Source organism: Actinia tenebrosa, unplaced genomic scaffold, assembly GCF_029948245.1.
Source record: "Actinia tenebrosa isolate PJP-AT-01 unplaced genomic scaffold, QUT_ActTen_1.0 PGA_scaffold7__59_contigs__length_16204524, whole genome shotgun sequence".
Taxonomy (NCBI): domain Eukaryota; kingdom Metazoa; phylum Cnidaria; class Anthozoa; order Actiniaria; family Actiniidae; genus Actinia; species Actinia tenebrosa.
The window spans coordinates 3,622,242-3,764,866 of NW_028292584.1; the positions used below are offsets into that span (position 1 = coordinate 3,622,242).

Sequence of the window (142,625 nt, forward strand, 5' to 3'; positions counted from 1 at the left end):
TATATAAACATGGGAACTCAATAAGTTCTTCAGCAGATTTAGTAAGCATTACGTATACTGGGAACGAGTTATATTCTGTCCTTTCAAGATTGCACAACCTAGACTTTTTACTTTTGACAGAATTACCTCAAATGGTAAGAGTATTAGAAACTAATTACCAGATGGAATTCAGCCCAAGGTACAGTGGTAATATTCATGATATTTCATCTACTGTCTATTTCCTTTACTCTAGTGCATGCCCTTAGGTAATGCTTTGTAAATTTTAATTGGAGAAAATTACCAGTCATTCCTGTTAACTATTCAATGTAATACAATAGCTCTTTGCTGTAATGGTGATGCGAGATTTAGGATATTTTACTCTCATGCTTGTAATCCATCAGGTCTCCCCCATCCTCAAGGTACTTGTGTACTCCTCGATGTTGATGACTTTAATAAATTACTTCCAAAGTTTATATGACAATTTAACAGGTTTATTTGAACTCAGAGGAGTGTGTATTACTGAGACATGCATACAAAGCAATGCTACTGAAAATCCTTTTAATGCACAAACCCACACTGAACAGTGAAGTGACTGGCAAAGCTGCAGATGATAATCAGCAAAGAAACAACAGTAATATTACAAATTCAAATGCCAATAATTCTTACGTCATCAAGGCCATGTTGGTGCCATTTAACAAAAGATTTCTCAAAAGATTTGAAAAATTTCAAATGTTGCTTGATAAGGCTGTACGATCTATATCTTAAATATCTTTTTTTAGATAAAGCTTGCACAGCCTTATCAAGCAACGTTTGAGATTGTTTCGGTTTGCATACTCTTCTACCATTTTTATGCTTCAATTTCTTGGTGTAGCGCTTCAGTTCACTGAAAAATAATGTTCTGAATATTCTGAATTGATTTAACAGAACCTCTCTTAATATCCCGGCCATCACTGAAGAGAGTCCATTCTATTTGACATCGAAAAAAGAAGTTTTTAAAAGATGATTGTGTGTGGTCAAGAGAATATTCTCTTGGTGTGGTACAGTTCTGTTTCTGTCATGCACAATTTTTGGAAGATTTTAGATAATTACAAGTTTGATAATCTGTCCAATACTAAAATTATACATTATTCCTTCCTGGTACCAACCTCTTCCCTTAGAGCGCCGCCATCTTAAAAAAGCGAGAAGAGAAGGCCTTGCGAACTACGTTAGGTTGTCATACTGCTTGGGGTGAAATCACCGGGCTAGAATGAAGTCACTAAACCCGTGCAATAGATATTAGCCTAATACACATTAGTAGACCCTTTAAAATTCCATTGTTTTCTTTTGTGTCTATTTGACTATTACACGTTGACTAGTATTTTTATTTCACGGGTTAACTTCACTCTAGCAGTGGTCATACAAAGTTGATACCATAGGAATATAAAGAGTACAATGATTTGTGAGACAGTATTGATTTCAGTGGTTTATTTGGAACATTAACCTAAGGATAGTATATTAGCCTAAAGGGATGTTTATTATAGGAATAAAACATGATATCGAATGATCAACAATCATTTGCAGGATATACATATCAACAAGAAAAGCTAACATTTCCTTGGCGTTAAGTGCCTATCAACCCTACAGGATGCCTTAGTGATTCGAAAGCCCATGTTGCCATGGAAACACTATCAAACACACCAAACTGACTGTTTTACCCTGCATTATAGCCAACCTAAGTTTCAGCCATTTTAAGCCAGTGTGTAGAATATTTGTGTGCCAGTGAAGGCGGTTGGAATTTCAAAGCGTTTGTTTAGGACATTTTTACATGACATACAGCAGCCATATTGGTGTTTCTTTTGCAAGGTACACCAATATGGCTGCCATCTCTATTGTCAGTTTACTGCCTAGGGACTGAGTGAGAATGCTCTATTGTTAAAGTTGTGCATTCTTTACTCTGGTATTTGTTAATATTAGACACTGATACGAGGCACTGATATCAACGAACACTGCGGTAATTTGAAACTCGAATCGTTTATTCTCACAGAGATATTCTCTTTTTGATGATTTGAGTGATTTACTAGCTCTCTTTGATAACATCATTATTTGGTAATTTCTATATTGAAAGAGATATCAAAAAAAGTTAACGCCATTCTTGTTTATTTAGCAAAGGCTTTCAAATTATAAGGGCATCCTATAGGATTAATAAAGGTACTCTAAGCCCAGTTTTCAATTGCTGAATGAGAGAGACCCAGGTGGAGTGTTAACCCAAACGACAGAGACATTCAGAACTAAAAACAACATCATTGACCATATTCGATCATATGCCACGCATAAGCAAAATAAAATCTCTGTTTCGTTCGCAAATTGTCATACACGGTGAAAACAGTCCCGTTGGCTTAGCTTTAACCACCGACCACATAAAAATGAATAGCAGACTTTGGGAATATATTGATGGTTTTCAACCATTCCCAAGAGAATTAAATAACAAAAGACACGGCGGCCATGTTGGAGGATATAAAATAATTCATTGACAATTCTTTTGTTAAAGTCCTCCAATATGGCTGACGTGAAACCATCAATATGTATGTATATATATTCTTTTCCGCTAAACATTCTAACATTGGCTTGCGCTCTAGTTTCAAGAGGATATCTTTCTTTTCTTCTCATGTTTTTCTTTGTATTTGATAATGTACATTTGGGACAAGTTATCAAGCGAAGTGTAGTGGTCTAAGTGTAGTGGTATAATTCATTGATAAACGATAATAAAACGTCAACACATGTGCCGTGTTGCAAAGTTGTCATAGGTGAACCAAAGTTACAGGAAAAACAGCCTGTCTGATAATTCATGTGATGGTTCTGCATGGATGGACTGGCCAACTTGGAATGCCAACTTGTGTGCATACTACAAGACACATAATATTTAATAACACATCAATAAAACATGATGAATGGAACAAACGAAAAAATAAATGATTCAACCAAAGGAAAGAGGAAGGACAAAGCAAATAATAATTCATGATTTATCAGTACCTGGCATGGGGCAGGAACACTAACGGTACCAGGCCAGTTGTAATAGAGATGAGTTAATTTGTACGTTAACCTGTAGGAGAAAAAGACAAGTCAAGTATTAAATAACTTATCTGTTATGCCAGAGGGGGACATTACCTACTCTCAGGTTCACAACCATGGACTCAAAACTTTGTCCAAGGGCCGCAAGAAATTTTACTCACAACATATTTTATGAAATAAAGTCCTTGTATTCCACTCCCACCCCCTTGACATGACATAGAATTGATAGACGCAAAGTATTTTTCCATGCATGAGAAGTGAAGTTCATGCAATATATAGACTTAACAATCTTTTAGTTAGTTCATGAACAAACTCTGCATGCTAGACACTTTGTACGGCAGGAATACTTTAATATTCTTCTATGAAAAGACATTTTCGTTATGACAAAATGTGGACCTTGAAACCATATATATTGACGATTCTACAGTTTGGACTACATACTTTTGAACAATGTCAAGCTTCCAATTGGAAGAGTTGTGCACGACAACGTAGTGTGTTGGGGTGACTGTACCCTGGCGAACATTCTGGCTGACCAGGAAGAAATCAGGCCTGAAAGGTAAGAAAGAAAGATGAACAAGGGCTGGAGAAAACTCTACTCTACGACAATGTGGGGGGAGGGGGTTGTTGGTTTGGGTTTGGACATATCTTAAAATAACACAGGGATTTTCTGTTATCCCAACATAAAACAAAATAGGAATCTCTAACAGTTTTTTTAACTTTTCTTGTCCAAAAATCCAAAAGAATAAATATGATGAATTTCATAGGATGGTGTTTGGGCCTGATGAGAGGTGTTTGGTGGGTCACATACCAGTCTTTTCTCGTTATCGTGTGGTCTAGTACTGTTCCAGGACCAGGGTTTGTTAGTCTAGACTGTGGTCCTTGTCCCTAAAATCAAACAAATTATCTTTCAGAAACTGTTTTAATATTGGGTAGCTCTGACAAATCTTTAGCAAACTGAAAAGCAGAATGGAAAATGCATAAGAACCCTCAGCGTTGTATACAGCACTTTACAGGTCTGGCTGGAAATATGGAACCCAGAAGCTGTCTAGTGTGAAAAGCTGTAATGTCTGTCCAGTGTTTAACGATCAAAAAGAAAAGAAACCATAAAAAACGGTAAACCAAAAAAGTGGTTGATTTGAAACTATAGCCTTGTCCCAGAACAATAACCAATGAGGTGAATTACCTCTGACTGGAATAATCTTGTATTGATTCTCTTTTGGACCACAATAACTGTAAGCTTGGGCACATATGCCTCACCAAAGAGAGCAAAACACTCAGATAGCTGTTCTACTTCATACCCAGATACCACCTTCAGCTGACCATCACCTACTCCATCACGGAATACAACTATTCGGGTAGGAAGGGTATTGTTAACCTATAAAGATAAATGTTGGACATAACAATTACACATACCTAACAAAATGTAGAATTCAAACACTGGTCAATTTTGCTTTATCTTTCTTAAACAATTTTGTCAGTGTCTGGACTCGCTCGTTCGCAATATCATGTGGAAACTCGTTAATAAAAACAATATCAAGTTCTTAACATGTGATAATGTCTATACATTACATCGATTCAATTACCTCATGATATTTCTTGAGGGAAGCAGTGAGTGCCATTTTAAGACCATCCATCAATTCTTGTCCAGGAGATTGGAAGCAGACTCTAGAGTACCATCTGGTGAGGCTTTGATTGATGCTGCAAACCACTCCTCCCACAGACCTGCCTCCTCTTGCTGCATCATGATATACATCAATACCAACTACCATCAGACTTTTCTGTATAGTCAAACGAATATTTGAGGAAACTAATAACCAAAAGTGTATGTTGTATTACTTGATCTTTCCTAATGACACATATACAAAACTACTTGTTTCTTATTGGTAGAATGTCTCTCTCTTATCTTTATCAGTGCAATTGATTGCATGCATGGTTTGAATGTTAAAAAAAAACCATAATCAACAGGCTTTTCGTAGATGTGTTGTCAATAGGAAATACTATGTTTGTTCTCATGCTACACACTCATGGTATTAAGCAACTTCCATCAAATATGCAGGATATTTTTCATTAATTCTTCTTGAACACAAGGTTTCAGAACGATGTGGATTGGGTGGGTCATAACATTAAAGGAGCAGGCTGTGATACGATAGATTAATGATGATAATGATAAGGGAATGTTTGAACACCATCCTTGGGGGTTCTGGGAGTGGCTGCACGATAGAGGCTGGTAATTTAATAGACTCAGGTACATATTATTTGGTTCATTACGAAACCATTCTCTTATAAAGATGTTCTTCTATGGGCGTTTGATTAATTAGCATATTACAGCCTTAATGACCAATACAATCCTTAGTTTTGACAGTATTGGAAGAGGGGCTGTTTGAATTTTGCAAGTGTAAAAATTGGACAAGACCACTGACTAGTCTGGCACAGAGTGTCACTTGCAGTTTCTATTCTGATCATATGTTTGATAAACAAAGACAAGAAGTCCTGGTTTATCGGTGGGACACTTACAGAAGGAATTTCAACTTCCCACAGGGTTCCACCAAGCTTGACATTTATCTGGAGGGCGATTTTTTGGGTGACACTTCGTAACTTGTTGGCCTGGGAGATAGTTCTTGCATTGATGACCTGTTAATTATAGTAAGCAAAAGAAAAATTGTTATGAAGATTATTATCCTATGTCCTTCCTACTTTGCCTTCAATTACCAGGGTATGTGATAGAGTTGGTGTCTTAAAAATATTAAAAATCCCTCCACACAAAAAATGAACTTTTCTCTCCCCAGTCCAATGGTGGAAAAAATTCAAGCTTAAATTTTTCAGCAATTCTACTCTGGAACGGGGTATATAAAATCACGCTCACTCTGGAACAGTATATTTGAAATCAGGCTCTCTCCTCTCTGGAACAGGGTATCAATTTTCGCACTACCGGAAAAGGGTATGGTTTTCAGCGATCTTGCCCTAGAACAGGGTATGAATTTCTGAGATTTTACTCTGGAACACGGTCAGGGTTCAGAGGGCTCTGCGGCACATCCCTACCCTAGATGGGCAAGAGCCCCCCCCCCCCCCCATCCCCAAGCAAAAACACCATATTAGTATAGAAGCTAACGACATACTTGTGATGGTATAGGGCTTTCCACACAACATAGTTTCTTTACTGCAGCATAACGATCATCTCTTGATGTAGGAAAGATAATGACAACCATCTGGACTCTGGGATGAAGGTTTTCTCTAATACTCCTTAGGTATGTCTCTGTTCTGTCATCCCTCAATTCAATCATATGTGGATCCCTTACACCTATTCCCATGACTGGAGTAACCTGCTTCATTGTGCTAATAAACTCAAGTGCCTTGTTTTGATCTCTTTTGACAAACACAATCATCCATGTGTGGAGGTCAACAGCAGAGATGACTTGCTGCCTTGTAGCATCTCTACCCCAGTCTGCATTATTACCAGCCGAACAGCTTGAGTTCCCAAAGTGAATTGTTTCAGCTGCAAGCTGTCTTCCTTCCGTCTAGTAATTAATAGGAACAGTTTAGCCTAATTTTTTTAAATCAATTACTGGAAGGTACATAGCAATATTTTATGGTACATAGCAATATTTATTTTAAGATTCTATTTGATTTAAGAAGCAAATTACACGATTTGCTAAGCACATTCCAGGGTTCCCGTTTATGAAACATGCTTGAACAACCTAATTACACATGCCAAAATCAGGATTGGAACTGGAATTGGAGTTCCAGATTGAGTTATTTATCAGTTGTACTATTTTATCAATATTTTTGGAAGCTCAACCAACTAAATACTCCATGCATGTTGAAGCCAGGTCCTCCACTCCCCCCTTCCAGGTATCCCAGTCAATGCTGCCTACAGGGTCTAGTTATTCATTGATTATTATATAAATAATCTTTTGGCAAAGAATAAAACAGGAATCATAATTCAAAGTACCTGTAAAGCTGAGGTATCAATCTTCAATCCCCAGCTGGACAACTGTTCAAGTGCCTGTAACAACACAAAAAATGCAGCAAATAAAGAAAATGAAATAAGAAATGCAAAACAAACTGAAACATTTCTTTATTTTAGTCTGTTTCAATACTTACCTCAGGACAAGAATTGATATTCTGGATGAATTTCTTCATGGCATCCAAGCGCTGCATTGGGCCCACTCGTGTGTGTGCTGATATATCCTACAAAGTCATAAAGGGATCATGTTAACATCAAATTGATGCAGTTTTATCATAAAACATGTATTTTCAGAGTCTTAATGCATCCCATTCCTGATCAATGTCAAGAGGAATAAATTTGGAACCCACACATTTACCCTTATATATATTCTGACAAATTTTCAGTTTCAAAATCTGAGCACCATCCCTTAAGGACGGTGCCTACTAATTGAGAATCAATTATTTTTTTAAATGACTATGTGAATTATTTTAACCTATCAAAGGGTTGTCAAATTCTGGTTAGAAAAGTAGGGGTCACCATGCATTTAAAAGAAATAATAAGGCTTAAAAATTGTTAAAAAGTGATGACGTCATGATTTTACTACCAGGAAAAAAATTTCTTTTCAAAAGATTTTGAGAAATTTCTAATTTAAATCATCCTAAATGACTGACACTTTGTTTCTTTACTAAAATATACCCAATTCTACCATTACTTTAATAGTTGGCTATAATATATATATTTTTTTAGCTTCGTGCTCCCTATTTTCGATCAGTAGGTACATAAAGATTGTGTCTATATTCTTTTCAAAACCAATTATTTTTTATAAATTTCATTTCATGAGGCTAATTTAGCATTTACTCTATCATTTAAACGAAGAAAAAATAGGGGTATCCAGGCGTTTTTTAATAAATACGAATTTTTAAAGAACATTATTAGGGATAAATCTGATGCCGAATGCGTGACAAGCGTTACACAGCATAAAAAACGGCGTGACAAACTCTGTTTTCGGCGCGTTTGCACGTCAAGCTAAACATTCTGCTTCCTGCCATGCAAGCAAAAAACACAGAGAAAAACTCGATATTTATAAGCTTTATAGTTCCAGGAAGCCTATTGGGTTTGAAGTGAAGTTACTATTGACTTTTTACTTAACAGCAGAAAGGAATTTCTGAAATATTTGGTACGTAATAAGATGATTTTTTAGATTGAGAACTCCAAAGTAAAAGAATTTCATGATGAAGGTGTTTAGTGACCAAAAAAAGATTTTCAAAACTATAATTACACACCTAGATATTAATAAATGGTAAATTTTCAATTTCATATGTATTTCTCGTTTGTTTTTATTCAAATTTTATAGGATTAAATCTAAACAAATGGTAAAAAGCTTTATTATTGAAAGGATTTGGTTTTTTAGAACTATGAGTCTGTCATTTTTTCACTGAAACTTGCCCAAAAAACCTTATGATTCTTTGTCAATAATACTTAAATCTTAGCAAATTATCTCTTAAACAAGCCTGGGTTATTTAAGATCGTTTTCTGTTTAACTTTTATTGAAAATAAACGTTTTGTTTTGGCAATTCGAGTAATAAATTTTGAAATTCCTCGAATGTAGATGCACAGTGCGTGTGCGCGTGGACAATAGTAGGCACCGTCCTTAACTCAATGAATACATATATATTGAATATGATTCTAACAAACAAAATTGATCTCAACAGAATTTTCTGATATATTTATGCATTACAGAGAGGACACTAGAACATGAGCGGTAGGATATTTTCAGACATTTTTACTGCATTCTTTTACAAGCAACCAATCAGGAGTTATATCTTACCTTCATGACTCTAAAATCTTGTCTTATGGCATCAGTGAGCCCAGTCATAGAGCACAATTCTGGGATCAGACAGACAATCTCTAGGGTTTTTCTCTATTGATCAAAACATCACATGGTTAACACATATTCCTGGGAATGTCCCTAGAATGTGTACTCCTAGAAATTATCCATAACCCCATCCCCATCACCCCAGAGGAATTTGAAACTTCCCTGGGGTAGGGAGATCAGAGAAAGAACAAAGTTACAGAGTTCGTATGGAAGAAAATTGGAATTTCTAGGGGCAGGGGGCAGGTGGGGGAGTCTTTAAAAAAATTCCTCCATTTGGGGGCAGGGGTTATGGGTAATTTCTGGAACTTCTGTATATTTAAAGTGAATGGCTCTTTTTAGTTTTGACAAGTTTCTCTATTTCATATCAGTTAATAATAACAATATCAAAAGGGTGTATTGAGGGTGGAAAAGAAATGAAAACAATTAAAAGTGAAGGACAAATAATTTTAAACATGCAACTCAACCTGAAGGAACTTATAAAATCTTGAAGCAAACAGAAGATGAACAACCCAAAGTGTGAGTTCAAGTTTTACAAGTTGTTCTTTTAAAAGTTCAAAAGATGGTATACTAAAATCCTTTGTTTCGATTTGAGTTAAATAGTAATAGTAACATAAACTATTATTCCTGAACTATCTTTATCTATGGTAGAGATCACAACTAATTAAACATTTTCACTTACCCTTCCTGGTTCAGCATCTTTCTTCTTTGGTCTGTGTACTAATAATGGCTGCCGCATGTCTGTTATTTCTACGCCATAGGCTCTCCTACACAGAAGAAACCACCCAGAAAGATTGTTATTAAAGTAATTACAATACAAGGCTAGCTATAAGCTGTGAGCACAATACAATTGTAGGTAATTGCTACCATTAGCCATATTAGATATATTTTTATCTCTACATTCCTGTGGCTTTAGCTTTAATCCCTGGTGCAAAACATGGAGAAAACACCTACCTCCAAACACAGAATTGATATATGGCAACCAATTTGAATAACTATTGTTCTGGACTGACTAGCTACGTTTTCACATGTATGAATAGCTACTCTAATTGTTTGCCATATTTCGATTAGGCATATCAAGCTAAATAACAAGGCTATAAAATTAGAAGCATATAACGGTATGTCACAACCTTAGTAACCAATACAATCCTTAGTTTTGACAGTATTGGAAAAAGGGCTGTTTGAATTTTGCAAGTGTAAAAATTGGACAAGACCACTGACAAGTCTGGCACAGAGTGTCGCTTGCAATACAATAAATAGAAAATATACCAGCACATTAAATGTAGAAACTGTAAAGATCTATTAGGGAACATGACCAGAACAAGATAATTCAATGCCAATATCAATTACATAATAGTAATCATAGAAATAACCAATTTATTCACATTATAGTTTGAAAGAAGATATAAGAGGTTAACCTTAGATCTCCTAAGATAAAATTGGAATTTAGGTATCAACTGGAAAACAAGACATCAAATGGTCTTTAATCAATAGGTCCATGCCCTATGCTTTGCACAGGTCAACCTCTGCCCTGGTTAGTAAATAAGCAATTTATTATTTCATATTATGGTACCTATAATAGTCTATATATGTTATTTCCTCTCCATTGTGGGATGTAAAGGTACTTAGTGGATTCTTATTCCATTCTATGTCATCTACTCTGTATGTCTTGTTGTTGTATCTGAAATGAGAAAAGAAAAAGCAAATATGAATGAATGCAAAGCAAATATGAATGAATGCAAAGCAAATTATGAAAAACCATTGATAAGTACTGTTGTTGAAAGCTAATGCTAAAAAAGGTTTTGATTTTCAAGAGAACAATAGCATAAAGTGTATATCATGAGAAAACTTTTATTTAAAAAATATGCAAATGAGATGATGTAAATTCAAGAATGTGTTACATTTTGCATTGTAATTCAAGACAAGTGTTCTGAAGTGAAACAACCAAAAAGTGTACAAAACCATATATTTCAGTTATAAGGATGATTTGCAAATGAAATAAAATGGCAGTACTTTCCACAACAGCATTTCTATAATTCAAATGCTTATATCTCCCAAAAGAAAATTTCACATGTAAAAATACTGCAACCATACTACTACTAACAATGTTCATACATAAGTGATTTTCAAAACATTTTCCTTGATATACACTTTAAGAGGAAATTTTTTTCAATAATGAGCAATAATGGCAAAAAGCGCCAAAAACTAGACTTTCGTATGAGTTTTGACCCCAATTTTCGTTTTGGGTTAACACTCACAACCTCTTTTAAACAGTTAGAAACTGATGTACTATGATAAAATGCATGTTTGAAGTGGTATTTTCAATTGTACAAAGATGTTTTTTTGCCATGTGTTAATGTTGCTTTGTCAGGCTTTTTTATAGAAAATATATGGGAAATAAGCAAATGAAGGCCTAAACCTTATTTTCAATTCAAATTTTTGCTTTGGGTTAACACTTAGATTTCACTTTCATCGGTCACCTCCACTTCCAAACAAGTTAAACTTTCTGAATAACAAGATTTTAGCCTTGTACAACAGCTTTTCTTCAAGAAAATAGTTTTGGCGCTCACTGCTTGAATATGAAAAGAATTCTCTTTTAATATAAAATTTGATCAAGGATTACCCGTAACTTGGCTTTGAATTAAAAAATAAAAAATTTGCAATAAAAAGATAATAATGAAAATGAAAAAAAAAAGAAAAAAAAGAAAAGAAAGAAAGAAAAGAACAGGACAGAAAAGAATAAAAAAGGGATGAGGAAAATGGAAAATAAGTGATAATAGTATTGAGAAATGGAAAGCTTACCTGGTAAGGACTATATTACCAATCAACTGTTTCATTGTTTCTTCTTGGTACCTTTCTTTGTACTTGCTGTACATATCAATCCTAAAATAAACCAATACATTCAGTACAAACTTTTACTTTACGTGGACCTACTGATGGAATGAAATACACTTTCCATGGAAGACGTCACGATCATGCGTCAAGGGGTTGAAATGCGGACAAGACAAGCCAAGTACACATGCTAACATGCTGCAACAATGTTTTGTAGTCTTGTTGTTTACAATTCATTAAGTATTGAAGAAATTTGGTTTTTTGACTGATATTCTTCTTCTTTTCCACATAAATGAAGCCTTTATTTGCAATGTTTGTCCACATTTTGATCCCACAAGGCTTTGCAATACAAATATTTTTAGTAAACATGAAAAATTAAAGCCATTTAAAGTGAGTCAGAGAATTTAAATTCTGAAGGTATTGGATTTTGGCTTTCAACAATTAATCAAATTTTTAATAGTCATGGAACAGAATAAAGGAGCAACATTTGTTTGAAATGCTTCTCAAATCATCACAATTGTTGGGGAAAATCATAGTTAATGGAGCAGAATGTTTGGCCAGCGATATTGATATTTTCAATCACTTGATAATGACCATGCACAATGAACCAATGCAAGTATGACAGTGATTTCCTTATTATTTTCATGTGTGAACATTTTGAAAGTGAAAACTTTCATTTGATGACCACAAACCATGCAGATAAATATTTCCATGCAGATACAGTTAAGTTACTAGATGATAAGTAAGAAAGCATGAAAAAAGGCAATTTCCTTTTTGATAAACAATTAATATCATCATATAGGATTAATTAACAAACAATGACTACTTAAGGAAGCTTTTTTTAGGGAAAAAATTCTATATTCCCTAATACTGTGAACAAATTATGGAACAATTTTTCCTTCTCTGTGCACCATCAGTGTCATATAACGATAGATAACGTCAAACAAAAACCTAGAACAATAGGTTTCCCAACCATTCTGCTCCATTAACTATGGGAAAATTAAAATAAAGGTTGACCACCTCCAGAGTTCATTAGAATCACATTTCTAAACCTTTACATACTTGTACCTCTTTCTAGTCCATTTTATGTAAATTGCTGATGCCCAGCTATTTTTTAAAGTTTAGCTTATTAAATTTTAATATCATATACAGACAAATAAAGACATCCTTAAATTTGCTCTTTGACTTACATAAAGTTCATGACAGTTTCTGTTCTGAGTAGCCTGTGTGAAACATCACACAACAGCATCAATCCCCCTTCATAGTGCTGTATAGAGGTAATATAACCAGGCCATAGCTCTATCTTGTGCTGAGGGATGACTGCAGGTCTTGATGGATCATAATAATATCTCCCAACTTGTTGCATCTTTAAGATCTTCATAATTCTATTTGAAAAATATATAAGTCAGATGATGATGTCAGATGATGAACTAGAATTTAAAATTCTCTGGACAATCCAATAGCTCATAATTATAATAAATTGCTACCTCAACCTTCTGTTTTCTTTTAGATTTATTCATTTTTTGTCAAGCTATCAACTCCCAATGTGGGTGATCATGCAGGTCTAAAGCTTGCCTCAGGGCATCTGACATTTTGCAAGGAAAAAATGAAAATTGTGTGGGATTTGGGATGTAAATTGTGCAGAAAAAATCGTCAATAATAAATTGTGCTGGGAAAATTGATTCAGATTGTGCAGGATTTCTTTTTTTCTTCTGCTTTTGGTTTTTGTATTTTGGTTTGTTTGTTTGTTGTTGTTGTTTTTTTTGCTTAGTACTTAATTCCAGGAGACGTAAGAGTCATCCCTCCAGTTTCAAAAGCTAAAAATCTTTATCAAAAAAAAAGAAATATTGTCCTTTGAATCATGAGCCACAAGGCGTTACTAGAATTTATGTATTCCCATACTTCTGTGCATAGGCTTTTTACTGATAGACAAGCTTTTAGGTGCCTTATTATCTGAAAAAACAGCTAGTCAGCTTCCCATCCCTGCAAATTGCGTCCATTAAATGTACAAAAGTTTGGTGGCCCACGAGTAACTTATTGTTGTGAATGGCTAAACACGATCTTTAAAACATGAAACATTGTATTTTAAGATGTGAAGCTAAATATGTTTTACTGTGATTTTCTCAATAACATGGACACCGAAGTTCAAAAGTCAACGTGCAAACGAGGTTTTGCCTTCCGTTAATCAAAAACAATCAGTCATGGTGCCTTTTATATTTTTGCTGTCAAGCTGTCACAACGAATCTGACTGACTACTTACAATCTAAAAATAGCAATAATGTAAGAATAGGTTTTTCCTGCCGTGAAAAGAGCCTGAATTTGTTGCAAAAATGACAATAATCAAAAAAATGCCTGGTTATTTTAAAATTTTTGACAATTGTAATTAGGTCTTAGATCTGTAAGGCTTTCCGTCCACCTTACAGTGGTAAAGTTGAATGACTCTAAGATTGTGCGGGACTGACCAAATTGTGGGGGTGTAAGATGCCCTGCTGACAAAATAAATGTAAAAAAAAAGGTTGGAATAGCAATTTATTGTAATTGGTACCATGAATTTCAACACAACCTACAAACACAAATTTGATTTAATCCAATAGTCAATAAAGGAGTATATATCTTACATCTATATCACATCCTATATCTTACCTTCTTAATAGAACGTTATAAACCTGCAGACACTCATCAGGAGGGACCACCCTTGTCAGAGTAAGGGTGACTTTGACGCTTATTTTCTCTATGGGGTGCTCAGAAATGAGATCTGTTTTCTATAAAAATAAGACAAAGAAAAGTAGACAAGATTGACAACAAATAGAAACTAGAAACAATCAAAATAATAATTCACATACATTCTATAGCTTTATGTGTATGCACTCTATAGTACAACAATGATGTATTATTTTTTTCTAATGCCTGTTTTCAACAAGAGCAGATATTACTTTAAAGGTGATACCTTTGTTCTACCAAGAAAACATAAATAAGAGTGCTTGTATTTGTCATTTCCTTTACTTATTCTTATTTTGGTGTTGTTACTGAAAACCAAGATTTGCAAACCTCTTGTTCCAACTTTCTTGGGAGGTATAAAGTGATGCCATCAAATGCTTTGGTCTGGCCAATGAAATCTCTGTGTTGATGAAGGAGCTTGTATCGCATGTCTTTGCTGTCCATCACAGGACTGAAAACAGAAATACACAGCAATAATTTTGTTAATGATTAAGAAAATCTTTTTCATTATAGTTTTATCCATGAAGTACCGTAAATCCTCTATTTAGCCCCCCGGGGGGCTTATTTATTTCAGGCAAGTTTGAGGGAGGGCTTATTGGAGAGAGGGGGCTTAATTGAGAGGGTTGCTTATTGATTTAGTCGAAACGCAGTATGTAATATGATTGTAACTCAGGATTAAACGGAAGCATTACTATTGACCGTCTTGCATAATCTGTAGTGATGTACATGGCATTTTTATTATTTGATTCACCTGTGTTAGTCTCTCAAGTATAATTTACGATTATTGTGAATAGCAAAACTAAAACACGGTAACATTAACAAAACAAGCTAAAAAGATTGTTCTGAACAACCAAGACTTTAATAAATCACCTTTAATCAGTATATGTGATTCTTTAGTTGCGAAAGGGGGTGGGGGGAGGCTAAAAAGAGAGGGGGGGCTTATTAGAGAGGGGGGCTTATTTGAGAGGGGGGGCTAAATAGAGGATTTACGGTATGTATTTCCTCATTTCTCTCTCACAAATAACAGAATTAATACTCAAGCCTTAACTATGGAAACATTTATTGCACCTATCATTGCCAGTTCCAAAGGGGATGAATTTTTCCCGACCACTTTATGTGTTTAAAAATTTTAAGTGGGTTTTTAAAGACAGGACGCATTTTCTACTTACTCAAAAGTGACACAGTACTGAAAGACACCTTGTTGAGGACTGTAAATAGGGATGTAATTTGCACTAAGTGCCAACCTGAAATGGATAAACAAAAAAAGAATTATAGTAAAATTGTGCACCATTTCTTTACATATTTAACAGAAGTTTGTAGGATAAGAAAAAAAGATTTTTATACACCCCAGGTGATCTGACTTAGTAGCATGCAACGCATAATTTCTGTGAATGAAAAACAATCAATCCCGTCAACCACACCATCACATGCTCAATTCACTTAAGATTTGTGGAAGCTATCTTGAACGAAAGATAAATATTGATGAAATTGAGACACTCTCAATAACAGATATGAGACTTCACTTAAGTTTTAAAGCATCCCGAAGATAAGAGAAGCGCAAGTTGTAGGTTTCGTAGTTAAATTCTACCAAGAAAATGAGAAAGTTTTTTCCTAGCTTTTTCAACAGTGATTAAGGGTTAATCTTTTTGTGATAAACAACTGATGAACACAAATCTCTAGTCTCATCTGGACAACACATCATTTAAAGCAAAAACAATTTTGAGCCTTAAAATGTTGGTTAAATAACATATTTTTATCCTAGCATTTTCCTTGTCTGCCATTTTGTTTTTTCCCAAGCACATAAAGAATTGGAAGCCCAAAGATGCATGGCACTGATTCTTTTTTTCAGAAAACAAATTCCAAATTTGCTGGGAAGCATGGGTGGAGTAACGGTGTGAGCGCTCGCCTCTCACCAATGCGACCCGAGTTTGAGTCCTGCCGTGCTCAGTGTTGTATGTGAGTAGAGTTGTTTGTTTGTTCTCTCCTGTGCTTCGAGGGCATTCCGGGTTCTCTGGTTTTCCCCCTCCGCAAAAATCAAGTCATAAATTCCAATTCGATCACGGAATGAGGGCTACAGGTTTGTTAGGTAATGGCTATTAACCCTGGTGAAAAAAGGACGGTTTTATTGGCTAATTGTTTTTCTCAGATCACAAGGTTTCAAAAGCAAAACAATGAAATTTAAACATGCAAAAACTTTTGTTTTATGGTTCTTCAACCTTTACATTGAATTCAGTTGGGACACTTACACTTTACCAGAAGTACCCTTCTCTACTGTGGATCTGTAAAAATGATAAAATTTAATAAATGATTAAATCATAAGAAGATTTAACAGTTAACAAGTTTTTGAATAGTTGATGGTGACTGAATAGTGACCAAAATATTATTAACACATTGCCATGTCAATTTTTGATCTTCCTTTATATTGGAAATCAATTAATAGTTCCATCCGATAATTTCAAAAACTCATTAATAATTCATGAGGAAAACACAACAGAAATCACTACTGTGAAGAGTGTTGTAAATCTGATACAAAATTGTGTTCATATGCATAAACTTTAAGTTGGATTTTCTTGGCCAGATTCACTTTAATTTTGAAAATTTTAGTGAAACACAAAGGAACTAACCTAGACGTTTGACAAGCAATGTACAGTATCCGTGTCCATGTTATATCTGATATACAAACGCTCGACTACGCCTTGAGTTTGTATATCGGATACCACACGACCACTCAGTGTATATATTACGTATATATATAATACAACATTAATAACGATTATATGACCTATATAGATTGGATACTATATCCTACATTGCTTATCAAATCTCTTGGAGTAAAATTTAATGTTGTACTATTTTTTTGATTGAAGGGTAATTTCAGATGTCTGGACTTAACTTGCATGCATAATTATAAAAACAGGTAAAATTGATAATAATAAATAATAATGATTATCCAATTATTGGATATTGGATAAATAAAATACATACCTATGTGTGGCTGCACCCCTGTCTGCAATACCCATTCTAGACATTGCTTCAATGGGTGCCTATGAACAAAATAACAGCAAATAGTTATATTCTTATTTCTAGGAATTAGTGTAGTATCTAAATACTTGTGTACATACATAAAGCTGTGACTTTTTGAATTACGCTAATATATCTGGAGATATCTTGAGTTTTTATAAACAAGAAAAATGCAACTATGTGTATAACCTATTAGCTGCCTACAAACATCTTAGACATGAAAAATGACACTCTGACCTCTGATACTCATTTCTTTAAGTAACTTACATCAGGAGAAGAGGGCTGGGCATATTGTTGACTAGGAGGTTGGACAACTGCTTGAGGTGGAGCAGGTTTTCTTGACAGAGGTGGACCTTGTGGCTGACTGGGTGGTTTATCATATGGCTGACTGACTGGTGGTGCACCCCGTCCATACATTGGCTGTTGTGGTACTGGTCCCCTTACATGTGCCCCTACAATATGGAATCAACAATATGATAAGTAAATATGTAAAATAATAAATTTTCTGCAAAAAAAATGTTGGTCATAGAAATCTTGGAGGAATAGCCAAAAAAGTTTTTAAAAAAAATAATCCCCCATCGTAGGGATCATTTTGATTAAGTTTTTTGTGGAATTTGAGGTTTAAAAGATGATGAAATCGTGGTTTAAAGTGTGTTGTTTTTTTAAAGATGGTGACTGGACTTTTCTCCCTTGTCAGAGTATATATACATAAGAGCAACATTAGATACCATAGGGGAATTATATAGGAAAACAAAGGTGCAAAAGAAAAAAAATGTTCTAGTGCATTTTTTATCAGTTTTTTTTTTTTTTTTTACTCTTTCGTATTATGGAGGTCATTATCTTGACCTCGAATTTTGGAAAATCAATCATTTAGTTTTTCCAATTTTATTTTCACCATTCACTTTAATCTAAATTGGACTCCCCATAGTTTAACTTCTCTTGAAGTCTAGGAGAGCAGAATCCCAATTGGATTTAGTTGGCATGTTTATATTATTAGTTTTTACAGTTGTAGATGGATTCAGTAAATCAAAAGAGAAAACTAATATTCTAATAATATAAATTTACTGATATTTACTTTTCTTGGATTCCAAAAGATTTCATTAATTTCATGATACAAGGTTCTAAACCTTAAAAATAATAGTTTAATCTTTCATTCGTAAAAGATTATTCTAAAGGTTTAGAACCTCATAATATGAAAAAAATTAAATATACTAGACATAACAATAGATCTGGAATGGGAATACCAACTTACCCCGTCCATAACTTTGAGAAGGTTGGCCAGGCAAAGCATGACTACCTTGCTGTGGAGGGCCTCTACCTTGTAGCTGTTGATATTGCTGTGGCTGCTGTTGGTATGGTGGTTGGGGATATTTCTGTGGAGGTGGTGCTTGTTGTTGATAAGGTGGTCTTTGCTGATATTGATGATGTGGTGGTTGGGGATAATGCTGTGTTGGTGGTGGTTGCTGGTAATGCTGGGGTGGTCCCTGTTGACGAGGTGCTTGTTGATATGGTGGTTGTTGATATAGAGGTTGTTGTGGTGGGTACGGTTGTTGCTGTGGCAGTTGTCCTTGCTGATATGATGGTTGTTGTCCTCTTCCATTCTATAAATGGATCAAGATATCACCATTAAAATATTTAAGAATAAACATCAAAGCTAGGAAAGCCTTATTAATAGAGCTATCCCAAGTAACTGTCGTTTATTTCTGAAACCAGCAAACATCTATAGACAAAACAAAATTTCAAATATTTACAAACAAAAAGATAATCTTCATTTTTTGAATGATTTTCTAACCTGTCCGTTTTGTGGTCCTTGACCCGGTGGTCTGGTAGGTTTTTCTAGGGCCTGTATGTAAACAATAATTGTTTTTTATTAGCTAAAAACTTTAATATAACTTAGAGTAATTTTTGTCACTGCTCACAATTCCAAGTTAGGTAGGTATCACAAAAATAAAGTTAAAACAATAGGATAGGGATTTTTTTTTTTTTTTAATGGCGGGACTGATACTAGTAAGCGCAGAATTAGATGTAATCTAGACCAAACAACCACGAAAGGAGCCAAGATGTTGTGCAACTCAAACATATTATTTATCGTTGTAATGCCATGCAAAAAGCAAAAAAGTACTGCATATTGGAGACATTTAAATTAATTAAACTGAATACTGTGCTAAGAGAAGTAAAAGAAGAGCGACTGAAGAACGATAGGTCTTGTTTAAACGTGACCATGTGAACAAGAAAGACAAGGTTTTAATTAAAGACAACAACAAGCAAAACAACAATAGCCAACAAGCTCAAAGACTTACCTGTAGAAGAGCGGCTCCACGGCCTCCTCTACCTGCCATTTTCTTTTAAAGACTAAAAAAGGCCTTCGTTAATCCTTCAAATATAAAAATCACTCATTTTTAAGTAATTTCGCTAAAAGAACAACGATAAAAATCAGTTTTTATCTCACAAATACGTTCTCAATAAGCACATGCTCTGGACAAATATCAAGCGCCAGCGCTAGCTGCGCATCCTCCCATACTATGAATCAACCAATCAAATGCCTTCATTTTACCGCTTAATGCAAGAATTTTCGGGCTGTATTCGGCTTACGTACCTTGGGTTTCGTATTTCATTCGCACCAAACAAGCATATAGCAAAAACCTCACAGAATAGAAATGAGTTAAACAAAAAACTTTAGAGTTTAAAAAAATCGATCAATTCTTGAATAAATGAATGTAAATATATCATATGCTGACGCTTTTTTTTAAAGAATTGATTTCCTCAAACTAGCGGTTCGTTATCGGAAAACTGACGTCATTTCCGGCTACGTTCCGAACTTGAATTCGGAATGTATTCGGTCAAAGGTCAACAATTCAAAACAAACCAACATGGCGCGAGAAAGAGATGGTATCAAACCAGCTCTCGATATGAATCATGGCTTTGTTCAATCTATAATCCGAAATCAAATAGACAGAGACGAATATGATAAAGATCAAAGGCTTCTGAAACTAGAAAAGGAAAGACAATTGTTGAGTGGAGAGATAAAGGAAGAGAGAAAAAGAAAAGAGAAACGAGCTCCTCTTCATCAAGTCTATGTTCCACCTCACATGCGAAAAGGCTCCACAAGTACAGGTATCACACAGATAAATTACTCAATTTAGCTGCTATTCTTTAGCTTTATGCATGGTGTTTGTTTGTGGATCATGCTTACAATTAGAATAAGGCCATTATTTTTTAAAGGGATCGTGCTTACAGTTTAGAATAAGGCCATTTTTTAAAGGGTCGTGTTCAAATTTTTCCATGAGAAATATATTTCAAAGATATAAGTTTCTAGATGTTGTTCAAGGTGTAAAAATTAGGATAAGCTTATATGTGTCCAGGTAAGTTTTGGATTATGAATGAATCTTAACAGAATCCTTTGATGGCCAATGAGACCTTCCTGTTAAAAGTATATCCAAGTACCAACCTATGATGATCTATGGTGATCAGGGATTTGACTGGAAATATTCTCCTTGTATGTCTTGTATGACTGTAAATAAAGAGCAATTATTATTCTTAATACTTAAAGTGTATATGACACGAAAACATTTCATCGTTTGAAATGTTATAGTTTATTAGTAATAAAAAATATATCATTAATTAGAAAAACTAATGCAGATAGATTTGAACGTTTCGATGACATCCTGTCATCATTATCAAGAAACTAACTGAAAAATATTTTGCATATGAGCCAGAGCTGTTACATGGACTACAGCAGGGAGAGGCAATCAGTAAACCAAGTGTCACCCATGCCAGTCCTAACCACTAACCATACATTCTTCTCAACAACAACAACAACAACAACAACAACAACCTTTATTTTACTCATAGGGGGAAGAATAATACATAAAAAATGTTCTGAAGGATTCTTATTCGTTGATTTAACTTCTTTACATCTGACCTTCTGAACTGTTGATTACTTTAACTTCGATCTTCACCATACAACTGCACTAAACGCGCACACTGTGAACTGAATGGTTCCAGCTTCAATACTTCTTGAGCTATGTTCTTTCGGGAATATGAACTTAGGCATGGCTTTAGGCATGAAACTTATCTATGTCTAGAACTTTCTAGAATTTTCTATTACTTGTACATTTTTCTAGAATCTTCTAACGAAGAAAAACATTTAGTATTAGAAATCTATTTACTATTATGCAGGACATATATATTTACAAAGAAGAAGGGAAAAAAAAAGATAGTAGAATTAGTGTTTGAGAATAAGTGTTTGAACATGGACCAAGGCCTTCACTAGCTTTTACTGGTATCAAAAGTGAATGACCCAGACAATTATTCTCCTCAGGCTCAGTGATTATCATCTTTCGAGTGCAATCACAGAGGGATAATAAACGGTCTGTGAACCAGTTTTAAACGAGGTTTTTTACCGATGTCAGCACATGGAAATTTTCTCCTTTTCCTTTGTTTATTATCTCACATCAATGTTTTGAGCTCATCTTGACTTACAAGTTTGCTTGTTTACAATTAAAAAATGGTTGTTTTTCATGCACTCTTTCTAAGTTTTTTGGTGTGGTACAATATACAATTTATTACACTGCTAGTTGTTTATTACAGCCAGACAATTTAAGAGCTCCATGTAATACACAGCTAGCAGTGTAATAACCTCTAGATATATTGGCTGGGGGCTCATGGTTCCTCCATCAATAAGAGGACAGTCAATGGAAATCTATAAGCAATTTATTAAACTGATACCAACTAATTCACCTTTTGAGCACTAGCCCAAAACGTGTTGGATTTTGTTACAGTCACCAAAAAATTTGGACAGCATTCTCGGATTTCCATACAAATTCACTAAGTTTAAAAAGAAAATTCATATCGATTTCTTTGGTTACTTCTCTAAACAGCAGTAAGAAAAGCTTTAATCAAGTTAGAGAAATGTGTATGTAGAGAGCTAACTAAACAAACAAAGTAAATAATTTGTTTAAAAGTCAGTACATTTAATAGAAATCTGAGAACAATGTCCGAACTTCTCGGTGACCGTAACACAATCCAACACATTTTATACCACATGATGGCTAGTGCTCAAAAGGTGAATTAATTGCCCTGCTACAGTTGGCACTTTCTCAGGGCCTTTGGGTGCTGGTACCATCTTTTATGGACCTTTTTCCCTGGTGACTCTTGGCATCTGTAATAACAGACCTTGACTTATATCCAGAATGTGTGTGGAGTGTGGGAAGGGGAACCTGGCTAGAGCCCACATCACTAACCCCCCGAGAAGTCCTTATATAAATGAAACAGTGACATTTTTTTGTCTTACTCAGAGCAATCACCAACAACATTGCTAACAAAAGAATCTAGTGAATCTGAGCTGCTTCTACAGCTTGAGTTTGAAGGAAAAGATGGAAAAATGTCTTACCTAAACATTACTAAGGTATGTTTTATGTCAGGTACTCGTATTGATTCATGAATCCTCATAGGAGGCAGAGGGGATGCAAGAGCCCCCACTGTTGTTAGAGTAGTTTCAAATTCCTCTATATTTTTTGCTTGTTTAATTGCTATTTTTTCTGGTTTAATTACTTTCAGCCCCCCCCCCCCCCCCCCCCACACACACAAATTACAAATTTTTCATTTCATTCTGCTGCCACTGATCTTGAGTTGTTGTATTTTGTACTTTGATTACAATATCTTTACATTGCAGAATGATGATCTTAAAAAATCTGTTCGGCAGTTTGCTGCAGCCAATGGTTTAGATTCCAGACTAAGAGATGCCTTGTATCACAAACTTTATCTAGAATTGAGAGGAACCTGACCAGGACCCAATAGTTTGAGTTTTTAGGAGGCATATTATAATATAACTTTAGAATACCCTGCACTACATAGCTACTGGCTACTTTATATAAACCTTGACAAGTTTAAAATGTCTATTTTCGTTCAAAAAACTAACATTTCACACTTATTCACTTGGAGTCAGTCTTGAAGAGAAACAAATGTGCTTTGTGGTCCTGAAACAAAGCCAGTGAATTAAAGTACTACTAAATAAGTATTTCATTATACACCAAGTGTCAAAAAACATGAAACAGGTATTTGATTTTTTTAAACTTAGAAAAACTTACATTGTTGGTGATATCTTCCAGTTTGTTGGCCAGTGAATGAAGGTAATGTAGCCCACTCAGAACATTTGCAGGGAAATAATGAAATTTTATGGCTATTGCCACATTTTGGCCAATGGCAGGGCTGTCAACCCCGAGATATTCAAATCTGGAGAATTGATAGGGAAGGGACATGACGTCACAGCGCGTCAAAAAGCACGCGAAAAGACATCTTTCGCTTTGTAACATTTAATATGATTGGTTTATTTCTGACCTATCAGATTATCGCTTTTATTACAATGGCCTGCTTGCAAGAACAGTTTATGAGGAACATTTTGATTTTGTTAGCGATTTAAAATAACACAAACAACACAAAATAATCGGAATTTTATGGTTGTGAAAGTCTAGTCTCACAAGAAATGGTCAGCTTCGGGGATTATCCGGGAGATTTGAGACTCTAATCTGGAGACCGGGAGATACGGTCCAAAATCTGGAGACTCCCAGTTTATCCGGGAGAGTTGACAGCCCTGCAATGGGAAGAGAGGAAATAATGAAGTTTTTGACACTTGGTGTATAACAAATTTATTTCATATTATTTGGAAAGACCTGAGGTGGAGTCTTTTTTTCTGTGAATGTACCATGAATGTATTGTAGCCAGGGTTTAAAATTCTTTATTTTCAAGATCAGCAGCTAAGAAGCTTGTGGGTTTGAAAGTTATGAGTAAATATAGTTTCTGGCTCTTTATTTTGTGATAAACTTCCAATAGACAAGACAATGATAATGGAAAAGGAAATGATAATAGGACGATATTTCAGAACATAAATTGGGATAAGGTGAACTTTAAAAACTTGCTACCTGATTTTCTATCAGCAAAGATGTGTGTGGATATTTTTAAACTGTTAGCCATCTTGTTAGCTGGGTTGAGGTTATAGGTTGCATGTGTCACCAAGTTGCCATATAGGACAGCAGCTGTGATGTTGAAGGATATTCTATAGTTATTCCAATACTCCTTTTTACAGTTCCGTTCAGTGATCACGAATAATAGTTCTAAATCGAGGCTGGAGTTTCCAAGCATAGCCGAAAACAATACTTTTTATGATGCACGGAACCTCTAGCCTCAGCTTGAAACTATTATTTGTGGTCACTGAACGAAACTGTGAAATAGAGTATTACGAATTTATTTAATTTTTTTTTTCAGAATCCATGAAAGTAGGCATGAATTGACTCTAAGTTAGTTCTTTGTGTTCTCATTTTATAGTATTTTTGTGAATATTAAATGTAACTTTGTACAGCTGAAGTAATTTTTTTTGCACCTGACCATGGTTCCAGAGGGTGGTAATATTAGATGAACCTATTAGACTGGTACCATAGACTACAGGTCTAAGTCTTGTGAACTAATCAAACTTCAAAGGACACTATTTACTAATCAATGCTTCTATGATTCAGTGTTTGTAAAAAAATTCTTAACAAACAAATAAAACCTCTATGCATGTTGATAGATAGTTGAAGAACACTTTGGTAATAAAATATTGCCATAAAATCATGTTCTTAAGTTGTTCCAAAATTTGCTTTGCTCTTCCTAAGTATACACCTATATCAAAAAACCAAAAAACCTCATCGCCAAAGGTGATAGACTTAAAGCAACAGGAGATAGGTCATTCAAGATCCAAGAATAGCTGGAATGACTAGTGTTTCTGCTTCTTATTCTCGTCAAGAACATGGACCTTAGTGTTGAGACTGATTCAATGTTCTTATATTCAACAAAACCATTTCAGTTGCCTATCACCTTTGATGATGTTTTTTGAAATAGATGTATATTGTGCAAGGGTGACCCTGCAACAGCGCCACCTCAAAGACTTGACACTGACCCTTTGAGCTCAATGTCTCTAAAATGACAAACGTCTAGAAAAATCTCTCCCCCCAGAAATTGATTCTTCAATACAATCTACCATATTATTATGCACAGAATTCCATTGAAAGCCAAAAATCAAGAAAAATGAGCCAAAAAAACCCATCAAATATACACTTAGTAAAGAGGGAAAAGTCTGGCATAATTTTCCTTTAAAAGTATATTTTCAAATCACATGAAATTTCAATCGATCTTATATTTGATACAAGCAGTTACAAAAGAATGGGGGAAGCTAGGGGGCATTTCGTTAAAGCTGATGATCACATCTCACTAACTATACTAATGGGTTACAGAACTGTGCATACTAGATTATTGGAACAAAATTATAGGCCATTTGCAGTAAATTATTACATTACTCTTACTGGATCGGGGGCAGCGGAAGCTAAAAATCTTTGGGGGGGCACTGAAGATTATATTTAACGCTATGTAATAATGACAATGTTTTGTTTGATTGCAGACGCATGAGCCGTAAAACAATGACTAAGAACCAACCTTTTTTTGGGTATGGCCTATTTTTTATTTGGTTTTGATGTTTTTATTGAGTGACCTACTGTAAGAGTATTTTTAACAATAAAATAAAAAAGTATAGATGCTTTGCACATTGATTCAGTAGGATTTTGGGTTTATTGACATGTCAATTAGTTGTTCATCATGGACTAAAGAACAGTTACTGTGCATGTATATAAGATTAGACCATATTAATCCAGACATGCTGGAGACAATATTGCTGGAAGGTGTCCAAGAGTTATCAGCTCCCTATTCTGCTTTTCTGACATCTTTTTGAAGCTCATAAATCTAAAAAATGGGAGCAAAAATACAAATTAGACTACATTGATAGAGAAAATGGAACTTTTTATCTTTATCCTACCTGTGGACAGTGCTTGATGTCAATTATTTTATTGAATGAGGCTAAAGAAAAACTTTTGCAGCAATGGATGATTGCTAATATATATATACTTAAATTGTTGTTTCAATAATCTTATGCACTAATGCTGCCTAATATAACTTGTTGCATGCAGTTATTTGTAATTATTGTATAACGAACAAATTGAAAAATATAGAAATTTGATCTACTAGCTTATTAGTCTACTAACAAAAATTTATTTTACAGTTTAATAAATAAAACTACTCTAAAACTCATAAACGTTATTTGATTATCACACCTGACAGTAGGAATCTGATAGGGTGATGGTTTGTGGAAGGATTTCCTTGACGTGCAGATCTTGCAACTCATACCACTTATTGGCACCCTAAATGTCAAGAAATGAAAAATACATCAAGTCATTGCGATAATCCCAATATATAGAGGATCATAAAAAATATGACATAATTATGGTATAATTATGGCAAGGGTAATTTATTGTACTGACACAGACATATTGATAAACATATAGAAATATTCTCCATTGAGAAATAAAACAACTTCTCATGCATTAAACATTGCAGAATACTTCCTGTCCAACAAAATGGCTACTCTAAATCTCTTTAATGTGTACATCAATTAAAATCTAACCAATATCATTATGCTTACTTTGTGCAGGACAAACAGTCGATATGTTCCACCCTCTGAAACAATGATAAATTATTCAAAAATTTAGTACAGCTTTACACAACAATTAAATTTTATTATTTACAGGCATCCCAGCCACTTTTTAGACAAATTTGATAGGAAATGTAGGCTGTGCAAGTTCTAAATATAGGAAAATATAGGAGTTTTTCCCAAAAATATATGCACTTTATAGGAGCTAAGATAGCTTTTCGGTGGCGTAACCAGGGATCGGCCATAAAAAAAAACAACCAAAAAATAAAGGGGCCATTTTATTTCTTTCGCCAAATATGCTAAACAGTGTAAGATATAAATGTATCACTCAGCAGTCGTCCTATTTATAGGAAATATAGGAGGTTTTCTTTAAATAAAGGCTCTTTATAGGATCCTATACAAATTATAGGATATATAGGATATATAGGAGGTCTGGGATGCCTGTATTTATTTCTATAACTTGTTGGAAATTAAGAAGTTAAGAAAATATATTCTCACAGGAATGGAGTGTGGAGTGCAATAAGTGGGTAAGAGAGGTCTAAGGGGATCATTATCACACTATCACACTTTTTTACATTAAGGTAATAAACTGCAGGCCCTTCAGTTAGCCTGCTTTGCCCACATCCCTGTTTTTTTGTTGTTTTTTTTCTAGCAGGGACTAATCACCCAACCCAATAACAACTACCCATAAAAGAGAACCATTCATGAAATGCATGCCTGAAATGCAGGGTAATTGGCCCGTAGCTCAACAAAACAGTTACAATACTTACCCCTAGTAATGGTTTATAAACTAAATGCAACAATGTATAATTGTAGGGTTCAATATTCAGAAGTTAGAAGCTGAGGTTGAAAGGAGTTGAAAGGTAGGATGAGAAATGTCAATATATCCTTTGATGTATTCATTTGAGATACACAGTTGATATGAAACATGTTTCAAAACAGCCTAAATGCTATGTCTCAGTGCAACAATTCCATTAGTTGTATCGATATATACATCAGATTCTAATGAACATACTTCCCATGCAACAATTCAGTCTCAGCTTCTATGTTTTTGAGCTTGACAATGATTTTGCAATTTAGTGTATCTTTTTTCTGTGACAAATACCTGGCTCTCCTTCATGGCAGATGTTGGCAACAAGGTCATATGTAGTGTGTGGATGAGCATCCTGGATCTTAGGATCAGTGGATAAATACTCGGCTAGATCAAGGCTCCTAGAAACCATCAAACAAACTTTTATGTAAAGCAGCTTGTGAAGTAGCCTGTGTGCATTCAAATGTAATGAGAGAAGTCTGACTCTACACAAGCTACTTATGAAGCTGAACTTGTAGCGCTCGAAGACAGTGCGGGGCGTCGTGATCTTGCGCCGAGTGTCAACCGTATGAGATTCGTAAACGAAACAGGCTCCAACTCCACTATTTATTTACTATAAATCACACGGTGAAAACTACAAGAAATATACAATTAATTACGATGATAAACTCAATAAACTGCTATAAGGAAATAAATAAAAGGGCTAAATAACAAGACACTTACATCTGATCTGCTCCTAGAACACGAGTTAAGAGAGGACGCTAAAGTATTAGATTACACCGGAAATACGTAGAACTAATATCTCATAAAGTACAAAATATCAAACACAACAGAACTTAGTCAGGTTAGTGCAAACCTTGTTAGTAAATTTTGATCCAAAATTTACACCCAAGAAATACAGAGGTGCAGGCAGCAGTAGGTAAACTCAACATTCATTCACCACTTACTTGACTGGAAAGTTTACAACTGTTGGATTTTTCTCAGTAAAAAAAGTGTTCTTTGCAAATCTCTGTGGAGACATACATGAATAAATAACCCATTAAGGAAAAAGGAATTTTTTTACATATAAGATTCTTCGTAGTGTGAGTAAATTGAGTCTAAATGAGTAAAAATCATAGTTTTCTGACTAAGATCTGGGAGTTTTGACGAGTCGAACATTCTTGTTGTCGAGTCAAAATATCTCGTCCGCGTCTAAAGTTTTTGAGCTAGTCGTTTGCATGTTTCTCTCTAAACTTGAATCCCCTTTCATATTTATCTAAAAATTCTTCATAAAGTTTAGAAGATGTGAGTTTCTGATAAAGATTTTGAAAAAAATCATAGTTTTCTGACTAAGATCTGGTAGTTTGACGAGTCGATCATTCTTGTTGTCGATTGATGAGTTTTCAAGTCAATAATTTACGGAAAACTTGGTAACGTTTGGTCTGGTATCCTTGTATCTCAACATAGCAATAAATACTTATCTTTATAAGATCGTTTTGAACCTGTAATATCCTATATATATGATATATATTGAACGGTGTATGAGGTGTATCGAAACGGATATATGCCTGTCTCGAACTTGTATCTTAGTGTCTCGAAACGACCTGTCTCGAAACGACTGTGTCTCGAAATGACCGGATACCGGCCATAGGCCGAGTCCAATTTGGCAGTCAGAGGAATTTTTCGATTCTAATTATTTCTTGATTGGGGAGCATGAAATCCCATTACCTATTAATTATATAGCTGCCTAATTAATCCCATATCAACAAGACCTGTCCAATTAAGAAAATAATACCTATATGGGATTAATGAGAAGCTGTATAATTAGAGTGAATAAAAGTATTAAATAACTGACCCTAAAGCAAGTGATTAGGTACTGAGGAAGTTTTGTAATCTCAAACTTCTTGATGAATAATTCTTTGTAGGTTTTATATTCCTGTTAAGATAAAAAAGAGATGTTAATTAATGCATGTGATAGAGTTTTTAACAAAGCATTTCCAACACAAAATATTTATTGTCTTATTGACTAGTACAAACCTTTTCAGTTGTTCCATCAAACTTGGACAAAAGTGAAAAAATGGAAATCTAAAAAAAGTGGAAATAAAAGATATAAATCAATTATTCAAAGTATGGGAAAAATGCCAAGTGTTTATATGTTAATTAATGAATTCACCACCCTGTACCTACAGGGAAAGTGGTTTGTGGGGTTATAAATGACATGTGCATTATTCTAGAATGTGGACACTAATCTTGATGTCTGACTGTCCCAGGGGGAGAGGGTGTGGGTATTAATCTAGAATGTGGACACTAATCGTGATGTCTGACTGTTCCAGGGGGAGAGGGTGTGGGTATTAATCTAGAATGTGGACACTAATCTTGATATCTGACTGACTTACCTGAGGAATAATGTTCTGTTGCAGTTCATCCTGTGGAGTAATAGTAATATAATATAAATATCAATAATAACAATACTAATACATAATATTTCATGATGATAATGATGATGATGATGATGATGGTGATGATAATAATAGTGATAATATTTATATTCAAAAAAACTAATGAATAATTCATAAAGGAAACAATAAAAATCATGACCATGAAGGAGGTTTTATATCTGATATAGATTCGTCTTCATTTGCATAAACTTTAACTTGGATTTTCTCTATCAAACTTGGTTCATTTCGTAAAGAAATCAGTACAATATGAGAACATACATCATGAGTTTTTCAAGCCGTTTAATCAACTCACAGATTGAGTTTTATCGGGTCTAAAACCACTCGCCTGCGACTTGTGTTTTATACCTGATAAAAAACTCCTCGTTTATTAAACAGTACATAATAATAATAATAATGATGATGATGATGATGATGATGATGATGATAATTTTTTATCCTGATAAAAAAATGATCAGCCGAACATAAGAACGGCTCATAAAAACCAGTGATCAGCAATATAAAATCTATGAAAATCTAAATAAAATCTAATATTAAAATCTGCGATTAAGAACCTAAAAAGGATAAATATAAGGAATTAGAAAATTAAGCATAATATATACATTTAAAACACTCATTAATAATTCATAAGCTTATGGTCCAATTGGAGCCACCATACACGTCACATGCATGAACCTTTATACCCGATAAAGTCCTCTTCATTAGTATTCAAGTGATTTTATTTAAAGACACATGTGTCTTTATATAAAGACAAATGTGATCTTTATATAAAGACCACTCGAATGCTATGGGGTAATCCACAATGGGCAGAACGAAGCCTGTGAGTGGATGAACAAACAATGAATGGTGAGATAAAACAAAGAACGCAGCTCACATGTAGGACAATACACATTGTTCACCATAATCCATGCTTTCTTTGTTTTTGTTATTTTATCCAATCCCAAGCTTCGTTCTACCAGTGGACACTGACCCATACTATGAGGATGACTTCATCAGGGATGAAGTATGCATCCAAGTTTGGATGAAGACATAGAACTTCATCAAGGTCATAGTCAACCCTAAAGATCTTTGACTAACGTGCCTGTCTTTGCCTTGGCATGCAATATCCAACGTGTGGGAGCTTCTATTGAATCTGGTTGCGCATGCCCGTGACGTCAAATCTCTATCGAAGTATAAAAATCCATGTTCGTGACGTGTATGGTGGCTCCAGTTGAACCAAAATCTTATAAATTGTTCATGAGTGTTTTAAGCAGTTCAAAAAACTCATAGATCATGTTTTAAACACTACATATACACTGAGGCATGGCACGCACAAGACATGTACATATCCATTGCATATCCATTGTGGATTTCAGGGAGGTTCTACATAACATAAAGAAATAAACTAACTCCAATAATATTTATACAAAATATATTAAGCACTTACTTGAGCAACCAAAGTTATTCATAAACATTTCCATTGCGACAATATGTAGAACATGTTTAATAAGCAGAGTTCTTTCCATACCTTAAAAAGAGGAGAAGCTGGTATATCCAAGTTCAGATACAGAAATGGTGATTCTGTAACTTTCTCTAGAGAAACAAACAACAAAGAATTGAGTAGGGTGTTAACATTTGCATACTAGATGACTTCTTGATTAGCACACTAAACCCTAGATCAAGTCTAAAATATATAACAAAATATAAACTGATCAACATATCTTACCCTGATATTCCTCTTCACCCATTTGTTTAGCCTTCTCTTCTTCATTCTGTTGACAGCAAAAAATATGAGTTTTTTCTTAAAAGAAACTTTAAGGTATCATTTTTAGGCATAACTTTACCTGAACAATGTTCATCATACAAAAGGGAAAAGCATCTAAAATATGGGTAGATTACCTCTGTTTGTGGAACTTTTCTGGAAAATATTTTCATCCGGCCTTGAAATGACTTAAATATCACACCTTGAAGTCATTCAAAAAATAATTGAACTTAATCATGACGATCAGAAAATTTTTGATTTAATCATAATTACTTTGACAAAGTGGTAGCCATCTTAAATCAAAAGCCAATTATTATTATGGGTCGTTTTAGGGGGCAAATAGACAAGGCTTCGTTACGATAATGGCTTAAATAATCATTGACATTTACGTTTTACAAAAAGACAATTTGACAACAGATGAATTAAAATAAAAGGACAGTACTACAGCTGAGGAAATTTCTCAAATATCTTGGTATTGTTATGGATATCAGCAGCTTTGTTTTGTTATTTACCCTGGGCAACTCATAATGCCTTGCAATTCAAGATAGCCCTGCATTGTCAAAGTAGTCTATGTCAAATATCTCTGTCAATGTTATTGTTTATTACTCACTGTTTGTCTTTTTCAAGGATCCTCCTAGTGTTGTGTGTAGTGCATTTAGAAACCATGAAAGGAAGTCAACAGGATCACCTTGCTCAGTAAACTGGAATCTCTTCTTGCTGCACAAAACAACAGCCTATGGAAAAAGATTAATCTAGTTCAATGTTAGATATGATACTGACTTGCAGCAGAAACTCATATCTGTATTAAATCAATTAAGTGGTCAGGAGTAAAAAGACACTATAAGTACACATCCAAGCAGCAATCAAAGTAAACAAATTGAGTAAACACCTAGAAAGCTGTGATACTGATCGAGGATCGTGGGAAACAATCCATAACAAACAAGTAAAGCTTTCGATACAAACTGCAGCTTGAGGATGCTCAGAAGAGGTTCAACTGCATGTATTTGGTAAAAGATCTCAATTCCATCAACAGTTATATCAAGCGGTTAAAAAATGTTAAATGTCTCTGATCCACCCATAATCCTTGTTGGTCTCAACTTTGTAGCTTTTCAAGGGACCAACTTTATTGAAATAAGTATAAACAAATCATTTAGTCAGTTAGTGAGCATCAATCAACTGTCCAACTGAATGTTTAACCAACCATTGCATCAAAGTTATCTGTAAACTGATAAATATTGCTAAGAACAACAGTACCTGAAGCATTTCATGAGGACTAACATGTGCCTTGAAGTTTCTTGGATTCCATATTTTTCTTATCAACTCTCCATATCTTTGAACTGGAACAAGCAAATTCACTATGTTAAGGAACAAGCCCTCTCCTTATTGCTGCAGGTGTTTTTTTTATTCTTGTTTAGCCTTACCTAGTTGAAACATGATATCTCCAGGAGGTCTCTTGATATCTTTGTAGTTTTCTTCTCTCAAAAAGAAGTTTCGGATTGGTGGAACAAAAGCAAAAGCCTGCAGGTTTAGAAATAATATTTAAAAATATAATTCATTTAAGAAATTGGTAACAAAATTTGCTTTATTGAATCTAAATATGGCAACCAATTTGATTAGCAACTGACTATCCTGGTGTTCATGTGGAAACATAAAAGCATTTTTACATGAACAGAACAAGTGCAGAACAATAGTTATTCAAATTGGTTGCCATATTTCGACTGGGTGTATAATCAAACTGCATAAGTATGTTTTATAAAGGCATAGTTACTCACTTGGAGAACAACATTTAGATAGTCATTGGCTTTGATATTATTCAAGCCAACAATACCTAAAGTGAATGAAGGAAAAATGAGATGAACAAATATTAATTCTAATATTTTTACATAGAGTAATTATCAGCAACACACTAATTTCAAAAGAAAAAATCCATACAGCAGTGAATGGACCCTTCATAAATTGTCTTGAATGTAAGGTTAGCATGAAAATACAAAAGAAATGCCACAAATTCCATAAAGAAAAACTTATTTCTTTTGTATTTCCATGTTAGCTTTGTATCTGTGATCCTTTTAAGAAGGGGCTATTAGCTGATGAGGAAAAAAATATACCAGGTAGATATGTAGTGCCATCAAAGGCTCTGGATAACTTGGCTGATGAATCCATTTGTTTGATGTCTTCTTCTGTGAATGTTGGATTCAGTACATACTGCCAAATAATCATAAGTTGATATAATGAATAAGTAAAACAATAGAGGAAAAGATGAAAGACAGATTTATTGAACAACAAAAATTTATAATAAAATTGACGTTTTGACATATTAGAATTTCATTATATCAAGCACACTTAGCTTTGTCACCTTAACTGCGCTCATTCCTTTCTGGGACTATATTGAGCAAGGTATTTCCATTCAATTGTACTTAATTATGATGACATTTGACATGTTGAAACATACATACAATTTTATGTCTATTTTTTTGTCATTCAATGTTTTCCACAATCTCTGCTTGTAAGACTAAGTTATGACTAAGTTATGCCCTCTTTTACTCTGACGAAGGACTAGCGACCGAAACGTCAGTAACATCATCTTTTCACGGTGTATAATTTACCCTTTTATCATTACTGTTTCATTATAAACACTGACGCAGCTCACACTATATACAGCTCACCCCTATAATTTACCTTTTCATCATTACTAGTTTTTAGCTAGTTATCTCTTCTAAGTTAACATGAGATGTTCATGATCTATTATTTTGGGCACTTAATATAGCATCACCAAAAGTGTGTTGCCAAAGTCCTTTTATTTGAGGAATGTATATGTGTGTATTTTATTATATGATAAAATGGTTTATCCAGTGACATTGCAAAATAATAATTATTACTTTAAAACAAGAGGCTTCAATACATGTATGGATAAACTGCATATAGCAAAATGAATGAATACATTACCTTGATATCATCCAAGGAAGAATCAATTACTTCGTAATTATCAGGCAGACAGTAGAACTAAAAAAGGATAAATAATGACAATAATATTAGTCAACATTTATTTTATATTTTCTTCATAACTTCATTCAATACTGATTACATACTTCAATCCTAAAACAGTCTCTAGGCTGATTAAAGTCAGATTAGAACATGGCTATTGCACAGATCTAATTGGAATTTATTGTCAAAGGGAGGAAAACTGGAAAACCCAAGAAAAATACTCAAACATAGGCAGAGACCTAATGAACTCTACTTACATGTGATGTCAAGTTCAGAGATCAAACCCAAGACCCCAAAAAGGTGAGTGCTCTACTGAACAACACCTTTGATTCCTGCTATTTACAGTGAAATACAGACCTTTAGTGAATGCAGATTAAGAAAAACATGGTGATCCACCAGAACACTGTGAGTATATGCATGGGAGTGCCGTCCACGACCTAAAAAAAAAGATTTAGTCTTAGACTTGCATTAGTACCATTTACAAGCAAAGTGTATTCAAAATAAAGGCAATCTAAATAATTATGATAGTGAGCTATAATAAATTTGCAAGATTACCTTGAAAATACCTTCCACAGACCAAACATGCATAGACATTGATATGTGATAAGGATATTGAGCATAGCTTCTCAAAGTCAAAGTCAAGAACATGTCTGCAACAGTTATGGAAAGATAAATTTCAATCATTAGAATGATTTATCCAGCTACAGTATTTATTATTTATTAACCTTTGACCTTATAACGCTAGTTGCTGTGACATAAGCTATTGTTATTAATATGCCAACCAGATATATATTTGCGGATGAAATGAAGCAGCTTGGCAAGAACTATTGTGATAATGTTAATGTTTATAAATGCCAACTAGTGCTATAACTACCACTACTTCATTGCATTCTTCACATAGTTACGTTACCTGTTAATAGTATCCAGGTAAGGACAATGTCTACTCTGATATTCCTTCTTTTCTACAATAATATGATAAACATGTCTTATAAGATGGTTGTGTCTAGATGGGATACAGATTGCAGTCCAGGTGATTGAGAGAGACTAGGGACAGTATAATTGTCAGGGGAATTTTATTCAGTTGGCTAGTAGTTGTACCCCACGATAGCATAAATTAAGCTATAATAAGTATTTATGTATTTAAATAAAAAATGAGACCACCCAAGCGAATTCGCTTTGGTGTCTAGTGGTTAGGGGTTAGGGTTTCGATTCTTGGTGTCTTCACTTAATTTTGTTTCTAAGTGAAGAAAACCAAAAAGTCCCACTTGTGTGTCCTGAAACCTATGACATACTTCGTTAACCCTAGTCTCTCTCAATCACCTGGACTGGGAGCATCCAATCTAGACACAACCTAATAAGACTGGATGGAAAATGTAAAAATATATTTTTATTTGGGCTACCTGTGCCATAAATACCACAGGTAGCCCTTTTGATTTATAATATTTTGAAAATAAATAAAAAGGTCTTAAAAGTACCACTAATCTGGTTTTATACTAATTTTTATCGTTTAAAAACTACCTATTAAATGAGAGTTTACAGAATAAAGCATGCAGAAGAGAACAAAAAATGGAAGGATTATTCAAATATAAGTTAACCCAAATAAAGGCAAACAAATTGCAATTCCAGAAAAATCGTAAATTGAGAAATATCAATTCTTAAATATGTAATGCCAAATTCAAACTCTTGTAAAACTTAGATTAAAAAACTGTCTTACAATATCTACAAAGCAAACTCACATTATTTGCGAGGGAAGTTTGGAGTTCGTTTATAAGACATATTTCATGGTTTTGATCTAAACAAAGATTAAACAAAGCTAGAAATAATATACCTATAACTCTCTTTTTCTCTTCTTCGTCATCATCATCGCTGTAATCTTCTACTAAAGGTCTTTTTGATCCACGTTTCTCTGCCTTTTCCGACTCCGTGTTTTCCGCCATCTTGGAATTGGTTACTAGTATCCAGGCTCGCTCTGATTAACTGTACGCGCAGGAAAATCATACTCACAAATACTTACAGCTGTCAAACAGCTGCAATACATATTCAAACATTGTCTAAAACCATTTTCTAACTTCTAGAACAAGCGAACGTTCACGTCACTAGCTTAATAATTCCCTTTCGGGCTGGGGAGGGGGTGGGGTACTCCTAAATATAACGAAGGCAGAGGATGATTGTTGTTATTTCTTTTTTTTTTTTTTTTTTGTTCTAAAAAAAAAATCAGTTAGGTTTAAAAAAGGACACGTGCGGTGTGCACGTAAATGATACACGATTGGTGGCCCCAAACATTGATAACTATAAACCGGATATCAGTCTTATCAGTTAGTACGTTGCAATAAACTCAGTGACTTTTGTTTTAAATGATTAATCTTGTGTTTCAAGATGGTATCTTTTAGGGCTAAAATTTTTAAACCACGGACCAAGCTTAACTCTACTCTATTTTTAAGAACTAATTTTTCCCGAAGATTATCCCACCGCCCTTTTTTCATAAGTTAGGTTATATTCCCCTTATTTGTCTCTTTCTTGCTCTTTCACTCTTACATTCAATGATTTATACAACAAACAAACTCGATAAGGATTAAATGTATTTATTACAACAACTAGAACACTATATTATTATAAATATATACTTTAAAATTTAAATATTATAATTAAATGAAATAAATTACCTACATATATTTACAATAATCGTCTATTTTCTCACTATTTCAATCATTTTTACAATAGTATATACAAAATATCCACTAGTTTTATCCCTTAGATTTCTTAGATGTTTCTTTTAGACTGTTTTCTTTTAGACTGCTGTCTTGAAAATTTTTTTGGTCTTCGTTTGACTAGTTTTGATAACTTGTGCTTTCCACTCTCGATGCGTGCTGAATGAACAGCCATACACTGACAGATCCACGTCAGATGATTGACAGCAAGAGTACCGCCAAGACTGTCGGGAATGCACGTGACTGGTAACCGTTCTTTCAGGACATTTGCTGAGACAGTCTGGGCGTTCAAGTCACGAAGAAGCCCTGGTTCAAGGAGTCTCATTCTGGCGGCTAACCAGAAAGGAGGGGATATCAAAAAGACTTTCTTGAGGACAACAGGGAACGCTTCCTGGAGAGTTAAAACATACAATACTTTATTCATATGATTTGTACTCATTTTCATTATTGCGCAACAACGTCAAATCCAGGACCAACACTTGTGTTGTTAATCACATTGAAATATAGTCTCGAAATATAATTATACTCTGTCCTTCAATTACAAATATTTTACTACTTCTTGTATCTTATCTGAGAGTGCTATCATCAAATATACATTAAATGTTTGATTGCATGGGATTCATTCCGATGAAAGTCGGCAATCAGTCATACCGGCGAAGTGCACTATACTATGTACTAACGATGTACTTAGTGTTCAATTGAGTACTCATACCTTGAACAGGGTTAAGATCTTCGCGCATAGTTTGATATCACAGCTTTTGAAGGTAACTTGACTAAAGTCATACAGAAGTACAAGCCCATTTTTCTGCATCTCAGGACTGGTAAATAATAAAATATTGACATACTGTGAGATTCATCAAATCAATATATATATGTACAAATGAACACTTACGTTGGATAAAGTTGCAGCTGGGTTTGGCGACGTGAGTTGGTAATCCAACTCGGTTGGTATTTTTTTCGTTTATTTTAATCTTCAATAAGTGATATATTGGCGACGACTTATGGTTGACAAAATTGGAAAAGTCAAAACAAGGAAACCTTATAGCCACAAAAGGCCGGTGATGATTACCAAGCAAGACATACCTTTTGATTGCCTCATCCATCTGGAAGTAGATATTATTGATTATGGTATTGTGGTCAGTATGATGACTCAATCGTTTAGCAGACAAGTACACAACTCCTGCGCCATCTTGGTCACTTGTGTTCTGCATGAATCAGACGACATCGAGTTAGTTACTAAGGATGCGCTTGAGGGCGTGACTCTAATTTGAATTATTGTTTGTCTTATGTTAGTACACTTATCACGAGGGAAACATTAATTTATTTTTATCACTTCCTACCAAGACAGTGAATCTGCCACTGTAGATCTCTTCTTGTAAAGGATTCTTGAAGGGTGACATGTTTTCCATACGGTACAGCTTTCTCTGAGACTACAGGATTAAAATGAAAATTGAATAGCAAATTAAAATCAATGCAAGCTGGTGTACGCATGTATCCCAACGAACATAAGTACCATGAAAGGAAATTATAGAACCAGCTAGCTAAGAGAATCCGGAATCATAAGGCGTCCAAAATCCCGGCTTTCAAACCACGAACCAAGGAATGGAATAGGGGAAAAGTCTATCAATGATATGTTTCATGCAAAAGTATTTTCGAACAGGATTGACCAGGGGTGGACCCAGGAATTTTAGAAGAGAGGGAGGGGGGGGGGGTTTGACTATTACAAAGCTTATACCAGGAACGCGAGGAAAGGGGGGTGACTGTTAATAAAGATATACTGAGAATTTTAGCAATAGGGGGGTGACTAGTCACCTACAGTCAATTCAAAAAATGTTGTCGTCGACCAACTCAAGCCTACGCGACTGGACCGAAAGGAGCTCTGGGTAGTAATCATTGAAGCCGAGTTGACTCCATAATTTTACGGACTAGTTATGCCTGGTTTACAGCACGAACCTTCGTAGGCAAGCGGGAAGTGTTGAAGGATACGTTTTTTTAATGCCTTCATATTTTCGGAATTGTGAACTGAATCATAATTACTTTGTTTTTCTTTCCCTAAACCTGAAGACATGATGGATTGTTTCTCGCCATTATTATCTTATTACTAGCGGGAACGATTAATTCAGAACGAATATTTGACCGCTTCAGTGGTTTTTACCCATATTCCTTTCGGTCCAGTCGCGTAGGCTTGAGCCGGTCGACGACAACGTTTTTTGAATTGACTGTATATTACCACCTATATTAACCCTGGATCCGCCACTGTTGACTGATGTAAGCCTCATTTACCTGGTACTTGTTGTACAATGACACAGTTTTCTCAACATCAAAATCTCTTGCCATCAGGAACTTGGTGGCAGCAGCTGCACTCATGGGAGCGAGGCCAGTGCTTTGACAGATCGCGTTGATTTCCATTAATGCAGTTTGAATGATCTGTTGTTGAAGCACAAGAGTGAAGGTCACTAACGATAAACGAATCGCCCAGTAATCAGTAATGCCAAAAATAACTTCAGTAATCTTCAAAAATTAGCTTGTTCTTCGACTATTATACCTGTGGTGTGAAAGATCATCAATGAATTCCTCCTCAGCCCCCAAGATCCTCCGCGCTCCTCATCTACACAGGCTATATGAGGTCACGTGATCTTTTCCTTAATCATGATTGGCAAGCGTAAACAATGATAATTTCGAGCTCATTACGCGCAAGAATATTTTGCTTGTCTCGATCAATTGTTCGTTAAAATTGAGTAAATACGAAATGAGTAATTGATATGTTTATCGTTTATTTTACCATTCTTTGATGTTCCTCTTGTTGTTCAAAAGCATTGTTGTTTTCTTGGTCAAGTTGGACGTCATACGGGGTATTCATGCCGATGAACAGGATGTCTGATGGGCTACCTGTGTACACTGGATGATCGACGTCTGTACGTTCCTTTGTTAATGATGCTGCAGTCTTACGAGCAACAACTGAGCTGAATGATCTCTCCTCTATTTTAAACAACAACAAAATAGTTCATGTCAGAAAAGAATAAACTAATACATGACAATAATTGACCCCTTTGACTTGCATCGGTGTTAGCCTGAGTCCTACACATATTACTGGTCGTTTTTAGGTAATCATTTTGGGAATGACACGCGTATACATTGTAAGACGGGGACATATTAAGCTTAACAAAAAGGGTTTATAGTAAATGGAGGTGGGGGATACGAGAATCTGATCTCTTCCTGTTCTGATGCCATCTGGTTAGCAAGTGGGACACGGAGGCTTTGCTTGTCAGGAACGAACGACGACTCAGCCTGATGTAGCGAGTATTGTGTTTCATGATCATCTCAGTTATCAGTCAAGTGGCTTTGAAGCTTAGAATAACCCTGTTTCCCCATACTCATTATTTATGGTATGACTGAGAAATACGAACTATCTTTCCAACATGCATTACTGTTAACTCTAGTTCAAAGTTTAATAACTTACCAATGAACTGTTTGACAGAAGAAACCAAGTCTGATGTTATTTTAATGTTTTCCACATTGTTTCTCACTTGTCCAACCTTTCTGTAGATACAGTTTTTCCACGTATTGACAGATGGTTGGGATAATCGACCAGGAACAGCGATGGATGGCTCTAATGTTACTGCGTTGTACGTAACGGGTTGATAGGCTGGAGTAATCGGCTCAAATCTGAAAGGCTTGGCTGACATCTTTACACAGGAGGTTCTCTCGACTACCTGTAATGGATAAAGAACATTTATCAGTTTCTTGTTGGGAGACCATACTCTCGTTGTAGCTGGTACACATGGCTTTGTTAGTCTCTACACTAGTCCGATTACATCTGATTCATACAAGAGCTATGATAGTTGGCTATATTTTTAAATGAAATATAGTTATCAATCAAAGATCTATTGTTATATTGGATAGGGAATAACTTGTCAGAAAAGAATTGTCAACTGCTAAACTTTGTCCGTGTATTTTCCTCCTCAAAGCAGTAATTTTCTTTATCACAAAAGTCGCTCAAAATTAGGAAAATTAATAGTACGTTTCCCAGCATGCAGCGTGTTTTCTCTGAAGTGCGCGCGCTAGTGACGTCACAATCAACCTTGCCCGCGATGAAAAAGTTTTTTTTTTTGCAAAATAAAAAAAGTTCAGTAGCGGTAGAAAGAAAACCGGCTACAATCAAATCATCAGTCTATTAAATTCGCTCGCACAAGCTATGAATTTTTTTTTTTTTTTTTTTTTTCCCCAACCAAAAATAAGAAAAATTGGATCAAAACAAACTTTCCTTTTAGGCCATCGAGACGGAAACGAATTCTTGAAAGTATCAAAATGTTAAATGTGATAAAATAGATGAAAAACAAACCTTACCTCGATATTCTGCTGTTTCTTATCTCGAAAATGACTATGTTGGAGTTGACTTTGAATGCAATCCATGTTTCGTTAAAGAAAATTTGATGTCAGCGATAAATTACTGCGCTTTTAAGAAATTTTCACGGAGCAAAAGTCGCACCTCTGAACGCAAGGGAAAAAAGTACTTTGTGGGGAAACGCGCGCTATGATGTAATAATTAATACTAAAGCTTTTGAGGGAAATGCTCGCTGCACTATGGTATCGCGGGCACCTTGATTGTTAAACTAACATTTTGATTGGCTGGAAAAAGAAAGAAAAAAGAAAAAAGGGAAGATATGATATGTGAACTTTTATTGAACTGTTAATAATATGACTTTAATAAATGTTCTTAAAAGGCATTCCAAATACTTTTGTTTCATCATCTACAAATTAAGCACCTTTATATCTGGCAACACTTCTGAAACAGGCCCCATGATAAAAAGATAGCTAAATCAAATTTAACTACTATCTCAATCCAGAACACCCCATGCTGAATTCCAGCCGGAACCTGCTTTTCAGACCTTTTTTTTTTTTTTTTTCTTTTAACGCTCGGAGGCCTAATCCACGGTTTTCCATTTCCAAGACCACGTGTCATTCCCTAGAGTATAATTTCTTTGTTTAATGGTTGCGCATGAGAAGACACATGAATATGGATACAACTCAAACAAGGAATCTTTTATTCTCATCTCCTAGCATAAAAAAATCGAGTCTGCAAAGCAGGCTATCCAGCTCCATTCATTATGGTCAAGTGGTATATTGAAGATATCTTGAAGATTGGTTTAAGGATTTTTCAAAAGCCAAGACAAGGAAGCCATTTCAACACTTTTCAAGGTTACAGCAAATTGCGTTATATCGTATAGATAAACAACACTTTCCTTTACTTTCTTTTCTGTGAAAAAATCCACAACAACCAAAGAAACCGGAAAAGAAAACGTTAAACAACTTCATCAAATACCGCTGTGTTCCTTGATTGTTGTCTTATTTACTCAGGGTTACCCTCATTTACCAACAGTAAAGAATTCACAACTTAAACGATCGATACAGAGTATAGAGTATAAAGATATAGAGTGAAGGCATTTTACCCATGAAATATTTATTAGACTAATACACTTTAGTAGACCTTAAATCTTTGTTTTCTTTTGTCTATTTGACTATTACACGTCGACTAAAAGTTTTTTCATTTCACGGGCTAAATGCCTTCACTCTAACATCCTATCTTTTATAGTGACAGAATACCGACTTTAACATAAACAAATTGGACTAAAGATATGTAGAATAACTTTTTGCTCAACCAAAATAAAAAATTAGATAAAAGTTTACCTGAACTACGACTTTGGCACTTAACCGAGATCCCTAGCCTGCATGCAGATGAACGTAACTGCAGTTAACCAGAGTTAAAGTCAGTCTGCACGCAGGCTACCAGATCCCTAATTCCCCCAAAAACACATTACAAGCTTTCTTGTCTACTGTGTTTAAACATTAATACTGATGTTTTCCTTTTGCAAGTCATTTGGTATGGTGTTCTGCCTTTCTTGACTTTTGATCTTTGGTTTGAACTCACTAGACCTAGTAGACCTTGCCTCCTCTAGTTTCCTGTCTCTGTCTGCATTCTTCAGCATCTCTATTTGTTCTTGGAGAAATCTAGCAACATTTTCATGTTCAAATGACTTTGCAAAGTCAAGCGCTGTTTTCCCATAATCACTTTTCTGATTCACATTTGCACCTTTCTTGACCAGCAACTTAACAAGAGCTTCAAAGCCATTCAGTGCTGCATTCATTAGTACTGTCTTGTCTTCTTTGTCCATGCTATTGACATTTGCACCATGGTGAATAAGGATCTTTGCAACATTAGCATTTCCGTTAACTGCTGCTACACGCATCAGTGGGGTCCATCCTATTATGACAAGATACATTTGAGACAAAAGTTGGGAAAAAAACAACTGACATACTTCAAGATCATTACATTTCAATAATTATAAAATAACTTTTGTAAATCTTGCATTGATTAATTGGGAGCAGGTGCTTTATGAGAGCAAATAGCTCGCACGCCCACTTTCAGTTGCATCACTTCCATCTAAAATAACTGTTGTTGTAATTTGTATTTCATAAACGAAATAAAAAACTTGCTTGCTGTACTATGTGGAGTTATAAAGCATGTGGGTGTTGACAAAACACTCAAGAAGTTCTCTCATGTTCTGCCAACCCCTGTGTTATTTATATCTGCACACAGCACACACACACATTTTCTATATCAGCCTTCAATATTACATGGCTAGGATGGTTTAGATGACTAGGATGCATGGGGCTCTAAAACCAAGGTTGGTGTTTCTTTTTTGAGGATATTGGACTGCTTATACTGTATTGGTGATGATGGTAAGTTGTAGGCAGTAGAATGTTCATAGGAGCTAGGTAAATGCTAAGGTACTGGTTTAGTTGATTGGGAAAAACTATGAGTGAGTGGTGGTAAAGTGTTGGCAGGATAATAGCAATGTGTTGGCCTGTTACTCAATACCTGATGTACTGTCTTTAACATCAACAGGACAACCATCAGACAACATCCATCTAACAACATCTAGGTTAGCCCCATCTACTGCCCAGTGCAAAGCCATAGATCCTGTCTTGTCTACAGTATCCCATGAAGCACCTTCTGCTCTGAGTAACTTGGCTACTTCAAGCTGACCTGATCATTAAACACCAGAATTTAAAATCATAATTAACAGTAAAACCAAGACTGTGTTATTTTTATCCTGGAAGATGACAGGAAATCCCAAGGGAAAGGAGAAAGGATGAATAGTATGAATTAGTGCCCATATCTAGTATCCATTAAAGTGCAAATGAACCCTTTGACAATACATTCAGTACTGGTTCTGCATAAAGTAAATAGTTGATTGGTAAAATATTTCTTGATTTGAGTGATGCGTCTCTAAGTTATGAAGGTTTATACTTCCAATATGTTAATGATGATGACGTCAGGTAAGGTATTTGAGTGTTTTTGTTGTAACTAATAATACTAAATGCTGGCCAATTTGAACATAAAAATTGTAAATAGCTTTCATGTAAACCATGAGTAAAATAATGATGCTTTTTAAATACTGTTTCTATGAACCAGTTCGATTTTGTATATTTGATTAAGCCTTAATAGACGTCACACTCATTAGCATATTGGAAGTATAAACCTTCATAACTTAGAAACGCATCACTCAAATCAAGAAATATTTTACCATTCAAATATTTACTTCGTGTAGAATCAGTACTGAAAGTATTGTCGAAGGGTTCATTTGCACTTTAAACTGATAGAAGGACAGGAAATGGAATTGGTGGGGCTCTCAGCTGAAGACGGTATAAGTTGTGCTGTTCCAGAAAAGATTTACTTCCCAACATTGGGAATTGGAATTAAAGGTTAGTGAGGGTTTGAGGGAGGTATATACTATCACTTTTAGAGAAACATGTCCTGAGCCAAGGCAAGGGAAGCCCAAAAACATTTCTCTTTAGGGGAGTTATTCCTATTTAGATAGATCCCAATTTATTATTTTTCCAAAGCTAAGTGTAGTCCTGACACATGTTTCAGGGTTCAATCATTTATTATCATAGAATGTTGGAACTCACCAGAGAAACATGCCATCATGAGAGCAGTTTTACCACTGCTGTTTTGAAAATGAACATCAGCTTTGTTGTCTATCAGAGTCTTGGCTACTTCCTTGTACCCTTTCTGGGCTGTTGAACAAAATAATATAAAACAAGTAATCACTAGTATGGTTCCAAGATTCAGCTTAGAGCAGTTTTCTCTCGCAATGTGATTGGTCTGACAGTGCCGTGCACTTTGGGTAACCATGTAGGCGCCGTGTTCATGCTGTGTTTCAGTCATTTGATTTGATAAAGAGTAAAGTCTTTAGCAATGTGATTGGTCTGGCAAATCCCTTGCCGTGTCACGACCGTGTTTGTGCTGCGAGCTTTTCACAGTCATACGAAAACTGCTCTAAGACATATCTTACTAGTACTTGTTAGGGAAGCTTTTTATTCAATTTTTATAGTCCAAAACGTCCACCCACTGTGTTGTAATACAGTAACTTTTCATCTCTTTTTCATTTTGTTTTAAAGCAGGGAAAGGATTATTTAATTAAGTAGGACATGGAACTATTCCATTTTAGTATAATTATAGACTTGAATATAGAGTTTCTCAGGTTTTGATTGGTCAAGTGACTAGTGATTTTTGAGACGATAATCACTGCTTGAGTGGTGATGATGAGAACTTTTTTTATCCCGAGTTTTGTCTTTTCTCTGATATCAAAATCTAAAACTATACTAAAATTATACTATTATACTAAAACAATATATAATTCACCTCAAGCTTAGTTCTTATGGTGAATATTTGACTTGCCGCTCAAAGACTTCCTGCTCAGTAAATATTCACCGATAATCACTTCAGCAAACAATTTGTTAAATAATAAACCTAAATGAATTGAAATATTGTTGTTTTCTTATTAATTTATTTTGACTAATCACTTGAAAGAATTGGATGGTGGTGGGGTGTGGGTTAGTTTGCCATCTATATAATATATTATGCTTCCAGTCAACCTGACACTGGGCCAGAGATTTCAAAAGGACAAGATCTACTTACCAGCAACCATTAATGGTGATATTCCAAACTTGTCAGGAGAATCAACTGCTTGCCAACTCAATGCTACAAGTAAAGGTACACTTATCAGGCCTGCAATAATAATTATATGCTCTTGGTAGGTCAGCAGTGTATGTTTTAGTACTTTCTCAATGAGTAATATTATTATAATCAACTTTCTAGGGAAGTGGGAGGTCTTAATGCAGGCCCTAATTTCAGCAAGATCAAGAAAGTACAAATTCCATTAACATGTTGATTGAGATCAGTTTTTAACTCGTGGAGATGCAATTAAGTGTTATAAATATCCTCTAGAACTGTTTGGTACAATTTGTTGACATTTTCTAGTACATACTTGGAATGATATTAGCTACAGTCTCTACATCATTCTTAGCTACGGCTTTCTGTAAATCTTCACTAGTCTTTGGCTTAGCTGTTGTCGACACCATTACCACCACACTCCATGCACTGTTCCCATTGTCATTCATGCACCTTATTCTATATCTGTACTGTGTCCTTGGCTCCAGACCTTCAAAGACATTACTGGTAGAATAACCAGAGTAAACATTCCCAAACCCTTTACTTTTGTTTCCTACTTCCTCTTCCTGGATGCAGTATCTTAGACGGCTGTCACCTTTCTCTGGGGAGCCTTTTTCAGGGGGGTTCCAGTATAGTTCAATGGAGTTGTGAGTGACTTTGCCAACAATGGGAGGGTCAGGTCTGAGAGGAACAGACATTCTGAAAAAGATATTCCAAAATTATCATTCAATTCTTACAATAACTTCAAAAGCTTAGGATTCAAAAAACCCTTTTAACTGCACCTAACAGACTATTTGCCAGTAGACCTCAGAAAAAACATAAAAATGTCAACAACATGCCATAAAAACACATGGTAAGCAAGTACAGCTATTTGCAATAGAGTGTGCACCATATTGCACTTTTTTCATCTTTGAGCATAGTTAATCGATTTACTATGCTTTGAGTCTACTTTGAAGTAACAGTGTTGAATTCTACCATGAATTCAAAGCTAAATTCTGTAGCCGCCCTACACCAGGAATATATGCACGGAACTTCAGGAATATAAAGTCAAACCACCAAAAATGTGATGGTTGCTCCTAAAAATGTCAAAATTTTCCTGTAGAAGCCTGTTGTTCAGATGTTAGAAATACACCATTGTCACGCCACAAACAAAGACGAAAAAACTGCATGGTGCACACTCTAATGCAAATAGCTATAAGCTATGTTGATATTTACTGGGTTGCCTGTGGCAGTCCAGTCATTAAATGCCTTTGGCTTTATTTTAATTTTTTTTGTCTTCTCCATCTTGCGAAAAGTACATTGTTGCACAAGAATACCCATATATGGATTTCAATGACGTGTTCATAGATTAATGGCTCATAGATTGGCTTAACAGCTGAGGATGTAATTCCGGGCTTTAGAAGTAATATAATTGAGCAGTAAAAGAAGATTTCTAGGATTGTAATGCAGATATTTATTATTATTAATACAGCTACTCAGTTGGCAGTGTTCTGGCTTCAATCGGGTGGATCAGTATAGTCTAAATGAAAATATGGCTTTCAGTCTTTGGTTAATAAGACATACACATGAATATATCGTTATATTTTACGTGGTAATAGAGCTGATAACTTTGGCTAAAAAAAAAACTTTTCACTAAGTTTTGAATCCTTTATTAACCAAGTTTTATTCCACTTCACTGGTTTGGATATTTAAAAAAACTATATTTGAAGAATATAATCAATAATGGTGAGATTGAGAACTTCAGAACAGTTAGCAAAAAACAAATAACCATTTAAATATATTTCTAAACGAATTTATGTTGCTTATTTGGCCATGTACACAGTTCTTGAAATAAATATATTTAATTTGTCAGACGCTATGAGTCTTTAGGTGGTAACAAAGATAAGGTGTTAAATTAGCTCCAGCACATAAGGCAACCCAGTGCACGCTTCAAGAGCGTCTTGTTTTTCTTACAAAAGAAATTACTTTTTCTTACACAAAAACAATAAACAAAGGCTATATAATACTGGCTTTTAATTCCACGGTTGACTAGTAAGTTCATAAATTCATAGGTTTTTTGGCGATCGGGTCAAATGATTAAAGTTATTAGGGTAAGACTTCAAAAAATAATGCTTTGCAGTCAACCACATCGATCTCGTCTTACCGTTAACCCTTAAAAAGTTTAAAGTTTGGAAATAAAGTACCTCATTTTTAAGACAAAACTTTAAGACAACGGAATTACAGCATATCTTCTTACCTCAAAAGCTCTTTTCACCTAAATTTGACCAAAAAGAAAAACTTTTTTGAAGACCTTTATCCGAGCTCCATCAAACGTCAAAAGAGCAAACTCCTTAAAGCTTTTAATCTTTTCCCTTTAAAGATGCACAAAATTATCTGTATTTACTTAAACATGATGTAAAAATCACTCAAGATGTCAGTTATCTTCAAATGGGACAGAGTTCTTTGAGTTTTTGGTACTTGAATAATGAGATGAAAATGAACAAGATTCTGACAACGTTTGAAATGAGATGCAGTTGCCAAGGACGACTGGAAAATCCATACTCTAGGGGGGGCTAGTAAGGAAACTTTTTCGACCTCTCAATCAACATTGTACAAACATTCTATCAAATATATCGACTAAAATGTCAAAAATTCCTCTTACGCATATGCAAATTCTTAATTGAAAATGAGGCATTTTTTTAACATAGTCTCCCCGATTAGTAGGGTACTTGTGCCCGGCTAGAAGATAGAGACTTAAATAAAGTTATTATTATTATTATTATTATAATGCTAAAATGTTTTGTTGGTCGTGGATGATATTTTATTTATGTCAAAAAAGCAAATGTAGCTCCCCTCCCTCACTCCGTGGAACTGATAGAATATTTACTTAGCGGGGGAAGGGCAAGGGAGGGAGATTTCAATGAATGTATCCTTAAAAATTTCCAATTAATTTAAGCTTTTGGTATTTAAAGAATTTCATGTTTTTATTAAAGAAATAGTAAAATAATTAAGGTAAAATTTAATCTCAAAGCTAACAAGTTTATCAAAAGCATCCGTAAGTTTTTGCTTACCCTTCCCCTGAAGGTACATATTTGTTCCTAGGGTAGACCACGCTTCAGTCTTGTGCTCGAGTCTTTCTTTTGTGCTTCAAAGTGATCTTCTGATCATGGGATTCTTTGAGAAATTCGTCCTCCTATCAGATTTGATAGGCTTTTTTCTTGTTACTCGCTATCCTTATTTTGATTTGTTTTGCATGCTGATGAAACTAGGACGATCTACCGATAAATATGTAGGGACAAACAAGGCCTACACTCCATCAACCAGCATCTTTTCGATGGAAATGTTGAGAGAGAACTTCGATGTGTACCTCCACGGTTCAATCTATTTTGTCTGTGCTACGGGAATGACTTTGGATATAGGCAGAAGAAATTGCGGTTTAGTTTCTGCTTTTCACATAGTTTACTTGGCTATCTCAACTTGCTTTGAAAACAAGCAATATTGGTCAGAGTTCATGATGGTAAAAATTCAAGTTTTCTTTGATTGTTTCGAGATAGCTGTTGGCGTAATTCCGAAATCGTATTGTTTTTATGAGAAATATCACGGACTGTTACAGAAAATATATTAGTCCCCTGTTGTAATAAAACTTGCTATGTTGGTTCAATCTGACAGCATTTCAACTTATGACTGACACTATAGCAAGAAGATAACAGGAGATACTGCCGACAGCCGTTGTTAAATTGCTGGATTTAAATCAGCTGACAAAAGCATTTAAATGTCATTATCTGCTCCAAATAGTGGTCAAACACTATATTGTCCATTAAGCCCAGCCCATCGAACCAGTCCAAGCATCCAGTTCTCAAATGGTACGCATCAGTTCTTAAAACTGGGTTAAGGCCAATTTGATCCATTTTTAAAAGCCAACCTCGCCCTATTTCTATTGTTTAATGTCAAGTTGGAATTTCGATGGAAAATCTGTTCCAGGTTTTGAATTCAGCAATGATACTAACAGAGAGCAGGCTGAATTGAAATTCAAGCCCTTCATCAAACATTAAAAATAGGGCTGGGTTGGTTTTTAAACTAGTTAAAACACACATGCTTGCATTTGCAATTGAAATTCAAGACCAAGGGCTGTGGCCTTTGGTCTTGAATTTCATTGCAAACCCTCGCCCTAGCGTTTTAACCTTTATTTAAGGACTGACGCATACCATTCCAAAACTGGCCACTCAGACTGATTGGTGGAAAGTGCCCTTAGTTTCAACAGAGATACAATGTGTCATGTGATACAGTCCAGAAATCAAACGCACAACCTCAGAGATCCAAATGAATATACTTCTACATTACCCTTATCTCTTATATAAACTACTCTATTTTATTTCAGGTAAAAGTAGTTGCAAGAGCAGTTGCTGTTGTTGCTTGTTACTTGTTCATTGCTGGAGGCCTTACTGACAGTAGGCGTGGCTTAGCAAAGGTGTCCAACTTTCTTCAAATTGGTCGGCAACTCCTGGCACTTTATCTGTTCTACCTTGCATACATGTTGTGGATCAATAGAGAAGATCGTATTGCCTTAGTCAAGCATATTCCTGGTGGAATCATCATGTTAATAGTAGTAGTAGTCATTTATGTTGGTTGTGGTTTGTGTATTTATGGTGGATATGAGGCAGGGTATTTTGGTAAACTAGCAACTTGGCAGCTACTTATAATTACATTGTTATCAGATTTAGACACTAAGTTCTGGTATAAAGCAAATGATCGTATTGATCATTGGACACAGATACAGTTAGCTTCTAGACATTTTGCTGTTATGGGAGGGCTTATTTTGTTAGGTAGAAAGCGTCATTGGTAAGCATCATTGGAACTGTTTTTGAAGTCTGAGAATTGCTACACTATGTACTCGTACTTTATTCGAGGGATTTTCTCATGGTTCTCATCTTTTTACAAAACCTAACAAACTAAATTCCAATTAATCATCGAGTTAGCCGTACCCTGACTTTGATCAGGAGTGTTGCTCAGCCCAGAGGTTGTTTCAGGGTTTGATCTGAGTTAGCCATGCCCTGACTTTGATCAGCTCAGAGGTTGTTTTAGGGTAATAAGCATTTGAAGGTTTAAGTTTAAAAATGAAGAATCTATACCTAATTCATCATGTTACCCAGACAACTAGCTGTAATTGAAGCCTTTTGGATTTTGGCAAATGTAGAACAAATTTCCTATGCTCAGAGTATTTGTTTTGATTGACAGAAGTAAAAAAAGTTACAACTTTTTAGGCTATATCTATTATTTTAGGCTATATCTATTATTTTAGGCTACATCACATAATGTAAGGAATATTGCTGTAAATGATAAGTGATGTGTGTTTAGTAGAGTAGGTTTCTTGACTGTGAAACAGCTTGGCTGATACTTGGTTGGATTTCAAAGTAAAAGTGACTAGGGATGTACAGTTTCATGAACTCGGTAACATCATGGCTGTTTCAAATATATATGTTTAAGATGCTTTTGAATTTTAATGATTTACATACTTTTTTCTATCACAAAATGCTACATCATGAGAAGTATTTGTTGCTTGACATCCATGTCCATCATTAAAAACTACACCAGTCGCTTGACATAAACTTATGTCCATCGTGAAACACTACCAGGGGCAGATCCAGGAATTTGTTCAGGGAGGAGTGTTGCGCACAAAGTTAACCCAGGGAGGGGTGCACCCCTTAGAATCAAAGGGAAAAACATTATTTTGTATTGGTTATCTTCGAAGTATAGGGGCACAAAGTCAAACCAGGGAGGGGTGGGCACCCCCTGCACCCCTCCCCTGGATCCGCCACTGACTACATCAAGTGCAAATATAGCTTTTAGCTCGTTACATCAGTAGTGTGAGACTTTAACAGTCATGCAAAATCTGCTTTAAAATATGAGTGTAATGAACTTTAATCTTCAGAGATAGGAAAACCTATCATCTGAACTAGCTAAACGAGTATTCAAAATGCTCAAATCAAACAGGTTTACTATTTATGGGTAATTTGTTCAAATTAGGACATAATTACATAGACAACTAAATGTGATTGTACATGGTATTAACAACTAACAGTGAAATAATTATGAAAACCACAATATTCTAACTATATTGCACAGTAAAAACAGTATTGCAAGTAAAATCATATTTGGTTGTTTTGAATAAGTTGGGATTTAACTTTCAGTGCCATCAGTCAAGATGGTAAAGGCTAGAGTGTGTGATTTTAAAATGTTTAATGGAATCGAAAAAATGAACTAAATCCATATGTCGAATGAGTAGAATACCCTTTGTAGACAATCATTCAATCACTCTGATAATACTCTATTTTACAGTTCCATTCAGTGACCATGAATAATATTTTCAAGTCAAGGCTGGAGTTACCATGCATGTTTCCAACCTCTTCTTGGAACTAGTATTCATGGTCACTGAACTGTAAAATAGAGTATTATAATTGATCCATCAGCATTCTGCGACCACACAACCCCATATGTCACTACAAATTTCCAAAATGTTCAATGGAATACCACATCAAAGTGCAAATCAAATATTCTTAGCATTTTAAAAACAGACATGGACAACCCTGATGGCATCCCTATGCAATATTTTATTTTCTGGTGGTTGATCTCTTGGATCTGGTGCGTTGGGCAATAGAGTTGTTCTGGTTTTTAGTATTGCCTTTTGTTTTGACTGATTTATTCTTATCCTGGAAACAAGAAGAGAATTTTAGTTAGAAAAGAAAAATATATGTACTGGGATGATAGGAAAGTGGGTTTCAAGTCAACAAAAAACAAAAGGATAACTTTATTATCAGGTGTTGAATCGCGACACCTAAGAAAACAGAGGATTAAATTGCTGGGATCTAGACTTCACAAATATTGCTTGAATGAGACTGAAACAATGGTGAAGTCAAAGTAGGAGAAGTAGCATACACTAAGAGTATGGAAAGGTGCACTCTGATTTATAACCTAGTCTTGAAACCATTGTTTATTTGACATTTGAGATGGTTGTTTTTTTTTTGTTTTTTTAAAATTTCTTTAAAGAGAACGACTTTAAAACAGTCATACTATGATCAAATTGGAGAAAGGGGAAATACAGGTTTGTGGTTATGCAGTATTGCTTCATTTTTTGCTCAGTTTTGCAGTAATTTATATTTTAACCTGTGGCATTGTGGTTTTACAAGACTACGCCAGTTTGCAATCATAAATCTTAGGCTGCGGTAATTGATGAAAAAAGAGTCTACAGTGTAGAGTTTTTACTTGGATCTCTTACGCCCCTTTGTTTTGTTTTAGTTGAATTGTCTAAATGCAAAGCCAAGGCAAGTGTTCTGTCTGTCAACACCTCAGCTTGCACAGTCAGAGCCCATTATTGTGCAAGCTTTTTTTAAATGAAGCCTTTTCCAGTTAATACTTGATAAAGTATAAGCTGTTTTAGCACTAATAATAGCAACCTTAAGCTTTTCAAAATCTACAACTGCAAAGTCGACTGGAAGTGTAAATAACTTCACATTAGGGTTTTGGGCCCTCAAAGTCTGTCTTCCCTGTGGATGAGTTGACTTTTACTGACAATTTGTTTTAGAATGAATGTCGCTAATATTCGTACTTACAGGAGACTGAACATTCCATCTTCGTGGTTTTGGAAGTCTAAACAGGACAAAATTATTAAAAGAGAAATTAAAGAGTCCCTTAACTATGCGGCCTCCAAAATCGCGAAATTAGCATGTTGTTGAAACTTCATGCAATAAGGTAGTTGTAATGTGTAAGGAATCTCATAATACATAGCAAGGAGTAGACATATTTAATATCAAATCCACACCATACAACACAGGCATGGCATAAAACAGTCTTTGTACTGTTCTTTCAGTAAAAAAGCTTGACACACCAAGTGTTTCAAATTTATTAAGAACATTTCTAAGACAATAACACAAAAGTGGTAGATAAATGGAATGGGATGGATTTAGCAGACCTTAACATGATGAGAATGTGACAAGAATGCATTCTTTTTCCATGACTGTGCCTCTGTCCTAAAGGGCTGAGGTCCTCATTAGGATGTGACAAAACACAACAACAGCAATGTACCTTTGATCAGGAGAGGGTAGACAAATGACATCTTGTTGGTTTTCTTGTCCATCCTCTGCCACACCCTTCTTCAAGATCAACCCAGGTTGAGCATCTGTTATCAAAATAAAACAACAGCTCCCTCAGTTAAGCTTTCATCAATATTTGGCTTTTGACTTTTGAAAAGGAAATATTAATCTCAAATAATAGAAATACTAAAAACCTCTGACCTTTGTCCTTGGGGTAAAGCCTGATTGGAAGTGATGTAGGAATAGGCGATGGTGGAGGAATGGCACTTGTGTTGATGCAGAAGGATATCTGAGACAGGTGAGAGATGTTGCCCTCCGGTGTACTGGCCGCTCGGGTCACCTTTTTACTCCTGACTGGAGTTTTGCAAAGTTCTTTTTCTGTTTCAGAGGGCTAAAGGAAAAATGAACACAATCATGGTCAACAGTGAGTATAGACATGATAATTCAGGAAAAACTGGAGAATGGAATAAAACAGCGTCCAATGCATGGAGAGAATGGTGAAGCAGGATTTGAAAGGCAGTAATATAGTTTAAAGTGATGTAATCAAGAGTACAGTTACTGTCAGTAGTGAAGCATGAATAACAGTGTAGTGTTATGTAAAGGTGCTTTGCTTTGCAGACCTTTTTACTTTGGGTGCACCCCATAACACGACATTTTCGCAACACTTGACTTTGCGAAAAATAAGTGTCGCTAAGATATGACACGAAAATTAAATGACCACCCATAATGCATATTTATGCATATTTAAATGAATATTCGATTTAATGAAAAAAACACTAACTGTTTCTTGTTGTTGTTACATTTACTAAAAGAGTAGTACCAGATCTGAAAATGTCTAATAAGTGCGAACTATTTCTCATTGTTTTTGCTACTCTTACTTAATATGAAACCACAAAATTACTGCAATTGCCAGTCACACACGACCAACTAGACCTTCATCACAAACGAAAAATTGAATTTGGATGGATGTCAATCAAAAGGGTTTCTATCGTTTCTATTGGTTTCTACACCAGGACTGATGTGAATACTCACGTGAACACATGCAAATGTGCAAAAATCGTTGTCCTTATCTCATGCTTCTTGTCGCTGGATGTCACAGGTTTCCGGCTCTAAATCTTAACGCTTGATTGCAAAGCTATCGCTATGGCTATGATTTGAGTTTCTTCTAGATAGGATAAGTCAATACTGATAGTTTGCAGTTAAACGTTTGAAATTCGGAGTCAGAATCCTTAGACATGTTTAAGAAACCCTTTTGATTGACGTCCACCAAAATTCAATTCTTCGTATAAGATTTTATTCTCCCTTGGTCGCGTGTGACTAGGAATCGCAGTAAAGTGTCTTAGAAGGGAGTGTTTTTTCTTCAAAATCACAAAACAAAAGTTTCGTGAAAATTTCGCGTAATAAGAGAGTTTTTCGAATTACGAATATATGTGCAACTCAAACAAGGAGACTTATTTTCAAAAAGTTGGAAACGGGAAAACATAAAAGTCCAATAAAAATCTCCCTGTCTTACTAACCTGCAGATCCTGGTTCTCATTTGCCTCTGCTATGAGAGGTGCCAGAGGAGATCGACCCTCATTGCTTTGATTCTCGGCAGCACTTGAATGTCTTGTTCGTGGGGTCTCTACCCCCTTTGCATTGAATTGCTGTCCCAGAGACTTCTTCCGCTTATCTTCAGTAAGTCTACTGGCTTGAGTCATGGCTTTGCGAGCTGAGTTCAGCAGAGCCGCAGTAGCCAGGGTATGACGACGTGCTTGAGATGGAGTTTTGGGAAGGCCTTTGGGATCTACTTGAGCATCAGAAAGAGACTTGGTCCTTGATAAACCTGAAGCTTGTAATGACAGGAAAAATACAATGAATAGGGAAAAAACAAACAAAAGAAAGATGGAAAGCAAGAAAGAGGAAGGAAGAAAGGAAGAAGGAAGGAAGGAAGGAAGGAAGGAGGGAAGGAAGGAAGGAAGAAAGGAAGAAGGAAGGAAGGAAAGAAGAAGGAAGGAAGGAAGGAAGGAAGAAAGGAAGGAAGGAAGGAGGGAGGGAGGGAGGGAGGGAGGGAGGGAGGGAGGAAGGAAGGGAGGAAGGAAGGGAGGAAGGAAGGGAGGAAGGAAGGGAGGAAGGAAGGAAGTGGAAGGAAGGAAGTGAAAGGAAGAAAGAGCAACAGAAGAAAAAGTTTGCGAGTATTGTTATGTCTGGAAACTGCGCGTTTTCGAATTTTTCAAGTCTCAAAAATCCTCTCAAAATAGAGACTGGATACAAGTTCATATTCTCTTGATGGATATTAATACTGACCATTACTCGCTGTAGATAAGTCAATAGATCTCAGCTGAGGTGTCACAAAGTCTGGAGTATTGCCAGTTGGATTACGACTACGACCAGGAGACTAGCCAACAAAATAAGATAAAAGTCAATGAACACTCGTTTGTTTCTCACTATAATGCTAAATGTGCCGAACCTAATTCTCCTTTCTTCTTTTATTAAAATACGTCTTGATAGCACTACTATCAGACTCCTCTTCGAATTCTTTTTTTTTTATTCCAAGGTTTATTAAACTTGGTGTTACTAAGGTTAACTTAAGAAATTACGAAAGCATTCTGATAGTAGTGATATCCAGACGTTTATAACGCGAAAATTATTATGAATTTAGTTTGGCTAAAGATCAGTTTGGTTTAGCCTTAAGTTCACTAGAGTTCACCATTGCTATTTGAACATGGGAACATCGCATGGGAACATCGCACCGTCACGTGATAAAGACCCGTTTACACAGGCGACTTTGTGGCGAATTCCTCGGGACCTGAAAATTGCCGCTAGGTTACACGTGCGATATGAAGTCAGAGTTTAGACGAAGCAGATTTCTAGTTATTGGAATTGTGGTGAGTTTTGTTCTCAGTCATACCTGAAGAGTTTCTTGCTGCTTTCGTTTCTTTTGTTCCTCCATTTCCTTCTGCTCCTCTTCAAACTTACGCAAATCAAATTCAATTTCGTTTGCCAGTTGCTTGTCGACAGAGAGCACTTCTACAACAACAAGTAATAAAAGGTTCAGTCTCCATTTACTTTGGGAAGGAAGTGTGAGTCGCCATTTATCTTCATCTCTTGTTCACCGGGCAGTGTACACAAATTAGAGAAAAGTTACACTAAAATTACAATTAACAAAGTCCAATAAAAACCCTTCGTCCAAACAAAGTACCTTGGACTTCGTTCCGGTAATCTTTCATCACTTCTTTCAGATAAGCAAGAAGGTCCTTCAAAAGAGGAGAGCGTTGCTTCTCCAGCTACAAAGAAATGAAAGCATTTTTTAATCTTAAAACTCTCGTATTTTATACTTATTTGGAACGTTATTTGGCAAGCAAAATATTATTCTCCAAATGGTAGATAAATGAAAGAATTCTTGTCTTTGGTGAGAAGATTTGCAAAAAATAAATAAATAAATAAATCACTTTTATTTAAGTGTCTAGTCGTTCTAGCGCTTTCGCACGAATTGGGAACACTTTTCACTCAAACGTACTATCACTACATTTAATATTCTATGCACACAACGCTCAACTCACATGTTGATTTTTATGGAGGGAGGAAACCGGAGAACCCGGAGAAAACCCTCGTAGCATAGGAGAGAACAGCACATCAAACAAACTCAATTCACATGTGACGACCGCAGGGCTCGAACCAGCGACCCGACCCGTTGGACTCACAGCGGTGAAAGACGACGCGTTAGCCGCGAAAGCCACCTATGCTACCCAAAAGGTGAAGTGAAACGCAAGGAAGCGATGAAAACGTAGTCATAGTGTCTGCCGTTTGAGGGAAGGGAAAACGTGATGGTTAATCTGTCTAATAACTGATTGGTGATTGCCCTATGAAACTATGCGTATAGCGTTTGTTAGGAATCGACAATTTTACGCTCGGCCAAGACAGAATATGTCGGCATGTTTGCAATCTTGTTTGTACAGATTTATCGGGTCTTGTTTTGGTCGTCCCTTGGGCCGGGATGGAAAAGGGCTTGTACCCAGTAGCACCAGGGTGACCATGTGTACTAACCATATGTTTGAGCTCTATGATAATAGGGATGATATTCTCAATCATGTTCTTCTTCAATACCTGAAAGACATCACAAAGGTTTGTCACGTGACACCTTCGAAAACTGATGCAATAGTTTGGTGATATATACCCAGGCGTCCCCACTTTACCCCCTCACGTTTGGATGATACATAAATTCATCTTCACATTTTGGAGAAAATGTTACTAGACGTGCGTGAAAAACGACAAGAAAAACAGCGAAACGTTCATCAAAATGAATGAGTCATGAAGGGTCTTTTGACTGAAGAATGCAAGTACTCTGCATAGCGATAAGAATGTTTTTAGTTGGGTCCGAGAATGTCGTAATCAAGCACCCTCAAAGCTCAAACCTGCTGCTTTACCGCGTATGGACCCGCGTATGTGGGCGAGGGGTTGTTGGAAAGAAGCAATTCCATGTTATTGCATGACAAGAGATTTTCTTTCACTAAGAAGAAATTTTTCAATTGCTTTTGCATTAAAATGGCGGCAGTGAGACCCTGGACTTTTGTCAAGACGATCAATCGTTTAATTTTCCCAATTTAAACTAACAAACCTGCGCCTTGCAACTGACGCGGTGCATTTTGGTCTAGCCCATCTTGCCACATATACGTGGCGTGGACTGTCCGTGGCGTGCATATATTTGCATGACAATCACAAGAAGGCGTGGTATCAATGTTGATTGACACAACACAGGAAAACTAAACTAGATGTTTTATTCAACCAACATTGCAACTATGATGTCACGTGCACCCCGGGAATTGTACCTAAGCTAGACCAGAATGCCCCTCGTTTTCTAAGTGACTGTTAACCACCTGAGTAAGAAACTTAGTTCTTGCTTGAACGAGCGCAGCACCTGCTGCGTCACCTTCATCAGCCATGTCATCAGCAGCCTTGGTGCGCATCGACGACAGCTTGATTCCCTTCAAATATTTGAAAAATATCATAACACGTTCAAAGGCTAAGTTCTTTTCCTCTAAGTTTATATTTTTGTTTATGAAAGTGCATGGAATCTCTCCATTAGGTATACCCAGGACCCCAGAGAAGTGTTCGCAATAATAACATGGTGTTTGTATCAAAAGCGCCGGTCAGTATAAGAATAGCATAACTATTTTCTGAGTTCGGTAAACCAGATGCATTGTGGATTAGCTTTGGTACAAATAACACCATATAAGGCATGATGTTTGTACCGAAGCTACACCACAATGCACCATGTTCCCTATCTCAGAAAAGTCATGTCCCCGAGAAAAAAAATCTGAATCTGGGTTCAAATGCAAGTTTTCTCTGGCTTATTATTCTTTTCTCTGATATTTATTCGATGTCCAAATATTTACCTTGCTACAGAGCACTTTGAGTGCGTCTTTTACCAGAGCGCCTGACTCCTCGTCAAGAGGTATGTCTCCATCTGTGATAGCACCCAGAACCTGAATATCACCATATATTATATTATAATAGTCATTATATCATTATTAGTCATTATATCATTATTATATTATCATTAGTCATCATGTTATCATTAGTCATCATATAAGTCATTATATGATTATTATTAGTCATTATATTATCATTATATTATCATTAGTCATTATAATATCAAGTCGCAAAGGGGCTTTAAGTAATATATACAGTATGACTGGCCGTGTTGTATCAGATATATATACATTAAAAATATATCGGATACAACACGGACACGAAAACTGTATATTACTTATCAAACGTCTAGGTTAGTTCCCTTGTGTTTCACTAAAATTTTCAAAATTATAGTGAATCTGGCCAAGAAAACCCAACTTAAAGTGTATGCAAATGAACACCATTTTGTATCAGATTTACTGAACTCTTCACTGTCGTGATTTCATTTGTGTTTTCCTCATGAATTATTAATGAGTTTGACAAGACCAAGTTCAAACGTGGAACTTCACATGAGCCGAACCTAATGACATAAAAGATGACCACCTTATTATCCTTTATTTTCAATGAGATATATGGCTTATGTAAAGTTCAACGTTTAACCTTAGTATAGAAGTATCTAGAGAACAAAGAGTGGTCATGCCTCACCTCTTGGCACAGTTTACCAGTCAAGTTAAATCGGTCTTCATCACTCATGTGAGACAGCAAAAACTGGTAGATGATTGAGCGTTTACTGAAATAAGAATATAATTGTGTTAACATGAAAAACAAGTCATCCATCTGGGGTTGTAGTACATGAGGAAGGCAGGAATGGCGGTGAAATATTCATCTTTCACCATTTTCAGACTAGCTATGGGTCAGGTCACTAGTTTGTTTTCGGCGGATGCCACATGTGAATATCCGATATAGTGTAATCTCCCTCGCCATGACTAACTTTTCTCTGTCTTGTTTCTCCAGTTTTTCTCACTTTATAAAAAGAGCAACAAATGAGCTGATAATGAAAAGCTTAATAAATGTATTATATGTATAAATGTGGGGGTGTATGTGTGAGACTCGGTGAAAATGGACCGAATTGGAAACCAGTATTTTCATTGAATCCCTTCATTTGCTATGAAAAGAATGAAACGAAAATAAATTCCTACTATATATACTTTACCTGGCATTAGTGTCTCCTTTCAACGAGAAAAGTGTTTTCTCACGTTCGGTTTGAGGAAATTTGTTGAACACTAAAAGAAGAAAAACTTGATGAGATAACTTGTAACTGTTTTAGTGGAACAGATAAATGAAGATTGTCTTACCTTTATGCTTGTTGAAGGAATTGAAATGAAAGATGCACTCTACAAAATGCTGTTGAAACATGCCTGGATTCCTGGTCAGTAGAAGATGGACCAGGCAAAAGTCCGCTGAGAAGAAAATACAAGACTTTTTAGTTTAAGTCCAGTAGAAACTCTTTCAACCAGTCAGGCTCTATTTTTGACTAACAGTTCCAAAGAGGTTCTTAAACTACCAAATTTCCTTTATTAAGCCTCCGTGCTGGACCTCCTTCTAACAAGGCCCCAGTCTGAGGCGCCAAAAAGTAAATAAGTTACCAGCCTTAGTGTTAGTATTAGTATTATATGTAGTATTAGTATTATTCGTAATGTTGTTTGTTATGCTTGTGTTTGAAAGTATAATTAAAATTATGGAAAAAATAATAGTAAAGAGCCCCCGGCCTGTAATAAGCCCTTACCCCTCTTCTAACAAACCTTCATTCCAAAAGCACTGCAGTAAAAATAAACCCCCAAGTGGCAAAATAGAGGAAAATATGGTCATCTGTGTCTTAGTTTATCAAGCAGCCAACCACTCTACGTAGCGGCCAGTTATAAAAGTCCCATTCAAAGAGTTTTTTCGCACTGTCTGCAATGTGTGCCGGTTTGGGTACTATATGCGGTCACCTGGTAATTTCCTGAAGTGTGGCTGCTTAATAAATATTGTACTGTATAATCAAAGATGTGTTACCATTGCGCTTCTACTGTCCATCAGAATGAATGGTGACCATTTCTTTTATAACATATAACATAGGGAAATATCTAGCATCTCACCAAATTTTCTGATGTCCCTGTCTTCATCAACTAGAGCAGTTGTAAAATGATAAAAGAGCGAGCCTTTCCACTTGACATAATCTTCCTGCAATAAAAAAAAACTTGTATATCATCCATTCTTTGTTGTGCATCCAAATTGATCTCCTCTAAGAATTGATTGGAATATTATATGGATGGTAGTAATAGCAAAGTTATCGATCTTGTAAGTTACTAATGGTGATGTTGTTAATTATGGATGGGTGATTATGATGGTTATAGTTGAGATGGTGATGTTGTTAATTATGGATGGGTGATTATGATGGTTATAGTTGAGATGGTGATGTTGTTAATTATGGATGGGTGATTATGTTGGTTATAGTTGAGATGGTGATGTTGTTAATTATGGATGGGTGATTATGATGGTTATAGTTGAGATGGTGATGTTGTTAATTATGGATGGGTGATTATGGTGGTTATAGTTGAGATGGTGATGTTGTTAATTATGGATGGGTGATTATGATGGTTATAGTTGAGATGGTGATGTTGTTAATTATGGATGGGTGATTATGATGGTTATAGTTGAGATGGTGATGTTGTTAATTACGGGTCATCATTATGGTTATATCAGGTTACAAGACAGTTGTTTGTTGTGTACATTTCAGACCATGTGATGCCATGTGATGAGTTGATTCTTTCAATTTTCAAACCCTGGAACAACCTCTAGGCTGATCTAAGTCAGGGCATGGCTAACTCACAGATCAAACCCTGGAACAACCGCTGGTCTGATCTAAGTCAGGGCATGGCTAACCATCAAACATAATGCTTAGAATAAATGATTGTATTTGAACACTGACCTGTATAAGGTGTGTGAGTAAAGTGAGCGTCTGTCTTCTGACTAGAGGTGCCTTATCCATCAAACAGGTGGCGATATTCGGGATGTATCTATCCACTAGACTAGTATAGCGAACACACAAGTCACACATAACTACAATCACGTTATTCCTGATAGCAGGATCATCAGACAGGTCCAGTTCACGTGCCAGTACTGCTATACACTTCTTGGCTAGGTTCTCATTCTGCAGGCATAGTTTACCTATGAGAAGAATATTATAAACGTCACTCTCACAACACCACAAGCATCATAGACCAGTTTTCACATGATTGTGTAAGGCTCAGTGCCGTATGCGTGCCGTGACCATGATGTTTTCTTTAATTTTAATTGGCTAATAGTTTTCTCGCACAATATGAATGGTCTGGCAGTGCCGTGACCTTGGCATGAACGTGTTAGCGTTGTGTTCACACCATGTTCCAAGCATTTGATTGGATGCAGAGTAATTTATCGCGCAATGTGATTGGTCTGGCGCATGCCTTGCCGTGTCACGACCGTGTTTGTATCGCGAGCTTCTCAGTCATTAGGAAAACTGCCTTACCCAAAATCACGTTACCATGATCATATTGCCTTTATCATATAGTTGGGATGGTACGCGTGCGTGGATTGGTCGAAAACTGCGCGTGAGAAGTACTGCTAGATCCTGCGACCGTCTTAGGAAGCCCGGTAAGCACTCAAGAAGGATGAGAAGCACTTGCCTTACGCCGCTTCCTGCGTGCTTCATTACTGAACAGAGCACAGAAAACGCTGTTTGTTAATTATGATTATGAGGAACATCGAGTTGCTGTTAGGTACAGTCTTATTTTCTGGAGAATATTAGAGAGAAACTTCTTTATAAAAAGGTACTTGAATAGTGTTGATTGACTGCTCACCTAAAGTTACAAAGGCATGTGCTTTGACGGTAGAAGAAAGGTGACTTTTGTGTAGAGGCATGTTGTCGTTGTTGGTAGTGGTGTTGTTGGTAGTAGTGTTGGTTGGCTGGGATATCAGCATCGATTCAACCAACATGAACAGACGTTCTGTCGTCCTGCCTGGTGCAAGCTAGCAAACAAAAATTACAAGTTATTACACAATTGTTCAAAACTTGAAAACCAACTTCAAGAAATGAGTTTTTAAGGTGGCTGTCTACTTTTGAACGTTCGATTTGAGCCCACAATGTGCGCGCGCTCAGAAACCGCTGAAAAATCTACAAGATTTTGTTGAAGAACCATATGCGTTTAGAGCTTCAACAGGGCAAAACCCTCAAATTTTGCACAGGACTCTATTTTTTAATAGCTCATTTGAAAAAACTCATAAAAATCTATGTTATATCAACATTTTAGAAAAAGTTTATATCAGTAAGACATGAAAAAATAGATTTTTGTAGGGATTTTTGTTCAACTTTATGAGATTTTTTAAAAGCACCGAAACTACAAAATATGACAAATCAATCTCTTTGTCTTTTTGTCAAAAATATCCATGTATTATTGTAGAATGATTGACTAGCCTTCATTTGTGCAATCATATAGTCTGCAAATAACTATTATCTTATAGGCTTCCATTAAATGCTGATTATCTCGAAAACAAGCTCAGGACACCCAATTTTTCTTTCCAGATTTGGAATCAGCATTAAATTTCAATTCGGAAAATCGAAGTTTTAAAAAAAGTTTAAATCGTTTTCCAAAAGTAGGCAGTCACCTTAAGGCGCGCTCAGTAAAATACACTTTTTCATATACATTCATAAACAGGCATTCATAAACAGGTGTTAATAAATAATATATATTATACTGGAATAATTTAGCGGGGGAAATTAATAGAATTAAAATAAACCTATGATATGGCAATATAATTTCCAATGAGCACATAACCTGTACTGTATTCGTTACCTGGGCAACCTCACCGACAGTGAATAGGTTCTTAACAGTGGTTTGATCGTCGACTTTTGAACCTGAAACAAGCAACCATATCGTAAAGGTTTGACTATATTATCATTTAGTTGAGCTTTTGCACTAATTGGGGACACTTTTCACTCACACACACTACCACTACATTTAATATTCTATGCACACAACGCTCAACTCATGTTGATTTTTACGGAGGGAGGAAACCGGAGAACCCGGAGAAAACACTCGTAGCACAGGAGAGAACAACACATAAAACAATCTCAATTCACATGTGGCGACCGCAGGGCTTGTACCAATGGACCGAACCTTCGGAAGGCACAGTGGTGAAAGAAGATGCGTTAGTAGTGTACGCCACCCATGCTAGGTACCCATGACTGTAAAATTCTTCGTTACTGACCTTGGTGTTCATCAAGAACTACATTAGACAGAGTTTGTTCGCAAGCTTTGAGTAAGTCGGCACACCAACCATCTATCATACTCTGGAAGGGAAAGCACACACCTCAGTCAGAGGGCTTGAATAGCTATGAAAAAACATCCTAGCTCACTAGCCGGACATTTGCCAGCGGGGATAGAAAAATCGCGTGCTAGCAACATCGTTTTTTGTTCATGTAGCAACATAAGTAAAATGCAGGAAAAACCTGTTTTCAATAAGGTGTGGTAATACAGGCAATAACATTGTTACGTTGCTCATTGTTATGTTGCTCATGTTACAACTCCATACGCAACATTGTTGCAAAGAACAGAGAGAGTTATTACTTTGAGAAATGATTCAAATTTGCAATGAAAGAAGTAAAAAAACTCTCTCTTTTCTTTCCAACAATGCGAATTTGTTGCACGCAGAGTGGTAATTTGAGCAACATTTGCTCTGATGCCACAATGTTGCAGTGCGATAAGTAGCGTGACTTTGTTGCCCATATTACCGCACCACATAAGCACTCTCCTTTGATATTGGCAAACCTGACATTATAAAAAATGTCATATTTAGTTACGTAAGTCTTACCTTGGCTTGGGGCTGGGCTCTGCAGAGCTTCAATACAAACAGAAGAAACATAAAAACGTGCACCAATTTATGAGGACTAATAGAAGGGTTGGAATAACATATTGTAGCATTGAAAACACACAACCCTCAGTTGAAAGACAGGTACTCTAGTAGGGTTCTTCCATTCACTTCTCTTTGGACCCTTGTAGCTGCTCAAATCGGCGTCCCAAGACGTTGTGTTGTGGGAGCTTGCCAACACAAGGGAAACATCAAAATTATTCCTGTGTTTACGAAATCCTTGAAATAATATCAGCAGAAACGTATAACACGCTTACCTTACAAAGTGTACCTATAATGGCTGCAATGATTTCTGGAGAACTCTTAAAACCACTCAACATGCGCTGTAAGTCACCTGGAGAGCCAAAAGAATGATGAAAAATGTATATTGCATATTATCAAAGGAAGGAGTAAAAACCAACCACGTAAGAGAAGACTAAATAAACAGACAGAAAAGGGGGAACAGTTTCCTCATTTACCAAAAAAAGGGACATTACCTGTGAGTGTTGTGACCGAGTCTTCTGGTAGCTTGTCACTCACACTTCCAATCACTGACAACACCCAACACAGTGTCTCATCATCACACTCTACAAAAACAGTACAGTAGCATCAATACAGCTGTTAATTAAATCAAAGACCAGTGCATAGTTCAGATGTGGCGCAACAAGTGCATGCATTCATAAAAACAGTCATCTCACACACACTTACATTCACAGTACCAGAGGAATCGATAAGTATTTTTTAAACACAATTACATCTAACAACGTCACTCTTTATCCCAGTGAACATGTGTGCGAGTAAAATTCCGTTTTGAAGGGTATAACTATACATTATGACAGCCAATATAAAACAGGTTATTTTGTGTGTAGTTTGAGTTTAGCTTGATATGACGGGGGACAATAAATTTACAATTCTCACATATGAGATTCAGTTGATTTTTCTTAGGCATTGCCCGCTACCTTGCCAGTAAGGTTTTTCTCCAAAGTTTTCTGATTTGTGTTCCCTCTATTCAAATTAACAAGTTGGTTTAAAAGAGATGTGTGCATAGAATATTGAATGTAGAGGTAATGTAATTATAGCCAACCTCACGAAAGAGTAATCAATGGCTGCAAAGACATGTGTTTTTAATCAGTAACACACCAGCCTACCCTAGGGTCCAAAGGTTATTTATTCCCACTCTGGGGTTTGATGTTTTGAGGGAAGTCGTGAGGAGTAACGACTTAAGGGCTTGCTCATTGCGACCACAGGAATCTAATAGAACCTCTGGAGCCTAGGGTAATGGAACTTTCCTTCTATTTTATTTAATTAAATTATGGAGTTTCCTAACCTTGTTTCTTTGCTGCATAATCCTTCCAATACTGGATCACTAGATTGTCGTCCATCTTGATCGACGCACTTGCCATCTGGGACAACAGCAGCCAAGCAGGCTGAGAAACAAACATCAATAAACATTTAAAAGGCTGAAGGCATTTCAATGTTTAGAATTATATGATGTCAAAGCTATTTATTTCACTCACTGAGTAGTAAGGCTGCGTTCACAATGTATGGCAGAGTGGGGGGGGAGGGCAGATGAAAATTTGAAATGTCCAGAATAATTCTTAATACCCCCCTTAAAGTCATGCAAAAAAATACAATTCCCCCTAAGCAAGACTTGTAGCTTCTTCCAAAAATTGTGCATCCCCCCCATTTTTCTGATAAAAATTTGCCCATCCCCCCTTTTTCCTACCAAAAGCTTCCCGATTCCCCTCAATTTCACCTGCCCCCCCCCCCCCCCCCCCTCTGCTATTCATTATGAACACAGCCTAAAGAGGTTTTTTACATATTATGTGAAACTAACATATTTTTGTAGGGAAGGGGGGGGGGGGGGGAGGGGGAGGTTTGAAGATGGAATTATTAACAAAAACAAAACAGTCAGGGGTTAAAATCACTGTTAAAGCAAATAAAGCAAGGAAAGGCCAGGAAACACGAATAGAAAGGTGTATGAATCAAAACAATAGCACTGCTCCTGCTGATGGCAGACTTACTGATACCTTATTGTTGGTGGAGTTGATGTGCGACATCAGTGACTTAACCAGAGTACTGTTTAGTTTGTTTTGTTTGGACCAATAATGGCATGCATTAAGTAAATATCGCCTGATAACAAAACAAAAATATATATAATTGTTAGTATAAGAAGGTCATTAAGGGAGGGGTGGGACAGTTTTCGTCCAGAAGTTGCACCATAAATAAATGCAGCAGGGAATTTAAAAAGTATATAGAATTTTAATGAATGGTGTGCAAGTGTAATAAAAAACTTAAAGCAACCATAAGTTTAATAATGGATAGTAGTAGTAGCTGGGAATACTGAATTCCCATATAAAAACTTGCTTCTTTTTTGCTTGCCCTACAATGTGTCATTGAGTAAATTTATTTCAGCTTGTAAATTCCTACAAACCATTTACTTCTAACATGATGTTTGCTGGTGGTGAATCCTGTTTTGACCAGTATCGCTCCTACCTGACTTCCTGTCCACTAGGACTTGCAACTATTTGTAAGAGATTCCAGGCCAGTATGTGTGGTGCAGCAATGGACCTGTGCAATGGCACTATCTTGCTAAGAATGACATCTTCTAAGATGCTGTAACACTTTTCTTGTGCTGTGGTTTCTCTATCCAGTACCAGTGGAAAGATTGCATCCAACCACAAACTAAAATAGATGATCAGCGTTAAGGTGCCATTACACGGAGCAATTTTCGCTGCAATTTGTCTTGTAACAGCATTCCGACACAAGTTGCAAAATTGTTTACATGGTGCAACCGAGATACGATCTTTGCCAATAGTAGAAATGGATCATTCTACTTTTGGCAACGATTGCTGCAAAGCTGTAGGTTACATGGTGCAATGCTGAGTGCAACTTGTGTTGCAATGCTGCTGCAAGACATGTTGCAGAGAGAATTGCTTCATGTAATTACGCCTTTAATATTATATTTGAACATTCCCCCTTTGAACTCTCAGCACTTTTTTCAATTTCATTATCTATTTGAACAAGAAATGGATAGTGCACGTGCATACAGAAGAATGTGCATGCCTAGCACTGACTCATTCTCTGAGTGCTTGCAAAAGTTTAGGGGAAGCTATAAAACAGCCAAATTGCATAAAAGCTACTCCTTGTGCGACTCCTATGTTTCTTTTGTGCTTAAGTAACCTCCTGCAACCATCCAGAACTAGATATATACACACTAAGCATTGACCATTCCTTAATTAGAATTTGGCTTAGAATTTGACTTAATGTGCAAATGGATGTTAGCAGGCACACACATCCATGCTTCCATTCTTTTTCATCGCTTCCCAGAACTTCAAATTGCTAGTTTTACTCTTCTTGCACATGATTTCTATTCATGGGTAACATCAATTCTTGTTCTCAAGGCTTCGTTAGGTACTCAACCAGGTGGAGAGTGGTGCTGATATAAAAATAATAAAAATTGTTGCAGACAGACCTTTGAAGTACAGTATCAGAAGGTTGTTCTTGTAACAAAGCAGTCAGGGATACCATTGCTTGTTTTCTGACAGACAAGGCAGGGTCCATGCAGCGATCATGTAACATCATCACATCCTGAATTGATATATCATTCACATAGAGTTGATAGAGATACAGTCTGGAGTGTGGAAAATGATGATGCTGATAATGATGATGATGATGATAATGAAAATAAAGACAATATTGATGATGGTGATGATAATGGAGGTAGTGGTGATAATGATCAAGATGGTGGTGATGATGTTGATGATGCTGAGTTGGCAGTGATAACAACAATGGGGTTGATAGTGATGATGGTGACTATAGATGGTGGTGACAATTTTGATAATGATGGTGATGATAATGGAGGTAGTGGTGATAATGATCAAGATGGTGGTGATGATGTTGATGATGCTGAGTTGGCAGTGATAACAACAATGGGGTTGATAGTGATGATGGTGACTTTAGATGGTGGTGACAATATTGATAATGATGGTGATGATAATGGAGGTAGTGGTGATAATGATAAAGATGGTGGTGATGATGTTGATGATGCTGAGTTGGCAGTGATAACAACAATGGGGTTGATAGTGATGATGGTGACTATAGATGGTGGTGATGTTGGTAATGATAGACGATAATTGTGGTAATGAGTTGGTGGTGATGACAATAGTTTTGATAGTGATGATGGTGACCATAGATGGTGGTGGTGTTGGTAATGATAGACGATAAAGGTGGTAATGAGTTGGTGGTGATGACAATAGTGTCGATAAAGATGATGGTGAATATAGATGGTGGTGGTGTTGGTAATGATAGACGATAATGGTGGTAATGAGTTGGTGGTGATGACAATAGTGTTGATAGTGATGATGGTGACTATAGATGGTGGTGGTGTTGGTAATGATAGACAATAATTGTGGTAATGAGTTGGTGGTGATGACAATAGTGTTGATAAAGATGATGGTGAATATAGGTGGTGGTGGTGTTGGTAATGATAGACAATAATTGTGGTAATGAGTTGGTGGTGATGACAATAGTGTTGATAGTGATGATGGTGAATATAGATGGTGGTGGTGTTGGTAATGATAGACGATAATGGTGGTAATGAGTTGGTGGTAATGAGTTGGTGGTGATGACAATAGTGTTGATAGTGATGATGGTGACTATAGATGGTGGTGGTGTTGGTAATGATAGACGATATTGGTGGTAATGAGTTGGTCATGATGACAATAGTGTTGATAGTGATGATGGTGACTATAGATGGTGGTGGTGTTGGTAATGATAGACGATAATTGTGGTAATGAGTTGGTGGTGATGACAATAGTGTTGATAGTGATGATGGTGACTATAGATGGCGGTGGTGTTGGTAATGATAGACAATAATTGTGGTAATGAGTTGGTGGTGATGAGTTGGTGGTGATGACAATAGTGTTGATAGTGATGATGGTGACTATAGATGGTGGTGGTGTTGGTAATGATAGACAATAATTGTGGTAATGAGTTGGTGGTGATGACAATAGTGTTGATAGTGATGATGGTGACTATAGATGGTGGTGGTGTTGGTAATGATAGACAATAATTGTGGTAATGAGTTGACGTGATGACAATAGTGTTGATGGTGATGATGGTGATAATAGATGGAAGTGGTATTGGTAATGATTGTGATAAAGATGATGGTGCTAATGACAATGGTGTTGATAGTGATGAAAAATGGTGGTATTGGTAACGATTGTGATAACGGTGGTGGTGTTGGTTATTGTCAGTTATGATGATGATGATGATGATGATGATGATGATGATGATGATGATGATGATGATGATGATGATGATGATGATGATGATGGTGGTGGTGGTGGTGGTACTCATACTCACTGGTTTTTTAAGGCAGCTCAAATCAAGGTGAACCACACTCTCCAGTGCCTGAAATAAATTGGAAAAAAAAAACAAATAAAATTTAATAACAGTTATATGGAAATGTAAAAATAAAATAAGATAAAGACTATTTATCAAGAAGAGATCACAATGTCCCACAATTCTCTGCAAAAAAAGGTTGTTACCATTCTTTCTTTGAACTTCAGAAAGGCAAGTTGTGCATAGAAAAGTAGAATGTAATGGGTATGTGTGCATAAATGCAGAACCACCCTCCTGGATAAGCTATTCTAAAACATTCATTCATTTATAATTGCAATACCTTAGTACTGCAAGGTAACTTACTTGAAGTGCTGCCTTCCTGACTCCCACTTTTTCATCACAGGTCCTCTTTCTTATCATAGACCCAACAGTGTGGATTTCATTACTGTTTACTGACTTGTCTAACGGTTCTTTAAGGGCTTCTTGTACAAGCTTTACCAGTTCTGCATCACCTGATGTTATGGACTGTGACAAGTGCTGCAGTGCCTTGGCACGAACACTGCAAGAAATGATTATGTTATGTTAATAATATTGACAAATGCCATTCTGTTTACCATTATCTATACACCTATACACAGAGGTTTCTAAAGAAGGTGGCTACTGGCCATTAATTGCTGGGTACTTCACCTTTAACCATCAGCTATTTCATGATCAAATGGAAAATCATTAATAATAGTGTGGAACACAGCCGCCTATCAAGAGAGCCTTCTACTATTATGATTATTATAATTGTTAGTAGTAGTAGTAATCAGAAACATTCAACAAGAAAAAATTGAAAATCGAAATACTTAAAGAAAAAGTATGAGCATGCAAGAGCATGCAAGAAAGGCAATTTCTATAATCCAAAAAAAAGCTTGGCATAAAGAAATGGCTAAAAACAGTTTTTTGTTGTCATTATGCATAAATTTGAACAATATTCTGCTCAAACTTCAGGCAATTCTTTTTCATTGTAGCTAGCCAATCAAAGCATACATTATTTCGTGGTCATGCCATGAGGAATACTCACGTTGGAGCCCTATCTGAGCATCTTCCAATCAAGATATCCAATAGGACTTTCTTTGTTGTCAAAACCTGGGTTTCTTGATCAGTTTGAACTTAAAAGATGAATGACTGAGTTAGCAGATCGCAAGGAAATGAATAAAAAACTAAAAACAAAACCAACCTTGATTCTTTGGCCTTTTTTCTTGCAAGAGTAATTCTGATATGAAGTCCAAAGCAAACACCCTGTAGCTCATCTAGAGTAAGCAAGCCATCAACACATTTCAGTAAATTCCCAGGTTGAACATCTTGCTAAGATCAATAACTAGTAAGATCTTGCATTTTTTTAATGTCCTCCTAGATCTTCATAGATATTTTGCAAGCAAGAGCTTGCAAGCTCTTGCAGGTTTTTGCATGATTATCTGCCAAGATCTTGCCATGTTCATGCAAGGATCTTGGCAAGAGTACCCAATATTTTCAAGATCCTGGCATGGTAATGTCTATGCTAATGTCGTAAAAGATCTTGTCCAAGATCTTGAAGGGTCATGCCATTATCATGCCAGGATCTTGGCAAGACTTTGCCTAATCTGACAAGAATCAATCTTAACAAGAAGTTCCACCTGGGAACCTTCTCAGAGTGTCAGCAATGACTTGACATGATAAATGTCTATTATAAACACATTCTAATTTGACGGTTTTAAGATAATTGCAGTTTCTTTTTGGATCTAACCAGTCTTATGTACATCCATACTTTTGCCTACCAAAAATGGGACTTGTGTGGGGAAAGGAGAGGGGATAATTTTGGATCTAAGTATTGTTAAGTACTACACATGTATACCTCAGCTGAGTCTACTATGCAGGCAACTGCCATTGAACCTCTGTTGACCCTTATTACCACATACCTTAGCATTCTTGCTGTATTTGGTAATCCATTCCATCAGGCTGGAATAGGATTTGTCTGGTAGACTCTTGAGGACATCAACAGCAGCCTTAAATAATAAAATTGGCATGAAAACCATTACTAGTAAACTTGTCTATTAGTGACCCCAGAATCTGTGCATTTACTAAACAAATGCCAACATGTCCAAAGCCTCACAACTTTGTTGCAATAAAACAATGGATTCATTAATACAGACACCATTTTCCAGGCTTCAAATGTACTTGCATAGAAAAAGGGTCTACCGTAAATCTAGTTCTCTTCAATATGTTTTAGATTCTTGTTGATTTCTCCCTCCCAATCATAATTTACTGTATGTGGGGCAATTCCTTAGCGATTGTCAAGGGTCATGGAATTATTACACAAACAGGGGTTCAATTCTCTTTTTTATAGGAGAAAAACAAAACATGTCCCATACATGTAGACTAGATGTACCATCAGGAAGCATGCACCACCAGCAAGCATGCACCATCAGGAAGCATGCACCACCAGGAAGCATGCACCACCAGGAAGCATGCACCACCAGGAAGCATGCACCATCAGGAAGCATGCACCATCAGGAAGCATGCACCACCAGGAAGCATGCACCATCAGTAAGCATGTATGCTTTGGTTGTGGGTTTGATAACTGGACCTGTCATCAAATGTTAGTAGGGTTGCTTGTTTCTCTCCTGTGCTTTGCTTTTTTTTCCTGAGTGGCCTATTTTTCTCCCTTCTCAAAAATCAACTAATTTCTGAATTGAACTTTAACCTGACATCAAAACCTTTAACATGAGAATTTTAAGTGTTTTTATGTATTATGCTAGTCAACCTAATAACAATTACCCAGAATGCATTTATTCAGTTTCACAATACCTTTGCAACCAGAACCCTGTAATCAGCTTTGTCTGGACACTTTGTACACAGATGCTGGATGAGAACTCTAACGGCATCTTGAGATGGTGTACAATTCTTCTCTGCAATATAACTGCAGAAAAAGAAGAATTGTAACTGAAATAACCATAACCAATGAAGATCTTGTCATAAGCAAATTATAGGGTTTTGGTAAAATATAAAACATTTTTATATTTTCAGTTTAGTAAGGTGAAGCACAATTTATAGCACAAGCACAAGTGTCTTTGTCAGTGGGTTGACAGGAGGTTCTCAGTAGAATTTAGTTAATATGTAGTTGGTAATGGTTAATGAGCAAGTACAGATCACAGAAATATGAAACATGCTGTAATGCAAATTGCAGTGGATCAATCCCCCTGCTGTTCCTTACCAGGCAAATTCCACAGCATTGTCTTTAATCAGCTGTAAGTCTTTGACTACAGATGCCTTGGGACCAGTGTGTGTCATCAAAATGTTTGGAACAAGATTCTTGAGTACCTTATGCAGCAAATAAATGCTTGTTACAATATGAAGGCAGATCTAGCAAATTCTAAAGGGGACTGTGGAAGTCTTGACAACACAGTACTGTATCATAGACAGGATCATGGCTTAGAGCAGACTAAAAGCTACTACATAAAAAGAGAGCCGACAAACCAAAATATGAAGTTTATGGATCTCAAATTTAACTGCTATAATTTGTAGAGTTAGACTAATTTCAAGAAACTCAAAGTGTACATGGTTCAAGTGTCCTTGCTGTAAGTAGGAATTAATGAAATTACAAGTAAGTAGTTGATATCAGCTGTTCATCAACAGGTATTTTGTGGATAGTAGTTGCTGTGAGTTGGAAATAATTTATCAATAATTTATCAATCTACTAACTATTAAAACATTGCTTACAGTTCTTGTATTTGATCCAACATCTCCATGTAAAGCACCACAAATCATTGCTAAACCCTATCACAAACAAAACATTTAAAGGAACAATCAACAGGATACAGTGTATATACTGGTTAGTAACAATCAACAGGATACAGTGTATATACTGGTTAGTAACAATCAACAGGATACAGTGTATATACTGGTTAGCAACAATCAACAGGATACAGTGTATGTACTGGTTAGCAACAATCAACAGGATACAGTGTATATACTGGTTAGTAACAATCAACAGGATACAGTGTATATACTGGTTAGTAACAATCAACAGGATACAGTGTATATACTGGTTAGCAACAATCAACAGGATATAGTGTATATACTGGTTAGTAACAATCAACAGGATACAGTGTATATACTGGTTAGCAACAATCAACAGGATACAGTGTACATACTGGTTAGTAACAATCAACAGGATATAGTGTATATACTGGTTAGTAACAATCAACAGGATACAGTGTATATACTGGTTAGTAACAATCAGCAGGATACAGTGTATATACTGGTTAGTAACAATCAACAGGATACAGTGTTTACACTGGTTAGTAACAATCAACAGGATACAGTGTTTACACTGGTTAGTAACAATCAACAGGTACAGTGTATATACTGGTTAGTAACAATCAACAGGTACAGCGTATATACTGATTAGCAACAATCAACAGGTACAGTGTATATACTGGTTAGCAACAATCAACAGGATACAGTTGCTTTCTTCTCTTTGGTAAAACCCAAGAACAGTACCCTAGATGCCCTGTCGATCAACTGTCATCCAGGGTTGGTCAATAACCCAACATTACTTCACCAAAAAACTGGCTGTTGCCCACAGCTTCTACAAAAGTAATAATAGTGCCTAACAGAAAATACCACCCACTCACACAGCCAATCAGAATGTAGGATTTTTAGGACACCAGACTGGAAAAGATAAATATTCTTTACTTACAGCAAATTATCATAAAGAAAGTCAAAATTGACAGAAAACAACTTGACTTTTAACAGTTGTCTGACAGTGGACATGTTGTGTGATCAACAAATGGCTGACAAACTACCGTCAAATGTAGTAGTACACGATGCTATGATGCTAGCTAATTGTCTAAATTCCAGTTGTCTGGCTTATGTCAATCAAATAGTATTCTGATTGATGAACACTACAAACACAGAGGTGGAAGGTCTTTGGGTGTTAAGTACTAACCATGTAACCAAGCAGGGAAACAGACTTGACTTTCTGAAGTTCTGACCTAGAATGAAACATCAATGAATTACTTTTAACCAAGGATAGCTCATGAAAATGCAAAAAGACTGAAGCTAGAGGCAACAAGCAAAAAGATGTAAACAGGCACATGAATCAAGACATTCAGTACCATTCCATGCGCACATTAGGCTGTCACAAGTTATCCACCATAAAGCTTATGTATGGCTAACTATGTGTGTATTTCTCAACAACTGTCATGGAATCTCGGATTGTTGTCCCACAAAACCTACTTTGTCATGATAGCAAGTTTTGAGCAATGTTGAATACAAGTAAAAAAATGTCAATAATGGTCATGCTGGCAAAGCACCCAGGCCTCAAAATAAGGACCGGTCATCAGACAATGTCTGGACAGAATTGGAAGTTGTCCAGTGAAGTCTTTGCCTTGCCGGTCCTTTTGACCTGTAACATTGAGCCAGAAAAGAATTATTATGGTCAAGATTGTACTAATTTGGCTGGTCATCATGACCAACAATTGACAACAGGGTTCGCGCTGAGGTAACCACTTAAAATTCAAGGGCTAAGCCCTGGGCACCTACAGTATAACTTATTAGTAAAACGGTCTGTGATTGGGATAGTAAGCACAATAATTTATTTTGTACATTGTAATAAGAAGAAACTCACTTTGAAGAGAAACCAAAGCCAGATGACAATGCACTACTTGCATCAATCCTTGTCATGTCAACTAGCCTCTGAATGATATCATGGCATGCCTGCTCTGAATGACGCACAGAATAGGTGCTCAACAAGAAAACCAGATCCTGAAAGAAAATTAAAGAAATCATAGCAAACTCACTGTTATAAAATGCAGTAACATTTATTCAAGAAGAACGAAGACCACACAATTTCATATGTCTACTTCAAATCCTTTATATCCAACAACAAGGTGCCCAATGTTTTACATGCACAAACTGATGTGGCCGCTGACTGGCACACAACACTACAGTACCTTTGCTCTCAACTTGTATACTTTTTAAGCCAAACCTTACTTTGCTTAAGGATAATTAATTCTTTATAAGAGAAGGTTGAGAATAAAGTTTAAAAAAATGAAATTACTTGAATGATTGATATTAGCTCCAACTGACTTGGACTTTTTTACGAACCTGCAAAAGTTCCATAATTTTCACTTTAATATTTTCAGAGGCTGCTTCTGAGGATATGACTGCTACACCATATTCGTTGTCATCTTCATCACTACCATCATCATCATCATCATCACTTGCATGATCATCTGACTCATTATTATCTGAGATTAAAAGAATACAAAATGTCATGAGATTGTCAAAGGTTTCCCGATCCTTCTCTTAAGAAGTACAGAACCTGGGGAAAACTTGGGGAGTCAGGATGGCATGGTGGTAAAATGCTTGTCTCTAACCTCCGAGGTTCAGGGTTCATATCCAAGTTGCCTCATGTGAACTGAGTATGTTGATTTACTTTCTGACTCTGAGGGTTTTTCCTGACCTCCGGTTTTTCCTCCCTTCTCTCAAATTGACCCCAACTAATACACGACTTTCATAACTGGCTGCTGCTAATTTGCATAAACATTAAAAATCAATGTTTTTGGAGTGAAAACCCTTTTAAATCATTGATCTTGTTGATTTAGATAAGGTGTGTGAGTTTCTACTTAAATTAATGAATCCATTACAAGATGTGAGCATTTGAAGTTTTGAAAATGCACCAAAACGAGGCCACCAAGGCTTCCAGTGATAAATACATACAAAACTCTCTATTTTCGTTCTTTCATAACTTCTTTGGTATGCAGTCAAATTCTACAAAATTTTCTGGAAATAGTTTTCGTGAAGTATTTTCTCAGATAGCATTAATAGTTTCTGGTAAAAAGGCTTCATTTTCTCTATCTGAAGAAACTGAGTTATGAAAGTCGTCTATTAACTATTAGACTACGAGGTAGAGTTTTCTATGAGTCAATAGATAGTCGATGAGGCACATAGCGCCAAATCAACTATTTGACTCATAGAAAATGAGAACAAGTAGTCTAATTGTTTTAGCATAAACCTACTAGCTAATACTATAGTATTGAAAACTAAGAATGACACTGAAAACTTTACTGAAAAACAATGGTCAACCGGCGGCTTTGTTTTCATTCATCTTTGCAATCTCAACTTGATGTCTTAACTTAAGACCTTAAACTTTTTTTCATTTCTATAGCTTTAGCTTAATGCCTCTTATATTACAGTCAAAACTCTCTTTCTAATATTTTCCACCTTTTTATTAGTTCTTGGGATCAGTTTTTTGATTAATGAGTGCTAAAATGAACGGTTTTATTCACAAATTCTTCAAGTTGTTGTCAACTAATTCAAAAGCCAACCATGTTGAAATTAAGCTTCATGTCAGTTAATATTGTTTGTTTTTTAGCTTTTTTTGCTACTCACTATCTATCACAGGATAGATAGTGAGTATGTTAGCCAATCAGATTGCAGGATTCATGATAGTATGCTAGAAAGTTTATGCTAATTCTTGTTAGAGCTATGCTCCATGGTCATACATGGACTGTATAGCAGCTGCCAGAGGCGCCTTCACATGCTTTCACTTTAACCCCATTGAGCTGCCGTACTGATGTACTTTGCGTCAGTGATTAGCCAAGTTTTTTTTTGGTACATTTCATATTTTCGATTACAGTTTTGAAAAGTGTCTAGGTTTATTTTTATGGATTTTTCTAAAGGATGCCAAAAAGTAAAACATAGACCCCTAATTTTTTAGCAGCCTGGCTGCTAAAGTGCTGTTTATGAATATCTGAATCTGAATATCAAAAACAGTTACCTGTATTTAGTGAATATTATTAAAAAACACAGACTGATTTAAATCCAATTTTTAACTTTAATTATTCACTGAACCTTGGGGGTGTGTTGCTTGTGCCATGCGCTGTGACTTAGCCCTGCGCCCATTGCCTATAGATTGCTGTTCATTGTTCTTGGGTGCTTTGGACCTTTTTCTTTTTGCACTTCCTATTAAATAAATACTGGTATGAGTTTAGAAATTATTCTATTATTTAAGGAGTGAAATGTAATTAATAAGCACTGTACATGTGTACAAATGAACATGCCCATTGATAGGGATGGTTCGATGGTTCAAACGAATGTCCACCCCCCCCCCCCCCCCCGCAGCTATTGAATATTGATTCAAGTTACCAAGCAAAGCATTTTGTCACTCTTCATGAATGTGTCTGTATATCAAGCACTCTCCAAATGCCCAGGATATTGACTACCCTTTAGTAGAACCTTCAGCTAGATTTTCAATTTCGTGTATATACTTATTGTATGTATACCACATATATTGTGAGCGAAGGAAATGTAGTCACATAACATGTTAAGATCCCAGGTTTTAGATCTTATTATTTATTTTATAATAAATTACTTTATAATCAAATGTTTATACAGTCAGTTAACCTTTTACTGGCCAGTGTTTGAGAACATCAATGCACTTTTGAAATAACAAAGAATGAAATACTCTGTAAGCACCACTGCCTAAAAAAAGATTAAATACAACACAAATCAAAGAAAATTACTACTCAATACTTCTCATCTTAGTTCTTAGAAATTAATTATGCAGGGTTCATACCGCCATTGACAGCGCATGAAATTAACTTTGAAACCCCCAAGCAAAACCTTGCTAGTAAATTTTGTTTTCACTAGCAAAAACTTAAAAGTCACTTAAAAGTGATCGATCGCTGCAAATAACAAACATTAATTTATGCGAGTCCTGAGCTTTTCAGTCCTTCAATTTCTGGACTGTGGTCATGCTTGCAAAACTAAGCAGGTTAATTTTTTTCTTACTAAATACTAAAATTTTACTTGCATTTTGTGAGTTTGTGAGAGTTGATTTTGTGCCCTGATTATGATGATTGATATTCCAGGACCCAGTACTCAGAATTATCCCTGTAACAAAAGTTCCCAGGAGACTCTAGTGTGGTGATGCAGCTTAGTTTAAAGTGTAAAGCCTGATTAATTTTGTTTAAGGTACTCACCTGGTATCTGTAGAAGCACTAAATAGATATTAGCAGAGAGGACACCACTCTCTACCTTAGGGCCTGGCTTGGTTGACCTTTTACAAGTCATCACCATAGCATGGATGACAGCAATCAAATTATTGAGAGATACATCGTTATCAGACAAAACATTCCAAAATCCTAAAATTTGAATTCAGTAAATCAGCACAAGAATGCTTTAAACAATGTCCAATCAGACATCAGCCATGATCACAGACCAAATTAGTTTTAACTTAGTCATACATTATATTCTGGCGAAACATTATTGGTCAAAATGACCAGCAAGGCAAAGATTTGACTGGACAAGACCCAGTCCTGGCTGGACATTACAGGCTGTATGTCCAATGTTGGGCCGTTCTTTTAAGCCCTGGTGATAGTGGGGAGACACCATATTACTGTGAACTGACCAAATATTAAAAATATTACATATAATCAAACTAGAAAAATTTCACTTACAAAAGAAAGTCAATTTATTTACAAGAGTAGGTGCACACAACCTTCTAAACTACCTTGCAAGGATTGCTGAGCGACCTTGAGACCGGGTATCTGGGGTGGGTGGTGCTTAGATTTGAAAACATAGTAGACTCGTATGTATAAGAATGAAAAGGGGGGATGACAGAACAATATGTAGCCTCTCCTCCCGGTTATATTGTCATGTACTGGAATTGTCAGGGGAATTCTATTCAAATTCAAATTTCGAGTAGTCAGCTAGTAGTTGCACCCTACGATAGCATAAATTAAGCTATAATAAATATTTATGTGCACATTTTGATGATACATCGTTTAAATATGAATAAAAAATGAGACCACCAAGCCAATTTGCTTCATAGTCTAGTGGTTAGGTTTAGGGTTAGGTTGGCATTGTAGTAGTTCTTTGGCACCGAGTTCGATTCTTGGTGTCTTCAAGTCCCACTTGTGTGTTCGTGGAAACCTATGACATACTTCCTTAGTGCAGTTTTCGTATGACTGTGAAAAGTTCACGGCACGAACACGATCCTGACACAGCAAGGGATACGCCAGACAAATTATATTGCACGAGAATTTACTCTCCATCCAATCAAATACCCTAAACACAGCATAAACACGGCGCAGACACGGTCAGGCCAAGATCACGGCACTTTTAGACCAATCATATTGCGCGTGAAAAAAATCATCCAATTAAAATTCTAGAAAGTATCACGGTCACGGCACGTCAAGCCTACGGCACTGAGCTTTCCACAGTCATACGAAAACTGCACTAGCCCGTACACGACGATAGTACCCTTCTCCCAACACGTCCGCTTAGAACACTATTTTCAATAACAGCAGTTAAATAAGTGTAAGTAGAAGTTTCCTCAGCTATATAGCGATGAGTTTACGGGAAAAGTCTATGGCTGGTATGGAAACGTTCAAATTTTACTAGGTTACAGTATTTCGGGTTAATTTTCCAATAAAAGCTTTAAAATTTTTTACCCAAGTTATATTTGAGTTAAGAAATTCCCAATAATCCTTGAAATATATCTAAAAACGATATCAATGTAATATGATCTGTTTAAAGATTCTCAGATACCTACAGTACCTTGTACAGTGCTGTCTTGTGTTGTAGTGGACCATGTTCGACAACAAGCCAGTAACTTGCAAAGCCCTCTTCTATAGTATTGATTTGCCTCAACATTCCCTTCCAACACATCAGGTAGTCCTTCAAAATCACAGAAATCATTCTCCCATGCTTGATCAGACCACTGTTTGGGAATCTCTCTTAAATTTAACAGATTGCAAGCTTCTAAAGTCTTTTCGACCAAAGTCGCCATGTTTATCCGTCGAATTTGCACTTCGCGCCTTTTTTGTCTCCATGCGATCGATAATCACTCGATGTCCAATCGATAACTTATTGGCAAGAATCGAATAGCTACCAGTCTTTTCACCAGTCTTTTGACTTCCTGTTTGCCCTCCTGTTTGCCCTACTTAGGGGGAGGGGCTGGAAATATAAATATTCGCATATAAATATTCGCATATAAAAGGTGAAAATGGGAAGAGGGAAAACATTCAGTACTACTATTGCAAGGTTTAAAGTATTGCATATGATTAAAGCATATAACAAGAGTAAATGACTGTCCTTTTTTGGGGTTTTCGAATGTCTTGAATGTTATGTGCAATTCCCCTCCACTCCCTAGAAATACTTGTTGTTCACTTCGTAAAAGCCACGTAGTGAACAGCTGCTACACCTGAGTTCATAAGGATAGATTGTTTAGATCGTGATCGGAAGCTCTTGGAAACGATAAACTTTAGGAAAACTCCTTTGATTTGTGACCTTGAATCCATCTACAACCAAAGAAAAAATTCGTGGAAGAGAATGGCCAAGAAAAGCAGGGAAGGGCAGAACAACTCCGATAAGAAGCCCAAGGAAAGTTCAGATTCTAACTTGAAAAACTACCTTTTTCTTGCTCTATTTATCTTTCCTTCTCTTGCTTGGATAATAAGTGTTGCTGGAGATGTTCTCAACAACGTCGGTGGTGTGTTTGGTAACATAGCCAATGGACTTTTGATCTCTATTCCAATAGTTTTTCCAACACTGATAGCTATATATTCCACAAGGCTGAGAGGGATGATGTTAAAGGTAGTCCTACCTGTTGCTGTGGCTGTACTTCTGTGTCCTTCCATCCAAGTTTATTTGTGCTCTCCTGTTTATTTGAAAAATGAAGACCTTGGCACAAAACATAGCTTACAAACAACTGCAGAGAAATTCCTAAGAGACAGTTGTGTAGAGCACTGCCTGAATCAATCAAGGTTCCCTTCTATTTATCAGCTGTCTATATTTAGTCCAAGAGTGTCTGTAAGAGTTCATTATCATCAAATCATTGATCTCAACTTAACTACAACAGCAAACGTGGGTGGAGAGATCATTAAGATTGCAAAGTTGTTGCTGTTGCCATCATGGCGTAGGGTGAAAGGGAAGTTCCATGCACTAAATCTGATTGCACGCATACCTGTCAAAGTCAAAAAGCTTGATGCCACACTAAAAGCCAAACAAGATATGGTCCTCAGTGGCAAGATAGTAAATATTCCAAATGATTTGAAGAGATTGAAAGGGGAACTGGAAAAACAGAAGCGCTTCGTAAGGCCTCTTGTGCTAGAGGTGTTTAGAGTCACCCCATTAGAAGTTACAGATGATGCTGGCAAAGAAAAAGAAGAAAAAGAAGAAGAATAGAATTCTACATAATTACATCGAAATCAGATTTGAGTTGCATCAGTAAACGGGTTGTTTTACATCCATGGAAACCTTAGTTCATTGTGTTCAAGCTCAATAGACGATATCTTACTTGGATGTATTCATGTTTTCCCATATCAGGCTTGTTATTTCCTAAAGTGTCATTTCCTTGTTTATAGTGGTTGCTTATGAGTAGACACATAAATATGTATACAACTCAAGCATTAAGAATCTTATTCTCAAGATACAGTACATACTCATCTATCATTGGCAAGATGGCCAGCCCAACACCATGTGACAATTTTGGCCATGAGACAGGTTCTAAACCCTGGGAAGTAAGTACTCCCTATCACTGGCCAACTGGAAATCTGTCCCATGCAGAGTCCAGGCTCATCAGGGAAACTGAAAGAAAATTGCAATAGCCATAGGAATACATACTATATTAATAAATGATTTCTAAATTGTTGGCCTTTAGAAAAAATAAATTTCAAATTATTGCAGCCCAAACATTGCAATAGTGCTCATGCATGCATATGGGTGCACATGCCAGTTGTCTGAAAATATCTAAAGTATTTTGATGATTCAACACAAGCCATTTCATGGTTTACAATGCATTACAGTCATCAAATTGTTTGAATATTATCATGAGTATTGCTGTACAAACGCACTGACACTTCAAGAAATTTTCAACTTGGTGTGTTTATAGATTGAGGCTTCAATTTGCACCATTATGTGATGGCAGCCATGACAGGAGGCACAAAAATAGTCTTTTTCTCCGGGAAAACTGAATTCTTTCTTGTGTAAATAAGATTAAACCAGATTCAATTGTTCCTGCCTCCTGTCATATATGGCTACCATCACCTGATGGTGCAATAAAGTCTCTACTAATATAACTTGTTTTGGTCTAAATATAAGCTTGCTATTTTTTAGGAGAAAGAAATCAAAAATGTAATTAAAATGCAATGCATCTTTATATTCAGCCATCTGATGAAAAAGTCCAAACATTTTGAGGACTAATGTTATAACACAAAGTAAATGAATGACATCAAGTGTAGAATCAGTGAATTTTGGACTCTTAACTATTTATGGCGCAAGCAATCCCAACCAAGCTTAAAATAGCAATCAATTTCATCAAGAACCAATATTGCTTTAGATTGCAATGATTTAATTTTTTTAGATATGTATAGATAAATGGTTTATTTACAAATTACGTTACAGCCAAGATTGCATGTGAATTGCATAGCTTGGAGATAAAATATATAGAGGATATTACATGGGTGCGCGAAGATACAAATTTTATCTTCGAGTGAGCGCAGCAAAAGAGTGAGATATCTAAATTGAATACGAGAAGATAAAATTCGTATCTCCAAGCGGCCATGTAATGTTCTGTTTATCATATAGATATCGATAAAACTTAAATAAAACAAAAGCCAAAAATTCTTCATTGAAATAGCAAGCCAATTCAACAGCGATATCTTCACTTGTGAAAGATATGGTATATTCCACTGGTGAAAGACATCAAGTTTTCGACACTAGAGAAAACCTGGTACTTCGTCAATATCTATTACACTGCTAGTTGTGTATTGCAGCCGGATAATTTTAAGAGTGAAAGCGGCCATCTTTTTTTGAGCCCTGTAGGGTGTCTTGTGTGTCATATAACAAATGCACTAAATAAATAATAATATAGTAAATAATTAATGATAACAATAATAAGATAAAACTAAAATAAATATTTATAAATATTCAAAGTCATCAAAGTTCAGTGAAAATAGAATGTAAAAACCAGGCAGTTACGTCTATTTTGGAGGTACTGTACACAGTTATTCTAAATTGAATAATAAAAATAAATAAAATTAGAGATAATTATATTACGTTGTTTTGTTGCTTGGAAAAATAGTAAACATTTTAATTGTGGAGAAGGAAATTTTTCTCGGGAAAAAATTCTTGGTTTCTGCCTGGAGCTTGGAATGTTTTTTTCTTAGGAAACAGAATTTGTTTCATGATAGCAACACATCTTTGAAATTATAGATACTATTTGCCTGGGGGTACTGACACATCAAGTGTAATGAAGCTATGCAGGGATGTGCCACTAGATATGTTAGCTTTTGGTGCGTGGTTTTGTTTGTAGATGGGGTAGATGATTGTTTGAAGTCAGTCTTAGGGCCTTTTCCATCAAGTTGAACCGACTAGACCAACCAGGCAGCCAGTTCTCAAATATATGGTTCACATTCGTTCTATTAATTTTGAGAAACTTTCTTCCCTTCTTTTGTTGTCATGGCTAGATGCCCTGTCTGTTACGCAGGCTACCACATAGCGCCTTTTTTAAAAAGCTTTGACAACTTTTTTCTATTATTGTGTTCCATGCTTCTGCGTATCCATATAGTAGGGTGTTTATTGGTGACAACTGCTTGGAAATTTCGCTTCACCGTTGTAGTTAACTTAATCAATCTATGCTCTTTTAATGGTTGAATTTTGCTTATGATGCACCAGCAGCTTTACTAATCTCTTGGGTAAGTTCGCCATTTGTAGTGACAGTACTTCCAAAAACTCATTGACATTTTCTAATACGGTTTTTCCCAAAGAGTGATGGTGAGTGTGTTATTGGATTTTTTTGTGATAGATTTTTACTTTGCTCTTCTTTGCATTTACATTCAGACCGAATTCTATTTGTGATGTTGCAAACAGAATCATCAGTTTAGCCTAATGAACAGCGCCCTTGTCTCTTAATCTCCGTAAATTTTATGACGGATTTCTCATCAAAGCATATTTATATAGTTTTCTATAGATATAATAAGTGTTGGCATTTTTTTCAAGTTAATGACTATTTTATACAGGGTAAAGAATAATTCCCTTGAATTTTTTTTAAAAAGGAGGAAAATCAATTGTAAGTTTACAACGAAATGCCTTGAATAAAACGTACTATATTTAGGGAATGTTCATTTAACTATGACGAGGGGGAGCATGAAGAAGTTGTTGAAAAAAAAGTATTCTTACTTTATGCACATATATACATTACTCGCAGAAGAAATTATGGGTTGCCAACCAATATTTTTTTTATAAAGTACTGATGCCAGGCAACTCGAAAATTATATATTGAGAAAACAGCAAAAGCGAAAATATAGATCTTTTATAGTTAACAGAAGCGCTTGACTATTCTAATTAAAGTGAGAATACTTTCAATGGGTAAAGATGTGTTTATTTGACGATTTTTTTCAAAAATCAAAAACTCCCGGGTATATAGTATTTTGAAATTGGTTCTCGGGTACAGGGTATCTTGACACTGCCTTTCTTTTTACTCCCTCAGATTTGCAATTTGTCATCTGATATCATTTAGATTATTCTATTGTCAAATAAAGTTATTTGTATTTAAAGGCTGACGATCTCTTATCCGGACCTTACCTTCTCCTTCCTTCCCTCTCTTAAAACGAAAAAAAAATACATTATTGTGGTTCTTGCCCCAGTTCTTGCATATACTGCCCTCTTCCCCAACCCCACCCACCCCCGGGATCTTATGCCCTTAGGAGTATGTTACACAAAATTAATTGCGAAAGTACCAAAAAAGGGATCATTGCAATTTAAAAATACCAAGATTCATATTCTGATGGACTACGAATATCTTAAGTCAGTTTATCTGTTTCTCGTTGATCTCCCAGGAAGAACGAACGATATCTTGAATGACAGCCTCTCAAGCCAAGAATTCATTTATGAAAGGATTTACTCGTCTTCCCTTGTTTGCTCTTGAAAATCTATTTTGGATCTGCTTGTTAAGTTTGTTTGCTTACCTTCCTCTGGAATGCATGTAAATTCCTTAGAAACAGGAAGACAAGACTCTGGCATGTTTGTTGATGATGCTATCGGTGTAAATACTGAACCCAATTTAAAACTAACTGAGAATTGTTGTCACGGTACTATGGCAACTATGCGCGGGAAAAAATCAAGGGTGGCGTACGGGTAGCGCGCTTTTTTCCCCTATTTATCCCTTTTTCTGAAATTGGTTTGCTCAACCTACTTCAGCCCTGTTTTATTCATTGTTGGCCTGATATAAATGCGTCGGATTCTTATTATTGAAGACGTCCATTGAAGAAAGGCCGGGGGAAACTGTAGGAAGTTTATCGTTGCTTGTCGTTACATTGTCATGCAGACTTCGCCTCCATCGTTGAGTCTGCAACTACATTGGAAAAGATGCATTCAGTCCAAGAGAAGGAGAGCATCATTTCTATTTCATATTCAAAGCCTCTCAACACTGACCAGAAGATCATATAAGTTATCAACCGGTATATTATACATTACATGATAAATGCTCTAGTCGTAACACGGTCCAGCGAAAAAAAATTATATAATCAGGTATCTCCATCAAAACCTTCCAAAGAAAGATTCCATAAAAATTTCTCGAAACCTAGCCTCCTTCGCAGAAGTTCTTAAAGTCTGTCACACTAACTCGATTTATCATAAATTTATCATAAATTTTTACTAAGTTTCTCTAATGATGAGGATATGTGGACCGCGTAGCACCACGATCGTGGGTTCGATACCCAGCGAGGTCGGAAATTAATTTTTCCGAATTTAATTCCAAGGGCTTTCGCCCGGAATAACCTCGTTCCCAAGCACTATAACTTATCTATATTCTATATCTTCATAAGTTTTTCTAACTGCATGAGTTTTTTTCTTTTTCTTTTTTTTTAATGTGAGACAAGTTTCGAATGAGCATCAGTGCATGAAACCTAAATTATGTAAACTAATTTGCCTTGATATCATTGGCGCCAAAAGTTATTGAATTCATCTTCAAGTTTACTGACTCCTAATAGTGCTTATTCATCTAATCCAGGTTAAGAGTCAGGATTATGGCCGACCTAATGATTAGTTAATTTTATAGGGTATTGAGAATACTTTTGTCACTAGCATCTGGAGAAATATTTAGGGTCGTTTTATCGATATTCACCCTGTCCATCGGCTAAGTAAACCTGGAAAATCAGGGCTTCACGTACTTGAATAACTCAGAATCTTTTGTAGCGGATAGAAAATTTAGGTCAGAAAACCCAAAACTTGAACTCAATCTTTTTTCTATTATCAGCCGGGGATTAAACCAAATTCCCAAACTTTAAACATATTAAGCAGAAACAGTGCAAAAGGAGAGGAAATTCGACTGAATCGATGTCTCAAGACAAAATAATAAATTAGCAATAAATAAGTTTTGGCGCGCAATTGCAATTCAATTAAGACTGAAAGTCAGTGGTGCAAATAAAGCCGAATTCAAAGGCTCTTTTGTTTTCTCGATATTCAAGTTGTGTTTTACCCTTTGTGATGCATAGAGAAGAGAATTTATTTCAATAGGCTCACTTAAGCAAGAATGGTAAAGCTTTCCTAAAACATTTTTTTCACTTGCCCCGTTTTCTTAAAATTCAGATGGTTGACTTAGAACGATAAAACTTAATAAATTTAAATGATGTTTAAGAAGTTATAAAACTCTTTTTATTATTGGTAAAAAAGCTTCCAAATCAGGATAAAGGATATGTAAAATCCTCGTAAGAAACTTATGGATAATCGTTGTACAATCATTCCACGTGGACTTTCTTTCGTGGACGGTCTACACACAATGGGCTTTTGTTATTTTTCTAATTTGGCGGGAAATCCAAGTAATCGAATCAATCCCTTGAGTAAAGAGAGAGCCGCATAAACTAGAAAAATATCGAGTCAAACAGGAATACAGACAATATAAAAAAAATAGATTTATAAGATTCAGATATATTTGCTTTTGTAACCTGATCTTTGGTTGAATTATGGCACCTAAAGTGCGCAATGCGCACTTGATATTGATAAGCTAGCAATTGTTTCTTCGCAGTAGTTCTCGTATTTCTCGCAGTAGTTCTCGCTGAAATGCTTTTTAATTACAGCCAAAAGCTGAATCTTCAAATCAGCTATGAAATAAGACAATTTTTGTTCACACTATTATCAAACAACACTTGAGGTAGATTATAATTACCGCATAATAACAAAACTTGTAACACTGTAGGAAAACCCGTAAATTGAGTTTCCCCCCTAATTCATATCTTATTTTTCTCGCTTTGAAATACTCAAATGCATCATAGCACAATTCCAACGTTATTGCGGCCGTTGCTGTAAATGATTTGAGATACATTTGCACTTTTTAAGTTTTGGCGCGTGAGTGACCGATATTCAGAAATGACCTTGTAAAACAAGTGACGCGTGTAGTCGGCCTGTGGACTCAATAATAGCTTTTTGTTCATTGTTATGTTTGTTTTTCTTGAGTTGTCCTCTTTGTATTTATGATCAAAGAAAACCTTTTTATTACCTGTTACAGGCTAATGGTCATGAAAGGGTTTTCTTTACTTTGGTTTGCAGATGGCTCGTAGAGTCGATCCCTCTCTGAAAGAAACAAAAGAAGGCAGGAAATACAAGACTTATGTTGAACCACAAAATAAAGCTATTTTTACAAAAAAAAAAAGGATTTCTTCGTAAATACTGAATATTGCAGTCATCGCGGTATTGAATTATAGACGGTCTTTCCAAAACCAAAAACTGTTACGCAACAAACTCGGCATATACTCATACGTGAGTAACCGAGCATGTTTGATATATATAAAGATGAGCTATATAATAGAGTTATTTTCTTTTATACTTTGACTAGACTCGCACTATCAAGTTGTTAATGCGCTCTGCACTATTCACGGTAGGCGAGGGCCTTTTTGAAATAGCAAGCTAACTGCATTCTTGATACTGAACCGCAGCTTTAACAAAACCAAACGATTTTTTTATTATTTTTGAACAATCAGAGTTCTTTGAAATTAATACGCCAAATGTGAGTGCTATTCATCATCTCGTATTTTGGCGGTAAATCCAAGATAGTTTGATCCTCATTCAATAGAAAGCATTCAAAGATTATTATCCCATGTGCTCTTATTCATGATAGTTTGCAAATTCGGCGGGAAATCCAAATGGTTCCCTGTAACAAAGGTGCTGATCCTATGTGTCTTTGTAAATCTGGCGGGAAATTCAAGGTGTTACCCATCTATTGTGTTTCTCTTTGGAGTACCTAAATCATTATTTGTAAATCGTTAAGACATGGTGGAAAATTCAAGGTGTTCTTCTATTCAGGATTAGTAGCTTCAAAAGCAATGTGTGCTTATCTGTGCGCGCTGACGTAAATCGAAATTTTGGCGGGAAATCCAAGGTGGTTCGAATTCTAAAAGCTTAATTACATCCATGCAGTTGGTGCTAATTTCAAAGAAACAAAACTATTGCGTGCTTATTCAGTGACAAGATTGTGTCGTCACATAATGACTTTGGCTACAATCAAGATGGCGAGAAATCAACTGTTATAAGTGTGCTTATCAGAGAAGAAGTTTGAACGAGCATTTAAATATTTTTCCTCCCTATCTTTTTTTCCATTTTTCTCTCTCGTCCCCAATCTTTTAGCTGCTCCTCTCTCCGTAAACAAGCAAAACTCAATCCAAGGAGGTACGCTGATTCAATTTCAAGTAAATTTTGGCGGAAATAGACGATAATTTTTCTTTACTAAGTCCAAGCAGCATCATTGAAAGAGTTCATGTCTTATTTTATAGACTGTCTTGAATTATGACTTGTCGTCATTTTTGCAACCATTTGCGACCTCCATCGAGTCGCATATTAACCTTAAGTTTAACCTTTTCGAATTAAAAAATACGAAAAAAATACGGGAAGTCTATAAAAAATGCTCTTACTGGATCATAAAGGATATAATTACTTATACTGTTTTCTGAATTCTTAAAAACTATAGACAATTCTACAGTTTGTGAGGATATTTGTAATCCTAGTACAGCTGAACAAGATAAAAGAAAGAAAAGAAAAGAATTATCAAGAATAATTACCAACAGCGGAAGGTACGTTTTTTGTTAGGGGGGGAGGGGGGTGGGAATTCACAGTAAACGTTTTTTTTTTTAATTGGTTGTAGCCCTCCCCCTGTCACAGTAAGAAATTGATGACTCTTGAAAAAAATTGATAGCCGTAGCCAGACCAAATTGCTTTAACGGGCGCCTAAGGCGGGAGTAACTAGGCTCTCGACAAAATAAACAGGTGTGACCCGTTCAAAAAGTTTAAATTATTACCCTCCCCTCTCTCAATAAAGACTACGTGCTCTTATAACTATGCTTTATTCTGTGCTTAAAGTGGGTTTTATTGTTTATTGCTCCGTCCACGTTTTCTTTTTGTTGTGAAGTGTTGATTCTGATCAATGGTACTTGTGCCAATTCATCTTGTTTTGGCGGGAAATCCAAGGCTGACTTTCATTTACGCTCATCATATAATTCCAAAATTCTCAGGACATAGAAATAATCACTATAGCTGGAAAGAGCATGCTAAAACTGATTAGTAAAACTGTGAAGTTTGAAGGAAGTACATTTGATTAAAATTGATATTTTGTATAAAAGCACTCGTCGTTGAAGTCCGTAAAATTTTAAACTTATTTATTTTTTATTTTTATTTTATCATCTTTATTCTATTTTATCATCCTTCAAACTTCGTTTTACTAATTTTAACGCCTCTTTTTCAGGTATGGTAATTATTTTTCAATACCTGATAAAACTTATTGAAAACTGCAATTTGATTCATAAGAGCAGCACACTGGATTAACTCAGATTAGGTCCATACTCCAAGTAATAATACCCCGGGCTCGAGAGGTTCTATTTCGCTTGCCGTTGTAACTAGCGAGCGCCAAGAAGGCGACTTCCCTTCAAAACAGCAAACGCCAAAGCGAAAATAAATAACCTCTGGACCCCAGGGTAAGGTAATAAAACTCTCGTTTTATATTCAAATTTCTCTCCCACGAAAAGTCTTTTGAAAGATAAACGCGGGTCCAAAAGCTTGAAGATACAGAAGCAACATTATCTTGAAAAGTTCGGTTGAGAGACTAACAAATCCTCATGACCTTCCGAACTCGATCTACAACAAAACAAAGATCGAGTTTCCCGCCATTTTTGACAAGCATTGTTCCAATTTACTGAAACTTCAAAAGCTACAAGGCACTGACTATGCATCGAAAACTTTTTAAAAAGATCCTGAATATATGTCGTACAAATGCAACACTTTTTTTCGAAGTAATTTTGTCATCATGTCAATGGAATTCTTCTCCTATAAGAATAAATTTGATTTACATCATTGATTTGTATTTGTGTAAATTAACGTCAAAACATCATTAGTAGCTTCTGCCGGTATTATTGCTAAATATGCGGTTTTTGTATTTATCACCAATTGGTGTAAAAGATTAAAAACGCTGTATGTTTTCTTGCGGATCTCCTGGATTCTTGCCTTGCGTCACTCAATAAGTATCCTTTATAGCAACATTGACTCTGGCATTCCCAAAAAAATCATCCATCCGTAACCAGATATCTTTTATTTATTTTATTTTTTTGAGAACAAAAAAAAGCTGAAATATCAAATATCATATCTACAAGCGTGGCTACTGGATCGCAGAAAATACATTTGGGTTAAACAAAAAATGAGTTAAAAAGAAATACAGCAAAACAAATCTCTGCAAACTTGATCAGACAATTTATTCAAAATAATATGGAATAGACTGAGTACTTAAGTGAACTCTTCCAATATGCTTACCTAACTTCAACGATCTGGATATATCAGTAAAATATGTACAAACTTAAACCCAGTGTCTTTAATATAAATATAGAACTACTGCATGATGCTAGCATGAAACACTATTAACATGATTAGTTTTCAAATATACATTAGCATCTTTATAATATTTTTTGGTACAACGAATCGCCACCATAAAGTGATTACCACTAGAAATAAGTGTTCATATGTTATATATGAACTTAATTTACTCAAGTTTAGGTTTTCTTAGTTTTCTGATACCTAAAACAATCAATACTATCTGCAAGAGGCGTATATTTAAGTGAATAATTACTATCCTTGTCATAAATATTTCTAAATATTATGTATACCATTACTGTACACATGCATACTACCACTTTCAACTTACATTGTAAGATAATCTCAAGTTTTGAGGTGATTTTTTAACAGCCAACAAACCACAGGACATTAAAACAGAACTGCAAGCCACGTTTTGGCACTGCAGGTGTTACTTAACATGATAATAACCGTAAAAAAGGCGGGAAATCTTAATCTATTGACTTTGCAGTCCACTACACGAGGAAAGACACTGGTCTTGTATTTATGGCAAACTTTCGAAATATATATATATATTGAGTATACATTTTATGGAAACTATAAGCTAATTAACCATTTCGGTTTAAGTTCAACCGTATATTATTCTGTGGTCTCCTAAAAAAGTTATTAGAGCAAAAAAATAATTATGCATTGGCTTTGTGAAGTAATCAAATTAGACTAATATAAACATCAGACTAGCTAACAAAAAAATAAATTCTGTGAATAAAAATAGTTCTTATACCACTTCTGGAGGTGAATGATATGGTTGTTCAGGTTGAAATTGTTCGTATTTTATTTGTTCCTTGGCGTTTTCAAGCTGAGGAGCATGAAGCTTGCTAATGTGTCTTGATAAATGACTTGGATTGTTGAAAGCCTTTGGACACTTGCTGCATTTGTAGGGTCTTTCGCCTGTGTGAATTAGAATATGCCTTTGTAGGTTCCCAGAGATTGAGAATGACTTGATACAGTGAGGGCACTGATATGGCTTTTCCCCTGTATGGACTCTTGTATGAATAATAAGGGCACTTTGTTTGCTGAATGCCATTGGACAGTGTTTACACTTGAATGGTTTCTCGCCGGTATGGCTTCGGATGTGTCTGACTAACATTTGAGAATCGTTGAACGAGCGCACACAGTACGGGCATTTGTATGGCTTGCTACCAGTGTGAACCAATAAGTGTTTTTCAATAGAAAGAGAATCACTGAAAGCACGTCCACAGTACTCGCACTTGAATGGCTTTACTCCAGTATGTGAATAAATATGCTTTTCCAAAATTATCTTGTCGTTGAATCCCTTGCCGCAATAAGGACACTTGTAGGGTCTCTTTTTGTTGTGAACCAGCATATGACACTGTAAGCCATCAGCTCTACAGAATGCGCGATCACATTCAGGACACTTAAAGGGCTTTTCTCCGGTATGCGTGCGCTCATGAGATTCTAGATGAGAATGCCACTGGAATCCTTTGTTGCAATACCTGCAAACAAATCTATAGTTCCCCCTTTTTGCTCGATGTTGTTTTTTGAGGTTGTTGGTTTCTGAGTATGGAATACGTACGACCAGAGTACCATCTGCTGTATACGTACCATGATCTTCATCTTCTTCTTCATCTGACTGGCTCCTCAAATGATGCTCAGCTTTCATTTTGCGAGTGTCTTTCATGTTACAATTATCGTCCTCTAGAAACTCCTCTTCTGAACTTTCAGAGTGGTAGCTACCGCTGCGCATATGTTTAATCGGTCTTTTGTAACATGTATGTTCAAGTGAGCGTCCATCTTTTGGACTGGCTTGGATTCCTTGATCGCGCACAACAACTGTAACGGTTTCAATATTCTCTTCCTCTCCCTCTGTGGGCGACACTGGAGGAGTGATGACAAGGCTTGATTTGTTTAGCGTAGAGGGTCGATTAGGTGACTTGACAAGCCTTTCGTTGCATCTCAAATCTGTTTCTTTTGGGCTTGGTGTTCTGGAGTTGCTCTCCACAGGGCTTGGGATCTCTTGGTGTTCGTCTATCTTTCTCGGCATAACAGCATGAGATGGCAAGGAAGATTTGCGCTTTTTGGATCCACTCTTGTTACCAACTTTCCCATTATAGTACGCCTCATTTCTGCTCTTTTCCTCGTTTTTTGGTACTCTGTAGACAGGACTGTTCATGAAGTCAGCAGGCGGAGGAGCGTAGACAAACTTGTGTCTATGGTTGACACCATCAGGTGTGTAGCGAGGAGTAAGCTGCCTGTTGGCACTCTCTTGTGGATATGATGGTGAAGGAAGGGCTGGTTTCTCTACATGTTGAGGCTGCGATGGAAGAGGAGGTGGTCTTGGTTGGGCGACTCTATCTGGATACATATTTTGTGGAGCTGATACTACTACGTTTACAGGAGAAGGATAACGTTGGACCGTTATCTCTTCTCTTTGGTAGTTGTGATGCTGTAGTTGGCTCTGTTGTGCCGTATACTGATGAACTGGAACTTCATGGTAAGTTTGGGATACAGGGACAGCTGGTCTTGCATGTTGGTAGTGCTGTACTGGCTCTGAACCCCTTGTGTTTGGAGGCTGAGATGCTGATACTGTTTGATGCTTAGGTCGATAATTGTGTGGCTGTGGGACTGTTGCAGCGTGAGAGGTCTGTGGATGTTCTGCTCTTGGTTGGTACTGCTGTTTATAATGTGGTCTGCTTGCCTGATACTGAGGAACTTGAACAACTGTGGTGGTATGTGATGGGTAGGGTGGAGCTGTTTGCTGCTGCACCATGACGTGGCCTTGATGGTGTGGCTGAAACGATTGGTGCCCAGGTGCAGGGGTTGCAGTAAGTTGTTGTGGCATATGTGGTTCATATGCCCTGTACTCCATCCTCGGTTCATTCTGAGGTGCAGGTGGGCTGGGCATCACAGGTCGCACAATAACCTCCTGTCCTGGTTGGACTATTTGCTGCTGCGGTATTGCTCTTGGTGGTTCTGGTCGGTGTGGCTGCTGCGGTATTGCTCTTGGTGGTTCCAGTCGGGGTGGCTGTTGCGCTTGTTGTGGTTCTGGCTGGCTTGGTTGTACTTGTACTGTATCTTTAGCCATAATAGGAGTAGCATTTGGAATGGCTTCATAAATGACGCCATTAGGACCTCGCGATACAGGAAAGACAGGCACATAGACAACCTTTGTTTCTGATTCTTGTTTGACGGCAGGAACCGAAGCACTTTGAGGCGGTTGAATCTTTGCAGGAACTGAAGTTGTCACATTAGTGGTAACTGGTCTGTAAGAGGTTGTATGAACACTACGAGATGGTAAATAATAACCCCGTGATGTCTGTTGCGTTACGGGTTCTGTAGATTTGTGCTCGTTGGCACGATATCTTTTGTCTTGATTCCTGCTCATCGAGTGATATTCCACTATCATGACATTTTCCAATCCTGCATTCTTGTCTAACACGTCATTGTTCTTTTGTGTACCTTTCGAGGCCGCTTTTTCTTGGTCGAGTGATTCGCGGCTGTTCTGCATTGCAAATGACCCAGTTTGTTTGCCACCACTAGATGAATAGAAATTGTCACTTGACGTCCCAGGAGATTGAGAGGCTTCATGGTTGTGATAACGACTGTGTTCATTAGCGTAATGCCGCTTGTCATGCGTGTAATTTCTACCACAACCTGACTCATCTTTAGGAACTTTGTGAAAACCGTTGTTTTCCCTCGCTTGAGTTTCTTCGGCGGTTTCGTAGTAATAAACGACTGTTTTCTTAGGCTGACCTTTTCGTACCTTCTTGGGGACATAATTGTCTGTTAAATCTCCTGGTTGTGTCTCTAAAGCGCGTTTAGACTTTTTTCTGCCTCCTTGGTTTATTTTCGTGTTGATGACTCGGTATTTTGGTATCTCGAGCGATGAACGGCTAAATTCTTGCTTTTCGTCTTCACTGTTTGATCGTTCGAGTTCTCGCATATGTCCAGCGTATACTCTCCTGTCAACATCATCATCGGCGGGTGTAATGTGATCTACTGAAGTTGTTGGAATCGCATAGGCAACACTAGAAAAATCTGAAACCGAAAATAGAAATACCGTTGGAGGATATAAAATATACCGGGAAAATTTGCACATGGCAGGAAATATTTTCAAAAACCCCTTATTTTTCAGAATACTTTGATTATCTTTAAGCTCAAAAATAAGTTAGATGAGGACTTTGTCGAACTGGCCAAAGCGCGCAATTTAGCGAAGTGTAAATTGGGTTTTCGCTTCTTTCTAAAAATCAGAAATTGTTTTAAACCCTAAACACAGAGAAATCTTACTGTAAACTGATTGGAGATATAAATGAGAAGTAAAGAATCTAAAACTTTGAATCGTCTTTTGAAGCTCAGAAGATAGGATTTACAAGAAATTCAAAGTTTAGGAAATTTATGAGTAGTTTGTGTAAACTTTATCAGAAGTAATTTCAAGCAAATTTCCACGTGAAAAATGTGTTGAAGTGTCTCGCCAAACTCGAAGGAAAATCTAAGCTAGAGTATATCTGTTTTTACACTAGATTAAGAAGAGAAATGTGAACTTTTCTCTCGTTTTCCTTGCGGAAATTCAGGAAAATTATAAAGAGTAAATAACCAAAGTTTACCTTGCTTAAAATGCTCTGAAATTCCTGTCGACTGTGCATTTCTGTTATTTTCATCTTGAACTTCGGGGAGGTTTTCCTTTTTTGAGTTTTGAGTAGGAAAGGCACTCCTGCTCCTGATCAAGAAAGCTCTCGGCATCCCTCGGGTGGTAGGTAATTCCCAAAATCAATACACACCTTCTCCTTGTTCTCTTGACGCGCGGAGTTCACCGAATGCTCAGTCAACGCGCTACGCATTCCTATATTAGATGCACGGACTTGCAGTTCACTGCTGCTGACCATTCAACGGGAGAATTCCAATAGTGACGTCAGGCTTATGCAATTTTCATGAGTTGTTGTAACTCCCCGCCTCCGTACCCCACAAGCTTCTCAGATAAAGCTCGAATTTCTTGGAACATTTCCCTGAGGTTTAGAATTTCAGTTCCCAAATCTCGTGGTCTCTTGTTCTTTTACAAATTTTAGGTGATTTTTCTCCAGAAGAAAAGCATGCTAGTTATTAGTCGATGAAAGCATTCGCCGGAAATCATTAAAAGACAAGAACTAATAACTCAGTAATCTTGCAACGTTTAGAAATGTTTTCTGTTTTTGCAATTTTGTCTCCCCCTTATATATTATCTCTTAGAAGAACTTAACACACGTATTGTTTAATAATTCTTTATGGGAATTTTCGGCTGTAGAATAAATTTTTCTGAACGTTTCGTCTTAACGCAATTACCATAAACAAACCACGTGGGGGAAAAAACGGATTTGACCTCCGATGAAGCGAGAATTCACTTTGGCGTCAATATTTCGAAGCAAAAGTTATATCGATCGCCTTCGTAAAGAAAATAAGATACCGGCGTTAGGTCGCCTTGAACACAGTTTTGACTTACAATTGTAAGACAGGAAAAACCTTTGGACATTTTTCCAAACGAAATCAAATCTTCTACGAATTCCCTCAAAGTCTGTCAAGTGTAACTCTCTAATGTTTGCAATGTAAGAATAGTTATAAATGTAGCCTGACCGTAGACCGCAAAAATGGAATTCTGAATAGTTTGCCAATAAGAAAGGCATTCAAAGTGTTTGCCTTGGTTTAATAATAAGATATCTACTTTGTGTTTGACTTTCCTATCAATCAATATTAAACAATGACGTGACCCCTTCGTGTCATTTCAAACACTTTCGAATGGTTTTCCTTGGATACCAACAAAAGGTCGAAAACTTCTTCAAACTTTCGCTATGGTTTTCGTGAAAAAAATTCAAATACGATTTTTATCAAGATTTCTTGTTTGATTTTACGGGAGGGAAGCAACTTGATGCGATATCTATTTTACCAAATAAATAAGATAGAGATGTTGATGTTGAAAAGAAAAAAATGACAAAACTGCGGTGCGACAAATGAGAAAACACAATGTTCACTAGTCAATGGGAAATGGTGAAAAAAACTGCTTTTATTCAAAATAATAGTGGATGTGGAAAAAAAATTACTTCCTTCTTAAAACGAGGTTATCTTTTACACTAACGTTCTCCTACAGCCACAAATCAAAGTGTTTTTTAATGAAGAATTATTAAACAACATTAACTAGAATTTTCTAGGTTATTCTAAGGATAGTTGCATTATATTTTGTCTAGCGCATGATGAAGTTCAATATTAATGATTTTTCTGTTCCCACAACATTTTAAACTGCTTCTAAATTTAAACTTAATGCATAAAAGATGAGTTTCACACTATGATCAACAACTTGTTGATCTCGAGAATTTGATAAACGAAAATTGAGGAAAGTTTGTTAAACTTTTTCCTTAAAATGATAGGACGATAAAGAAGAGTATATTTGCTACTGGTTCGTTGTAGAAAATAATGGAATGAGTCTAAGAATTCAAGATTGGTTTATTTAGTTATTTAGATTGAATTGCGTCAGTCGTTTCAAATATCTCGCGGCTTTACAATCTAAAATGCTGGCTTTTTGAGGAAAGTTGTCGGATCATCAAGTGTTTTCATTTTGCGAAAGATTAAGTTTGATGATTCGTGACAAAATAAGGACTCCAAGATATAAGGATAGTATTTTATCGTGAGGTTTTTCTGTTGTACGAATATGATGTTGTTTTGAACTTTACATGCAGCCAAGCATACCAAATAAGACTAACTTTTACTCCAGCTCATTAGCATGCTAACAGACGCTCAAATACCGTCCAAGCATAAAAAAAGTAAAACAATGGAAGACTCCAGCAACGCACGAAAAACACCAAATATATTTTCTAAAAGTTTCGAGTCACAAGCTTTCGCTACCATTTATAAATATTGACTAATTGTCTTGCAGTCTTGATTAATCTTTCGTGGAAGAATACTGTTCACATACGCGCTGCTCTATGTCGAAAGTAAATCCCTGCTTGATTGCACTCCAGCTATCAAGGTTATCAAGAAAGCTTTCATAAAGTATATTAGACCGACAAATATTTCTTACACAGATTTCAGGTAATTTTATTTTCAGCGAGAAAAAAATCATTACATTTCATGCTATTTCTTTTCGTTATCCAGGGGCAAATTTTAATAAATTTATTTATTTTTTGGTAAAGTCAGCTGAGAAATTTAGTCATGCTAAATTCCCCTCGTTAGTTGTCCTTAACTACGACCCCTTAATCTTCACATCAGTAATAACGCATTCTCAATAAAACATAATATATTCGGCCTTTTGACCCAAGCCACGCCCCCCGAAGAGTTTTACGTGTTTAAGTTTTTTCCGCTTTCCGATCGAGCAAACTGAGTCTCTCCCTTTTAGATTAATCAAATGAAATACGCCAAAAAATTGAGCCTCTTGCAAATCGAAGCTTATTCTAGTCATACTAGTTCTTGTGCTGAGTCGGGTTTAGATCGAGTTTTTAAGGTCGGCTTAAGATCTTTAATTTTCATACCGTGTAAAACTGTTCATGCATACAAATTCTCCAACTGAAGGGGCTTTATTTTGACAAAAGAGGTTTCTAAGTTCTATTAACATATCAAAGAAGCAGATTTTTTGACTCAGAGCCAAGGACAAGTTACTGTTTTTCTTTTGGGGTTGCATGTTTAGTCCCCTGTGAGAATTTTCAAGTACATTATCGGTTAGATCACGAAAGGAAAATCGTCTTCAAATCCCACTCCTTTTAAAAGTAGATTTTGAATGCGTCAATGTTTAGGAATGTATAACGGCATTGATGACAAAAGCGTGTGGGATGGCATAGCATGTTTTTCTCGCTTGGAGCACAACCAGCCGTAAACTCTATAGTCTACAGATGCAATGTAACGGTACAGCGCACTGACGCAAACCACTGTTGTTCCAAGAGAGTTGAACTCAATTAACAGGATTACTAGATTATATCGTGAACAATTTTGAACAATTTCATGAACAATTTTGACCTCAAAGCATTCAAGACAACCTAAAAACACTTTTTACTGAAAGAATTTGAATGTGGTATTGTAATGTTTATTTTGGGTTTTGATTCATTTTCGAACCATTTAGTAGTAGGAAATGAAAACTACGATCAATTATTTGGCCTCTTTTGACCCAAACGTTTTTTTGCGGTATTCCTAATAGAACGATAAACATGACTAGAAGATGCGATAGGGTGGCCTTTCTAGCGACTATAAGATAAAAAGCCTGCTTCAGGTAACTTGGACTCAGTTTCAGTCGGACCTGGCCGTAGAACTTGTTCATACAGTCGCTATGTCTGGTGTCGAGTGTATTCTAAGTAACTCTGCTATGGCCTGTGAGTTTGGTCAAAACACATCTGCACTGATCATTCTTAATTTATTAAATCACTTTTTAAGCTGTCACTATAGAACTGCTTACGGTCCTATCATGCTATGAACTTTTGAACTTATGGATAAAAAAACGTTCCAAGCTTTACTTATGGCAAATTCTATTTTTTTAGAGCAAATAAAGTTATAAATGGTCTCCCAGCGATAGAATTGATAGAGATAAAAGTAAGTGGCTAAAAGAGACAAGTGTTTGAGGCTCCCTGACGGGGTGGTTAATTAATAATGCACTGCATGGTCAAGCCATATAAGTCATATAACTAGAGTAAGAAAGCCGGATAATCAGCCTCGTTTCCCCCCAAATGAATCAGAAATGATTGAATGACACAGTAAAACAGGCAATTTATGAGGTTGCAAAGAAAAGAGGAAAAAAGTGGAAATATGTTAAAGTCTAGATGGGGCTTTTTCCTATTAAAATGTCATGTACTGTAAAAAGAATTGATCAAAACAAAACAAATTGATAACTTAGATACCATGACAAGGCTTTTATGACAAAAGACAGCTCAATCAGCAAAGGATTCTCTGTTTTATTATGATTACATACATTTACATATGGGACATAACCCTGCCTCTCGAACCAGATTATGCGTTGTTGACGACTTTTACCCAATACTTATCGACCAAAGAAAGGAGTGGTAAAATCAGAACAAAATACAGTTAGAGTATTTTGCAAGTATTGGTTTCTTTTTCTTTTCTTTTTTTTTTTTTTTTTTTTTTTTCTAGAAGTATGATTACGAAATCATCCGAAAGTACAAACGCTATCTCCCCAGGGGATTGTATAATTGAATAAAATAAGACAAAAAGCATCCAATAATTGAAAGTTTAAAAGCCGTTGCTTGGTTTTTAATCCCTGTTTGTACACGAGTAAAAGAAGTGTTAGGGAAGCCCGAACTTATTAGTACACTGTTAGACTTTGAACGTAAACATCTACACAAAGTGTACTATCAACTTTGCCATCAATTTTTACAAGCTGACGAGAAACAGTCAAACCTTGAGACCCATAGCTGTTCATAAAACTCTTTTTAATAGCAATATATTCTTCAGTCGAAAAACTTTGACCCTTTCACCATAAAACTGCGAATAGGAAATCACTGATCTTTGTGAACATAGTTTATTTGTTCTTCAATATATACTTAGAATACTTTATAATTTTATATATTATTTTTTGTAAATATTTAATAGTTTTATAATTGAAATTCTAATTTTTATGATAATGATATTTATTAAGGTTCTACAATAGTATATAATCCTTTTTAAAGACGTTACTAGTCGTTATACGCGTCTACCATCTTAAAAAATAATATCCTGATTTTGAAGTAAACTTTCATTGTCTGGGCGTGGCTTTGCAAATAGCACTTATGATTCATACGACATTAGATTTGGTCCAAAACCCAGTTATATTGGTACTATTAGCTGTCGTTTGCGAAACATCAATTATAAAATGAACATTGACTTTATATAGATTATCATTAGCGTCCAATTCCAATCTCTAAACTGGACATTTATTTATAATAAGGTACTCGTAAGTTAATAGATTATTAGTTATTTATATAATATATTATCATTCATATAATTCATAATATTAATAATGGTCTTCTAAGAGCAAATATATAGAAAAAAAGCATCCAAAAATCGAAATCATCGTTGTTACACACTCCAATTTGGAAAGTGCCTCGTAATTTTTCTGCGTAAAAGATAGGTTTTAATATGAATATAAAAGATAGTTATTTTCTAAAATGTTATGCCATGCATGTCTGAAATATGTCTGAATGGTGTGGCCTGCTATTATGTGCTAAGTCAAGACTCAATCAGTTTAGATATTATTATTTACCCAAAAAAAATCCCGTTTAGATCGAATTTTATTGAATTGATTAACCAAATGTTATTGAGTCATCACGTCTCGTGCGTATACAGAAAATATAATCACTTATAAGTCAAGCATAGAATTCTATCTGCAGCCTACGTGTTTATCTTGCATGTTATATCAGTATTTTAATGATTTGCCTGCGAAGGAGTTTAGATGAAGTTAGTGCAGCGCAAAGCTGTTATATAATAATTACAACAATGTGTATTTACGAAACATGAGTTGAATATATGCTACTTTATTCAGCAGTGGGAATCTAATTAGGTTTTGTCTCTGTTCTGCAAAACAAGTTTTTTAAAACCTGAATATAATTGTTTCGCTAGGAAGACTAGCCATGCATTAAAAATATTTTCGAATATATCGAACTGAAAATCCATAAAATTCAACAACATTTTGGTAAATGGACGGAGTATGTTGAAAATGGAGAAACCAGATAGCTATATGAATCGAAGATGGTGCGAGATCGCATATCCTACACATCAAAAAATACATGAAACCATTTTACAGTCCTTTTATTTCAAAAATTAATACGGAACTCAAAGTTATTTCAGGGTTATCAAACCTAGCCGTTATCCATAGTTATAGCAGTACTAATTATGCGGGATAAACGTATTTCGTGTAGTTTCTCACACTTTTTCCGCATGGTTCGTCTGGAGGCTCGCTCGCTCCAGCAGATCGTTCTACTTGAGGTGTTTCTTGAATTTCTTATCACTGCCAAAAATATCTCTTTTTTAAAAAAATACGCTGTAGGATAGCTGCATCAAAACGAGAAAAACGTAGAGGACACGAAATTATGGTATTTGGAATTTGCAACTTTATTTGCAGAATTTGATTAAAATATTGAGAAATGTAACGTTTCTTGTGTCGTGCAGGAATGTGTATTAAAACTAGACTAATCATATTATATATTGTTGATGTCTTCCAAGGATGGGATTTCTTCTTCGGGCTCATTATAGCCGTCTTTGTCATGAAGCGTGTTTTGTGAGCTCGCTATTCTAGCTAATCACTGGCTGCAGATAGTAAAATACTGAGTAAAGGTCGGCGTTCAGTACCTGCGGGGAAAAAAAGTGGATGCACTTTCTTAACTTTTCTGCGAGACATCTCTAGAATCATGTCTGGACACTTTAGCTATAGAAATCACAAGGTCCTGAGAAAATCAAAAAAAAAACTAGTAGCGAACGAAAGTGTGCTACTGGTTAGATTCGAAAGTCTAAGATTTTTTGACTGAGAAAATTTGATAGTCGGAAGGGAAGAGATCGAATCATTAAACATAATCCTAGTCATAGCTATCCATCACGTGCACAGAATTACAGATTCTCCTTTCTTTCTCTCGCTCGGATGAAATTATGGAGACTCTGCCAGTAGGGTAATGTCTCGAAAATCAGTTGAACTGAACAGTTCCATTCACAGCAGAACGTTTATGCTTTACCACTGGACCCGGCGAATATTATAACTGCCTCTAAGAATTAACTGAGCAAAAAACACGATTGAAAGCTTTATTAGTAGCTAGGCATTTTTTGTGATTTAGTTAAAACACGCAAATAATAATATTCTGGCTGTGCAACGAATCTAAAAACTGGTCGGAAAAGATTGATTGAAAATATGGTCCCATGAACTTTCCTTAGAGATGAATGCAATAGCTGAATTTTAACTATGCTGAAATCTATTGATTCTTTGCAAACCATAACAGAGCTTGACATGTAATTGTTTTTATATGCATCATTAGGCAATAAAGGGGTTTTAAAAAACACTTTAAATCACGTCTATAACCAGCCCCATTGGCATGGCAAATGTCTCTTTTATTAAAACTTTGCTCGATCCAGAATCGGTGTCTTTTTCTCTTAATTTATCCTCCTATTTAAACGTTTTGATTTATGTCTCAAGAAATTACAAAGATTTTTGAAATAGCTAACTGTAGTTTTGAAGACTAACGCTGGCTTAGCCTTTGGTAACTCGACTATGACCAAGAGTTATCAGTTGTCCTTAGGTTAACAACAATCTTGCATTTCATATCGATTGTCAGCCCTTACTCGACTTACAGATTTTTACTTTCGATCCTATTAACGAAATATATATTGAATATACATTGGTTAGATAGTAACCGGTTAGGTACAAGGAGATCGAGATGTGACGCACCAACATTACTACTATATTGATTAAAGAGCTCGAAGCCTAGATTTGTTAACTAATAGTTAGATCTCTAAGTTAGATTTGCAAGCATAATTTTATTTTGTGGCTCTTCATGATACTATTGTTTGTTACTTATCATTAGTATTTTGTTTTCAAGACACCAAAACGGAAATGTGCTGTGACAGGTTTACGGTAGCATGATTTACACTTCATGAACATGTATAAGAATCCATCATTGCCAACCGGCTAAATCACAATTTATTCGATGAAATTCCAGGGTACGCGGCATTTTGTTGTCGAGATGTAAACTGAACGGAAGAACCAGACTAAATAATGTCTTGTTGCTCCCGTTCACTGAGAGCCCTACTAAATCCAACTCCAACATCTTATATGATTAACCCTTCGGCATGCATTTGATCACTTGAAGTGCTTTTAATTCTTCTATAAATAGAATCATTTTTGGAATACTTTAGTGTTCTACAGAAGAGTAAGGGGACAGTAGATAGTAGATTTTTAGTTATGCAATTATATGACTGGACTGTATTGGTTTCCAGGGAAGGGTTTGCTTTCCTTGTTCAGTACTAATTTGAGCAAGTGTGACACGAATGTCCAGCTAGTTATACCATCTTTTCCACGGCCAACGATGGGTCAGAGACGTGGAATGAACATAAGACTAAGTAAAAAATACTGCTTGATGAAACGTTTTCGATGGCTACCAAGAGTGTACGATATTTTTAAGCAAACGAACGCACAACTCGGTCCAACAATAAAACTAAATACATACTACAACCGTGCTATCGATTGCATACATATAACCTTTCCTTGCATGTCTAGAATCGAATTGTTTCACAGCCGGCTACGAAATACAGACCCTTTACCCCTCGCCTTGCGGACTTAAGACAGCTGGTTACGTTCTCTCTATCGATCCATTCCCCCACCCACCCGGCCCCGGGGTCTTTAGAGATATACTATCCGACTCAGCAAAATCATCATACGGAAGATAATCAGGTACGTTCTCTCTATCGATCCATTCCCCCACCCACCCGGCCCCGGGGTCTTTAGAGATATACTATCCGACTCAGCAAAATCATCATACGGAAGATAATCAGGTACGTTCTCTCTATCGATCCATTCCCCCACCCACCCGGCCCCGGGGTCTTTAGAGATATACTATCCGACTCAGCAAAATCATCATACGGAAGATAATCAGGTACGTTCTCTCTATCGATCCATTCCCCCACCCACCCGGCCCCGGGGTCTTTAGAGATATACTATCCGACTCAGCAAAATCATCATACGGAAGATAATCAGGTACGTTCTCTCTATCGATCCATTCCCCCACCCACCCGGCCCCGGGGTCTTTAGAGATATACTATCCGACTCAGCAAAATCATCATACGGAAGATAATCAGGTACGTTCTCTCTATCGATCCATTCCCCCACCCACCCGGCCCCGGGGTCTTTAGAGATATACTATCCGACTCAGCAAAATCATCATACGGAAGATAATCAGGTACGTTCTCTCTATCGATCCATTCCCCCACCCACCCGGCCCCGGGGTCTTTAGAGATATACTATCCGACTCAGCAAAATCATCATACGGAAGATAATCAGGTACGTTCTCTCTATCGATCCATTCCCCCACCCACCCGGCCCCGGGGTCTTTAGAGATATACTATCCGACTCAGCAAAATCATCATACGGAAGATAATCAGGTACGTTCTCTCTATCGATCCATTCCCCCACCCACCCGGCCCCGGGGTCTTTAGAGATATACTATCCGACTCAGCAAAATCATCATACGGAAGATAATCAGGTACGTTCTCTCTATCGATCCATTCCCCCACCCACCCGGCCCCGGGGTCTTTAGAGATATACTATCCGACTCAGCAAAATCATCATACGGAAGATAATCAGGTACGTTCTCTCTATCGATCCATTCCCCCACCCACCCGGCCCCGGGGTCTTTAGAGATATACTATCCGACTCAGCAAAATCATCATACGGAAGATAATCAGGTACGTTCTCTCTATCGATCCATTCCCCCACCCACCCGGCCCCGGGGTCTTTAGAGATATACTATCCGACTCAGCAAAATCATCATACGGAAGATAATCAGGTACGTTCTCTCTATCGATCCATTCCCCCACCCACCCGGCCCCGGGGTCTTTAGAGATATACTATCCGACTCAGCAAAATCATCATACGGAAGATAATCAGGTACGTTCTCTCTATCGATCCATTCCCCCACCCACCCGGCCCCGGGGTCTTTAGAGATATACTATCCGACTCAGCAAAATCATCATACGGAAGATAATCAGGTACGTTCTCTCTATCGATCCATTCCCCCACCCACCCGGCCCCGGGGTCTTTAGAGATATACTATCCGACTCAGCAAAATCATCATACGGAAGATAATCAGGTACGTTCTCTCTATCGATCCATTCCCCCACCCACCCGGCCCCGGGGTCTTTAGAGATATACTATCCGACTCAGCAAAATCATCATACGGAAGATAATCAGGTACGTTCTCTCTATCGATCCATTCCCCCACCCACCCGGCCCCGGGGTCTTTAGAGATATACTATCCGACTCAGCAAAATCATCATACGGAAGATAATCAGGTACGTTCTCTCTATCGATCCATTCCCCCACCCACCCGGCCCCGGGGTCTTTAGAGATATACTATCCGACTCAGCAAAATCATCATACGGAAGATAATCAGGTACGTTCTCTCTATCGATCCATTCCCCCACCCACCCGGCCCCGGGGTCTTTAGAGATATACTATCCGACTCAGCAAAATCATCATACGGAAGATAATCAGGTACGTTCTCTCTATCGATCCATTCCCCCACCCACCCGGCCCCGGGGTCTTTAGAGATATACTATCCGACTCAACAAAATCATCATACGGAAGATAATCAAGCCATTATGTATATTAAATGTCTTTGAAGAGGTCAAAGTTATGTTTTACTAAATGATGACTGCTATTTCCTGTGCTGTGTTTAGACGGCTTTCCCACGTGGAAATACCAGTCAACCGAAGGAAATCGATAAGAAACTAGTATTCCATGCAATTAAGTACACGTTTCAAAAGCTGTATTTGGTGAATCATTAGGGGGTCATTTGCAATGGTCAATTCTGTGTTCTTTTGTCATCGTGGGCACGTCTCAGATAAACTTAATGACCAAGAGTTATTATTAGTCCTTGGAATCATAGAGCGTTTTCTGCCGCGGTCACATATATGCCGCGCGTACTGACTTGCGTTGCGCCGAATCATCTTGAAAAAAGGGCAAGGTGGGCCGGGTTCCCATGAATCTTATTATGTATGTAATTTTAATTTAATAACTTTGTAATCAATGAAAAAGTTGATGATAAACTTAATGAGATATTTCGATATGTTAACAGGAATCGTACCGACAATAAGATTCACATGGTATATCTCAACTAATATCTCTGTTAATGATAAATAAGGCAATTCAAACCTTAAAAATACGGTTCGTGTAATGTTAGAAAACCATTTTACTGCGATTTTCCATATTCCTCGAATTCCGGCAATATTTTAACGGTTATTGTGAAATTGTTTTTTACTGCCGCCAGTCAAGAACATAAAATGTACCGACTGATTATTTTTGATTGACGGCAGCCAAAAACCAAATGTGCAGCTCTCAACTACTGAGTTCGCAGAATATGGAAAACCCTATTAATGCTGCTTCCTATAGTCATTTCTTAGAAACCTACTCAAGTTCTGTTATACCAAAAAAGGTTCAATTAAACTATTTCAATGGTGGAAAAACCATTGTACTGCATTTTAAGACATGTCAATGCTTGTGAACCCAGTTCATTGCTAACAAGAGTAGAAACGGTAATCCATCATAGAAAATGGTTTAATTAACCGTGTACTGTACAAATTATGTACTCCACAAATATCAAATGTGCATACATATTGATTAACCAGTAAAAACTATGCTGATGAAGACTTCCGAGGTTGCCTGTGAAAATTAATGCTTATGACTGACACATTCAGATCGATATAATTCACGTGAGATAAATACTAGGTGAAAACTAATGGAGAAAAAACCAAATCAACTAAAAACCCTTGTAAGTTAATCATAGCTTAATCCAGGGAATAAAAGGGGCTATTTTTCTGATTGAAAGGGTGCAAAATCTATTTGTCTTCGATTGCCTTGTATAATACACAGAGCTAACAATGAATTAAATACCGAAGTACTAAGGCGGTCATGTCTTGACAACACCCTTGAATGTTACAATGAAAAGCCCTGGGTGAAAACAACACGTGTAAAACCAAGGAAAGCCAGGTGGATGCAGCGACCTGTGAACAACCTACTTTCACTTTCATAATTAGATTAGATAACAAACCTAAAATGTTTTAACAACAAATTTACGATTAATCTTGAACCGTTTAGCAGTTCAGTATTACGTTGTTGGTTGTACCATCATGTTGTCGTGTCTTTTTTTTTTTTTTTCTCTTGTTTTGAGCGAAAACAGTTTCCCTTGTAAAGGTGATTTCCACGAGAAAAATTTAATGAGGAGGTCGAAGACCGCATAATGAAAAGCTATACTTCACTGACTGTCCGCCTTCTTCGACGAAGGTTGACTGTGTTCAACCTACTTATATCCATTGTTATTAATCTAATAATACGTCTCCACATAACTCCACAAGGCCATCATGTTCATTGGTAATAGATAATACAAGAGATGATTCTAGCCTATATAGATGGCAATGAATAGAAAGTTTACTCAGAGCAAGCAGCAAAGTCTAAATGACATGAATCCGTCAAAATTATCGATTCTGGACGATGGCTTAAAACTTTGCAAAAACAAAAAAATTCAAAGATAGAATTAAATTATTATTGATATTTAGGCTGATAATATGCTAGCTACCTGCACAACCTTTTAACTCTAGGAACTTGATGTGCAGGTTATACTGATTTGCGCCATCCTGTCGGCTGTGTTGGGCAGGTAACGGTAACTTTCATAAATACGTATTGTCTTAATAACCTTTTCACATCCTTAGTTTCGCAATGACTAATGGCTTCGTGATATCCTAGTGAGGAGAGAAGTTTCCATGTTTTCAAAAAATTCCTACTTGATTCTTTGCTCACAAACTCTGGTTAAGGAACGCCCCCGAATCAAAGGCCGAAATTAATCAGATAATCAATATCTCTCTCAAATGAGACTTCATAGTAAATTATGGCTGAAATAGAGTCTTTAAGAAACCAAAACTTGGTGAGGTTAAGAAAAAGTATAAAGTTCTTCATGTATTAAAAATAAATTTTCATTTCTTCTTTAACTAAACGTTTTCACTGGTTTCACGGCTGATAAAGCGCTAATGCGCTGGTGATTATAGCTACATGAGACATATGAAGAATTTTTTAAAAATCCGTAGCTACTATCAGACTGTATTTATATATAGAAAGATATTTGTAGAGGCTAGCTGGTAAGGTTTTAAATTATGACCGAATGATCGAGTAAACTTATCATTATACGGCTGCATGGATCGACCCCGTGCGCTTTTCCGAGGCCATTGTTCTGTTCAAGATTCCTTTCTATTTTGATCAAAGTTTTGAGTCATTTCCATAGTTTTCAATTGACTTCCAAATAACAGGTGGCAAGAAACTTGAAAACAGCAGTTGAGTTCAACACACTGAACTTTCTAGGCAGAAAGAATACATAAAAACACAATGCGACAGACAGCTCTATTGAACTACAACACAGAAAGCCGAGAGGATTGAATCCATCGATGGATCTGCGCGTATATATATCTGTCAAGATCCTCCCAAATCAGTACATCGGACCTCTCTTTAATTGCTTCACTTTCTGAAAGTCTGAAGCCCGGCATGTGTTTCGTATCGATTATAATGAGCTTATTTACCTATCTACACAGTTAGGGGTATATATTTGTCACTCACAAAGAAGCATACATTCTTAATGATTTCCGTGCATGATGTATGCAGGGCGAGCTACACCCTTAAGTTAAATCTGGTATTTAGTGTTAATCATCGTGGTATCCAATTATTTGCAAATGATGTGTTAAAGTGGTGACAAGGTGCCATTGCAAGGATTTATAGTGTGAATTTTGACCGCCAAAGATTCAAAACTGAACTGAGCAACAGCACTGAGATGTACAACTGAAATTAGGCTGACATTCGACTAGTGTGCACTGCATTCCCTGATAACGTACCTACAAAACAGTCTAAACTCATCAAGGACCTCACTTTTCCAATCACTGTCAAAGTTCTAAAAATAATGAAAAAAGGAGAGAATTGAGACATGTAAGTAAGGTGTAAGTAAAGTAAGATAGTTTGAGAAAATGAACTGTACGACATATATAAAAGACAAACAACAGAAGCGTCAAATTGGAAGGTCGCCTTTGTGCAATTGTGCATGCCGTAACGTTTTTGAACGTGCTTTTGTCAAACTGTTTAGACAGAAAACATTGTTTTATTTTCATTTAAGGATTTGTGTTGAACAATACCCCCATGTGCAGTTGGTAACACGGGAATAATGCTATAGATAAATCTACGGTACTGTCTTTAAGCACGTTCAGTCTCGCGGTGCAATATATCATTTACTAAATTCACAAACAGTGTGTTACTTTTCTCACTTATACCAAATCTCTTGATATTGTGTTTATGCCGTTTGATTGTGTGCACAATGATGTGGATTATGTTTCATGGTGAGAGCACCTGTTGTCAGGTGATTGCATGCAGAAGAGCATCAGCCGAGTGCATTCCATTCTTAGAGAGCATTTCCGGACACCATGACAATATCACATGGCTCTGGCTTCGTCTTTCATTGAGCATGCAACAACAACAATTAAAACAGCATCTTGTTATTATGAGCATGGCATGCCATCTTATGTATTGACATTGAAGAGCATAAGATCCCTATACTGACACTGACTCAAATGGCTTTCATTTTAGTCGAATAAAAGGAGATAGGTATCCTATCATTTATATAATGTTGGCTTTCATCTTATTAGAGAACAGATTCTTATGCTGTGAGATTGTCCGTGTGGCAAAGCTGCAAAGTCATGTGTTCTTATTGTTTGAAGATACTAGGAAAAACACTCAATATAAAGGATGAATACAAATTGCACAAAAACATTTAGAGATTTTAAGGCGAGACCCACAAACATCTTGCAACGATTCTTTTTTGTTTGCGGTTAGTGTTGCTCCAGAAAAAAAGATAAGAATTTACTTTCCTGCTTGACCGGCATCGTACATAGCCTCAGTGCTGGTTTCTAAAATAAAACCACGAAACAAAAATGGGACAATATTCCATCAAATATAGAAGGGAAGGCGCTTTGGACAATAAGAAAGGTGCCAGACGTAAGCAAACAGTGGTTATTTATTTCAAGGTTAATAATCGTTATGTAATTTACGGCTTTATGGAAGAACACGGCCATTAGCACGGAAATCCTTAAGTGAATGCTAATTATGGCTTAAGGGACTAGACCTTGAATGACAGTGTACTGCCTGCCACAAAACATCACATATCTAATACTCTTGAATGACACCGTACTGCCTGCCACAAAACATCACATATCTAATACTCTTGAATGACACCGTACTGCCCGCCACAAAACATCACATATCTAATACTCTTGAATAACAGTGTACTGCCTGACAGAAAACATCACATATCTAGTACTCTTGAATGACACCGTACTACCTGACAGAAAACATCACATATCTAGTACTCTTGAATGACACCGTACTACCTGACAGAAAACATCACATATCTAGTACTCTTGAATGACACCGTACTACCTGACAGAAAACATCACATATCTAGTACTCTTGAATGACACCGTACTGCCTGACAGAAAACATCACATATCTAGTACTCTTGAATGACACCGTACTGCCTGACAGAAAACATCACATATCTAGTACTGGCATAGTTCATGAAACATGATGGTACAGATGACGTTAATTATTATTTCATTCATGATTAAGCGTCAATGACTATTAAGACTAAGTGCCTAATCTTCGAATCCATTGTAAAACAGTGTTATTTAAACAATAATTGCACACTTGACAGGTGTTTGGATAATACTCACTCTCCGTTAATTATCATCTGTGGACAACTGGAGAGACGATCACAGGAGTGCGTCAGTGATGGACGAATCTATAAGCGAAATCTTGTCAAGCAATAAGATTTTCTTCGAATGTTAATTTTAATTATTCATTCCTTTTTATAATCCGTTTTCGATGCATGTGCAACCATAATACTGAAGTAACAACTAAAACTATGAGAAACTAAACTAATAAGGAATAATAAAAAATACAGTGGTGAAGGACTTGAAAAGAACATAAGAACCATACATTCACCCAGAAATATTAGTACTTACATACACTTGTACGAAAAAAAGGGGGGGGGGAATCATTAACTAAAAATTACATTATATTTCAATTGTTATTTAAAAATTATGATACGTTGCCCACGTGACATGTGGGCGAACAGAACTATTAACCCATAAATTATAAACAAGGGACCACTCCTAGTGCAATAAGCTCTAACCAGCAAGTACTGATGGAAAACCCTCTAATAAACGACCACTTCTAGTGCAAAAACCTCTAACACGACCACACCTTTGTGCCTAATCTCAACTCCAGCAACTATCTATAACAACAATTTAAAAAAAATCTAATTCCAAAAATACTATTAAAAAAAAAAAAAAAAGATCAAAATTAGACTTTTTTTAGCGCTATAACTACGATAACAACTGTAAATCCCCCCCCCCCCCCCCCCCTTTCCTTGGTGTTTTCCCCGGGGAAAACACCAAGGGTTTTGCTGGAAGGCGTTAGCTCATTAGCAATGCACTTGGCTTATTCACTCTGCAAGCAAGCTCAAGATTTCTTGTCGCCACACACGATCAAATTTACGAAATGTTTTGGATTTCTATGTGCTACTTTAAGATCTCGTGATCATGATGTGGGGAGTAAAGTATTTGAGTCGATATAATGCTTGACCGTTGAGATACTCGGTTTCCTGTATTACAATATTTGCAATATAACGTCACTCTAATACTGGCTATTGATGTCCTTAACCTTTACCGAGACGCCCTGGTTCAAATGGCATCCTGCCCACCTTTATAAATAGTGTAATATCTATTGAATGTTTTGATAAGATTTCAAGCTGAGACATTCTTTTGTGCGGATAACTGCTGATTTCGTATCCCCCTATAAATTAGCGTCTAGAAGTAAAAGTATAAGTATAAAATACATTGCTTGTCCTGACCTCATAATATCAACAACTCACACCGGAAACGGCTTTGACAGGGTTCCAGATTGAACTGACCGACTGAAATACTTCTCCGGCACTGACGTTTGGAACTGACTGAACTTAGTCACAAACCGACTGGGTGATCAGTCACAGCCATAAATTAAAGAGTCTGACATCTTTCTTGTTGAACCCTTTCTTTCTGTTATGGGTTTCCTGTGGACTTGAAACGTCGCACCAGCAATCATCCTGTAACAGAAATAACGCACTCCTACGCACTCCATAGCAACAGTCACTAATAAATGAGTGCGTTACTTAAGAGATTTCTTCGTCCACTATCTTGCCTTGATACAGGATGCTTGCTGGAGCGAAGTTTACATGATCCTGTTATGCGTCCACGGGAAACCTACCACAGAAAGAAAGATGCTAAAGCTCCGGCTCCGCGCTTCCTATGGTTGGACCGAGCAAGGGGAGCCCTGCAAGTTAAGATGGTCAGTAAATACAACTTCCCTTTTTTGTACCTCATAATTAATTATTCATTAGTAAGCATTTGATTTATGAGTACAACTGAGTGCAATTTGGTTCGAAATTAAACGAGCGATTACAAAATCTTAGACCGCGTTGCGTGAGTGCAACTTGGTGATCACCAGTTTGATTTTAGGTCAATACTTTACGCCACTCAGTTCAATTAGCACTTAATTATATCTATTTTGAAATCTCCTGCAATAATACTAAATTTTAATTTTAATTTTAATGCAAGATTTAGTCAAAAAACTCAGCTCCGTTCAGCTTTTTGTCTCCTGCTTTTCTTTGTCTATTTTTTTTCCTGCGGCCTTATTAGTCAAATGATATGCATATAGCATTTTATGATATACGTATTTAGGTACGGAAGTCACAGGGAGCCCAATTTGAATGAAACTGAAAGGTAAAAATAAGATCGGGGAAAACATCTTCAATTATTTTTTATTCGAGATGAAGATAATTTCTCCCATAATAAAATAAAGCTTACTTAATTACGTCTTTTACAGAACGAGACGAAGTTTACATTCAGTTAAACGTTGACAAGAACAACTGAGACAAAATAGAAAATAATGCAAAAGGCAATGCAAAAGTACAAAATGACGAATTTCTTGTCAGTAAATTGGCGTTCGTAAATTTTTTGAATATGTTTTAGCTTTTTAAAGTGAAATTCTAGGTCTTTATACAATAACATTTCTCAACAACACAAATTTAAGCTCATTTTTATAATCATACTTGTTCGAACAGCTTAATAAACAGTATTTCATCCTCACTGCATACTCATTATGACCGAGTCACGGCGGGAATTAAGATATGGAAGGTGACCGCGACTGCTGGCAGTGAACATGCGAAAAGCATGCGATGCGTCGTCAACCGCCACCAGGGGAGGTGGGTGGGGTGAATCTTCTACTCTCTCCTTAGGCAGCTTCCGACGGAATGATTCAAGAATCTGGGTGTGGCGCTTGTATATGGAGGGGTCGCAAAGCATTACACCCGCACTGCGCAAACTCCAATGTAATAAATAAATAAATGAATAAATAAATAAATAAATAAATAAATGGAGGGTTGCTAAATTCCTACATGACACGCCAATTATGTATGCAGTGAGAATAGGTGGTTTTATTTCTCGGTGACAATATATTATGGAGCTTATGATCAGGATTTGATACTATATGTCATGATATATCTTAAAATATACCATTATGGCGTTTCTGATTGGATTGGAAGGGCGACTGTCAACATATCGTTTAAGAAACCAACAGCGAATTTCATCGGACCGCTAGCTTTAGCTTAGTTGTTTTAACTAAGACTCTCTCCTCAATCACTTGCTGTGTAAATGATCTGATGAACAAGAAGGTTTATAGTCTATATATAAGCTTTATATTCTTTTTATATTCTTTTCGTATCATATGAGGGGAGCGGTACATTCCTTTCTGCAGCAAATTAGGGGAGGGTATGCAAAAAGTGCACCTGGTACTAAATAAATTCCACCAGCCCTCCCCCCTCTAATAAATGACACTTCCCTAACTTCCTTTCACCATACGCCTGGTTTTTAAAAAACGGGAAAATAAAGGAGCTTGACAAGGGTCAACAGCCATTTAGGTTATTTCAACCGAACCCTCACCAACATAGGCGAAGTTTGTTGATAGGTTTTTAGCAATCTAATGTCATGTTTGCTCACTGTGTCTCCTGTGTTTGCTCAGTCGAATCTTGTGTACATCAAATCAAGCTACTCTTTAAACGACCAAGACAAACCACTCAGTATTTTTGAGATGCAACCTAAAACAAAGAGGAATTGTCAATATAATAAGACGAAGCGAAGAAAAAATGAAAATAATAGTGCACAAAATATCCTCTTTATCCCAAAATCTTTCATACATTAATTATCGAAGGAGCTTTAATTACGACATTAATTTGTCATTTTATTAAAAATGAAACAAGGAGAAATACTTCCTAAGCACTCTTTTCCATTTTCCATTTTACTTCTGTCTGATTTCTTGGTTTTATTTTTTGGTTTTTAAGAACGTTGGGCGAGGCATTTAACGGACCAGCCCAGCTCATGTTACAAAGTTTTAGGGTGAGGATGATTTACCGCGTAGAGGACTTCATTTTTTTTTTTGTAAATTACCTGCCTTTGGCAAATCTTCAAATAATAAAAGCCGGGTAGTCAAGCCGGAAAGGACTGCCAGCAATTAGTTTAAAAGATTAACCTCTAATAAAACGACCAGGTCGTAGCTTTTACGAACACACTATCCTACCAGCCTTAATGTTCGAAGGTATATATTATTTAAACAAAACCTGTTTGATAGCCACTCTGAAGCGAACAGAGAACTACGGTTATCGTAAGGAAACAAATAAATGGTTGATATTGAAAGGTTACCGCGTGCCATTTTATCATCAGGACAGAAACTGACAGCCAAGCAAATAAAACTGGTGATTCAAGTGGGTCGTTAGATAACTGAATTCAAAGAATGAAAGAAGATAAGGGGCACCTTGCATGACTGCGTCATCAGTACAATTGTATAAGTTGAAGAAGTGCTGCATTGAATGCCAGTAAACGCGCGCCGAAAAAAAAGTCTAGTTAGGACTCTGCTCTTCAGTTGTCATGTTGTTGAACGTCTAATTATAGTCCTACACTTGACAAACAATTTCATTTCAAAGCCAGGTTTTGCGGTGTTTACACTGTACAATGAAAGAGCTAGGATCGGAACATGCAGGGTGGTGGAGTGAAAATCGAATACTACAAGTCAAATGGATTGCCTTATAAAGATAACTGACACCTGCCCGCGACTGTTCTCTGGTTCTTTGTTCGCTCACAGTTCCAACGAATCTAGACATTTAATCGAAATATTTTTGTAAGGTGAGTGAATAAGCGTTAAGGCGAGGATTATATGTGAATTTTAAGGTCTCTTGCAGAACTAGCAGATTGAATATCTTTCAGTAATAGTCAACAATATTACATACACAGTGAACTAAGAGAAAAACTCGCCAAAATGAAGGTGGAAAGATTTCTGCGCTTTCAGCAAAGTTTTTTCTTGTTGAAATAACAAGAAGTTTGTTGTTGAGAACCAAAAATGGTCAACAATTGTAAACGAAAACATATTTAGATTTTTATCTTGTTTAATTTTTTTCCGAGGAAGAACTAAATTTTTGAAATAGAATAACAATTATAGCAATGGAGGGTTTACATGATGCCACGATGACGTTATATATTTTTATTCCCACTGACTGAAGAAGACAATATTCTGTTGTTTTGCCCAACAACACTGATATAGCAGCTGTGAAAATTCTAGGATCTAGAGCTTGAAGTGGGTTTTCCTTCCTACTTTTATTTTATTTTCAAACTATCTTGGGTTCAAATTCATTATACGCAATGATATTTTTAGAAGAAAACCTTATAAGAAAAAAATAAAGAGATATGAGATAGAAAGCCGAAAAAAATGAATGAAAATTTAGTCTTCTAATTAAAACATATAAAACATCTTTCGTATTTAATAAAGTAGATATTACCATATGTGTACAAAATACAGAGAAACCAATGATATAATATCCACATAGGAAACGACTTTTAAACCGGTATATATTGTGTACTAATGATGATTTCAAGACGAATACAAGGAACAGTAGAATAGGCGCACCTTCCTGATTAGTGAACTATAATCAGTGCTGAAAACGTATAGTAGTAATAAATTATGCGTTCGGTGTGTGTAATGAAATAGAGAGAATAAGAGGACAAAAATGAAAATGGCTGAAAATGGCTGAGCGAACGTAAAGAAAAAAAGAAAGAAAATCAGGACATAAATGAAAACTGGCGCTAATACTGGAAAGTTCTTGTTAATAGTAATACTGGAAAGCTATTGTTAATAGTAATAGTGGTATTACCATGGCTTTCTTATGTTACCAAATAAAACAGCCAAAAATTGTTTTATGGTTTGCTTCCAGTATATGGCTTGATTTTTATACCGCGTGGTTTTTCTTGTTTTCAATATTCAAATATGAGAAATTCCCTTTAAAAACACTGTTAACTTTGAAGTAAATAAAGGCAGATATAAAGCTTGGAACGAACGGAAACGTTTATTAAAAAACAAACAAAAAAGCAGGTATAGTTATACTATGAGACCGGTGTAGGTACGTGAGTCAAACCAGTTTTCAGTCATAAAAACAATGCAAAAGCACGAATATCGTTGTGCTTCAAAGAGTTAGACACGATATTATACTGGATTTGTTTGAATTGACGTTTGAATTCTTAGCATACATTTGTGTCCGCATTTTATAATGAATACGACTTTTGACACGAAACCATGCAGCGTTGTTTCCGGGACAAATCTACTCTGTTTTTTATCCTATTTATACCTGCTTGCTCTGAGATTTATGTGTGTTGTGGTTGTTAAAAAGGGAAGTTGTAGACTCGAAAGAGTCGCGGTACACTTTAAATCATGCCCTGATATGAAGATCAGTTGTTTCTAGCCTATCATCTGCTAACATGTCCATCTCTGATGTTCGATCACATCAACTTATGTTAGTCATTCTTCAAGTAGAAATGACGTCTTTTTATCGTAGGCAAGAAATACCTAAGTAAAGCATTCTCTGACATTTCTTATCATACCGTTGTATTTCAGGTCAATTGACAATGAACAACACATCCAATGGACAGGGCACCTGTGCTCAGCCAAAGGAGAGAAAGATTATATGGGCAGTTGTGTTTTCAATCCTAACGTGTGCAATCATTCTTTCCAATATACTCACAATCACAGTCTTTGTCAAGACAAGGCTAAGAAGAGTACGCAAACGAACTCATTATTTATTGATTAGTCTGTCATGCGCAGATCTTATGGTGGGGTGTTTTTCCAGTCCATTGTTCATAAGGGATTTAATTTATCCTTTAGAACACAGGGGTAACTCAATACGCCAGGCCGTCCACGAGGTTCTCGATATTACCTCAGGATTTGCTTCCATCCTCTCTCTGACCGCTATAGCCGTTGAGAGACTGATCGCTGTTCGCTGGCCACTAAAACACCGTTCCGCTACTAATTCATATTACATTCTTGCCATTACTATGCCTTGGTTGGTTGCCATAGTGATTTCGTTATTCTATTTGATGGGTTATATTTGGATATTACTGCCACCTTACCTTTTGTCATCAGTTGCTGTTGTTTGTATATCGACATCGCTTATTATCATAACATTATCGTATTCTCTGGTATGGGCAAAGGTTAGAGGAAGACAGTGGAGACCTCAGCGGTGTCAAGAAACAGACAAAGAACGCCGACTTACCAAGACTTTGATGACTATCACTGTAGCGTCACTGTTAGCATGGTTACCATTTGAGGTCCTACTTATCATACTTCACTTTTGCAACCAATGTCGTGCACCTTTTACCGAAAAACTTTCATCCGTCAGTTTGATTTTCAAGCTTCTTCAGTTTAGCAACTCCTTCATCAACACCGTGTTTTACTCGCTGAGGATTCCTGAATACAAGAGGACATTGCGCCACCTATTTCACAAGCCATGCAAAAAAGAAGTGGCTATTCCACTCCCGCACGTGAACACGGCCAGACTAACTTCAGTTAAAAAGTACATAAGATCGCCACTAATGTCCAGCCCTAGAATCATGCGTTCTTTGGTCGTGTTAGATACAGTGAGAAATGCTGGACAATTACCTAGTAACATTATTACTAGTAACTCTCCGCTTATGACAAGAAGACTTGCATTCAACTAAAGTATTTCCATGAAATAATGGGAGATTCAAAATGAAAGTGGTGAAATGGAAAAAGGAAATCCATGAACAGGCAAACTGAATATGAAAAAATAGAAATGAGTATTTGCGTGATTTGAAACAGATTTGGATTCACTCAGTTCCACATAAATGATTTTCTTCTTTTGATCCCATTTATTCCGGCAAACTTATCATGTTAACTTTCACTCCCCGAAAAGTCACGCGCTGAAAACAATTACATTTAAAAGTGTATTATAACTGAAACCCTTAAAATAAAAAAAGGAATTCCTTAAAGTCCTTGAAATCCCTCAGTGTGATTTAAGTTTGGGCATGGCTAACTCACAGATCGAACCCTGAAACAACCTCTGGGCTGATCTAAGTCAGGGCACGGCCAACTCACAGATCGAACCCTGAAACAACCTCTGGGCTGATCTAAGTCAGGGCACGGCCAACTCACAGATCGAACCCTGAAACAACCTCTGGGCTGATCTAAGTCAGGGCATGGCCAACTCACAGATCGAACCCTGAAACAACCTCTGGGCTGATCTAAGTCAGGGCATGGCCAACTCACAGATCGAACCCTGAAACGACCTCTGGTCTGATCTAAGTCAGGGCACGGACAACTCACAGATCGAACCCTGAAACGACCTCTGGGCTGATCTAAGTCAGGGCATGGCCAACTCACAGATCGAACCCTGAAACGACCTCTGGTCTGATCTAAGTCAGGGCACGGCCAACTCACAGATCGAACCCTGAAACGACCTCTGGGCTGATCTAAGTCAGGGCATGGCCAACTCACAGATCGAACCCTGAAACGACCTCTGGGCTGATCTAAGTCAGGGCATGGCCAACTCACAGATCGAACCCTGAAACGACCTCTGGGCTGATCTAAGTCAGGGCATGGCTAACTCACAGATCGAACCCTGAAACGACCTCTGGGCTGATCTAAGTCAGGGCATGGCTAACTCACAGATTGAACCCTGAAACGACCTCTGGGCTGATCTAAGTCAGGGCACGGACAACTCATAGAACGAACCCTGAAACAACCTTTGGGCTGATCTAAGTCAGGGCACGGCTAACTCATAGAACGAACCCTGAAACAACCTCTGGGCTGATCTATTAGTAAGGGCACGGCTAATTCATAGAACGAATTGGAGTTTACAAGTAGTTTGTTGGCCTTTGCGGAGAAAGGAAACCCGGCTCCGAACTCATAGAAAAACCCTCGGAGCTAGAGACATAATAAACTCTCTTTACATGTGATGGATGCAATGCTTACACAATTCAGTTTAAATAAGGGACAGAACGAACGGGCAAATTATAAAAGCAAAACAAATATGCTACGATAAATCATCTTACAGCTAACATATTGAATAGTATTACGTGCATGAGAGAAGAATTTGAATACGGAAGCTAAGTGGATACCTGTAGTCCTGTAGGAAAAAATTGGAATTCTTAGTTGGAAATGGATCGTCAAAAAAGGACTTTGGTGTTTTTTTTAATATAACAAACAAACCAACCAACCAACCGGTCTCTTTTTTGACTATGAAAATGAATAAAAATATGAAGAGAACTGAAGACAAACAGGCTGAATTCGATCTGACATTCGGGCTGAAGTCGTGAAAGCCGCTACCTGTATAAAACACCCAGTGTTGTATATTCTCAACACTTTAAACATCCAGATAGCAAAGTTCAAGCTGAATTAAAGTAAAAATCCGGTGAGCTTTGTCAATGTATACTTTTAGTTTGTTATTTTAATGGCCAGGCAGGTAGCTAGATTTGGGAATACCCCCTGTCATGATTGTAATTGCCAAAAGTAAATACCTCCAGTTGATAATTACAAAGGCACTGTTATGCACAAAATAAAATGTTTCATTGCTTTGTTGAATAATTGATTCCACTTCTTAATGGGATATTTCAAACAAATTCGTTTGCTGTGTTGATTTGTGTTTGATTTGAAAAAAACCGCACCGCTCTCACGCAGGACAATGCCCTGAAGACAAAAAACTGTTTAACAATACGAATCATTTGCTGGAACAATATTTTGAAATTTGATTGTTCAAAATACATGAGCTTTTTTAACATATTCGTGTTAAATTAATAACTATAATCGATTTCTGCTGGCATGGAAATACTCCTGGTGGGTTTCCCAATACTGATCAAGTATTTATGAAGTCACACGGGTTATGTTGATATGTTATGCCCTATCCAGATGACTCAATAATCCTTATTGACTAATCGTTAATGTCGAGATACAAGACTTCGTTTGTGGTTGAATTTAGATGATTTCCACCAATGTTTTTTTCGTTTTTCGACAACAGGGTCTCATTATCGCGAGTGCTCGTTGGCTGTCTAATAGTCACGGGATGTTTTGCTCACATTCGTACTCATCTGGTTTGTTCGTAATCCACCCCAGTTATTTGCGGTTGAAGTGAACAGAAGAGGCTGGCCAACCAGATTTAATATAAATATCGACGGGTTTAATTACAATGTAATCTTTGCCGTGCATTTCATTTCTAAGCGCCATGGGAGGTTTCAGATCCGTATCTTTTCTCTCCGCTTCTACAATTTTCACATTGTTATTTGCACAGACATTTATAGCACTGACAAACGGATTGAATCAGTCTGTTATATTGGTATCATTCGATGGACTCGGCTGGGAATTTGTTGGAAGCAACCGTGCAAACACGCCTAACTTTGACTTGTTTGCCAGTGGTGGAGTGAAGGCCAAGAATCTGTTCGGCGTTCACCCCGTGAAAACATTCCCCGTGCATACTACTTTCATGACAGGACTCTACCCCGAAAGTCATGGCATCGTGGATAACAAATTCTGGGATCCCTTGTATATGGAAAAATTTATTCTGGAACACGATTGCTCAAACTTCGATGCTAAATTCTACAACGAGTCGGAGCCTATTTGGTTGACGATGCAAAAACAAGGCAGACGAACAGGTGCCTATTATTGGCCTGGAAGCACGAGTTACTCGGAAAAACCCGCCTTCTACGCTGAGCCGTTTTGTTACTTAAAATGTGAAGACTTCAAAGGACCCAAGTTGGAGTATTTGAGGCTCTATTTAAAAGTCCACTGCTTTTTTAACTGGGCAAAACCTTTTCAGAAGAGAATAGACACTGTTTTGGAATGGCTCGTCTCGGAAAACCCGCCACAGTTGGTTATGTTGTATTTTGAACAACCAGACATGGCAGGACACAAGAATGGGCCAAATTCCGCAACATATGTGAATAATATCGAAGCCATGGACAGAGAAGTGTTGGGCTATCTGGTTGAACGATTAATGACACTCCAATTGATGGACAAAACCAATGTCATTCTCTTATCTGATCATGGAATAATTGAAACAAAGTACACACATCAAATTCGAATACACGATTATATTAATCCTGACAGCTACTTCAAGAACATTGCAGCTATAGAGCATATCTGGCCAAAGCCAGGTAAATTAAACGAAATATATGCAAAGTTAAATAGCGCTGAAAATCCGCATCTTAAAGTGTACAAAAAAGAAGAAATCCCAGACGAGTTTCACTGGAAAAACAATCGTCGCATTCCTCCTATCTATTTGGTGGCGGAAGAAGGTTGGTTGATACGACAGGATTGGAATCCTTTAGCTGAGGGGAAATGGATAGAGGGTACTCATGGTTGGCCCCCGACAGAAAACTCAGCGGGAATATTCTATGCACGAGGCCCTGCCTTTAAAGAAGGGTATACATCAAACAGCAGTAAAAGAGCTATAGATGTATATGCATTGTTATGTTACTTAGTTGGTGTAAAGCCACTCCCAAACAACGGCACTATGGATAATATGCTGGAATTTCTTAAGAAAAGCCCAGCATCACATGACATAGAAAGAAGTCACGTTACAACACCTAGCTTGTTTACACCAACAACTACCAAAGGCACATCTGCCCAAACCAAAGCAGTGGATAATCAGTGGTATATCAAAGGAAATCAGGTAAGACGAACACTAGTATGTACAATACCCCGCCCGCTGGCGCATATCATAAGTCAACAACAAACCAATAGAAAAAGGTCTGCACAGACGTTTTTGTACAATTCTCACTGCTTTCGAAAGTTTAATGGAAAAAATATAAACGACCAAGTGTTGCTTTAATAGCCGATTGTATCAGTGAAGAGATCATCATCACATCGTGTCCAAAAAATAAGTCCCACAATACTATGCATCCCGTTACCAGGCATCCTTTGGACTTTTAAAAGTGTTTTCTCCAGCAGTTATGTTAAGAAATTAATTAGGCGATTCACTGTATGCGAAAACTGAAAAAAGTCTAAAGGACCAACAACCTTAAGTTTTGACATTTTGACAAGTTAATATTTTGTTAGCAGGCAAGTTTTCAAGCACAATCTGCACTTTTTTCGTAAGAAAATGTTTAATCGCAAAAAAGATCGAGAATATCGGCATGGACCGTGCTATTTAATACTTTTTTTCGTACTGTTTTTTGTCATCCGACAAAAAAACAATCTTCCGTAACGCCTGCGCAATTTATTCATTTGCAGACAAGGAATGACATCGCCTACTCGCACGCAGACATCACTACCACTGAAACAACAGCTTCCTCAATTCTCCTTGACCAAAGGAAAACAGACAAAGAAAAACAGGAGCGATCTAGAAGTTTCGTTCTTCAAACGCCAGACCAACATCACACGGAAGTTAAGGGAAACAAATTTGAACACAAAAGTCAAAGCAGACCGCAAAAACATGTCAAAGTAGCACCGACAGTAACAAAATTGACAAACTACCTTGAAATGCAACAAACATCGTCTGTATTACCGCAAACTAGTAGTATCTCAGCGTTGGGCGTTATGTCTATGGCGGGTAGTTTGAACGCTAATGGTCAATTAACAGAAGACGATCAGAAAGGAAAAGCAACTACTTTATCTTCACATAAAATTTCAACATCTGAAATGTCTCGTTCCTCAGATATGATTCAGAAAGATCTTATTGTAACGACGAGCTCTCTTATAAATTTGGACTCAAAACCAAGTGTCATGACTATGACATTAAGGGTATTAACTTTCGACATTAACAAGCCTAAGTCAACGCCCGTTCTCCTGGACACTCCTGTTTTGACTTCTGAATGGCAACGACCCTTCAGTACGACTTCTACAATGACAATATCAATAGAAAGTTACACCAGTCCTACTAGTACCGTAATGGACGCTCACGTTCAAGTAAATACTGACGAACATAAAAAAGTAACGTTAAGCAACGTACCATTGCACTCTCCTATTTTGAGTAAGGACGTCCAGCAGTTCTTGACAAGTGCTATACTAACAACATCAATAGAAGTTACAGCTCCTCGAGTTCTGTAGCGGACACTTCTATGAATACTGAATCAAACCCATTCGTTTTATCTAAGAATTCAAACTTCGAAAAAACGCCTATACTTGTGGAGACTCCTTTGTGGACTTGTGACACACAGTCTATTGACTCCAACAAAACATTGAAAACGTTAACAGAAACGAACGATCCGCAGCTTTCTTTGCTGCGGAGCGTAACTTTAGGTTTGAGTACCAAGGCGGTGTCAGTCGTGTCAACTACGACTTTTACTACAACATTAACCAAAATTAACCTCAGAACAACACTTGCCCCAATTGACACCATTCGAGTGACTTATAAAGTTCTGTTAGATGGAAAAGAATCGGATCGGAGTACCAACGCGCTTAAAAGATTTATTTCTGGCACACTAACCCAACATTATGAATTCGAACACGTATCTGCAGATGATGTAAAGCATTCGAATGCTGTGACGACAACAAAACGGTCAGAAACCACGGACAGTAAAATACAAGAGGTTCAAGACTTTTACCTCGTAGAAGTAAATATGACATCTAGTAGTTTACTGCAACAACAGACAACGAGTAATGCTGCAGTACCTGAAACACAACATACCACAAAAAATACCCTTGGTAAAAGCATTTTAAGAATAGAACAATTGCTTAAGTCAAGTGTTCTGATTATCTCTTCTATGCAGGTGTCTTCCAGCGAAGTATCAAGTTCATCAGTCATCAGAACCAGCAACATCAGTAGTAATCTAACAACAAACAATACGTCTACTGTTGCTTTCAACTCAAGTATGACTAATAATACAAAAAGTACAGAACCTGACGAAGATGGTGTAAATACAAAGGCTCTTATTGACTGCCCACCTTATGAAGAAGAAGAAAATGGAGAAAATTACAAGTTTACTGAAGTAACCAATGCGCAATCCTCAACTAGAGCAACTATTGTAAAACCTTTTTCATACTTGGAGGCAGTCATGATCTTTATAATAGTAAAACTTAATGCTTGGCTCTGTACGCAGTAACTCAGTTTGGGCAGGAATTACTCTTCGCTGACTACTCTAGCCTCCGCTTCTGAATACTGTGAGAAAGTCCGTACAAAGTCCGTGCACGGTACGCATCTAACAAGAATAGCTGTGTTGAAACTGAATTAGTAAACCCTTGCATGCGCACTTATGATAAGCTATTACCATACATATTTACCGTAATCACCTCTACAATCACTTGTTAATCACCATGTAAATCTAACACAACACGGACGTGAATGCTGTAAACTACTTATAGCTAATAACGTTAATGTTTGGTGCATGAATATTTCGAATTTTTTCGAATTCCATCAAAGGTTTAGTTAAGTTTAAGAATAACTGAAACTGTTATAGAGAGAATAAGAGAAAAATATCAAATGCCCTTGGCAGGATTCGAACCCACGTCTTCGGTATTCTAGTCCAATGTATTAAACACTACACTACAAGGACCAACCACGCTGGTAACGCAGCCAGAATATGAAATGTAGGGTATTCGTGAGGATCCCAGAGCGATATTTTTTCTCTATAGATAAGTTAAACACCGTAAATATGTACGCAAAGAATAGACATAGTATAGTAGTAATAAATTATGCGTTCGGTGTATATATAATGAAGTAGAGAGAATAAGAGAAAAATATCAAATGCCCTTGGCAGGATTCGAACCCACGTCTTCGGTATTCTAGTCCGATGTATTAACCACTACACTACAAGGACCAACCACGCTGGTAACGCAGCCAGAATATGAAATGTAGGGTATTCGTGAGGATCCCAGAGCGATATTTTTCTCTATAGATAAGTTGAACACCGTAAATATGTACGCAAAGAATAGACATAGTATAGTAGTAATAAATTATGCGTTCGGTGTATATATAATGAAGTAGAGAGAATAAGAGAAAAATATCAAATGCCCTTGGCAGGATTCGAACCCACGTCTTCGGTATTCTGAAACTGTTATAGTTTATGCAAATGATGCTGATTTTGTATCAAAATTAGATTTTATCGCGTGTCAAAATCCACACGACAGTGAGACCGATGAACTACCCTAGATGAAAATACCATGTTAAAATCAGCAAAATTAGAAGTTTGAAGAAAGTAAGTTCAAAAATAGCGAAGATTAAAAAATAAGATAAAATAGGGACATTTTGTATGAAAACATCACATCAAAAGCAAAAGATTTCTCATGACAAAAAAGTCTTCAAAATTGAATCATATCTTAAGATTTAACGTAAGATTTGAATTTTACGGAACTGCAGCTAAGCATTTTTTGTTATTGATCAGTATATAAGTTTTAGTTCAATTTGGTATTTATTAGGAACACGAATTCCGTATAATGCATGGTTGCATGATGACATGCTTATGAACAATTTACCCGCAACATCTTACTCCCATATCGAGTTCGCCTTTGCTCAGTCTTAGCCTCGATTACTGGAGTATTTAGAAAAAATATTCCTTTCCTGGCATAATGCATCAATTATGCATGCTTCGAAGTATATCGAACGTTAAAAGGATGTATATATTCAACTTGAAAATAAATAATTTCTAACAATACGGTAACCCTACATTTAATCCCGAGAGAGGGTGGAGGATATAATAGGGGTGGTTCAGTCGTATGGGGATGTTCCGCTTGAAAATAAATAATTTCTAACAAAACGAGTAGCATTACATTTAATCCCGAGAGAGGGTGGGGGATATGATAGGGGTGGTTGAGTCGTATGGGGATGTTCCGCTGGAATTGTTCCCCTGGGGGGTGGGGGGTGGGGGGGGGGGGGGGGGGGGGGTATTTCGGGGGTAAAAGTAGCCATAAAAGGGCTTGGCTGGACAATTAATTTTTCAACCTAATATCAAAAAAAATTTGCGGATACAAAAATTTCCGGATACGTGTGGACGGGGCCTTATAGATCAATTTAGCATTATATGCTTGGATTTTGCTGAGAGAGGGAATACACCGAAGAACCATGCCAGAAAAGGAAATGTGTTTCAGCTCGATGTAGGGACAGGTTTAAAATTGTGGGAGACGAAGAAGTAAGCAACTTGTTTATTGATGTTTCATTTAACAAAAAAGTTGAATGGTACCATCACGCTAGGGCGGATCCAGCCAAAATGTTAGGGGGGGGGGGGGGGGGGGGGCTAATTGAGTTTCTTCCATCAACACAACGGAAAACGATAAAAAAGCATCTAATTCTTAAGTTTTGTTTTGTTTTGTTTTGTTTTGTTTTCTGCTGAAGGGGGAGGGGCTGCAGCCTCCCTTTGCCCCCCACCCCCCTGGATCCGCCCTTGTCACGATTGCGAGTGCATGAAACTTATGTGTAGAAATGATGCGCATAACTGGGCAATGTCCTGCATATACCTGTATAGAAATATCGTAATATCTTCCCTTCAATAAATAATAAACAGTTTGTATAAATAATATCATGATCTCCTCGAAATCCATTGTCTTTTGAGGGACGATTAGTTCTAATCATCCTTCATGTTTCATTAATGAGGGACGATTAGTTCTAATCATCCTTCATGTTTCATTAATGAGGGACTATTAGTTCTAATCATCCCTCATGTTTCATTAATGAGGGACTATTAGTTCTAATCATCCCTCATGTTTCATTAATGAGGGACTATTAGTTCTAATCATCCCTCATGTTTCATTAATGAGGGACGATTAGTTCTAATCATGCTTCATGTTTCATTAATGAGGGACGATTAGTTCTAATCATGCTTCATGTTTCATTAATGAGGGACTATTAGTTCTAATCATCCCTCATGTTTCATTAATGAGGGACTATTAGTTCTAATCATCCCTCATGTTTCATTAATGAGGGACTATTAGTTCTAATCATCCCTCATGTTTCATTAATGAGGGACTATTAGTTCTAATCATCCTTCATGTTTCATTAATGAGGGACTATTAGTTCTAATCATCCTTCATGTTTCATTAATGAGGGACTATTAGTTCTAATCATCCTTCATGTTTCATTAATGAGGGACTATTAGTTCTAATCATCCCTCATGTTTCATTAATGAGGGACTATTAGTTCTAATCATCCTTCATGTTTCATTAATGAGGGACTATTAGTTCTAATCATCCTTCATGTTTCATTAATGAGGGACGATTAGTTCTAATCATCCCTCATGTTTCATTAATGAGGGACTATTAGTTCTAATCATCCTTCATGTTTCATTAATGAGGGACTATTAGTTCTAATCATCCCTCATGTTTCATTAATGAGGGACTATTAGTTCTAATCATCCTTCATGTTTCATTAATGATGGACGATTAGTTCTTGATCTAATCATCCTTCATATTTCATTAATGAGGGACGATTAAAACTGCTCATCCCTCATAACTCACCTATTCACGAGGAATAACACCTCATTTACAATCACCGGGGACTGGGTTCTGAGGACCCAATGGAAACAATAGCTTTCGATTTCTTCAAGACTCACCTCCACACATCTACACATGTGGGACGCAAATGAATCATTTACAGCGCATGCGCTATGCAGTGTCTCATTTATTTCATTAATTCCGTGCCCTACATGATGTAGTAATTTATTTACTTCTATTCGCATCATTTCATTTCATTTCACTTCATTTAATTGATTTGATTTAATTCATACATCATTTTACATCACTTGTTGATGTTAATGTGAATTTGCACATTGTTCGAGGTAGCACCATGCATATTGATGCTTCTCAAACTGATACTAGCAGTGCTTTTTTAGTAGTTTGATTTGATTTAATTCAACACAAAAATACAGCAATTGCAACTTAAAAAGAGTAGAGTCAAATAACAGAGAGAGAAAGGGGGAAGAAAGGGCTGCGATATTTTTGGATAGAATAGGTAAATAAGTGGACGAATGGTGGAGTGGATGGATGGGTGGATGAGTGGTGGAGTGGATAGATGGATGGATGGAAAAGACTGTCTGACCGTTTAAATATATAATTTCCACAGACGACAGGCGATGAGTGTCGAGGATCAACATACGGTACTCTAAGCGCTGTTATCAACCACTGCGCCAGGAGCAAAGCACAGGGAGCTGATGGACGTAGTCGACCAGTAACTGGACAAGATTACGGCTGTAGTCAATACCATAAAGACTGCTCTGAGCCACTCTGTTGCGGTGTGACATGCGCAGGTCCTCATGTTTGTGATTCAGGTAAATCTATGTTTGGTTATTTGTTTGTTTGTTCGTTAAAAAAAAACATTTTTTGTGTGTGTTTTTGTTTTGTTTTTGTGGTCGTCGTCGTCGTTGTTGTTGTTTTATTATTATTATTATTATTGTTATTATTATTATTATTATTATTATTATTATTATTATTATTATTTAACCAAAACAAATCCACTTCTACAATCTTCAAGGATCAAGAAAGCGAAAAAAAGAGAAAGTACCAGCAAAGAGTAATCGATGTCGATATGGGAACTTTTACGCCCTTAGTTTTTGGTACAAATGGAGGAATGGGGGCAGAATGCCAGATTTTTCTAAAGCACCTTACTGAGAAATTAACCAAGAAGACAGGGGACACATATGCAAGTACTATAACATGGATTAGAATTCGATTATCTTTTGAAATAATTAAGTCAGTACACATGTGTGTCAGGGGGACAAGAACCCCTTTTTTATGGACAATGAATTCTTGAATGACTTTAATCTTAACGCCAATGTAGCGGAAATTTAGAAATATTTAGATTTTAATAATAATTGTATAGTTTTAATATAGTATTATATCAGTGTGAAGAGCTGGACTCGTGTTTTGAGCTATTAATTTATTTTACAAATATGTTTTTATAGATAAATAAGTATATATTATATAGATTTGTTATTTTATATTCATAATCTTTTCTTTTTTGTTTCATAATTATAGCAATACTCTTATCACGTCTCATATTATAATGAATTATTAGTTAATTATTATTGTCAATAAAGTTTCATTATTATTAATTTATTTAATCGGGTAACGAGTGCCACGCATATCATAGTCATTTGGCCGACAAGATATCACACAAGAAAGGAGAACAATACGCAAAAACAATCTCTTGGATTCGTGCCAGAACATCATTTGCTCTCCTGCGTTCTGCCCTTGTATGTTTGAGAGGTTCAAGAACAAAAAGGCGAACATCTTATGATGTACATAACTGTGATATTGACATTGACACTGTCCAAGGAGCCATTAAGTCTTCTACTTAGATTGACTTTTAAATATATTAATTTTTAAAAAAAACTTTAATTGTTTTTTATATTTTACAAATATGTTTTTATCGATAAATAAGTAATTTGTACATATATTTGTTATTTTATATTCATGATCTCTTTATATACGTTATTATAAATTTAATTATTATTATTATTTATGTAAGCTTTCAAGCCTTTGGCTCATCTTCAGGGGGGAAAAATGACAAAACGTTTGTCCAAGATTTTTTACACCTCATACACCTTCATGACTCACTGTAAAGCGCCTTTGATCATTTCAATATGGAAAAGAGCACTATATAAACTAAAAAAAACATTATTGTTCTGGAAGATAGAGTTCGTTATAATATTTGTTTTCCTTGACATGCAGGCTGGTACATATGCAGGCGAGGATATGGCATTGTAAGAAGTGCAAACGCACGTATCACTTCACCCGCCCTCCAATTAACCTGTGCCATCCAGCTGCCGTATTAACTACTCGTACCACATGTATGGTTCTGGTATGGGAACATTGAGGATGCTGGTCCAGGTTGATGGCAATAATACCGAGGTATGTAAAATGGCTAATTTTGGAATTGGGGGTCCCGCTTCTACTGTACATAGGCCATGCAGCTTTAAATAGAACTGCTTTGGGACAAACTTCTTCATCTTTATCAAGACCAGAACGTATCATGTTTATCGAAGTCGCATAAGTCCTATGGCGGTTTTCTCTCTGTGCATATATGTCTTGTATGGAGATATTCGTACCCAATCATCAAGACCAGAACGTATCATGTTTATCGAAGTCACATAAGTCCTATGAGGTTTTCTCTCTGGGCATATATGTCTTGTATGGAGATATTTGTACCCAATCATCAAGACCAGAACAATAATAATAATAAAGTCTTTATTACATTTGATGAAATACACATCAAATTTACAAATACATAATACAGTATTATTAAATATGATATAAAAATAAATAAACTTAGTATTATAAAACGACACTAAATAGCTAAATTATAATTAAAAATCGATCTATTACTAAAAGAATTTTTTTAAAACGTTCAGTAGAGATCTTTGGTCTTGGACAATAGATATTTCTAAGACTGTAATGAGTATTCTTGGACTTAGGAATTATTGAGGCCAAAGGGTGATATTTGGTATTAATAATCTTATCTAAAATTTGCTTATCACTATTTCTTACGATGTCATAAATATTGAAATTAGTAGAGATGTAACGTCTTTTAGCACAACTATCTAAAAAATTCTGAATAATAGTCCCGTAGACAGAAAGTCCGTATCTTAATTTAGGAAGTACTATTGTTTTAAACAAATGGTACCTACTTCAGCTTGATTAAAACCCTCTTTTCTAAGAGATCTTATTACAAAAAGCGACTTATTTAAGCTCTTTAAAATTGTTTTGACATGTTCGTCAAATCTGCTATTAGACTGGAAACGTATCATGTTTATGGAAGTCACATAAGCCCTATGAGGTTTTCTCTCTGTGCATATGTGTCCTGTATGGAGATATTTGTACCCAATCATCAAGACCAGAACGTATCATGTTTATCGAAGTCACATAAGCCCTATGAGGTTTTCTCTTTGTGCATATATGTCTTGTATGGAGATATTTGTACCCAATCATCAAGGCCAATATGCATCCTATTTATGGAAGTCACAAAAGGCCTATGAGGGTTTCTCTCTGGTCCACCTGTGCATATAGACCCTTGCAAACGCGTTTTGGTCTATCCTTATACTGAAAAAAATTATGTCGTTTAAGATTCTCCATCGATTACTAACGTAATTTAAAGTGACCATTGATGAAAAAAATTTTGATTTTTTTCTAAGGTATGGAAAGTAGGTGGTAACCACGGAGATGGATGGATTAGAGGCAAGTACGACTTCGCGGCACAGAAAAACAACAACAAAAATTGTGTGATATTCGAAGCTGCACGAGGTCCAACCTACACTAGTGACATCGCCTTGGATGACATTTCTTTCACCGACCGCGTACCACGTGAGTATCGTCAAGTTTGTGTTCGGTGTTTGTTGTTCTTCAACGACAGTATGATGATGATGATGGTGATGATGATACTTATTGAAGAAGATGATGATAAAAATAATGATGTCGATACTTGATGATGATGGTGATGATGATGAATATGGTGATGATGGTGATGTTACGTGATTAAGGTAATGATGATGATAAAAGTTGATTGATTTGATGACACGACGATCATGTTGGTTGTGGCGGTGGTGATGGTGATGTCGATGATGATGATGAAACCAGAGAACCCGAAGAAAAATTATCGAAGCACAGCTGAAGAGAACCAACAAATAACTCTACTCACATACGACACAATACCTGTTACGAATCAAACCCGGGTTTCATTGGTGAGAGGCGGTGCATTAGCAGCTAACGCCACCCGTGCTTCCTGATGATAGTGGTGATGACCATGATGATGTTCATAATTGACTATGAGGCTTTTTTTGTAATAACGATAGTTCAACCGATTTTTTTTCTCACAGCCAAACCAGGCACATGTAACCGCGACCAATTCAAGTGCAGAAGTGGAGAATGCATCAAATCAAGCTTCGTCTGTAACAACGTGGGTGACTGCTCCGACAGATCCGATGAAGAATACTGTCCCAATGGTAAATGTAGCCTGAAAGAGATCTACTGCCCAGCGGAACATAGTAGCCTGCCTCCGCAATGAGCTTCATCACTAAAATCACTACAATCTGGTTTCTTATCACACTGGAGAGTTCTGTCAGGCATTTACTATTGTAGTGATTTTAGTGATGAAGCTCATTGCGGAGGCAGGCTACTATGAAAACTTTAGTGTCTATAATATACTCAATTATGTGCCCTATGATTGGTGTGAAAAGGTGGCCTATAAAGTTATTCCATAATCACTTTATTGCGTGCACTTTGATTAGTGGAAATCAGTAGGTCTATCATGTTACCATAAACACTTTATTACGTGCATTAGTAGAAATCTTGAATCTATTATTACGCACGCTCTGATTGGTGGAATTCCCTGGATCTATTATTACAAGCGCTCTGATTGGTGGAATTCCGTGGGTCTATTATTACGCGCGCTCTGATCCGCCATTGCTCATGAAAGTACAACTAACTTACTTACTCAGTAATCAATGTATACTCTTTCGTAACTTGAAAGCACTTTAATATATTCATTTGCGCTCTGTATTTTAATCAAACCTTTATTTTGGTTCTATAGCTCTAATAATAAAAATTTCCCGCGAGACGTAATGCACCATTTATTTTCACCATTGACTTTTTTTGCTAATAGTATTCAAGGTTTACAGTTCTGTCTACTTCGTTTATTCACTCGGAGATCATGATATTACAAACTACTACCATGGCATCTTCGGGATATTAGTGATTAAATGTCCTCTCAGCCTCGGGACATTTAATCCCTAATGTCCCTCAGAGCCATGGTATTACATGTACTTATAAAAAGCAGCATAAAAAATTATAATAAATAAGGGCTTTGAAAAAAAAAGGGATAAAAGACGTTCGCCGCACCTCCAATAGTCATAATACTCAAGTCAAGACTAAGCCGGGAACTTTTATTTGCTATTTCTATTTGGCAATAAAGGAATTTTCTTTAAGAAAATCCACTTTAATTTTCTTTGTTTTGATATTTTCTTGATTTCTATTTGAATTTTGGCGCCAATTTCTAAGCGATCTGATTGGCTACTCACGATCATATTCCATGATGCTTTGCAACCCAAAATACCCATGATCCTTCTGGGTCTGAAAAGCAATATGTTGGACGTTTAGCTTCGTATTTGAGGCTCAATATTGCCTTTAGTTTTCAGGAAACTATCAAAGATCAACGCCTTTTTTCTGTAATATAATAATAGGATCGAAAAGATGCCTCCTGTTACGCTCGAAAGTGGCGAAAAGAAGGATGAAGTTGAAGTTTCCAAGCCAACAATTGGGATTATTTATCCTCCACCTGAGGTCAGAAGTATCCTCTACCATGTGTTCTGCGTCGTTGTCTGATCTACACTTTGTTATTTCTTTATTTGACTTTGTTTATTTATCAAAGAACTATTGAGATGCTTGTGTTTTTAGCTCGTGTTTAGGTATAAGTGTGCATGCAAACGCTGATGGTGACAGCGAAGCACGTATGGTGCATATCTAGAGATTTACAATATTATGTTATTAGATCTTAACTACTTTGAACAGATATTGTGGACAAGACAGCCAGTTTTGTTTCTAGAAATGGTAAGTCAGCTAGAACACAGCTAATTAACTCATTAATTGAAATGCAATTTAGCATGGTAGGTTTTGTGAAGGGAGGGAAATCAGAGAAAATCCAGCTTTTCTTTGGTCTTGCAACAATCATTGTTGCCGTTAATCAAAGTAAGACAGAAAACAATGAAGTCAGAAAGAGAAGGGTTAGTTCGAATAAAATGGCAGGAAACTGGTTTGGTTGGATCGTTATTGCAAATATCAAGAAGATGATTGCAAATGCGATCACCGAGATGGCGACCAGTCTCTCCCACATACAAAAGATTACAGCGAGTACATTTGATACAATATACAACATTAGAAGTGATACAAACAAAGTGGTCAGTGATTTTAACAGTGGATTTAAGGTCAACAACAGAAGTGTGAGAGGCTATATGAAGACAAGTTTTTTTTTTTTCTAATAATAATATATTTACAAATCCGGCTTTTAGAATTTATTCTGTCATTTACAATTGATGAGTATTGCACCACTAAGTGCAACCCTCTAGATTTTTTTTTTTTCTCTCTTATAGATAACTATTTACAATATGTTTTTGTATGATAAATTAAGAATGAACAAAACGTGAAGTACAATATTTTGAATTTTGAATCTGCCCTACTTAGATAGATACACATACACAAATTATACTTAAACAAATTTCAAAACACACATATATACACACACTGACACACAGTTTCCCTGTGCCCATCTACCAAAAAATATTACCAAAATTATCATATATCGTTCAATTTTTTCCACTTTTTATTGTGCAGACTCATTTTGTTCCTATTCAGGGCCACCTTTCGTTCGATATATTCGTAATGCTTTAAGAGATTCTTAAATAACTGTAAGGATAAAGCTGTAATTGATGCTTCTCTTGCCTTATGTAATGAAAATTTATATAACAAAATAATGAAATTTACTAGCTCATCATCCACCCCTAATATAATGTTAATTTTATTTGAACTTGGTAAAAATATATCGAATTCTTTTAACCAATTCCTTATTTCAAAATAATAATTTTTGGATTCTATACATTCAACAAAAAGATGATCAATTGTTTCTGGATATATGTGACAGAGAGAGCAAGAGGAGTAATTAATTATCTTGAAACGGTGTAAATCTTTATTTAAATAGAGTACATTGTTCAATATCTTATACTGAAACATTCTTAAATAAGTGTCAATCGTTGTTGTGTAAATTCTACCATACACTTTTTCCCACTCGATTGTTTGATTATTGCTTATTCTTTTATTTAAGTTATTTTGAGCCGTAGGCTTTGCAAATTTTTCTTGAACAATAGCGTCATATATGTCTTTGGTCTTTACCTTTTCCATGATTATTAATGCGTCCTTTAACAAGAATTTTTTATCTTTTTGATTTTGATTTTTTTCAATATTTTGTTTATGTTGTACAATGAAACGTTTCCAGGTTTTTGGTATTGTGTGAATTATTATTATATGAAGACAAGTATAACAATGTTTGTGAGAGTAGCGAAAAGTACCAAGTTCTTTGTCAGAGGAAAGACTTCCCTTGAATAAGAAAGAACGAAGATTACGATCACGTTTATAAGAAAAAGGAGGGCGGGTGTTGAAAATAGCAGAAGTGTGAGTATCAGAGTCAAGCAGAGAAAAGTTGTCATTAACAATGGGCTTAATGGAGTTATCAATAGGATGATAAGTAAGAGTGAAAGGAATGCGAACATTAGAGGGACGAGTGTGAGGAGTGAGAGCGTTGGTAATGTTCAATGGTAGAAACTTTACGAATGGAGTGATCAATAACACGAGCAGGATAATTACACTTCAGGAAGAAGAAACGCATCTCAGAACATTTAACAGAAAAATCAAGATCATCACTACACAAACAGTGAAAACAAAGAAATTGGGAGAAAGGAATAGCGTTAAGAGTGTGCTTAGGATGAGAAGACGAGTAGAGTAAATAAGAATGATAATCAGTAGGTTTGTAATGGACACTAGTGCTAATACGGCCGTCATTAACACTGACCAAGATGTCAAGGAAAGTGACTGATGTATCACTAACTTCCCACGTAAAGTCTAAGGCAGGGTGAAAAGAGTTAACAAAAGAGATAAAGGATTCTAAGTATTACGAGAACAAGAAGTGGCACCAATACAATCATCACTATACCCTCCAAAAAACTCAGGTTTAGGTCTAGTATACTGTTGAAAAACAAGTTTTTCAAAAACAAATTGGTGTAACGAGTAAGAACAAGTTCAGCTAAGTGTAACAAAGTGGGAGTACTATGCTCGAGGTAGTACGAAGATCAAAAAAATGCTGAAGAGCATGAAGGCCCTCATCGTTTTGTCTTTTGATTGTTTCGTTTGTTTCCTTGCCCACCTTGTTCTTATTGGTTTCTTTTGTTTTGTTCTCTCTTTCTACCACCTCTTTCTCTTTTACTCCGACAAAGGACTAGCGTCCAAAATGTTTGTAAGTTTTTTCATCTTTTCACGGTGTAAAATTTACCCTTTTATTATTATTGAATCAAGAGAGATTACTACAGTAATAAACTCTACTCACTTGTGATGTCAAGCCAATGTAATATACTACCCCTCATACCACCTTGATTCTCAAACATAAATACCAAACATCACTAGCTACCTCTCTATCCCATTATGTTGTATTAGATGGTATAAGGATATTTTTGTCCTTTGAAATCCTAGCATAGAAAACATTTTATGGCATTAGTTGCTGAATACAATAGATATTGTATTTTGATGTCAAGAAAAATGTTACACTGTGACCAGTATACTTCAGTTTTCTTTCTTTCTTTAAATCTTTATTAATAAATATGTTAGAAAAACTAATAATCAAATGGTTTTCACTTAAAGGTCCAGAGTTTGAATCCAGAATTCGACAGAATGAAATAAACAACCCTAAGTTTAATTTTCTAAATGCTGGTGATCCATACAATGCATATTTCCAGCACAAAGTTAAGGACTTCAAAGAACAGCTTGGCAAAGGTAAGGAATAAAAGATTTGGTCTTACATGTTCTTAATTAGGGGATTCAATAAGTAGGTCCTATTAAGGTTACTTAAATCAGGAGATTTTGAGTCAAAATTGGTATCTCTAACCAAATAATGAGGAAGTTTCGCAGAAAGTAGAAATGCTTACTACTTGTGCAATCAAAACTTGTTGGATTAAAATGAGTTGTGTACCACCCATCTTGAAACTTTCTTTAACATGTCCCAATGAACAATCCAATCAGAGCCCAGCATTCCTAAGCCCTAACTTAATTAACTAATTGAACTAATGGGTAATAATTTTTCTTCTCAAGTCTATAGCAAATAACACAGTTTCACCTGCTTTTGCAACACTTGTGACACTAATTATACTAATGAATATTTTTGTTTAGGTGCTGAACCATCAATTGCTTTATATCCAATGCCTACTAAGGTTTGTGAAGTCTATGTATTACTCACTGTAAAAATACTTTAATTGTTGTCAAGTTGGGTCATTGAGATATTACATTATAAACCAACATGAATCAAAATATATTGAGATTTCTGCTTTCAAATTGCAGTATTTACAGTAACCATTCATGTTGTATAGAAATATATACCTTTTGGTAATATTTTTGTGATAATCTTAAAAAGTAGGACCAAGAAAGTAGAATGTGCCTATTTTTTCTGCTCCTTGATTGGTTAGCAAATTTCAAATTATTATCATGGTTAGAGTATTGTCACTGTATGTAGCAGTAACTGCAGTGAAATATATCATAAAATGACACACTCAGATTTCTTTCCTTATACCTTTTACTGAAAAGAGGTGAAGATAATGTTTCCATAACAATATGAAAAAATGTAATCTATCACCAATAAGCTATAACAAAACGGAATTTGTCTTTATTCAGCCAAAACCACTGATGCAGCAACAAATCACCTTACCGGAACCTGTTATACCCAAGGAACCACCACCAGAATATGAGTTTATTGCTGATCCTCCAAGTATTTCAGGACTAGATCTGTAAGTTTAGGCCCTGTCTACCCAGCAATCTATAATCATGATGTATCCATCTACCCTGGCCACCTTTCCATATATCACCCATCCACCTATCTTTCATTATAATTTGATTTTCTACCTGTACAGTGATATTGTGAAACTAACAGCACAGTTTGTGGCAAGAAATGGACGACAGTTTTTGACCAATCTTATGTCCAGAGAGCAGGTACGTTGTCTGTTCTGTCATATAACCATTTTTAACAGGATTTTTTGATACCAGTAATGTTTAATATAATAATATCCACATTTCATGATCATTTTTAGAGAAATTATCAGTTTGATTTCCTGAGACCTCAACACAGCCTTTTCAACTACTTCACCAAACTTGTTGAGCAGTATACTAAGGTGAGAAAGTACATTGTACATAAGTGAATAAAGTCATCCTCTGACAAGTGAACTTGAAAGCTGCATAGATGCTGCATCTACTAAATTCCAAATTTTTGTTTACCCCTGGTATTCCATCTAGGTGCTAATTCCTCCAGCTAACATCAAGGAAAAACTAAGGAAAGATGTGGAAGATCCTCACAAGGTAAATAATTCAAGGTTTTTCAAAAAAATGCTAGGTCCAACCATCCCCTTAAATGTATCATCAGAGATTCAATTTGAAATTTTTTATGCCATACTATGTACTTATTGACTGAGTGGGAGGGCCGGATGAGAAAATATTTGGCCCAAGATCATGTCGAACGACCGAGCGCAGCGAGGTCTGTACAAATGACCAAGAGTCAAATATCCTGTCTGGCCCGACTCAACTCAGTCAATAAGCATTTTATCATATGACCCAATTTTTATCGTAAAAAAGGCTGAAAGATCTTGCTAAACCTGATAAATACAGCTCTCTTAAACAAGAACCAATAGGAGAATTCCTTTTTATTTAATTGAAAAGAAGCCATTTAACAGTCGCTGTAAACACGAGGCACATTTTAAGAAGTAAAATTGTTTTTAATACCATTGAAAGTTTTAATAAGTTTCTTACTACACTTCGCAAATAGCTATTTGGTCAAAAGTCGGGGAAAAATAGCAGCTTGGGAACTCAAGAATGTCTATGTCAACTCTAAGTGTTTTCATGGACAAATTTCAATGTTTTTAGACTTTTAGTCTTCTTCATCTGACTCGATCATAAAACGACGTTTCATGTGTTTGACCAGACACGAACTAGAGCTTTCTTCATGGCCTGAAAGAACAAGATTCTGAATGTTCAATACTCCAATGTTTACTCCCCCCAAAAAAGAACCTGCAGGGGCAGTTGAACTTGTAGTCGGTTGCGCTGGGAGACATGATTGCTTGCTGCTGGCTTCATGCTTGACGTTCTCAACACCACTCAGTATCTTCGACATGCTTCGTCGTTGGCTCTCAGAGGCAACCGCATAACTGTCAAGGCTTTTAAGACTCTTATGGCTACTCAGTTGAGCGACAATGTTGTGTGGAACACCAGCATCTAGGAGTGTTGTGATACCAGTTTTATGTACGGAATGGTTGGTAATTTAACCAGCTTTTGACTTTGTGAACTTGTTGCTTGAGACAGGAATTCACCAATCTTGTTCTTTCCCATCGGTCTGTTTAGGAACCACACTTGATCATTTGGCTTCCTTCTATGGTTTATATCAAGAAAAAACGGACCTTCTGGACTTTTGGTTTCTTTGGGAGGCCTGTAAACAAACTGCTTATAGCAGGCCACAGGACATTTATTGTTGCCGCTCTCATAAGCTCTTGGTCGGAAAGCTCTCTGGTGTTCATTTTCATCGCTGTGTCTG

General features: G+C 36.4%; 13 protein-coding genes across 16 annotated transcripts in view; 7 read left to right on the forward strand and 6 right to left on the reverse strand.

Moving 5' to 3' along the window:
* Window positions 1-1,428: 1,428 nt before the first annotated feature.
* LOC116294798 (piwi-like protein 1) lies at window positions 1,429-19,914 on the reverse strand. The gene is made up of 24 exons (XM_031702457.2): window positions 19,718-19,914; window positions 19,210-19,260; window positions 18,670-19,018; window positions 17,685-17,869; window positions 17,382-17,440; window positions 16,643-16,675; window positions 15,566-15,640; window positions 14,727-14,847; window positions 14,322-14,440; window positions 12,869-13,063; window positions 11,649-11,729; window positions 10,420-10,527; window positions 9,529-9,613; window positions 8,802-8,894; window positions 7,129-7,215; window positions 6,977-7,030; window positions 6,144-6,542; window positions 5,542-5,658; window positions 4,611-4,805; window positions 4,211-4,402; window positions 3,836-3,912; window positions 3,469-3,576; window positions 2,989-3,058; window positions 1,429-2,860 (listed from the first exon to the last, which is right to left on the reverse strand). Exons 1-24 carry the CDS (start codon window positions 19,754-19,756, stop codon window positions 2,774-2,776), a joined length of 2,979 nt encoding a protein of 992 aa, XP_031558317.2. The 5' UTR covers window positions 19,757-19,914; the 3' UTR covers window positions 1,429-2,773.
* A 374-nt stretch (window positions 19,915-20,288) lies between these two features.
* On the forward strand, window positions 20,289-25,025 carry LOC116294795 (UPF0561 protein C2orf68 homolog). Its single transcript, XM_031702452.2, has 3 exons — window positions 20,289-20,531; window positions 22,715-22,824; window positions 23,092-25,025. The coding sequence occupies exons 1-3, from the start codon at window positions 20,327-20,329 to the stop codon at window positions 23,200-23,202; spliced, it is 426 nt and encodes a 141-aa protein (XP_031558312.1). The 5' UTR covers window positions 20,289-20,326; the 3' UTR covers window positions 23,203-25,025.
* A 508-nt stretch (window positions 25,026-25,533) lies between these two features.
* Window positions 25,534-36,849, reverse strand: LOC116294794 (ubiquitin carboxyl-terminal hydrolase 39). 2 transcript variants are annotated; one of them, XM_031702450.2, is made up of 21 exons: window positions 36,729-36,849; window positions 35,811-35,862; window positions 35,456-35,550; window positions 35,258-35,337; window positions 34,862-34,918; window positions 34,024-34,120; window positions 33,691-33,746; window positions 33,340-33,436; window positions 33,173-33,255; window positions 32,529-32,652; window positions 32,056-32,120; window positions 31,883-31,928; window positions 31,685-31,749; window positions 30,118-30,147; window positions 29,759-29,806; window positions 29,577-29,657; window positions 28,690-28,751; window positions 28,037-28,143; window positions 26,923-26,957; window positions 26,555-26,641; window positions 25,534-26,186 (listed from the first exon to the last, which is right to left on the reverse strand). In XM_031702450.2, the coding sequence occupies exons 1-21, from the start codon at window positions 36,835-36,837 to the stop codon at window positions 26,148-26,150; spliced, it is 1,515 nt and encodes a 504-aa protein (XP_031558310.1). In that variant the 5' UTR covers window positions 36,838-36,849; the 3' UTR covers window positions 25,534-26,147. The 2 variants fall into 2 exon arrangements, 1 of the variants encoding a protein (XP_031558310.1); XR_004196959.2 differs by lacking the exons at window positions 25,534-26,186; window positions 26,555-26,641; window positions 26,923-26,957 and having other exon boundaries at window positions 28,599-28,751.
* A 743-nt stretch (window positions 36,850-37,592) lies between these two features.
* Window positions 37,593-41,558, reverse strand: LOC116294807 (tyrosine-protein phosphatase non-receptor type 9-like). The gene is made up of 7 exons (XM_031702468.2): window positions 41,069-41,558; window positions 40,391-40,587; window positions 39,892-40,035; window positions 38,949-39,038; window positions 38,692-38,813; window positions 38,321-38,426; window positions 37,593-37,999 (listed from the first exon to the last, which is right to left on the reverse strand). Exons 1-7 carry the CDS (start codon window positions 41,292-41,294, stop codon window positions 37,661-37,663), a joined length of 1,224 nt encoding a protein of 407 aa, XP_031558328.1. The 5' UTR covers window positions 41,295-41,558; the 3' UTR covers window positions 37,593-37,660.
* Window positions 41,559-42,271: 713 nt separating this feature from the next.
* On the reverse strand, window positions 42,272-49,113 carry LOC116294808 (fibronectin type 3 and ankyrin repeat domains protein 1). The gene is made up of 6 exons (XM_031702469.1): window positions 48,864-49,113; window positions 46,944-47,326; window positions 46,595-46,657; window positions 45,583-45,690; window positions 44,489-44,656; window positions 42,272-43,870 (listed from the first exon to the last, which is right to left on the reverse strand). The coding sequence occupies exons 2-6, from the start codon at window positions 47,323-47,325 to the stop codon at window positions 43,449-43,451; spliced, it is 1,143 nt and encodes a 380-aa protein (XP_031558329.1). The 5' UTR covers window position 47,326; window positions 48,864-49,113; the 3' UTR covers window positions 42,272-43,448.
* A 607-nt stretch (window positions 49,114-49,720) lies between these two features.
* LOC116294791 (transmembrane protein 101) lies at window positions 49,721-52,167 on the forward strand. Its single transcript, XM_031702448.2, has 2 exons — window positions 49,721-50,123; window positions 50,985-52,167. Exons 1-2 carry the CDS (start codon window positions 49,773-49,775, stop codon window positions 51,447-51,449), a joined length of 816 nt encoding a protein of 271 aa, XP_031558308.1. The 5' UTR covers window positions 49,721-49,772; the 3' UTR covers window positions 51,450-52,167.
* On the reverse strand, window positions 52,081-82,196 carry LOC116294802 (condensin-2 complex subunit D3-L). 2 transcript variants are annotated; one of them, XM_031702461.1, is made up of 41 exons: window positions 81,946-82,196; window positions 80,367-80,528; window positions 79,789-79,866; window positions 79,237-79,347; window positions 77,488-77,630; window positions 77,009-77,145; window positions 76,328-76,373; window positions 75,097-75,153; window positions 74,591-74,697; window positions 74,185-74,296; window positions 73,296-73,382; window positions 72,578-72,650; window positions 72,422-72,509; window positions 71,719-71,914; window positions 71,377-71,424; window positions 69,485-69,600; window positions 68,506-68,694; window positions 68,040-68,142; window positions 67,337-67,436; window positions 66,507-66,596; window positions 66,288-66,364; window positions 65,974-66,000; window positions 65,371-65,452; window positions 64,956-65,017; window positions 63,963-64,131; window positions 63,056-63,294; window positions 62,223-62,307; window positions 61,440-61,544; window positions 61,298-61,367; window positions 60,790-60,874; window positions 60,069-60,158; window positions 59,550-59,657; window positions 58,720-58,779; window positions 57,875-57,959; window positions 57,584-57,702; window positions 56,980-57,070; window positions 56,211-56,518; window positions 54,895-55,084; window positions 54,686-54,779; window positions 54,214-54,250; window positions 52,081-53,313 (listed from the first exon to the last, which is right to left on the reverse strand). In XM_031702461.1, the coding sequence occupies exons 1-41, from the start codon at window positions 82,175-82,177 to the stop codon at window positions 53,215-53,217; spliced, it is 4,557 nt and encodes a 1,518-aa protein (XP_031558321.1). In that variant the 5' UTR covers window positions 82,178-82,196; the 3' UTR covers window positions 52,081-53,214. The 2 variants fall into 2 exon arrangements, with proteins under 2 accessions (XP_031558321.1, XP_031558320.1); XM_031702460.1 differs by having other exon boundaries at window positions 56,211-56,524.
* A 370-nt stretch (window positions 82,197-82,566) lies between these two features.
* LOC116294806 (uncharacterized) lies at window positions 82,567-85,440 on the forward strand. The gene has a single exon (XM_031702467.2). It carries the CDS (start codon window positions 82,720-82,722, stop codon window positions 83,572-83,574), a length of 855 nt encoding a protein of 284 aa, XP_031558327.2. The 5' UTR covers window positions 82,567-82,719; the 3' UTR covers window positions 83,575-85,440.
* A 7,654-nt stretch (window positions 85,441-93,094) lies between these two features.
* LOC116294796 (uncharacterized) lies at window positions 93,095-98,063 on the reverse strand. Its single transcript, XM_031702454.2, has 2 exons — window positions 97,836-98,063; window positions 93,095-97,269 (listed from the first exon to the last, which is right to left on the reverse strand). Exons 1-2 carry the CDS (start codon window positions 97,969-97,971, stop codon window positions 93,989-93,991), a joined length of 3,417 nt encoding a protein of 1,138 aa, XP_031558314.2. The 5' UTR covers window positions 97,972-98,063; the 3' UTR covers window positions 93,095-93,988.
* A 17,121-nt stretch (window positions 98,064-115,184) lies between these two features.
* LOC116294797 (galanin receptor 2a-like) lies at window positions 115,185-121,344 on the forward strand. Of its 2 annotated transcripts, XM_031702455.2 has the most exons (3): window positions 115,185-115,339; window positions 118,033-118,227; window positions 119,987-121,344. In XM_031702455.2, exon 3 carries the CDS (start codon window positions 119,998-120,000, stop codon window positions 121,084-121,086), a length of 1,089 nt encoding a protein of 362 aa, XP_031558315.2. In that variant the 5' UTR covers window positions 115,185-115,339; window positions 118,033-118,227; window positions 119,987-119,997; the 3' UTR covers window positions 121,087-121,344. The 2 variants fall into 2 exon arrangements, with proteins under 2 accessions (XP_031558315.2, XP_031558316.2); XM_031702456.2 differs by lacking the exon at window positions 118,033-118,227.
* A 2,261-nt stretch (window positions 121,345-123,605) lies between these two features.
* On the forward strand, window positions 123,606-127,158 carry LOC116294793 (bis(5'-adenosyl)-triphosphatase enpp4-like). Its single transcript, XM_031702449.2, has 2 exons — window positions 123,606-125,051; window positions 125,612-127,158. The coding sequence occupies exons 1-2, from the start codon at window positions 123,606-123,608 to the stop codon at window positions 126,425-126,427; spliced, it is 2,262 nt and encodes a 753-aa protein (XP_031558309.2). The 3' UTR covers window positions 126,428-127,158.
* A 5,881-nt stretch (window positions 127,159-133,039) lies between these two features.
* Window positions 133,040-135,305, forward strand: LOC116294803 (MAM and LDL-receptor class A domain-containing protein 1-like). The gene is made up of 3 exons (XM_031702463.2): window positions 133,040-133,156; window positions 134,437-134,605; window positions 135,118-135,305. Exons 1-3 carry the CDS (start codon window positions 133,094-133,096, stop codon window positions 135,303-135,305), a joined length of 420 nt encoding a protein of 139 aa, XP_031558323.1. The 5' UTR covers window positions 133,040-133,093.
* Window positions 135,306-136,375: 1,070 nt separating this feature from the next.
* LOC116294800 (splicing factor 3A subunit 1) overlaps window positions 136,376-142,625 on the forward strand; it is a 15,729-nt gene continuing 9,479 nt past the window's right edge. Inside the window, exons 1-8 of the mRNA XM_031702459.2 lie at window positions 136,376-136,586; window positions 136,808-136,846; window positions 139,700-139,831; window positions 140,225-140,265; window positions 140,723-140,835; window positions 140,959-141,037; window positions 141,136-141,216; window positions 141,338-141,400. Coding sequence (XP_031558319.2) covers window positions 136,490-136,586; window positions 136,808-136,846; window positions 139,700-139,831; window positions 140,225-140,265; window positions 140,723-140,835; window positions 140,959-141,037; window positions 141,136-141,216; window positions 141,338-141,400 — 645 coding nt within the window. The 5' untranslated portion in view covers window positions 136,376-136,489. The remainder of the gene's footprint in view (window positions 136,587-136,807; window positions 136,847-139,699; window positions 139,832-140,224; window positions 140,266-140,722; window positions 140,836-140,958; window positions 141,038-141,135; window positions 141,217-141,337; window positions 141,401-142,625) is intronic.

What these genes read in the sequence shown, in the direction of transcription:
- LOC116294808 (XM_031702469.1), bottom strand. Translation starts at nt 47,325, where the DNA reads ATGTCTGTTCCTCTCAGACCTGACCCTCCCATTGTTGGCAAAGTCACT. An exon ending in ATCACCATTAATGGTTGCTG is followed by an intron (nt 45,691 to 46,594) that starts GTAAGTAGATCT and finishes TTTGTTCAACAG; the next exon opens with CCCAGAAAGGGTACAAGGAA. An exon ending in CATGATGGCATGTTTCTCTG is followed by an intron (nt 44,657 to 45,582) that starts GTGAGTTCCAAC and finishes TTTAATGATCAG; the next exon opens with GTCAGCTTGAAGTAGCCAAG.
- LOC116294791 (XM_031702448.2), top strand. Translation starts at nt 49,773, where the DNA reads ATGGGATTCTTTGAGAAATTCGTCCTCCTATCAGATTTGATAGGCTTT. An exon ending in ATTGGTCAGAGTTCATGATG is followed by an intron (nt 50,124 to 50,984) that starts GTAAAAATTCAA and finishes ATTTTATTTCAG; the next exon opens with GTAAAAGTAGTTGCAAGAGC.
- LOC116294803 (XM_031702463.2), top strand. Translation starts at nt 133,094, where the DNA reads ATGTATGGTTCTGGTATGGGAACATTGAGGATGCTGGTCCAGGTTGAT. An exon ending in TTGATGGCAATAATACCGAG is followed by an intron (nt 133,157 to 134,436) that starts GTATGTAAAATG and finishes TTTTTTTCTAAG; the next exon opens with GTATGGAAAGTAGGTGGTAA. An exon ending in TTTCACCGACCGCGTACCAC is followed by an intron (nt 134,606 to 135,117) that starts GTGAGTATCGTC and finishes TTTTTCTCACAG; the next exon opens with CCAAACCAGGCACATGTAAC.
- LOC116294795 (XM_031702452.2), top strand. Translation starts at nt 20,327, where the DNA reads ATGAATCATGGCTTTGTTCAATCTATAATCCGAAATCAAATAGACAGA. An exon ending in AAAAGGCTCCACAAGTACAG is followed by an intron (nt 20,532 to 22,714) that starts GTATCACACAGA and finishes TGTCTTACTCAG; the next exon opens with AGCAATCACCAACAACATTG. An exon ending in CTTACCTAAACATTACTAAG is followed by an intron (nt 22,825 to 23,091) that starts GTATGTTTTATG and finishes TTTACATTGCAG; the next exon opens with AATGATGATCTTAAAAAATC.
- LOC116294797 (XM_031702455.2), top strand. Translation starts at nt 119,998, where the DNA reads ATGAACAACACATCCAATGGACAGGGCACCTGTGCTCAGCCAAAGGAG.
- LOC116294802 (XM_031702460.1), bottom strand. Translation starts at nt 82,177, where the DNA reads ATGGCGACTTTGGTCGAAAAGACTTTAGAAGCTTGCAATCTGTTAAAT. An exon ending in TTATAGGTACACTTTGTAAG is followed by an intron (nt 66,001 to 66,287) that starts GTAAGCGTGTTA and finishes TTTGTATTGAAG; the next exon opens with CTCTGCAGAGCCCAGCCCCA. An exon ending in TACTCACACACCTTATACAG is followed by an intron (nt 62,308 to 63,055) that starts GTCAGTGTTCAA and finishes TTTTTATTGCAG; the next exon opens with GAAGATTATGTCAAGTGGAA.
- LOC116294807 (XM_031702468.2), bottom strand. Translation starts at nt 41,294, where the DNA reads ATGTCAGCCAAGCCTTTCAGATTTGAGCCGATTACTCCAGCCTATCAA. An exon ending in TTCTGTCAAACAGTTCATTG is followed by an intron (nt 40,588 to 41,068) that starts GTAAGTTATTAA and finishes TGTTTAAAATAG; the next exon opens with AGGAGAGATCATTCAGCTCA. An exon ending in GTGGCAGATTCACTGTCTTG is followed by an intron (nt 38,814 to 38,948) that starts GTAGGAAGTGAT and finishes TGATTCATGCAG; the next exon opens with AACACAAGTGACCAAGATGG.
- LOC116294806 (XM_031702467.2), top strand. Translation starts at nt 82,720, where the DNA reads ATGGCCAAGAAAAGCAGGGAAGGGCAGAACAACTCCGATAAGAAGCCC.
- LOC116294798 (XM_031702457.2), bottom strand. Translation starts at nt 19,756, where the DNA reads ATGGCAGGTAGAGGAGGCCGTGGAGCCGCTCTTCTACAG. An exon ending in AAGGGTACTTCTGGTAAAGT is followed by an intron (nt 15,641 to 16,642) that starts GTAAGTGTCCCA and finishes TATCCATTTCAG; the next exon opens with GTTGGCACTTAGTGCAAATT. An exon ending in GGGAAGTTGAAATTCCTTCT is followed by an intron (nt 4,806 to 5,541) that starts GTAAGTGTCCCA and finishes TTGACTATACAG; the next exon opens with AAAAGTCTGATGGTAGTTGG.
- LOC116294794 (XM_031702450.2), bottom strand. Translation starts at nt 36,837, where the DNA reads ATGGCGGAAAACACGGAGTCGGAAAAGGCAGAGAAACGTGGATCAAAA. An exon ending in ATCCTTGAAAAAGACAAACA is followed by an intron (nt 32,121 to 32,528) that starts GTGAGTAATAAA and finishes AATGACTTCAAG; the next exon opens with GTGTGATATTTAAGTCATTT. An exon ending in ACCTAATCACTTGCTTTAGG is followed by an intron (nt 28,752 to 29,576) that starts GTCAGTTATTTA and finishes ATGTCTCCACAG; the next exon opens with AGATTTGCAAAGAACACTTT.
- LOC116294793 (XM_031702449.2), top strand. Translation starts at nt 123,606, where the DNA reads ATGGGAGGTTTCAGATCCGTATCTTTTCTCTCCGCTTCTACAATTTTC. An exon ending in GGTATATCAAAGGAAATCAG is followed by an intron (nt 125,052 to 125,611) that starts GTAAGACGAACA and finishes ATTCATTTGCAG; the next exon opens with ACAAGGAATGACATCGCCTA.
- LOC116294796 (XM_031702454.2), bottom strand. Translation starts at nt 97,971, where the DNA reads ATGCCGAGAGCTTTCTTGATCAGGAGCAGGAGTGCCTTTCCTACTCAA. An exon ending in TTCAGAGCATTTTAAGCAAG is followed by an intron (nt 97,270 to 97,835) that starts GTAAACTTTGGT and finishes TTTCGGTTTCAG; the next exon opens with ATTTTTCTAGTGTTGCCTAT.